The sequence below is a fragment of the Amblyomma americanum genome, chromosome 2 (assembly GCF_052857255.1).
Source record: "Amblyomma americanum isolate KBUSLIRL-KWMA chromosome 2, ASM5285725v1, whole genome shotgun sequence".
NCBI lineage: Eukaryota > Metazoa > Arthropoda > Arachnida > Ixodida > Ixodidae > Amblyomma > Amblyomma americanum.
In genome coordinates, this window is record NC_135498.1 from 111074350 (window position 1) to 111199817 (window position 125468).

At 48.3% G+C, this 125468-nt stretch overlaps 4 protein-coding genes across 5 annotated transcripts in view; 2 read left to right on the forward strand and 2 right to left on the reverse strand.

Moving 5' to 3' along the window:
- Window positions 1-14050, reverse strand: part of LOC144119990 (trehalose transporter 1-like protein) — a 20894-nt gene extending 6844 nt beyond the window's left edge. The window contains exons 1-3 of the mRNA XM_077652479.1: window positions 13913-14050; window positions 12733-12957; window positions 4710-4913 (exon numbers count right to left, since the gene is read on the reverse strand). Coding sequence (XP_077508605.1) covers window positions 4710-4913; window positions 12733-12957; window positions 13913-14050 — 567 coding nt within the window. The remainder of the gene's footprint in view (window positions 1-4709; window positions 4914-12732; window positions 12958-13912) is intronic.
- Window positions 14051-26945: 12895 nt separating this feature from the next.
- Window positions 26946-57692, reverse strand: LOC144118964 (E3 ubiquitin-protein ligase MARCHF3-like). Of its 2 annotated transcripts, none has more exons than XM_077651722.1 (7): window positions 57641-57692; window positions 54355-54626; window positions 48467-48576; window positions 45749-45963; window positions 40761-40848; window positions 28043-28242; window positions 26946-27229 (listed from the first exon to the last, which is right to left on the reverse strand). In XM_077651722.1, exons 2-7 carry the CDS (start codon window positions 54542-54544, stop codon window positions 27172-27174), a joined length of 861 nt encoding a protein of 286 aa, XP_077507848.1. In that variant the 5' UTR covers window positions 54545-54626; window positions 57641-57692; the 3' UTR covers window positions 26946-27171. The 2 variants fall into 2 exon arrangements, with proteins under 2 accessions (XP_077507848.1, XP_077507849.1); XM_077651723.1 differs by lacking the exon at window positions 57641-57692 and adding an exon at window positions 55508-55547.
- A 3065-nt stretch (window positions 57693-60757) lies between these two features.
- On the forward strand, window positions 60758-94732 carry LOC144118965 (E3 ubiquitin-protein ligase MARCHF2-like). The gene is made up of 4 exons (XM_077651724.1): window positions 60758-61480; window positions 77464-77573; window positions 86261-86484; window positions 94556-94732. Exons 1-4 carry the CDS (start codon window positions 61027-61029, stop codon window positions 94716-94718), a joined length of 951 nt encoding a protein of 316 aa, XP_077507850.1. The 5' UTR covers window positions 60758-61026; the 3' UTR covers window positions 94719-94732.
- An 8273-nt stretch (window positions 94733-103005) lies between these two features.
- Window positions 103006-109909, forward strand: LOC144118967 (uncharacterized). Its single transcript, XM_077651725.1, has 6 exons — window positions 103006-103140; window positions 104479-104582; window positions 105745-105807; window positions 107222-107284; window positions 108903-108956; window positions 109717-109909. The coding sequence occupies exons 1-6, from the start codon at window positions 103065-103067 to the stop codon at window positions 109807-109809; spliced, it is 453 nt and encodes a 150-aa protein (XP_077507851.1). The 5' UTR covers window positions 103006-103064; the 3' UTR covers window positions 109810-109909.
- The last annotated feature ends 15559 nt before the right edge of the window (window positions 109910-125468 follow it).

Consider the following 125468-nt stretch of genomic DNA (forward strand, 5'->3'; position numbering starts at 1 on the left):
AACAAACAAATTGTCCACTGACGTCTCTAGGCATTGGCAAAGAGAACATGCTTCACGAGCACTAAATACCTTGCATTCCAGGTATAATCTTAAGGCGCATGTGATCAGTGACACACGTTAATGTAGTGTGAATTAAACGCTCTTCCTTTCTCATATACGGTATCAATTAACGATTGCCGTTCAAGATATTTAGCCTCCTGAGGCGAAACATTTAAAGGATCACAAAATTTTAAGATTGTGCATTAAACGCTCTAGTTTCATATATTCCTTTGAAGGCTCACAATTGTTTCGTACAGCGCGACCTGCTGTGCCACACTTGCGTCACCAGTACTCTCGTCTCAGCTTGTCTTCGCCCAAAGAAAAGAATGTCTCTTGTGTCAAACCTGCTTTGGCCCAACCCCTCGCAAAGAAAAAAAAAGATCTTGCTGGTAGAGAAAATAAAAAACATAAATGTAGACGCATCGCAGTGCAGGACGCCTTTGAATTCCCAAGCACCTCACGTGAATGTCCTGGGTTAAGAAACAGGGTATTGTAACTCGGCTAAGTGATAAGTGATTTTAAGGGGAAAAAATGAGGTGGTGGTGATTTTTTGGCACAGAAGTAATCAGCATGGTCCTTCTAGGAATCATTCGTATTACAACACTGGTATTTCTTTGAAAGATTTCGCGTACCGCCGGCTACCGTTCGTGCATGTGAGCAATGACTTGAAACCATGCCAGCCAATAGGCTAATTGTCTTTTAACCTTCAAAATAAATGTAGCCGGCTCTTCAGGCTCGGAATAGTTACTTACTCTAGGTTTTCGTTACTCGCGTGCTGAAAGACGGAATTTCTGCTTTAGACTCGTTATGATCTCGCCGCGAGACAGGCGAAGAACACGAAAATGAACGTCTGCAAATTTTCCTGAGGTACATTCTGTGTGTATTTAGCCTGAACAGACCCTACAGTGTCATATGATTCTTTCTTGAAAGAATGCACGACGTGCCCCAAAAAGCGTTACCGTTCAAGAACATGTGGATTGGCAGAAGATGCATTGCCACAATGGCCCTATGTTCAAAGAATTTCACCTTGGACGACTTCTTCCTTCCCGGTAAACATAAACTTGCCTAACTGACGCAATGTCGCATGACCGTGCTCTATTCGTGCTTTGCTTATGTAGGCCCCCTGTCCTTTACAACTGAACTTGCCCTGGATATTTCAGTGACTCCACTTGTGAGTCAACGTTGCTATAATGGATGCTTGCCCTCTACGAGAAAGCCATGATGTTAACATTTAAGTACGCTCGATCCACAGAAACGGCGTCACTCAGCATGGCCGTACGTCGACGCTGCGGTGCACATAAAACATGGTCGACGTAAATCTGTAAAAATAGGGCATGTGCCATTTAGGGCGACGGACATGCAGATTGAATCACTGGGTTATGTTGCCAGGCTTTTTTGCTTATTTTTACAGCGACAGTTGTTAGGCGCCCATCCCTGCCTTGCGCTTCGGCGCTGTCTTCGCCGTCGGCGTAACCGGTGGGTGCGTTAATGACATCCACCCACCTGGTGGATGTCATTGATACATGCACCAATCGCCTTATATCAAGGCCAACCTGGGTCACATAAGCCCACGGGTGGCTCTGTTTGGAATAGCCGCCTGCCCGCGCAGGGGTGCATCACATCACCACTACACCATTGCGGTATGAGGTCACTGTATCTTTTCCACCTCTTCATTGCCCTCAGAACTAAACGCCTAAAAAACTATCGCTGAATCTCGCGTTATGCAGTCGTAACCTCACTGTGAGTTTTTCAACCTCTTCCTCCTCTGCTTACTTCCCTTAAAATCCGCTCTTATTTGTCACCTGCAAGCGGAAGATACAATCTGCCTACGCATCATGTTCAAATACTTCCCACCCTTCTAGAGCTCGCCGGAGTCGCACAATGCGCAAATAACTGTCTGTCACTGGACACAGACGGAGAATCGGTCAATAAAGGCAGAATAGTTTGTTTATTTTTAAAACAGGTACATGAGTACCGCTCGCTCAGGAAACAGCGTGTGATTCAATTCCGATAGGCTAGGTGCCTACAGAAAACGTCAATTCCTAGTTTTAGCGTTCTCGGCGTCAAAATGTGATTTAGGGAACTGACGCCAGCTGACCGTTTGTCACTGCATCATTCTATGCTGTTCCGGTGAGGTAGCCGTACCCGGCTGCACGGATATGCAGCGTTTGCCCAATCAAGCGGTTGAAAGAAGTCGGGACTGAATATATTTTCAGTCAGCTTGACGAAGACTGCAAACCGATATACGTGTAATAGTCGTCAAATGCGTGCTTCACACAGGTGTGGACACCTTACAGAGGAACTGATAGCACATGTGCACTTGCCTTCCACGCTCTCAGGCAGTCTCGAGAGGCATTTTATATTGAGACATATGTGGGGCTTCGCACACTACAGTCCGGACGTCAGCGCGCACAGGACGACGATTTCGGCGCGCTCATATCTCTGTTTTCCTGCCGCTATAATTCGCTTACACCCAACAAAGCATAGCTAGTTCACACTACTACATGGAAAAGCAAGCCCGGCACCAGGCGAAAGTACAGCCGTGGGCATGAATCAGACTGCCACCTTTGTTTGTGTAGTAATGTGGTGGTACACAAAGAACTTAATTCGGAATTGCGAATCGTCATTTCGGTTCACGCTAAGCAAAACAGCAGCTGGGAACACAAAATCAAGAGCAAAGCACCTAGAACAAGTAGTCAAATATAAAAGGAGAATTAAATCGGTTCAGGGGCCAAGTAAAATGAAGGCGAGTGGCGGTATGCAACGTCCCATGGGTGTATCATTATCCCATATGGTAAAAAGCAAAGGTTGTGAGTCTGCTTTCTTTACTAATATCTCCTACAGCATCAGATGGCCCGCCGCAAGGCAGAGTAGCTGAGCGAATGGCACCGTCAAGTGACGTTCCGTAATCATAGCTTTGACGAAAGGTGTAACACAGGCAATAGTCATTCATGAGCACAAGTCGACACGGGTGGATTTGTGGGCAATTCATGGCACGTGTGGCAGGGGTCGGGGAAAAGAGTGGTTCCATCTAGCATATTTCTGGCTTCAGTGGGTCATCTCTCCAATATCTTCTAAATCTATATGAATAATATCTGGGGAGGACTGAGACCACAACATAGTAAGCAGCCATGCTATGAGACGGCAGGCAGTTTATTTGAGCCAACTCACCGGCTTCTAATGCTATTCAAGTTTCACATCTCAAACTGCGTGCTGAGAGGATGGTGGGCTTGTTTCTAACAGGAGTGCGGTGAATTTTTTTGCATCAGTGGCAGTTTCAATGAAGCAGAATGCGGCATTACTACTGGAATCTTAGAAGTGATCTCTTGAAAACCTTGTGTGTGTGTTTAATGTACGTCCGCATTGCTGCCAAAATTTCTGATACCTTAAGTAAAAAATGAGATGAATGGGATGTTGGGAAATTGTCATGGTGGCTGCTGATGAGAACAGCTGTAATGAATGCTTCCGGCATAGTAAGATTCTGAGACTTCTGACCAAATCTCCAACCCTTTGAGCGATGGGAGACCTTGTGATCCAGCCCCGCACTACCGATTCAGCTCGCACTGACGGACAGGGGCCAGGAGCTGTTGCGAACATAATGGCCCCGTAACTAGGGAACCACCCCGTCTGGTGCCTGCGTGCGCCACCAATTTATTTCGAGCCCAATAAATGTTAATTCATCGTCATCATCTGACTCGAACATAGAGGGCGAACAGCAAAATGTCTACTGCAGCCAAATTTTTGTTCAACCGCCAAAATCAGGAGAGCCTCGGTAGAAGAAATTACGGTGACTATTTTGCGGTATTAGCATGAAGATGTGCTGGTTAATCACATACACCAAACATTTAGTATGAAACAGCACATGACATCTACGCAGTACCTGAGTTTAAGAAAGCAGTCGAAGAAATCTGCCTCCAACAATTTAGGACTAAGGATAAGTATTTTAATGCTTCATAATGGCCCAGCCATATGATGCGCACTGCTCAACATATTCTACTGGACTGCACTTGTCACACAGCACCACTTTGCCTGAAACCTGGTCGTTGCCACTTGCTCCAGTGACCTTTTTTCTGTGATTTCCAAAAACACTGTACAAAACTTAATTTTCTCGATCAGGATTAAGTCTAACAACCCGGAAAAAACTGGGGTCAGGAGCATGACAACTTACTTTCCTTGAACCCTCAGATCATTTTAGTGACACCGACAGCAAAAGAAAGCTGGATGGGACAGGGCTGAGAAGTTACCGGCCCTAAAGTTTAGCCTTCAAAATAAGGTAAAAATTCCTGGAAGTTTTTCGTACGGCTCAGTATAAGACATCAGGCTACCGTTAATGTGAATGTCGGTTATGAGTAACTAATGGCGCGGCCTTGTAAGCAAGCGTAGCCAACACGCCGTTTCAGTTTTAGTCATTACTGTTTAAAGGAGGCGGTTACTGTTAACGACCGTCAAACAGTGAGGAGAGTTTAATGCAAAGTACAACCTTCTTTATTTGTATAAATGCAGAGAAGCATATAGGCAAGGAAAAAGGATCATAAGGAAAGAGAAATTAACAAAAAATGCGTGGAGCCAGTAATTGGCACAATAAATGAAATAAAAGTAGCGTTTTCACCCAACTCTCTAATTTCACGGCGCCAGAATACGCCGGGTGCGTTGGCATGCATGAAACGTACTTGCAGCAGGGCGAGCATTACGATGTTGTCCATGGACTCAAGGCTGAACTCTGGTCCTGGCTCAATGCTGGTGGTCGATATGATGATGCTGTTGACGCCGCTCATCTGCTGGGTGACCATCACGAGCAGCGCCAAGAAGTAGTGGGGCAAGGGAGTCCGGTACCTGGGGAAGATGGCCTGGGTGGCGTCGAACTCGACTTCGGCCTGGGTACACACGTAAATTTGCCCGAACGTGCTCACGTAAGCGTCTGCAAAGCTTTCGAGACTGCAGTTTCAGCATGCTCCGAGTAGTGTGGCCATTTATGTCTATTTTATTTGAAGTGCGTGGCACACGAGAACAAGATACAAAGAATGACACGGATTGGACTACCAACTTTCTTTATACGTGCCCACATGGCAAGTTACAGAAGGCCATTTTAACGCATCACCTGAGCAAGCATATAAAAGAATTAGGGCTACACTTCTTTTGTTTTCATTTATAACTCAGATTTAAAACGAATTTCATCTTTAGACTCTTCGATAATCCTTGCTCTATTGTCACGCGTAAATTGACTGCTATAAATTGTCATGTGTCTGCACGAGTAAAGAAGTTTTTTGGAAGGCACCAGTTCACGTGAGTGTTTGCATCCTGTCCTTGCGTGTTTCGAGCCCCTCATGCTTATAACAATAGGTGAACTAGCCCGAACCAGATTCGTTATTCATCAATGTTTAATGCCCTTTATCACGAATGTAGAAACGCAAGTTTTCCGCCCATACCTGCCTACCGGTCAGTTTGTCTAGCATTGAACGGCATTGCGAGAAGATACTAGGTCGCAAAAAATAATTGATGGCTTATATTTAATTAAGTGAAAATTCTATCATGTATAGAGTTGAGGAGAAGCACTCCTAATAATGTACTTGAATCCAGTCAGCGTCAACGCAAAGGTGATCAACTTGAAGCCGACCGAAAAAAAAACGATATTACATTCTTTCTGGACCCGCCGCGGTGGCTCAGTGATTAGGTGCTCGGCTGCTGATCTGGATTTGCCGAATTCGAATCCTGCCGCGGCGGCTGCGTTTCAGTGGAGGCGAAGCGCTAAGGCGCCCGTGTGCTGTGTGTTGTCAGTGCACGTTAAAGGTCCCCAGGTGGTCGAAATTATTTCGGAGCCCTCCACTACGGCACCAAAGGCGATCAATTTCAAGCCGGCCGAAAAAAACGATATTACATTCTTTCTGAACCCGCCGCGGTGGCTCAGTGGTTAGGGCGCTCGGCTACTGATCTGGATTTGCCGAATTCGAATCCTGCCGCGGCGGCTGCGTTTCAATGGAGGCGAAGCGCTAAGGCGCCCGTGTGCTGTGTGTTGTCAGTGCACGTTAAAGGTCCCCAGGTGGTCGAAATTATTTCTGAGCCCTCCACTACGGCACCAAAGGCGATCAATTTCAAGCCGGCCGAAAAAAACGATATTACATTCTTTCTGAACCCGCCGCGGTGGCTCAGTGGTTAGGGCGCTCGGCTACTGATCTGGATTTGCTGAATTCGAATCCTGCCGCGGCGGCTGCGTTTCAATGGAGGCGAAGCGCTAAGGCGCCCGTGTGCTGTGTGTTGTCAGTGCACGTTAAAGGTCCCCAGGTGGTCGAAATTATTTCGGAGCCCTCCACTACGGCACCAAAGGCGATCAATTTCAAGCCGGCCGAAAAAAACGATATTACATTCTTTCTGAACCCACCGCGGTGGCTCAGTGTTTAGTTAGGGCGCTCGGCTGCTGATCTGGATTTGCCGAATTCGAATCCTGCCGCGGCGGCTGCGTTTCAATGGCTGCGAAACGCTAAGGCGCCCGTGTGCTGTGCGTTGTCGGTGCACGTTAAAGGTCTCCAGGTGGTCGAAATTATTCCGGAGCCCTCCACTACGGCACCTCTATCTTCCTTTCTTCTTTCTCTCCCTCTCTTAACCCTTCCCTTACGGTGCGGTTTAAGTGTCCGCCGATATGTGACACAGATACTGCGCCATTTCCTTTCCCAAAAACCAATTTCGCAATCGTCTTCTTTCTGCTTTGGGTATCACTCATACTACGCAAAAAAAAATTGCCGGGAAGGACAGATTTCCTAGGGAGCCGGTAAGTGTTTTCTTCGGTCGACTTGCAAATATGAATGGCGCTGGAGTAAAAATGACGGAAGCCAACAGTCATTGAACTCAAGGAGCATAAGGGATGTTTTTTTTATTAATTTTGTACTTTTTATCAATGGGAGATTAACAAAAGCTAACGAAAAGCCACTAGCCAGCGGTGTGATCCGAACCCACGACCTCCGGATTTTAAATCCGGTGCTCTACCAACTCAGCTATGGCAGCGGATGTCCAAACTCCTTCTTTATTGGGTAATTATGTGTAATATAAGCGGACCTGGACAGTTTTCACCAGCGCCACACTCCTCCACAGCGGCGGACGTAGAACGTCCTGCATTACCGTGTGTGCCTCGTAGGGACGTGGTCGACCGGTGCCGGTGGAAGCTGTGCGAGAACCCACTTGTGCTACCCGCGGCGTCAAGACTGCATGCCAGATTTGAGGCCCTCAATGAAATAATCAGCAGACAAGGGAATGGCGAGAAGTACTCGTTATGACATAAATGACGTAAGCCAACAGTCACCGAAATCAAGAATAATCGGGAATGCCTTCTTTTTACTTATTTTGAAGTTTTTATCAATGGGAGATTGAAAGAAAAATTAGCTGCGGTTTAACTACTGCTGAACCTGGTTAGAGAGCGAAAGCTGTGGTGTATCGGGCAAGTAGACGCGGCTTGGCCTCTGTAACCTGACTCACCTCTGTAACGAGAGGTTGGCCACCCAATGAACGCTGAGGCATAATGCTGCGGTGCCGCGTGTCTGCCACAACGTTGTCAGCACTGATGCATGAAGCCCCATCTCTCTCTCAGCACCGCCACCTACCTGAAAGCGCGATTGAGGCGCCCACTGTTTCAGGGGCCCAGTTATGTGCCCTTTTCCTCAAAATAATCGGACTCAAGAAAGTTGTCAACGCCAACGGCAACGAACACAATGAACGCCGACTGCCTATAGAAACAGTGGCGAGCGCTCGGTTTCGGCGGGGGCGGCTGAGTGACGTCATAGCTGTCACGTGGTTTCTCCTTGGTTCAAGATCAAACTCGCGCACACGGCGAAGAAGCTACGGAGGGGAGTAGTAAAGATTTTGCTTTAAAAACAACCACGTGCCACCGATGGGATCCGAACCGATGAACGAGCACCGCAGGCCAGCGGAGCACCTGACGCGCTAGAGCAATTTATTTCAACACGCTAGCCATGAAGTTAGCCAAGTTATCCATGAATTAAGCAACGTTAGCTATTGCTTTTATGTTTATTCCGACTCTACTCATTTCTTCAACGTAGTTCTGTCGTAAGTGGGCGTTGGGCCGAGGCCTCCTTGCGTGCCTTTAAACATTGGTGTGGATGATGTATGCGGCACAGCTAGCGTATCGTATCTTTGCCAAAAAGTAGCGTAGATATTGCCACGTAACAATATCTTGGACGTACTCCTAAAAGAGCCGTCAAATACAAACCTTGAAATATAGAGAGTTCGAAAGGATGCATGAAAGGTTCTCATGCGCCGTAACAATACCCCGCTTTGCTATGACCTGAAAACACTGGTCAGCACACAATTGCGTTCCAGCATTAGGGTAGTACAGGTATAGCACAGATTACACTGCTACTTTTTAAACTAACGCCTACAGCAGATTCATGTGCATTGCTTATGTTATCTCTAAATTCTAAGGCCTGAATGATAGTGATTGTGTCCACGCCAACATCTGGATCGATATTGCCGCGGTTTAGCTAGAATTACTGTACACGCTCCCTAAACAGTAACTCTATAAACAGCGCTCAGCGTCCATCATACTCTCGCCCTTGACACGATACCATCCTCCTCTTCATTTACGTGTTCGGAGTAATTCACCTCACTACCGTTGGCGTCTGTGTCCATATCTCGCATGCGTACGGCTTGTGCGTTATAAAGTGTTCAACATCCTATACGATTCGTACCAAAAGCTTTCGCGTATCTCGATAGCTCTAAATGCTTGCTTTGTAACTCAGCAGGTCAATGAAAACATTAGGCTGGAGTAAACTCAGACTTGCTAGCTGCGTCGGCTAAACGCCCGCAACTTGAGCCACCAGCTTTTCAACCCTTTGGCTGATGTTACTTGCAGCAGACAGTATACGCGACTAATTCTAAACAGGTATGTGGTAAAATAAGGTATATTTAGAGCGAAGTTTGATTCATTATACTGGAAACAGTGTCACAGCAAACTATATCTGCATATTTCCTTGTGTTATCACCCTTCACAAGCTGGTCCTTTTTGTCTTAACACACGACGAAAAGTCCCGAATACTTTCTCATTGTTCCACTGCACTCCGGAAATATTTGCTCGGAAGGGCGATTAATATTTGTGAATTCTCGGGAACTACTGTTCAACAATTTCACAATATTCGACAAACGACGCCTCAGAGGCGAAAGAGCCTTCGCCAACAGGATAGCGCCAGATCTGTGCCTTAGGACCTCGTCTCAGCAGAGGTTATACGTCGCCAAACTGAAATCAGTCCCATCTTCCGCATCGCGTTCTTAGCGCGACTCCTATTTGAGCGTTCTCCCTCGACGACAGAAATATGCCACGCTGAATGTGTTGTGGTATCACACAACACTTGTAACGCAATTGTGTGTTGTATAATGGGCCCTAATACTTAGTTCCTAGCATTATGAGATGTTCCTTTGCCGTCAAAACCTCACTCATTAGCGACCTAAAACTGAGGCATGCATACAGATTAGCCAGCCGCAGTACTACAGTCGCCGCCCTTACAGTGGAACAGCACGCGCGTATTGAAAAGTCTCGCGTGCAAACGCACACCGGCGGGCAGCGTGACGGAACGCACATTAAGGAAGACAGTTGGAAAAAGAAGAGAGGCTATTAGTAGCAAAGTTATTTGGTCAGAGCAGGAAACGAACAGCAGTGGAGGAGTTAATAAATGAGAATCACCAAATAGTGAGGTTTACTGGGTGAATCCAAATCTGAATCAGTAATCGTGTTTCGTGTTTTTCTTTCTGGTTAAGTGGAAAATGCGGAACGGCGCAGATAACCACATCGGACGCTAAATAAAAAAAAATGTCACGTAGTCTAAGATCTTAAACTCCAGGGCTCTTCGAGATTTGGTTTTGTCCGTGGTGCTTGCCTTCTTCCAAAACAAAAGATGTGTCAATAAGGCTCTAGTCTGTCAGTTCAAAAACTGTTTTTTTAAGCTGAACGCCACCTGAGCGCGGCGGCTGCGTTTTTATGGAGGCAAAACGCTAAGGCCCCCGTGTGCTGTGCGATGTCAGTGCACGTTAAAGATCCCCAGGTGGTCGAAATTATTCCGGAGCCCTCCACTAAGGCACCCCTTTCTTGCTTTCTTCTTTAAATCCCTCCTTTATTTTTTTCCCTTACGGCGCGCTTCACGTGTCCAACGATATACAATATTGAGTGTTTTTATCGTGAAGAATTTCAAGAACTTCCCCGCCTTAACCGCTGGCTCATTTGAGCTGAAACTGCACACAGAGCTTGCGTATCATGGTAACTTTTGTTTCGTAGCAAGTTTGACAACGGTACTTACTTGGTTTAGCCGTGCATTATGCGAAAACGTAATCGTCTACGTAGAGATCGGCGAACCAAAACCCGCAAAATATGTTGTTTCGCTGAAGGGCGGCAGTGGCGCCATCTGTTTTGCAGTGGAAAACGTCAAAACAAGGCACCCGAGAAGAGCGTTACATGGATCGCGGGCCCTTTGAATATGCCGTTCCGGCCGTTTCGTCTGCTTCAACTGTAGCGCTTACAACATTTTCGGCTAATTGAGCGGGAAAAAATATCAGAACAGCAGATATAACGAGGCTTCACCTTTCAAAGAATATTGTTTGCAAAGCTCGCCTCGCTCGCCTCGGCGGTCTTGAAGTGACGTTTTCCACTGCAAAAACAGATGGCGCCACTGCCGCACGTCAGCGAAAAAACTTCGTTTGCGGGTTTTGGTTCGCCGATCTCTACGTAGACGATTACGTTTTAGCATCATGCACGGCACAACTAAGTAAGCATCGTTCTCAAACAAGCCACGATACAAAAGTTACCATAATACGCAAATTCTGTGTGCAGTTTCACCGCAAATGAGCGAGCGGTTGCGGCGGAGAAATTTTTTAAAATCTTCATGATAAAAAGGCACAATACTGTATGAGACAGATACTGCGTCTTTTCATTTCCCCATAAACCATTTATTATTAATTATGAACGCCCTGCCTTCATGAAAAGCCGTAAACTCAGACAGAGGACCACTAAAATCAAATTATTCTTCTTAGTAAAAATGGATTATCTGGCTCTTCCTGGCTATATTGACGTTTATTTTACATTTATTTCGAGTTTAAAAATATTAGATCTGTACAGTTGAAACTCATAACGTCCATACGAAAAGCGTGTGGCTGCCATCATTTTGGAGTGAATGATGGGGCAGCCTAGCGTCTAGGATCCGGGATAGGAAACTATGGTCCGCGCATGCATTTTCCTCGCGAAATCCTTCGACGATGGCGACACCTGCATTTTGGTTCCCCGCCTATCGCAACTTATAAGGGTTCGTGTTCCACCTCTTTGATATTAGAACCCGGTACCGTGTTGATAGAAGCCTAGTTAAATTTGCACTCTGGGTTCGTTGAGCTTTTTTAACTTTTCAAGTCTCAGGTCATTCAAATATCAGGCAAAGGTATTACATTCCAGTATTTCGTCACTGGTGGTATCTGGACTGCACGAATGCGTGTAAAATTGAGAGATTTTCTAGGGAAAATGCAGTATGTTCGTAATTAAAACTTGCGGGTTACGATAGTGTCTGCGTGCCAAAGAACGATAGTCCACCGCACAATAAAAAAATTGGCTGTGGTTTAGCTCTGGTTAACCCCAGTTGAATTGCGAAAGTTTCGTTTCCTTGGCACGTCGTCTACGCTGCGTCTCATTCCGACGCTCTCGAAAATTCAAAGCTGTCTCTTCCGCAGTTGAAGAGTCACTAAGGGACGTGACACTTCTTCTAGCCGCATCTTCGTTACGACGCTTCTTGAGTCTTGCGACGCGTTCTACTGGCGTCTCTTGAGCGCATTGTCTCTTCCTCGCTTCGTTCTGTCGCTGTTGCGTCTTTTTCGCGCTCCCCATAACGACTACAAATGCACGCCGTTTAGCTAAACGTTGTTCCCGCCTTTCATCCGTTTCTTCCGCACGCCACCGCTTCTTAGCTGCAGCACATCGTTGAAGCTTCACCTTATGCACATCATCCGACATGCCGTGGAGGATTCGCTGGGACGACTGCGACGAGCCGAGTTGGGGAGCCGCTTTTCCACAGCTGGCATGACGTCACGTAGAGCGAGTGCCTCCCCCACGGCTGCGGCACGTGGAGGATTCGCTGGGACGATCGCGACGAGCCGAGTATGGGGGGGGGGGGGCGCTTTTTCACAGCTGGCATGACGTCACTTAAAGCGAGCGCCCCTCGCGGCGGCGGTGCGCAGCTGCAGCATGGAGGATTCGCTGGGACGATCCCAACGAGCCGAGTTGGGGCCCCGCTTTTCCACAGCTGGTATGTCGTCACACACAGGTCACGCTAAAGGTCAATGGTGGATTCTCCGGGACGACGGCCAAGAGCGGAAACCTCGAGCAGTATTGCTTCCGCAATAAAAGCCGCCTGAGGTAAATCAATATCAAAATACAGATTTGTTCCATTGCCTGCCAGTAAAGAATCGCGATATGAACATTGTAGTCCATCTTGCAGTTGGTGACAGGTGTTGTAGTGAGATCTCCTCGAGCAAGCCACCTCTATCTGTGGCGGCTGTCGCATGTTGGAAAAGTCCGTTTCTCAGAGTATAATGAGGAATTAGGGCATTTCGCAAACCATAAATTTAAGCAGTTCAAATTTTTACAACCGGCATTGAGCCAGGTACCCTGACCATTACCGGCTTCAGGAGGGTAAGTGGCCCCTTTGCTTCTAACATCACCTGAGACTTGGCGGTGCGGACTCCGATGAGAGCTTGGCGGGCCCGCTGTCCTTCGCCCCTCTGGAGCAGCCATCGCGGCGACTCCACCAGCAGCCAGACGGCGGGTAAAAGCAGCAAGGCCGAGGGCAGCGCGCAGCACACAGCCAACCAGGCCCAGTCCAGAAAGCGGCCAATGACGTACGCGTACAGCATCCCAAGCGTGATCGCCAGCTGGTGCAAGGCGCCCTGCGCACGATGGACGTGCACCGATTGGCATGCGTTCAACGACGCCATATCGAGACTGAGCACGTTATTGTTGGTCTGGAAAAACCGCGTAGTTGCAAAACAGAGTATGAAACACGCTGCGAAAGCTACCTAGCTCGGACATGTGAAATTGTGATGCTTGATGCGCGTACAGCCTTTAGCAGAAATAACCAGGCAGCCGTTAATACTTTACATGTCACCAAAAAGCCTTTTCTCGTGCGGGGAGAATAGCAATGACACAGGTTCTCGTCATGCAGATTATCTTCAGCCAACGACGGCTGGCGAGTACAGAGTGGCCTCCTGGCAAGGACAATGCGCTTTCTTGTTCTGTGCTCTCTTTTTTTTCTCAAACTTTTCCCTCAGACAATGTGGTTCTTGTAATCAAAGACTGAAATTGCCGCCAACTTTTGCACCATCTTTCATGACATCTCACAGCAAGCAAGCGATGCGAATTGTCCACAGGCCTATTTCACGTCAAGAGAAGGCGGAGAAACCAGCTGTGTTAGGGCGTGGTTGATAAGACGAAGAGAATAAATGGAAGATGCACGAGACCTGGTGCCTTTCTTGTCAGGGCATAAGAAATTCTCCTCTCTGCAAAGTATTAACGCAGTCTCTCCTGTGCTTCTCTACTGGCATCTTGCGTACAGCTGTAGAAATGTGCGACAGAATTTTCAATGATCAGTAACTTGCTGTAAGTGTTGTTGTGTATGTGCCGCGTGACAGTGAATTGTGTTCACTGTTTTCCATGATAAACAACCTAGAATACTATTTTTCAACCATTTGACGATGTATAAAAGCCAGAGCCGCGTTCTCTCTCAACCTAGTGTTGATGAGTTGTCGCTGCGTAGTGCTTCAATTTCACGAAAGTGGTCAATATATTTCACAGCCAAGTATATTCCTCAGCTATCGCCGCGAATCGTCTCTCTACGGGGCTCACGTCAGTTCCGCGGTCGCTGACCACAGCCATCTCGGCGATGTGCGCGGGCACGACGAGCGACACCAGGCCGGTGAAGAGGCCATTGACGAAGCGCGCCACGAGGAACTCGTAAAGGTGGCGCGCCCAGACGACGGCCATCCATGAGGCGAACAAGCCGAGTGCGGCGACTACCAGGCTCCAGCGGCGGCCACAGCGCTGTGTCAGTAGGGCCCCTCCCAGCGAACCAAACACAGCGCCCAGGGTAACCAGCGAACCGACCCTGGACGCGGCGCACGCAAATCACCAGCCCGGCATGCACAATCTAAATTTGCAGCCCGCTTACCTCTTGCATCTGCACAGATATAGCGAACAAAGACCGGAAGTACGGAGTATTTTTTTTAATATGCAGCCCTTTCAGCACAGTGCCATGCTGCGAGTCAATCAACTGCAAAATGTGCTTTCTTCACTATCGTACACAACAGAATAAGCTGGGTGATAGAGTATAAGGAGCTAAAGTTATACGATGTATAGACAATAATCATCTCCTGCATTAAACACTAATTATGGTCCAATGATCAAGCAGAGAAAGAATTTTCGGAAGAGGAAGACCGCACAACGTTTAACAGCGGAGGCGTAAACAGAGCTCCAATGAACCTAACAGGCTTAAAACTGCCAAACAAGATTGATTGGACATATGAAGAAACAGAGTATAACCGCTGCTGTACTTTGTTACGGCGCGTATGTTAGTAACAGGTTTTAAAAAATCAGAGATGCCGTTTATTCTCTCACACCTGTGCACAAGAACTTAATGTGCCACAGTTAATGCAAGACGGCATTACCAGCGATTCCAATCGACATCCTTAAAGCGCAGTAACTGTACTCACCAGAATATCTGTCTGTGGGTGATTTCCAAGGTACCTTGGCTCCTGGCCAAGCCCAGGCTGCGACCGGCAGGGAGGGAGTAACCGAGTGCTGTGCCCATGCACAGTGAGCCGGCCCAGCACGGAGCCAGCGACTTGAGCCGCATGCGGAAGGCTACGTCGCCAAGCTTGTCCCCAAGGCCCGGATCTGCTAGCTCTGCCGTCAGAAGACGATCCAAGTCGACCCTGGTGCCCCGCGGCAGCTTCTCGGCCAACACGGACAGCCTCGAGCGGTTGTCGCGGATGTGGCTGGGCTCAGCCGCAGTGTCCAGGGGTGCTGCTTTGTTTTCCATGTCCTCTTTCGACACTGCACGGCTGAGCCGCGAGGCTGCAGCTGGTAAGCGAGGCTCTGAAAGATGCTGATCTTGCTGCTGAGCAAACCGAAACGCAGGCGCGCATGAACTCTCGGTGATGGGACGAGAATTGGGAGGTTCTGGGTATCAAAGACGGTGAATGAACACACAACAGCAAGCAGAACGCTTCTTCTTCATCGCTGTTGTTGCTGTTTCTATCCTCAAACAGAAAAAGGGCACATACCCACGGTAGGGTATTGGTCATGATTAGGGCGGCTATGTCCCGGTACTCGGAAACATTCTTCGAAATATAACCGAAACTAAACGACCGACTTGTAGAAGTAACATCCAATTGGTGTGTGTAATAAAAAGGTAGTTTCATGCAGCTGGAGCTAACACATTAAAGAAGTCGGCAGAGAAACTTCATACTGCTTAGGTGTGAGAAGACATGCCCTTAAGATGGTGCCTGAGCTTCCAAACAGGTATGTTATCGAGACCTGGAGATGTTTTTGTTAAATCTTCTTTTCCCTTTAATTTTCTCTCATAACTTTTATTAGTTATACTTAATATTTTTCTTTTATTTTCACCCTCACCTCTTTGTTTCCTCGATTTTTATTCCAACCGCCTCAATATCTCTAAGTTTTTCATTCGTTTCCTCAGATTCCTCAATTCTTGGATATCCGGTTTGGATCTGCACCAAACCCTGACCAATCTACAACCGCGCGCATGTGCCACCCCTTCTGAGGCAACAACAACATTGTGAGTTTATGGTTTATGGATTATAGGGGTTTAATGTCCCAAAGCGACTCAGGCTATGAGGGACGCCGTAGTGAAGGTCGCCGAAAATTTCGACCACCTGGAGTTCTTTAACGTGCACTGACAATCACCACGCGCTGCGGCGTGATGTAACCCAGTGCCTAGCAGCTGGAAACTTTACCCCTGGATGGCTCTACGTAGCCGCCGCTCCCCTTCTGGTCTGCGCGCTAACTTCGTGAAGGCCGTCGCCGCCACACCGCAGCCCGAACTCCGTTAAAAGATCTGACGCCATGGCTAATCTGTTAACGCCCATATCTGCAGAATTTGCGTTCTCTACTTACCATTCATAAATCAATAAGAGTCCTATTTTGTAGTGGCGCAGTGCTTAAGCGGTGCGACACTGCCCTGAAATGGCAGGTGCAGCCACCGGTGCAATTCGTTCGATCCATGTTGCTCTTCTCAATCAACGTCGCGCGACCAATCATTAATTCTACGGTCACCTGCCAGGTTGCGTCAGGACGCTGTCTCTTATGCTTACCATCGAGTTCTAACACACACACACACTCAAAGAGGTGCTTTTCGCTGAATGGAGCAAGTAAGGCGTACGACATAAAAAGCCCTCCACCGCAGCTTGGTGAAATCAATGCAAATTGCTTCCCCTCGTTCGACGCTCATCAGATATTTAAAAGCGAAAGCTTTACTACTGCAGCCAAAGAGCCATTTCGGTTGACGGCACACTTCAGCCGTATGTCATATGCGTGGCCCACAAACAACCTTGAGCCGCCGTTGCCTGGCAACGCCGAAGCCGCGCTTTAACAGATGACGCCGCCGTTGACGCCGCTGCCGTCGCCGCTCGCTCCACCAGATGTGCTCCGCTGGAGTAGAGGGAGAGGAGGTGTCGCCTCGCGGTGCCTCAGTGGATTTTTGTCGTTATGGAGAGCGCGAAAGGGACGCAACAACGACACAACGAAGCTAGGAAGAAACGAGTTCAAAAGACGCCAGAAGAATGCGCCGCACGACTCGAGAAGCGTCGTAACGAAGATGCGGCTAAAAGTCGTGCCACGTCCCGGAGTGACCCTTCAACTGCGGAAAAGACCGCTTTAAGTTCTCGAGAGCGCCGGAATGAGACGCTACGTAGAGGACGTTCTGAGGAAACGAAGCTTCCGCAATTCAACTACGGTTAACTAGAGCTAAACCACAGCCAATTTTTTTAATTCCGCTTAATTTGTAAATAAACAAAGTTGATCTAGTTTTTAATAATCATGCTATAAAGCTCCCAGCGCGGTTCGTTAACTTGTAGGGGGAGGGTATGCTGAAACAAGCGCTCCAGTTTTTTGCGACAAGGTATGACCTGCGTGGTCCTTGTTCCATCGTTTAAAGAAAGCCCGCAATATACGAAAACAATCACGTCACGGCACTCCAGCACTACCGTGTTGTAGAGCTCCCAAAGGCGTTTTGAATGAATGAATAGTACGCTTCACTGTCTCGAAGACAGGGGCCGACGCCACTGTCACCATATTTTTGAAAGTGCGTCAGCACGTTCTTCCAGTACATGGCAAGCAAGCGTCGTGATCTCCAACCAGTGATAGGCAGGCCACCGACAGCTAATTAACACATAGCGTTTATGGAGCAATCACGCATACAAGACAGAAAAAAAGAATTGCCAGTGGCTTAGCTTCGCTATGCCAGGATATACGCCGCGGGAGGCACGTTTTCCTGGCTGCGCTTGTTGTTCTGATAACGCTAAACGCAAAGTGTCATACATTTGATTACTCAACAGTGTCAAGTCCTTTTGGTGCCACAGTCTGTCGCGCACAATACAAATGTGTCCAAACGGATTGTTCACAAAGTCTGCTTCAAATGTCCCGGTCGCAGATGCACTTTCGGAAGCTCGAATGGTGTGATCAGTCACACGACGGGCCTTCACATCCTCTTCGGTTGGTTGCCGTTGACTAACGCCTTCCATAGGCTCCATCTCGGCGGCTATGCGGCGTCTATTACGCTCGGCAGTCTGGCGTCTCTGTTTGGCAAGGCGTTCCTCTCTATTCGGGCGTCTCTGCTGCTCTCTTCGCCTTCTGACGCTCATTTTTTGTTTGTTGAGTATCCAAGTGCCAGGCGACAGCCTCAGGGTCGGAAGAATTAATCTTCTCTTGCCTATATCGCCGTTTAGCAGCGGCTGGACTCTCCTTCTGTGCATCCATATTAAGCGTTGCGATGCCGCCGCTCATTACATCTCTGCCTTTTGTACTCAATGCTGCACATGCGACGACGCGCGGTTCGGGTGATAGACCAGCGTGCGGCGAGGCGGTGGTGACGAACGCGGCGCAGGTGTGGGGTCTGTCTGGTTACGATAGTATCGGCGCATGCGCACAACTGCCCATACACGTGACGTCACATTCACCTTCGACGGTGGAGCGGGCGCGCGGCCGCAGCGACGGCGGCAACGAAGAGCGTGGCGCACCCACTGCCTACAGTGAACTAGAATACTATAGGTATTCTAGTTCACTATACCACTGCCCATCTCCCGTTGCCATGGTAACGGCGCATGCGCACAACTGGCCTCTCCCATGTGCCGGAAAGCGCGCGGCGCACTCACTGCTCCTCTCCGGTGGCTATGGTAACGGCGCATGCGCACAACTGGCCTCTCGCATGTACCGTGAAATGCTCGACTGGTAGCTATAGTGTAGCTCCCGCAACAAAACTTAATCCGCCAACACTGCTTTAGTCTTCGACATAAGAGCGTTAGCTACAGGAGCTTCAAGCTTTTACATCGGTGTGCTCAGAAAACGTGGAGAACACCAAAAGTGAACATCCGCGGATGTTTCCTTTCCGAAAACATCCCTTCTAAGGCACAAGCAATGTCATCTACCTCACGGGTTTTGGACTACTATTGCGATCTACAGCCACCTTCGCTATATCCGGTATATTTCCACGTTATATCAGTTAATAATTTTTATACACGTGTACATCACAACACGACAAATCGTTTCACACCATCTGGGACCCCCTGCGGCAAACGGTTCGGCCGTAACGGCCGTCTGAAGGTCCTCGGAATTCATGGTTTGGAGGACGGAATGGTCGTCGTTGCGAATCTCAAGCTTATTTTGGGTTTCATCTAAATTATTAATTTTATCCTCAGGAGCATGCCAAGTCATTTGGTACCACTTCGAACGTTCTGCGTCAAACGTGTGGCCGCAACATTTTTAATGGTGGTCCCGGTGGGAGGGTCTTACTTCAATGGCCGCGATACTGACACATATACAGGGCGTCCTAACTAATATTAGCCAGGGTTTAAAAATATGCAGCAGCACTCTAAACGACGCGACAAAATGCATGTTGCTGGATAATGTATGCAGCAACCCAAAATATTTTTGTATTGGGCTTAATTGCATAATTAGTCGGCATTCATTAACCAACTTTCCTAGCAACGAAGATAGGAGAAAAAACCCAAAGAGAAAATTGTAGAAAACATTCGATTGTACAGTTTCTAGCATTCCATCTATTACCTATCAGCCTTTAGTTCGCTGGAAGCTAGAGGACTAGAATCGCGGTACGCAAACGGTTATGTCACATGGTATTTTTTTGGTATTTCGCTGGATCTGCGGTGACCGAAAAAAACCTGTTGCGTAATAGATGGAAAGATAGAAACTGTTCACTACGATGTTTTTTGGGGTGTTCTACAATTTTTTCTACGAAATTTCCATCTTCGTTGCTGGAAAAGTTAGTTAAATAATATCGATTAATTATGCAATTAGGCACAACACAATAATAGGTTAACTTGCTCCTACAATACCAAGCAAACTGCATTTGCTTGCTTTGTCTTCGAGTGCCTCGGCGCATTTTTAATTTTTTTTAAACCCTGGCTAAACTTAGCTGGGACGCCCTGATAACTGATCGAAAGTATAGGCATCAGTTGAGGCGCTAAGAGCGCACTCTTGCTATGTGATATAGTGTGCTCGCATCGTTACCGTTTTGGTCAATCTGACCTTCATTGCAGACAGACGTGTCCTTGACAAACGTAAGTAGTACCAGCTAGCGCTCTTAAAAGGAAAAAAGGAAACCAATGAAGTGGTGTTCAAGGTAGCCTCCGTTTTCTTTATTTGTACCACTGTACGGCCGCCGAACTGATTGGCAGCCGCTCAGTTGGGCGCATAACAATAATAATTGGTTTTTGGGGAAAGGAAATGGCGCAGTATCTGTCTCATATATCGTTGGACACCTGAACCGCGCCGTAAGGGAAGGGATAAAGGAGGGAGTGAAAGAAGAAAAGAAGAACGAGGTGCCTTACTGGAGGGCTCCGGAATAATTTCGACCACCTTGGGATCTTTAACGTGCACTTGCGTCGCACAGCACACGGGCGCCTTAGCGTTTGCCTCCATCAAAACGCAGCCACCGCGGTTGGGTTCGAACCCGGGAACTCGGGATCAGTAGCCAAGCGCGCTAACCACTGAGCCACAGCGGCGGGTCAGTTGGGCGCAGTCAGCAGTCACGTTTCGTGTGTTCTAAACATGGTTGGGAGCGCTAGAGTATTGTATCGTATGAGCTCAGTCACGTGGAGCATTTTAAATATTCTGGGCTTGCTTTAAATGCCTGAAAAAGGGACCATGCAGGTACGCTCACAGAAAACATTTATCAGTTCCTGCACCTCTTCTATAACATAAAACACACTTTGCCTTAAGCGAATACCAAAAACTGCATATTTTGCCGGAGTTTTTAAAAAGTTAGAAGACAAATTGAAAAATTGGAGGATGCTTAAGCATCCCCTTTAAGAGTGGAATGCGGCAGCGTGTTGCAGCCCTGCCAGGGAGTCCACGGAATGCCATCGCCCGTTCGGCGCAACGCCTTGCCCGTTAAGGCGCGCTCACACTATCGGGAAGCTTCCCGCAGTGGCACAGCGTCAACGTCGACGCTGCGTTGCAGCTCCTCGGAATGACGCTCACACTGTGCGCGTTTTCTCGCTGCGGTTGTGTTGGAATGTAGAGAGAGGATGCGCTGAGGGAGGACCCGAATGAGCAGAAAGAGAAGGGGATAGTAACGTGACACCAGAGAAGACTGGAAAGCGCGCCCTTTTCCCGCGTCGTCGTCTCGATCGTCTGCTAGCTCTCCTCCCGTCGCCCTTTTTGTATCGAGGATGACTGGTTCGAACGATGAGCTGTTGGCTACGGTAATCGTACTTTATTTGTTTGTTCGCTGCTTCTGCACCGTCGCTTCTGCGCCGTCTCAAGTCGCATGTCCATGCTGGCAAAGCAGCCGCCGAGTGCCCGGCCGACCGGCCGGCCGGCCGGCCGGACGCGCGCAGCCTCCGCCTCTGCCGACGGGGTCACTGAACTGGGACCGACGTCATTGGCTGTTCTCGTCAGCGGCACGGGAAAAATTGGTACCGAACCCATCGCTCTGCGGGACGGCACAGCAGGCTGTCTGCGGGAGAAAAACCGGCTTGTGCGGGAAGCGGCGCGCGGAAAACGTCCTGCGTTGCGCGTTTTCCCACTAGTGTGAGCGCGCCTTTAGACAAGTCGCTTTGCTACGTACGGTGCCCGGAGCGGCAAGGAACGTAGAAGCGCTTCTAGGCGCCTTGCCGAAACGCGCGGGACAGAAGTTGCAGTCGTAGTTCGTCGACACATCGTTCTCGACAAACCGGATGCCACGGACGCCATCATGGCTTCGGCACCAAACGAACGGGCAGCAAGCCGCAAGCGACGTGGTGAACCCGCTTTGGATGTGCGCTGCGTTGTTCGCTGCTCACCGCAAGTTTCCTGCGTGCCGGCACGGCCCCACTGCGCCCAAGCAAGACGGGCGGGAGGCGCTGCAGTGGCGTGCTATCTAAAGCCCCTCAATGAAGCCTATTGAGTCTATTAGTCTATTGAGTGGCTTTAGCGCTATCTGTTGGGGCAGTGGCGTACATTGCGAGGAGGAGAAGTAATTTTTCGCTCATGGCGAACGCCGCCGACGCTGAGTACACCGGCTCTTCTGCGACTCAGAGCTTTTAACGCCGGCGTGTTAAAATTACAGGATTGCACAGTCTGCTCAAGAGAGCAAATGCGAAAGCCATTCCTTGCCCTCATCCTCCCTTCATTTTTTAAAACAATTGTACTTTGTAAAATCGCATTACGAGGAAATGAAACGGCGCAGTATCTGTCTCACATGTCGGCGCACACACTACTTATGATTGACAGTTCATGCGGATAACTCTACAACTTCCGCTCACGCCACGCATGAGCCAAGAAAGGATTTCCTCCTGGTGTTCTCCGAAGAGCACCACACGATGGTAAACAATATGTTATTCGTTACACAGACCTATTGTACATTTTACATTGACAACGAGAGCGCTATGGGAATGCATATGACAGCAACATCCCGACCTGCACTTTTCCAGCGCAAATCCGTGCACCAAGGCTACAGGACATCCATAGGTGGCCTAGGGACGCTAAGATGAGTTTCAAAAATTCTCGTTTGTTATTGGAGAAAATGTGGTTTCAAATATCGTCGAGTGAAGTACTCCTAACTGCCAGCGGTAATGTTAATTACTGTCCAGTGCCTACAATAACGACATTGCGAAGACACAAGTTTGTTAGTCTGTGAGAGTTTCTAGCGCGTGAACCCCGCTCACGCCGATCAGCGCCGGCAGTGGTGTCGGAGCCGATCGCGGAGGCCACGGCCGTTCAAACAAGAATCGTTGTTGGGGCGCCACATGGCGCCACTTGTCCGCGAAGTAGCCGAAATTGTTGTAGGTGAAAGGAAGTGGCGCATTATCTTTCTCACATCTCGGTGGACAACTGAACCACGGCGTAAGGAAACGGTTAAAGGATGGTGGTGAAGAGCATTAATTTATCTATATATACAGAGAGGTGCTCGAGGAGAGGCCCCTAGTGGGTCTCGACCCTCAGAATAGAAGGCGTAGTCCCTCATTCCGGGACCCCGTTGGTCCTGACCGCGGCGCAGGTCCACTAAACCAGGGCCTGTTGGGCTGATAGTTCTTGGTAGCCGACCAGAGCCGCCTCCCAGTCCTCTCGGGTAGGGGAAGGGGTGACGGAGGGGAGAGAATAATTTTGGCTGCATGCCCGAACCATGTGAGAGGTGTCGGCCACCTCCTCACAGAATGATCAGCGGCTGTCAAAAGAAGAATCGAAGTGCTTGACAACCACCGGGAACAAGAGGGTGTTTGTAAAGAGCCCAAGGAGAGTTCGTTCGCCAGCTTTCCCAGTCGCTTCATAGCAGCCGGGTATGGCCGGTGTTCGGCACGATAGTGCTCAGTAATATTTTTAAAGGAAGAAGAGGGCTGTGATCTGGGTTAAGGCCCTCCCAAGAAGCGCCTGGTTCCCGGTAAATGAGTGCGCGGGCTGCCTCATGGGCGGCTTCGTTACCTGACACGCATTGGTGGCCGGGGACCCATGTGATTGAGCAATGACTTGGATCGCAGTCGCGGGTACTGTGGGGAAGAATGTGGTGAGCAAGTGGAGGGCACCAACCGAACTCAAAGTTACGACGGGCTCCACGAGAGTCCATGAGGAAGAATTTAGAGTCGGTATGGGAGGCTGCGAGGTGATCGCTACATCCTACGCATGAGTTGAGCTGGGTGCTCTGAACGAGAGGCCGCCCACCTGTTTTCTCTCGTGTATGACTGCAGCCGCGTACCATTCCCCCCTGGAGTTCTAGGGGTCTGCAATGTCAACGTAGAAGACGTTTCTTTGAGCCATAGTGGCGGTGAAGGGCATCCGCCCGTGCCTGGCGCCGGCCGTCATGGTCCTCCTTGTTCATCTTAGTCGGAAAGTGTCGGACGTAGAGGGCGCGTCTCCACAGTTCGGGCACTCGAACCCGTTCCATTGTATGCTGGTCATGTTTGATATGTAACCGGTCCAAGAGGCGGCGACCGGAGACGGTCTGGTGGAGACGCGTCTATTGGTTAACGAGATGCGCCTCGCGAAGTTCCCGATAGGTCTTCAGCACCCCCAACGCGAGTAGTCGCGCGCGTTGGAAGTGGAGATCGGGAGGTCGAGGGCTCTCTTGAAACTTTTGCAGAGTACAACCTCCAAGCAATCTTCGCCATGCTTCCGTAAGCGGAGGTAAGAATTCGAGTACAGTACTCGATTACTTATGAAGGCATGGGCGAGCCGCACAGCATCCTTACTTCGCAACCCTCTTCGCTTGTTGGAAACGCTGCGAACCATTCGGGCCACCTGGTCGCCGACTTTGCAGAAGTTGGCAAGGGAGGTGTCTGCCTTGCGATGCTTATTAATGAAGATACCGACTATTATCAGCTCCTGGGCTTCACGAACGGTGCCGGTGGCGACAGAAAGCTGAACGGATATTTCACATTTCGGACTTGGACTAGGAGCACTGAAGGCCGTAGTACGTAGCATAGTGGTCTACTATGCTCACCGCTGCTTGCAGGCATTCCTCCATCTCTCCTATGTTTCCTGTAGTAGCCCAGATGGTGATGTAATCAACGTACAGTGCGTGCTGAACACCGCTGACACCCGCCAGCTTTGCCGGGAGGTGCATCATGGCAATATTAAAGATAATCGGGCCCAACACAGCGCCTTGTGGTGTGCCCCGCTTTCCCATCTGAAACAGGCCGTACTCGGTCTCATGTATGCGTATATATACCAAGCGATCTGTTAAGAATTGTTTGACGTAGTTGAATGTACGAGAACCGCGGTTGGTCTCCCTAAGATGTTTTAATATGATGCCGTGTTTAACACTGTCAAACGCCCCCTTCAGATCGAGCGTTAGGACTATCATGTCATTGTGTGGGTGTTCTATAGATTCGAGAACCAAGCGATGAAGCTGTTAAAGGATGTCTTGTGCGTGCTTATGACGACTGAGTCCGAACACGCTGTAGGAGAAGGTGTTCTTGCTCTCGACATATTCCGAGAGGCGGTCACAGAACATCGTTTCCATCAGTTTCCCTAAGCATGAAGTGAGGAAGATCGGCCGGGGGTGGTCTGTGTTTACCAGTTTCCACGCCTTCGGGATAAAGGTTACCAATGATATCTTCTAATCGGGTGGCGACTAAGTGTCCCCGGTACAAATGGTGTCGATATATTCAAGAAGGGTTTCGTATGCACGACTTGGAAGGTTTGCCAACAGTTTGGCTGTGACCTTATATCTCCCGGGCGCCTTGCCCCTGCGCATTTTGGCAAGAGGCGCGTGAAGGTCGTGAAGCTGGAAAAGCTGATCCAGTTCGGGATTATCGCTGCCTGCATACGAATAGTCCTGCCCGCGCCGACCTTGATCGTGATTGGGGTATTGTGAGCGTAAGTCGTTCGCTAGCTGCTCTGTGTTACCTTGAAAGTTGTGTATCGCGCGAGTGAGGTGTTTTTTGGTTTAAGAGCGTGTTTGTTTAGGGTATATGAGACTCCAGAAGAGCCGCCAAGTGTTGCGGCCCGACATCTGTCTTGCTGCGCTTTTGCATCTATCTACGCAGATATTGTCAGCGAGCTGGGCATCATACACTGTAGCTTGCCTGCTGAAGTCAGAGATCCGCCGCCATCGTTTAGTGAGGCTGCGGCGAGCTTCCCAGAGGTGCATCAGGTGGTTATCCACGTCCGATTCACGATTCACGTGTAAGCGGAGTGTTCACATGGGTCCGTGTGACCAAGTGAAGTAGTCTTGCTACAAGAGAGAATTTACTGGGAGTGCTTGGCGGAAAGCATTCCAGTCGGAGAGTTTTTCTTGCGCAAGGGGGCGATGTAAGGGTCGAGTGTAAATGACAGTGTTCAGTATGCAGTGGTCGCTACCACGGGTGTCCTCAGTATCCACTCTGCGTGTCGGATGTGTTTCGTGAGGGTAAGGTTGGAGCAGGCGTCCCGAGTTGCCGTTGACAACGTTATAGAATCCAATGATTTTGAGGAAAGGAAGGACGCATAACTGGCTCCCTGGGTCAGTGGATGCCTCAATCGCGCTTTGAAGTATCGGGGCGGTGGTGAGAGAGAGAGATATGTGGGCTACACGCATTAACGCTGACAATGTTGCGGCAGACACGCGGCACTGCAGCACTAGTTCGCAGCGGTCATTGGATGACCAACCTCGCGCAATCAACCATTAATTTAACTGCCGCCTGCCAATGTGGTAGTGTGGGCGCACTGCCTATCTTGTGTCCGGAACGCACTCAACGTTACAGACGTCAAGCCGCGTCTAGTTTCCCGAACACCACAGCTTTCGCTCTCTAACCACGTTTAGCAGTATTTGAAACAGCTATTTTTTTCACCACGACAGTGGACTATTAGTAATACGACTGTCTTATATGCAGGATACAATCACTATTTCCAGTGAGAAAACATACGAGACTTTAACTGGTCGCTGACATCACATAGCCAACTGTTCCAGTTTTTCAGATATGAAAAGGCTGAAAAATGTGCCGCCCAACTGTCAGCCTGTCGAGGTACTACTGGGCTGCAGGAGGATAGCTAATAGACTAGAAGATGCGAACGGAACTGGTGTTTTATAAATTCTTGCGTGAGTGCCCAATCGAGATCTCAGGTGATCCCCCCTTAAGGTAGCAAGGCAGCTCGTCAGCAATGCTGTCTCAAAGAAATGAGGCTTGTATGAACGCTTCAGGCACAGAAACGTTGGCCGAAAACACACACACACACACACACACACACACACACACACACACACACACACACACACACACACACACACACACACACACACACACACACACACACACACACACACACACACACACACACACACACACACACACACACACACACACACACACACACACACACACACACACACACACACACACACACACACACACACACACACACACACAAGACAGGACATGAAACAAGCGCAACTGAGTTTCGTTCATTCATTGTCCCCTCTTGAGTGTCCGTGTATGCGTGCGTGCGCGCGCACGCATTTCGCGCAGCTTTTGCAAGCCTGAACTATTACACCAACTAGCCCCCAACATCATCTGCACATCTATACACGCACGGTGTATCCGGCTTTAGAAGGTGCAAGCATTTTTATTTCGCTTAAATGCTCTCTTAGTGCTAAGCATAAGTACTGTCAATAAATATTGAATGAGACAACACAATACGTTGTCTGTTATATTCATACCTGGTCGCCGGGTGTTCGAAAGGCAATTTTAATCCAAACAGATGACAGGTGAACAGAACGTTCACCAGGCTTCCCGCATCAGCAGCTCAACAACGTCAAGAAACGCTCTTGCTGCTTGCTATTTGCACCGTCCAGAATAAGGTACAGAAGAAGAAGCAAACGCAAATAGAACCTATCCTCTGTACTCCTGGCCTGTCCTTTCACTGTAAGTGCTGTTCGACGCTAGTACTAGGGCGCTCTAAGATTCCATGACAACTTCCGACGTGTCCGGCTTCTTCTTCAACTTGAAGAAGATTCTGAAAAGAAAAAAAGAGACCTATGAGGAAAAACTAGCACTTCAACCATACAGGCAGAGCGACAGTTTCATTGCAGGGCTCATTCGAATCCAAATAAAAAATTCTCTAGGCCGAATTCGCCGCCCAAGACCTCCTTCCTGATTATTCAGCACACCAAAGAATGTATAAAAACACTATGAGCGCAGACGACTTTCTCTGATATAAAGAAAATCGAAGTTAGCTTCGGCGAAGTATGTCGCCGCTAGAAATTCTCGAATTTTATTTCCTGGCCAAAGAAAATGCTATGGATGGGCCGTAGCGAGTGCGCGCTCCAAATAATTTCCTCCGTGTGTTTGCTGTGCATGTCAGGCACACCCATTTAATTCTTTTAAGTGGCGCTGTTGATACTTCCGTATCCTATGCGAAAATATTGCACACGCCACGTGCGTACCTTTGCACACCATCTTTACTCTTTGTGCCACCCATAGCCAGGATGGTGCGGTTGTGGGGTTGCTGGTGGGTGTTGCTTCTGGAGAGCGGACACCTCTCTCCGCGGCTACAGACGTACGCGGGCATATTCTCCTTCTTGACACTAGTACCGCTTAAGCGGTAATAATCTGCAAAGATCAATTTGGGCCTTCGAAAGGCTTCTCACAGTCTTGGACCCGTCTGGATCTCTTGTCTTTTTTCGTTCTGTCAGCTGCCAATGACGTTCTTCACCTGAGCTACACATAGGCAGCGAGTAAGGGGAAACAGAAATCAGTGGCAAGCAATCAGTCAAGAATGTTAGAAATGTTTTTGTGCGAAGCGTGAGAGTGCGGGCAGGAAGCTCACACGAAGCATCCGATGGGCAGAGCCAACCACAAGAGCGACAGTAGGCCCAGGAACACGCTGGCGTAGAACAGCAGCACGGTCGGCACGGATTTGCGCAGCTCGAAGGCTCCAAGCCAAGCCAGCGGCAGCGTGAGGAAAACGTTGAGCGTGAAGAGGGCGCCAAACACAAGCAGCTTTCGGGGTGCATGCGGTGAAGGAGCCTGCCATGCATTGCGAGAAAGAGAATTAGAATATGTTTTTTCCTACGGCGAAAGCCCTTACTGGCTCACCGTTGTCCGTCCGTCCGACCGACCGCGAAATCTGCCACACTATGGCGTCATCAATGGCTTAATTGCTATAACCCATATACTCCTAGCAATTACCAGGTAATGGGTAATTATTAATTAGTCAATATCTAAAATCAGTCATTAGCTTGCGAATCGGCTTAAATTAACAATTATTTACACAAACAAAAATAAATAAATACAAAAATCAATATCTAAAGAAACTGATAAAGAAAAAGAAAAATAAGAGAAACTATACATTAACATTACAAAAATTAAAATTAAAGGACTAAAAAATAAAAATGAACAACTAAATGGAAACTAAAAATAAACCAATGGAAAAATTCAAAATTGCAAATTAAAGCATAAATAATCGAAAATTAAAAGAAGAAAGGCTTTCTCCTCGTGGACTTCGGATTGCCAAAGTGCCCTCTAAATTTTTAACCTTTGCTTAATGAAGCTCTCGAGGAAGCAAAACAGTGTTTATCATCATTATCGTCGTCACATTCCTGCATTCAATGCAGTGCAAAGGCCTTTCCAAGCGATCAGCAATTTCCCCTGCCTTCTACCACTCGCGCATGACTTATACCGCACCTCACAAGTGTCATGCAGCACTATGGAAGCTAGCGGCCTTCTCAGCCAAACAAGAGAGGGCCTTAAATGTCATCCTCCGTGCCTCGTCGTCTACCTGTCGGCTACTCGCGGCGTATGCAAATGTGGTTCCCAAACAGTATAAATAGACGTTGTGTACGCATTCGCGCTTATGTACGCAAAACACAAGCGTTTTGCGAACGTTACGCTGCTCTGTCACACACGCACATTTTGTACAGCGCATGAAAACGAAGACGCAAGACAACTCCAGTCTGGTGGCTCCATATCTGATATTTACAACAGAAACCAGATCTGTCAACAAACCGACATTTTCCTCCAGGCCCACAAACAGCTGATTCACCACTCGAAATAAAAAAGCAGCTTTATCGCTCACGTACTTAGCCCTATAGATGGCATCACGCAAAACAAAGCCCGATGCCCAATTTATGAATAGTTCCTATTTCGAAGCAGACCGCCATGTTGGAAACGTTATTTTAGGGTACGCAGCATTCAAGCTCGCTAGACATGAGAAATAGCGTAAATAACGCGAGTTTACGTTAAGGCCTAATTGAAAATAGTGCTCGGCGCATACGGACTTTAAAACGCGCTAAGTCATGCTTCCATACGTTTCACTATATAATGATACTACATCCCACAGAGTCAGAACGTCGCCTCTGCGCTCATTTCAGAGTTGGCAGTGCTGCAAGGAACTACTGAGGCAGAGTCGACAGCATTGAGCGTCACCTCACTGCGGCAGCTGAGCGTCACCCAGATTGGAAACTGTTGGAATCACAACCTCATGCTCGCCCACAGCATCAGTTATGGTCCGTAATGAAAATGAATTAGTGCAAGAGCAGAGTCAAAGGGCAAGTGAGGAGACACATATGACGATTGACAGGTGCCTGTGACGATTATGTGTCTCCTTCCTTCTCCCCTGTCTCTGTTTTGTAGCGAAAGCTACACTGGTCTACCAGTTGAGCATTTCAAGGTACATGGGAGAGGCCAGTTGTAGGCATGCGCAGTTACCATGGCACCCGAAGATAAGCAAAGTGCGGCGTGCGCTTCGCCGTCACCGCGGCCAGGCGTGCGCTTCGCCGTCAAAGCCGAGCATGACGTCACGCAAAGGAGTAGTTGTGCGCATGCGCGGATACCAAGGTAACCAGACAGACTCCATAGCTGCGCAGCATTCTTCGTCCCCGCCTCGCCGCACGCCGTTCTATCACCCAACACCGCGTCGCATGCGCACGATTGAGTGTAAAGGGCGGAGATGTAGTGGGCGTCTGTATCACAACGTTTGTCATGCATGCAGAGAAGGAGAGTCCAGCCGCTGTTAAACGGCGGTACAAACAAGAGAAGATTAACTCTTCCTATCCTGAGGTTGTCGCCTGGCAGTTGGCTTGAACCAAATAACCCTGGATTCTGTGTATACGTGAAATAAGGTATCACCGCTGACAGACATCTCTCTTTGATCGCGGTGAATATTGGTGGAGCTTGCTGTTTTCGGCTTCTGGAAAGCGGCATTATCATCCAAGGAGTGTACGTGGCACCGGGAACATCTGTCGAGTTGAAGATTGATGTGGTTTCCACGTGTATACCAGCCTACGGCACGGTTTCACAGTTTTCTGTGACTTTGGGTGATTTCAACAGGAAACAGGACTCTCTTAGTAAGTGTATGAAAAAAAAGTTTGACTTTAATTTAGCTTCGGCCCCTGACGTCCAGACTACACAATGGCGAACTATATAGAGCTTGTATACTAAGAGGCTCTACCAAATCGAAATACTGTGTCGACAAAATTGAGACCGCTGCATGCTACTTCACAGATCATCAGGCAGTCCTCGTCTCTGTCAAGCAAAATGAATAAAAGTTGTGCATACCCAATGTCTCTCATTGCTAAACATAGTGACCACAACAAGGTCAGCCAGGGAAACGTACCTCTCGCTACGTATATCCTGGCGTAGCCGAGCTAAGCCACTGTCAATTTTCTGGGCTAATTTCTTTTCATTATGCATCACGAATAGCCCGACAACACCCTCCTTAAATGCATGGTCCATACATTAGCGATACTAAAAGGTGTGCTTGCGGTTATCGGAGTTGAAGGATACGGGCTTCGTTGCACCATTGTCGGCACGTGCGGTCGAAGACAGCTGCGGTTCTTGGAGGGCGCTGTTTAGGAACTTAGAAAACGTAAGAAAATCCCCGAACTTTACGAAGCCGTATGCTTATTTTCAGGCATTGCAGGGCAACGCCGAAAACATAGGGTTTATTTTTTATCCACCCTGACTAGCACCATCTCGCGCGCTCGTTCGGTTTGTGTACGCCATTCTTCTTTATGAGTACAGGAGGCGAAGCAAATGCCACTGGCTCAGCCGTTGCCTTGGTAACAGAAGGCACAGCCATTAAAGTCAGCCTTGGGGAAAATTCTTATTTAAAGTGACCCCACCAACAGTGCACGCACATTTACACGCTTCTCGAAAAGTGACGAGATGTAGCATTCACTGCCGTTAAATGGAATTCACGTCAAGTTGGCGCAGAGCAGCGAGAAACCGGACTCGCCTGTGTGGCAGCCAAGTGACATCTGCCGCGTGCACGGAAAGTAAAGCAACGAACGCAGACACAGGAAATCTGAAAGTTCTGCATCCACGCCACATGCCTTCGTTGGCTCCACCTTGCTTGGCCAACAACATCCAAACATATATCTGAACATTTCGTTGTTGTAAGGTTGCGAAGTCATTTAAGCACAAAACCTTTCGCGAGGCTGGAGAAACAATGGTTCTCTCTTGGCCTTATAGCCTCGTCGAACGCAGGCAGCCAGCAGCCTATATATTACGCTATCGTAGTTGCAATCTCCCACAGCAATCTTGCTGCCAAATAAGCTGAGCTTTAACTGCGTGCTCAAGGTATCCATGGTGACTCATTTTAATCATCTGTGCGTTATATGCGCACAATGTGACCTAGAGGAGAGACAAAACACTGACAATTTGCTGTGAAATGACAGACCAGAATCGAAGGTTCGCTTCCTTGGTTCATGCGATGGTCCGCAGGCTACTTTCTAGCCAATTGAAGGCGATTGTCAACACTTCGTATTCATTAGACGACAGTTGCTGTCTGGGTCACCCTTACGCACATCGGTCGACTAAAGCGCACCAGAAATTGAAAATTAAAATTCAACATCCGCCTGTGGTTCCCACGGAAAGTTCTTGTACCTACCTGGCTTCTAGGTGAACGGTCTGATGCGGTTTGAAGCTTACCACTTAAGGTCTAATGTTCGCAGATTAAACTGCTGTAAAACTATTTATTTTCGCAAGAATACCATAGTGAACACGACAGCTTGGCTAGCGTAAGGATTCCTCTATCGTGCACCGTTATGCTTGTTGCAAACTGAGTGACCGCCACAAAACGAAAACTTTTTTCGTACGTTTTAGCCGGAACGGGCGTGATTTCCTTCAGATCGCGCTACAATGTACGCGGCCGTCCTTCCGCTCAGCCTTATATACCGCAAGCGGCGACGTCTATAGCTGACCGAGTTCGTGCCGTATACATGTGAGCTTAAGAAAAAGAGGGCGACAGTTGCATAATTTGGCGAGGAGGACGCGCAGCGTGGTTCCGCCTGCGGAAGTGGGGGTTCGCGTCTCTCGGCATAAGGGGAGAAATCCCGCGCTAGCCTCGCGGCGAAAACTCCAGCCTCGGTTCCCTATTGGTTCATTTTAAGTGTCACCCCACTGACTAAGCGTTGCGCACATGTTGCGCATGTTGGACGATGTGCGTTTGCGGTGGCCGACAGGCACCGAGACATCTGCGGTGGTTTACGCGGGCGCTACTAAGAAGAGCAATGAGACTACAAGCATTGCCATGGTGGTGCGTCCCCTCGACATGGCCGAGGAGCGTATTCGATGCGACTAGCTGTGACCATAGCCCCCGAAACCATAGCAGGATCGATGATCCCGGTAAGTGAAGTTTCTTTATGCAGCAGTCGTGTTCAAGATGCTGTGCCTTGACAAGCTATGTTTCCTTTTATATACGAAAATTATGTATCCTAGAAGCAAGGAATTCCAAATTTTATAGTTATTTTGTGTTCCATTTTGTTTTTGCCTGTGGTTAACGACGCTATTCTTCCTCCGAGTATTACACGTTTTGCTTTCACGTACACAGGTATATGGCGTATTGGCTGATTTCGCCAAAGATTGAAACGGTGTGAGGTACGTCTCACGTACGATGTTTTAACTGATGCGGTGTTTTGAGGTGAACTTTGTACTAAAGACTTCGGGCGCCACCAGACTATTGTGACGCAGTAGTCAGGCACTCGCGCCTGACAAGATCTTTGTTCTGTCTGCGGCTCATGTCTCTCTCCTCCCACATTCGCTGCGTCCGCCTCGTCCTCGTCGCTTTTCCACGAGCGCAGTCAGGAAAAGATGCTCGAATACGCTCATCGACTCTTACCAGTGTGCTACTTCACCTAACAGCCGAGTCCACAGAAGCAGAACAAAAAGGTTACTTCATATGTGGTTCGCCAAACCACAGTAGCAGATACGTCGCACACGTGTCATCTGCTTGTAACCTTTGTGGAAAAAGAAGTGCAGAATATGCTGTCTGCGGCTTCTGTGCGGCATGTGCAGGGTCAGTCACACTTACCGGGAACAAGGCTTAGCGTGCCCACTCACGCATGGAGTGGTATTGCATCTAGCGCGTTAATGAATAAATGCAGAGTGGCGCACGAGAAGAGAGGTCTCGACGTGGTGACCCCCCTTTTGCACGAGTTTGTTACCGGCTTGGTCGCAATGGTGCTCCGCATACGCGCAAGCACGCGGAGCCATGTCCGTGCGTGCTCTGTGTGACTGACCATGTACTGCGTCTGTATTGTACTCCTGGCTCATGTTTTCGAGTGGCGCGAAACGCACGTGCCCGCGGCTTGCAAACTGATCTGCGATATACAGCTTCGAAAGAGAATAATGTATATATATGATCAAGTAACGCATCGTTGTGAACCGAGAAGAGACGTCCAGATAGTATTAATTGAGTTTCAAAGAAAAGAAGGGGAACTTCGTGAAATCATAGACTAAAAATCAAATTTGTTTGAGCATTTTCAGAAATTTCTTGTCCAATGAAGGGCACATTTCTGCTGTATGTAAAATGCTGTTTTATAAGCTGGCGGCTCATTTGTCCTTGAAAAAATTTAGGCCATGAAAACTCTTGAATTTTGCTCCGGAAACCAGCATGAACTCTGCAACCGCTTGAAAAAGTGGATAAATCTCAGAAAACGTCTTCTGCGAGAAAAAATAACCGAAGAACTTTTTTTTTTCACAATGCATAAAAGACATCCTTCTGTCATTGCGGAGTAAGGAGAGCATAAGGATAGTGCCAGGAAAACATATATGAGGCGGCTATATTAAACGAATGTAAAAATCTGAGTCTCTTGGGCATTTGCCAGTTCTAATTACACGCTCTGCTAACAACAGTAATCCAAGGTACAACACCTCATGTATATGCATGCAAGGAGCAGTCCTAGATATATGGAGGCACCGAAGCAGAAGTCATCCATTTGAACAACAAAAAGATTCAGCGTGACGTCATCATATGCCTGCTGATCTACTACTTGAAAAACCTCAGCTACACCTCTGCATTTTCACAAACGCTTATTCTGGTTCAGAAACATCTCAGGCATCGATAACAAATCCCAAATCCCGCGTGGTTTGATTTTAAACCGAATGAACTGCTTTTTACCACTCTTAAAAAAATAAGAACTTCGTCTGATCAGCACGATTACCCAAGAGCGTTTCGGCACAAGAGATTTAGACGTTCCCGTACAATTCGTTTTATGGAAAATTTCTGATTACCTCGAGTTCACATGATGAATGTATATTTTGGATTTTCAATAAATGCTTCTTATTTTTTATTCCTTTGCAATAATTTATTTCACATCTGAGCAAAGGCTTGAAACCTACGCACTTGCATGTTCCATGCTTCCGCAAATAAGTTCATCATTCCATTCACAGCCAGTAGGCTACCGTATACACGAGCCAGTGGGCCAAAAAAAGCACGGTTAACTTCACTGTCTTCCTTTTAAGAGCGCTGATCATATTTATTAGACGCTATGAAACGAAAATACAGTTTGCCGCAGATGGTATATGAACGTACATAACCTATGCTTGTCCAATGCGTTGCTCTGAAAACATCGCACCAGACATGCGAAAGTTCTGGGTTCGGATCTCATGATGCTAGGGCAGTGAGCCGCTTGAGCGAAAAGAAAAGGATTAACCAAACTACACTGTTCAGATCTGCCGCAATTAATGCCTAAACTGAGCTGTAAGCTCTAAGGCAACCCCTAGTCATCCAATACATATCGCAAGAAATGGGCTGTCGCCCATGCTCTCGGTATATTCGGAGGACTCACTAATAGGACACTTTTCGAACTTCGAGGTGGGGAAATGAAATGAAAATGAAAATCGGTATTTGGGGAAAGGATATGGCGCAGTATCTGTCTCACATATCGACCCACACCTGAACCGCGCAGTAAGGGAGGGGATAAAGGACGGACTAAGAGAAGAAATGAAGAAAGAGGTGCCGTAGTGGAGGGCTCCGGAATAATTTCGACCAGTTGGGGAGCTTTAACGCGCACTGACATCGCACAGCACGCGGGCGCATTTCCGTTTCGCCGCCATCGAAACGCTACTCGCTTCGAACCCGGACACTCTGGATCAGTACACGGGTTCGAACCCGATCGCAGCGGCTGCGTTTCGCCCAACGACTACTTGTGTGTGCCGCCGCAGTGGCTCAGTGGTGATGGCGCACGGCTTCTGACCCGAAAGACGCGGGTTCGATTCCGGCCTCTTCGGTTGAATTTCGATGGAGGCGAAATGCTAGCAACCTGTGTACTGAGCGATGTCAGTGCACATTAAAGACCAACATGTTGTCGACTATTCCGGAGGCTATCACTACGGCGTCTCTCATAGCCTGAGCCGCTTTAGGACGTTAAACCCTCAAAAACCATAATCCAAACTTCAGTGCAATGCGTTTGGAACATAGACATGAACAGCACTCCAAGTGTGCTGTCAATTATTACTGCTTGCACACTCTTACTTTATATAAGCCGTATCATCTCACTTTGCTGGAATAGCCCTGCGCGTGCGTTATGGCCTCTGGTCTAATGCAATTTTTACTGAAGCTAGAATTATTATTATGCGGCCTTAAAGCCTCATCCGTTCTACGCAGCGGCCCCAACTCTCTGTCACTCACGCCGCGTAAAAGCAAGCCTGGCGCCAAATATGGAGACCATGACCAGCCTTCTAATCGCAACCACGCACACGTGTAATGTTGTGAGCTGGTGGCGAAAAATTTCGAACCGAAATACCGCCCAACTGACCCAGCGTGCCCATTTTTTTATTCCGGTGCTAAGGGATCATTTCGCCTTTGAAGCACTAAACTAGACCTTTTCTCCAAAACCGGCGTCGCTCAACTTAAGAGAATAACGACCCTGTTAATCGACTGGATTATAAGCGCAGGGCGGATGTTTGGATCCAGTTTATTAGAAAGTAGACGTCATGGATGAGCCTAATGCATTTGGGGGTACTAATTTTTGTTGAACTTCGATTATTCGGAAACACCTGTTTAGGTTCCCTTTCTAGCTCTATGGTTGAATTCAAATTAAACTGTTACTACAGGGGGACAGGTCCTTTTTTAGAACAATGTTTGGAATTATCGGACGAACACTGGCTGCGCAACACTGGAGCTTCCATTTTACCACGGCAGCTCTTGAAACCGTTGAATGCCTGATGCACAGGAAGTCATAACTAGGATGATCAACCATCCCGAGACCCGCGGGACTGTCCCGCATTGAGGGCTATTGTCCCGCATCCCGCAAGGGATAATTATTGTTAAGCAGCGCCTTGATTTCAGCTACATCTAGCCACCCTGTTTGAGTTTGCACTAGCTAAAAGCACTCGACGCTTCCTAAAAAGTAACCTAGCCGCCCGCGGTTTACTGCGGAGACGAACGCTTAGGCTCCGCTCGCCGTCGTGCCGTTCCTTCCTATGTCGGCAAGAATACGCGCGTGTTCTGTAACGTCTTAGCACCGGTTGCAGCGGGACGCGCGCCTTGAATTTAGGAGACAACCCCTTTCACCGCCGCGCGCTGGCTGCGCTCACTGTCGGAAAAGAGAGAGTGAGTGAACGACGCAAAGGCGAGTAATCACGGCGCCAGCGAGGCGGACCAATGGACTGAAGCGCCGAAGGCGAAGGTCCACTTCGCACGCTTGGCCACTAAAGCGAGGAGTCCCGTCGCTACAGGAACCCGGCGAGTCAACCATCCACGAAACGCACTACCTCACGAGAGGCAAGACGTCCCGGCACGGTACGACCCACATATGGAGCTAAATCCTAAGGCTATGCACGTATATATCTTTACTAGCCAATGGCTATGGGTCCAGCAACTGTTTTGTATTTTGAAAGAAATTCTGCAAATAAAGAAAGCATGAATGAATGAAGAAATGGGAAGCAGCATACGACTGGATCATGGCCGCCCCGGACGACAGCCGCCAGGTTCAATGCAACGTGTGCCGAAGGATCTTTTCAGCATAGGGGAGAATCGGACGTTAAAAGGCTTTCAATGGGAGAAAATTACTTGAAGAACGCTCGCGAAAACAAGATGCTGGAATATTAACGTCTTTTTTTTAAATACCGCCGACACTAGCAAGGCTGACAAGGTTTCAGCCGCTGAGGCAACGTCTGTGTACCACACTGTAAAGCACGGACAATCCTACCGATCAACAGACTGGGAGGAAAGATGAATCCCGTGTTATTCCCGGACTCTGCAATTGCCCGGAAGAATTGCCTTGGAAGGATCAAATACCAAGCTATTACGACGAATGTCCTGGCTCCCGCATCTAGTATTCCATACATAAGCACGCTTCATGCACCCGTCATGCCCCACAGGTCACTAGATACGACACCTTACTTCTCCGCAGCAACAGATGCCGCGAACCACAGGAACATCAAGCTCTATCATCTTGCTGTCAGGTTCTTAACTACTGAACGTGGGATCGAGAACAAAGTGCTTGACTTTTATGAGGACCACAACGAGACGGCTGCAGCAATTTTTTGGCACCACAACGAGACGGCTGCAGCAATTGTTTGGCAACTAAAGATGAGGATACAAGAAGCTGGTCTCGATACTAACAAGGTGTCTGCCTACTGTGCAGACAACGCAAGCGTCAATTATGGGCAGCACAACTCTGTGTACAGCATGATCAAGAATGAAGTCCCCGGGCTGACCAAGGCGGGCTGTGTTGCTCACGTACTGCACAACTGTGCTCGGCATGCAGCCGACAAACACAAGATTGATGTTGAGAGCGTTGTCACTAAGATTTACAACCACTTTTCAACGTCTTCAAAGTGGCTTCACAACCTCCTGTTCATTTTTGACTTTGTCCGTATATAGACTACTTAACTCTCGTGAGATCCGTGCCAACTCGATGGTTGTCTCTTCTCCCATCTGTGAAGAGGTTGAATGTCTGCTCGCCGGCGGTCACCGGCTATTTTCTTACTCTGGGGGAGGATAACTGTCCTTGTATGCTGTGGAAGCATTTCGCTGGCCAGGAACATGGTGCGCAAGTGTAACCAGATTAACAAGGTGAGAACACATCCGAGCTCCACATCTACCTGAAATTTCTGGAGAACGCGATGCAGTTCTTTCACCGCGCTGTGTTTTTGGTAGAGGGCAAAGAAGTGACCTCATTTGAGCTGTACGATATCATGAGCACCGCAGGTATCTTTACAAGAATATTATTGAGACCGGGAGGTTTTTGTGTTAACTTGTCGACGCCATTTCTTTCCTCCCAAATTCATTTTCATTGATTAATTCGTTAAAGTTTAGTTCTTCAGCCCACACCACTTCGTTGCCGTGAATTTCATTCTGATTTCCTCAAGACCTCTCAAAATTCGTTATTTTTCTTTTCTCTCAGATTCTTCTATATTTATGAACCACTTGAGATCAACCTGGATGAGTGTTTTCTTGTTTGGATCTGCGCTAAGCTCTGGCCAATCCCCCACAGTGAGTATGTGCCATCGCATTTGAGGCAACAACAACATCAACATGAGCACCATCAGAACGAAGCTACAACAGTGCATCGGCGACGAATTTTTTAGATTCGAAGCTGGTCAAGCCCTGGCGAACCTCTACAGGCCACAGGCGACTACAGCGAATCAAGTCCAACGAAGCAACTTCAGTGCTTGGACTTACAGCGCGAACTAACGTTCAGTGACCTTGCTAAAGTTGTTTCAGCGTTCCATCTTACGTACGCCATCAGCGTGGACGAGCTGTATAATGAATTTTGCGGTCTGCAACCATCAATAAGGCATCAAATGGCAGTGAAACCAAAATAATGTTTAGGGAACAAGTGGAACAGCTTGCTACAAAAGTGGTGATTTTCCAAATCTGACTGCAGTGCTCTCAGTTGTGCTTAGCATTCCAGTGGCTGATGCTTTCGCGGAGCACTTTTTTCACTCATGACTGGGGCTTGGGCCAGTCATCAAGCCATCGCGAACCTCTACGGGCTACAGGCCACTACAGCGAATCAAGTTTAACGAAGCAACTTCAGTGCTTGGACTTGCAGCGCGAACTAACGTTCAGTGACCGTGCTAAATTTGTTTCAGCGTTCCAGTTTACGTAAGCCATCAGCGTGGACGAGCTGTATGATGAATTTTGCGGTCTGCAACCAGCAATAAGGCATCATATGGCAGTGAAACCAAAATAATGTTTAGAGAACAAGTGGAACAGCTTTCTACAAAAGTGGTGATTTTCCAAACCTGACTGCAGTGTTCTCAGTTGTGCTTAGCATTCCAGTGGCTAATGTATTCGCGGAGCACTTTTTTCACTCACGACGGGGTCTTGGAGCAGTGAACGAAGCCGATGCAGCGTGGACCTGATCAAGGCCGAAATATTGGTAAAGGCAAACTATGCGCAAAACTGCCGCAAGTTAATCTACATGTCCGTGCTATCAGACACGAGCTATTTTAGAGCAGGTTCGATCTGAGAGGAAATATGACTTTAAGAAAGTAAAACAGGCGGGCGTCGAGTGCTTCTCAGGCTAAGTAACGTATGCAAATTAAGCCACAGATTTTTTTAGAATAAATATTTCTTGAGTTGCCCAATTTTCCCGTTTATATTAGGAAATTTTTTTCATGTCGGAGCGCTTTACAATGATGTTTAAACACTTAAGATATATATGGATTGGAATTTCAACATGTATCAGAGACTTTAATTTCCGTTTCAGAGGTCGCAAAATGCCGGAGGAAAAAATTTCTTGTCAGAACAGAAAAATAAATTATTCTGAATTGCTCTTCCGGATGTACTCATCATTGACAACACCCCCCCCCCCCAACTCCTGGTCAGTGCGTCCCGCATTTCGCTGGCAGAAAGTTAGTCACCATAGTACGACACTAACATGTGTGAGATATGTTAGTGCCGTAACCTCGTTTCAACGGGCATTCAGTTGTAGCCATTGTTTCTCACACGGCGGTGACTATGCAACTGTTCGACACTTTGTTTTATTCGATTTAAAAACGAGGGCTGCTTCAGAGGGTGCCACCAACCCACTACTTTCAATTATGTGCCCATTCTGCCTGACGCTTTTCAACAACGTTACAAAGTGGGTGGGGAGGACGGTAGGGCTGGATGAGGAGGCGGGCGGTTATATCTACGGTAGGGCTGGATGAGGAGGCGGGCGGTTATATCTACGATTGTCAGCTAAAGACAGAGAATAACATCAATTCTGGAAATTTTTACAGCGCAACTTCTTGTTTACAACAACCCAAACCCTGCTGAGTGTTCCACTGGACAAAAATGTTCATGCAGGAATGACCGGGTAACTTACCGGTGCGCTCGGCACAGCCGGCGCGGGCAGGATCAGCTTCAGGTAGGCTGAGTTGCGCTTCCACTCGACCGAGGTCTTCAAGAATTCGCTGCATTTCAAATAAGGAACTCCTCAAGACATCAGTACTACACCTTGGAACAAGTATTTCTTCTCTTAAGTCCCTACGTGATCATCCAAGGCTAGACCGCTAACAGCCATTGGACGTCCAACTCATTCGTGATCGGTGCAGTGGAATTTAAATATGCCGTAAAAGAGACTCATTCCCGCTGCCAGATAAGTAATGCAAATATTTTGATTTCTGCATAATTGCAAGAAATGTAGCTACAACTGCGCGTCCAAGCAATGAATCTCACTCCAGCAGTTCGTGGGCTGTGGATATTTGCCAAAATGTTGGCACAACAGCTCGGCGCTTTAGTCGAGGACTCCGTCGCTATCGAAGAGCCGCCTTCTTCATGGCACCTCTCCGCAGCATGTACAGTGAGTTCTTTCTCCAGTGAAATAATAATTGCTCCAGTGAAATAGTAAATTGAAAGTCCGCGTCAGCGTACCAGCGACCGCTCTTGTAGATGACTGCGTAGTCAAACTCTTATAGCCGGAAAGCCCACCGTGCAAGCCGCCCACGCAGGCCACGAAGGTGAACGAGCCAGCAGCGGGCATGTTGGTCGGTTACGATGGTGAACGGGCGTCCGTATAGATATGAACGGAAACGCTGCATGGCGAAGACGACGGCGAGGCACTCCTGCCCGGTGAGCGTATATTTACTTGTATACGCAGCGACATGCTCTTTGTTGTCGCAGCGCTGGATGAGCACAGCGCCAACAACAACATCGCTGGCGTCGGTATGAATCTCTGTGGGCGCGGAGGCATCGAAGTGGCGAAGTACAGGGTGGAACGTGAGGAGGAATTTTAGTTGATGGAAGGCGGAGTCGCACTCTAGGGTCCATCTGAAAGCCGCATCTTTCTGAATCAGGTCTGTCAGAGGGTATGCGATGTCCGCAAAGCAATGAATAAAGCGGCGAAAGTACGAGCATAAGCCCAAGAAACCTCGCAGCTCTTTGACAGACTTTGGTGCCTTGAACGACTCGACAGCTGCAGTCTTGGCTAGATCAAGTCTGACGCCTTCTTTACAACGAGGTGTCCAAGCACTAAGGCTTCACGCGCACAAAAGTGGAACGTTCTAGAGTTAAGCATAAGACCAGCTTTCCGCGTAGAGTCCAGGATGAGAGCTCACCGGTCGTTGTGCTTACTGAATGTCTTTCCGAAAATGACATCCTCTAGATACCGCATGCATATTTCCCATTTCAAACCACGCAGTATATTGTCCATAAATCTCTCGAAGGTGGCGGGCGCATTACAAAGGCCGAATGTAATTACACTAAATTCGAAAGAGTCGTCAAGTGTAATAAACCTTGTTTCCTCCTTGTCGGCAGGATGCATGGGGATTTGCCAATACCCTGACCGGAGATAAATAGAAGAGCAGTAGGAGGCTCAAAAAAGGCAGTCGATAGCATCGTCGATTCGAGGGAGGGGGTATATGTCTTTTCTTTTGACGGCATTTAGACGACGGTAATCCACGCAGGAACGCTATGATCCATATTTCTTTCGATTAAGAATTGCCGGAGCAGCCCAGGAACTCGATGACTCTTGCATAACACGTTTGATTAACATCACATTCACTTGTTCATTGATCACCTTGCATTCAGACGGTAACACTAGGTAGGGCTTTTGTCGGATCGGATGTGAGGCGCCAGTGTCAACCCTGTGTAGGGTCCATGACGAGGGGGGTCCATGACTCTGCAGGATGGCCAACAGAGCACCGCGCTCATGCGTGGAAAGCGAGTAGTAGACCATTCGAAGCAAATGCGACTCGTCGTAAAGCTCTCGTGCTGCTGCACCCAAGGCGTTGGTGACCAAGGCAACGAATATCAGCCAGTCCTGGCTGCATGACGCAAGCTTCAGGCCTTCAGACAGAACTACAGATTCTGTCGAACAGTTCACTGTCCAGAGTTCACACAGTTCAGTGCGTCCGTTGGTGACGGTAACCACTGCATGAGGAACCAAGATATTCTTCTTCATGCAGGCCAAAGGATTCGGCTCCGCAGTCGCATCAAACACGTCGAGAGTGGTATCGGGGTAGGAAGCCGGCACGCATACAGCCGAAGAAGGAGGCACGGCAGTATTTCAGGTAACACCGAACACACTATCTTCATTTCACGAGCCTTCAACAAGGCCAGTCGTGAACCATTTGCCGACGCTTAGCTCACCGGAGTGACAGTCGACGTTAGCGCCACACATGTGTAAAAAGTCGAGGCCAAGAACAACGTCGTGCTTGGACCGGGCGAGCATCGCCATTTCCGTGCTGAACATTTCACCACGCAAGTAAACCTTAACACTACACACTCCAACTGCGCGCAACGGTTCGCCACGCACACCACAAAACTGGACATTTTTATCCCACCGAAACAACACTTTGTCCGAGGCGACACTTAAACGCAGCACTCATAACTGAAACAGTAGCACCAGTATCCACTAAACCCATAACAGGTACACATCCACTAGCACATGAACTTTGCTCTAAAACTTTCAAAAGCGCTACTACGGGGGACACCAAGAGAAAGAAAATGAAGGACAAGCGCTACTATCAACTGAAGTTTATTGGAAAAAACACATAAGTTTAAATAGCTCACACAAGGCAGCCAGCAGCGCATGCGCCTACCATCAGAATGACAAGACGAGTCACTGTGTTGACTTAAGATACCGAATTTCACAATCGTGGATGACAACAGATGGTGTGCTGACGCATATGTCGGAGTTTTTGTGAATATGAAATGCCTCAGATGAGAGTGTGTGCACTTTGTTCTGTGACATCACTGCAGGCAGGGGTGTCTCTTCTAGCGATAGAAATCCGGCGACCTCACGCCCGTCCGTCGCGCTGGCTAGTTTTCCGGCGGAGGCGAGGAGGAGCGGCGTCGGTGTGACGAAGAGCAACGAGTGCGGAAAGCTGGAGGCGGTGTCACACTTCTATCCGATGCCGGCGAACAATTCCGTATATGTGCAGGCCATGGGTTGCTGGAGTCAGGTGAGTAGGATAGCTACCGAGATGGAACGGGATGGTAATCCTGCCGTGATGGATAGGTAGAGGAGCCGTGACGGGATGGCTGTCGTCGGCGAGGACAAAATCGCGAGGTGTGACCGGATTGGCCACAGCGGTAACACACAAGAGAGAAACCAGCAGCAGGCTGCGCCGCCAAGTAGTCGTCATACGAAGGACTGGCTGGCATATGGTGGTAAAAGTGGGACCGGTGCTCTGGGGGCGATCGCGGTATGGTGCTCGGCCACCGCCCTCGGGGTACCCGGTGCCCCTCAAAGTCCGCTGCGTTAACGGGGGCTGGCAGGAGGAGGGCGCATGTGATACACAGGAGGGAGAGCTGAGGAATTCTGTGTGAGTTCCAGCGACCTGGTCAACTCTTCGCGTACGATCTGGCACATCGTGGAAGCCCGATCACATGACGATGGTGTGTCAACTGCTGCCACCGCCGTCACTCCATCCAGACAGCCAAATTTTGGTGTTAAGTTACGCATTTTCAATGTCTCAAACGTGCGGCAGTGCTGGATGACATCGGACACGGACTCGAGACTTTCTTTTCCGACAAGAAAATTATAGACATCTTCGGCGAATCCTTTAAGTAAATGGCCAACTTTGTCTTCTTCTGTCATGACATGAGGGACGACCTTGCATAACTTGACGATTTCCTCAATGTACTCCGTACAATTATCACTGGGAAGCTGAGCCCTTTGCCCAAGCGCTTGTTCACCCCGCTTCTCCTTCGCGACTGAGTCGCAGAAGCACTCCTTGAGCTCCTTTACAAAGCGGTCCCACCTCGTGAAAGAATCCTCGTGGTTGTCGTACCACGTTAAGGCCGTGTCGTTTAGGCAAAACACGACGTTGGCAAGTCAGGCGGAGGAGTTCCACATATTGTAGACAATCACGTGTAGGTGGTGGGTGAACCATTCATACACGTCGTCGCTGGCTGAGCCTGCGAACGTCCGTTGTTCCCGGTAATGCTGCCACGAACTGCTGGGCACAGACCTCGGAGAGGCGCCGTCCAGGGACATCATGGGGACAGAAGGTGGCATACCAGCAATGCCGCGTCTCCCGCGAAGGTGAAGCAGGGGATCCGTCTTCGAGGAACCTGTATACCCGGCACCTTCCACCACCAGGTTACGACCGGGGGTTCATTCAGACCGCGACGAGCGACTGAAACCAACTGCGGTCCGCTTTATATATATATATATATATATATATATATATATATATATATATATATATATATATATATATATATATATATATATATATATATATATATATATATATATATATATATATACGTGGGCAGGTCACCCCCAACCCGGTGAGCAGGTGAGCAGCCTGCCACAATATCAGCTTTAGACAGACAGACCAAAAAAACACAGCGGCTAAATGCACGGAATTCCCACTTAAGTGCTAGTACACTAAAAATAACGAAAGGAATAAAGAAGAGAAAGAAAGGATAATGATGATTTTTATGACGCAATGGCGTCTGCGGCAAAAGAGCGCCATGGCACAGGGTATTTTCGTTTGTTCAACGTGGGGACAAAGACGCATTTGCCAAGCATTTCGCCCTGATTATGCCGACCACCAGGCCAGGGGAAGGTTGTACCAATTGTATCACAGGTGTGTACCCGGCGGCACTGGGGATCGAGCTCCGCACCTCCCGCATGCGAGGCGGATGCTCAACCACCAGGCCACCGCTGCGGTCAGTAGAGGAACAAAGGAAGAAAGAAAGAAATAGCACAGAGGAAGGAGAGAATGAAAGAAAACATGTGCGAAAGATCGAAATAAAGAAGGGAGGAAGAAAGTAAGAACGAAGTGAAGAAAAGAAGGAGGGAGGGAGGCAGGGAAGGGAGGAAGGAGGTGTCGGGAATCACGCCCTCTCTGCACTCACATGAAATACAGGACGGGCCTGCGGAACCAGAACATGCTGTGGCCCACGCTGAACACGTATAGCGAGACGGAGATGAGCGAGTAGCGCAGGCTGGCGATGAAGGCGCAGCTCACGGGCAGCAAGAAGAGCACGCACAGGAACAGGCCTACAGCACGGAACAGGTGACTCAGGGGACGGGCTCGGGCCTCGCGGTCCCACAGCATCTCCAAGTACGACTGGGCGAAGAAAAGCGTGCAGTGTGCAAATCACGGCGACGGCATTTTATCGCAGCAAATCCCCGCCAAGTTCCAAATGCGTTATTTCAGGTGTTACTGAGGCAAAGATAAAATTTAAATATGATGCAGGTACGGCAGTTAAATCCGGAAGTGAACTTCTGTGCGATCCAGTCAAATGAGCCCTCCCACTCCACCAACCCACTGATTACGACCATATTTTTTTATTTCAAATGCGCAGCACCACAGCTGTTCGTGCACACAAAGCGCTGTGCTATCGGACGTATACTTGTCGGAGGCTCATCATCATCATCATCAGCAGCAGCAGCCTTACTACACCCACTGCAGGGCAAAGGCCTCTCCCATGTCTCTCCAATTAACCCTGTCCTTTGCCAGCTGCATCCATCCTTTGCCTGCAACCTTCTTTATCTCATCCGCCCGCCTAACCTTCTGCCGCCCCTTGCTACACTTACTTTCTCTTGGAATCCAATCCGTTGCCCTTAAGGACCAGCGGTTATCTTGCCTTAGCATTACATGCCCTGCCCAAGCCCATTTCTTTCTCTTGATTTCGACTACGATGTCATTAGCCCGGGTTTGTTCCCTCACCCACTCTGTCCGCTTACGGTCTCTTAACGTTACACCTATCATTTTTCTTTCCATGGCTCGCTGCGTTGTCCTTAACTTAAGCTGAACTCTTCTGTTATTGAAAAGTTTGGTTTTCGTTAAAAAAAACGATTCGTGGTTGGGACCCCTATTTCAGGACCCCATATGCTTGAGCCTTATCCTGGAATCGTTCCATTTCTGGCAGGCCGACTCCGCGACTCCCCATTTCTGCCTGTTGTGTACGTGCGTGAAAGAGGAGCCGTAGTGGAGGGCTACGGAATAATTTCTACTACCTGGGAATCTTTAATGTGCACTGAGATCGCACAGCGCACGGGCGCATTTGCGTTTCGCCTCCATCAAAACGCGGCAGCCGCGGTAGGGTTCGAACCCGGGTACTCTGGCTCAGTAGCCGAACGCGCTAACCGCTGAGCCACCGCGGCAGGTTGAAAGTGAAAAGAAGAACATTGATCTCTGAAGCGAGCGTGGGCGGCTGGCCGATGCGATTCGATTGTGGGCTGAACAGCGGTGTCGTTCCGACTGTGCTGAGCTGTCCGGAACCAAGGTCGCGAAAGTACTGACAATCATTTCGTCACAGAGCTCCTGGAAGAGGATGAGAATCTCGCAGATCTGCTCCGGAAGATCTGATCCGGAAGAACTGTCTGCAGATCATACAGAGCTTGCTCACCAGGTTGCTACCAACTCTGAAATCCGCTGTGGCCCCCACTTTCTTCTTCTTCAGGAACTGTGGGGTGAACTAGCACCGAGCAAAGGGGTCGGCATGCCCACCAGGTGTAGATGTTGATGACGCATCAGGTGTAAACAGCGCCATACCACTTTATCCTAGACACAAGAAAACACACAGGCAGCCCCATTGGTGTCTTTTGTCGTCTGAGGACGTCCTCCAGGCTGGTGGACTCCAAATCGGCCGGTCGGTCTTTGTGGTACTTGGTATTGCGCAGAAAGACGCTGGTGCGCTTCTTGGCGCTAGGTAGGTTAGGCACATTCGAATTCTTCATCCCACTCACATTGATGCGTTCCTATCGCGTTGTAATGTCCCAAGAAGGCGCTCCTAAAACGAAAGGCTGCCTCGACGCAGCACGGGCGAGGTCCGTCAAATATGGAGCGGTTTCTTGAGAGGTCCGTGCTGTGCGCGCAGCCGGGCCGTGTCGGCACTGCTGTCCTGTTCGGGACCAAGAATGCAGCTCCAGCAGTCAGACAGTTCATGAATATGGCGCTGAGCGCCACTTCCACGGCCATGGCAGGGTGAACCTGTGTGGTGCCGCTGGATCCACGCCAGACGAGTGCCCATCCCAACCAAACACCCTGCCGAGACCAATCACCGTACTGACCGAGCCGCCATGTTACTGCGACTGCGAGCCGTGTTCCTGCAGCGTTGGGCAAATTCTTGTTTATTTTCAAAGTCTAAGCCTTTCGTGTTTTGTTTTCCTTTCGGTCCATACCATCCGTGCCACTTTCTGGCATATGGGTCTTGGTGTCTAGCTACTTGGGCATCGCACGCCCACAGGTGCGAGTTCAGCCGCATCTCCTTCATGCCGGCCGCTGTTAGGGTGAAAGCTTTTAACAAAACTTTTCATTCCCTCGGCAACAACAAGGTGTAGACGGAAAGCATCGGTGCACACACCAGATTTTTGAGAAGAGGGCATTCAAGGTGTAAACAACTACAACTTTGCGATATGTCCATGCGTCGAGACGTTGATCAGCAATCTGAGGGTTCATCCGGCCCTTTTTCAAATAGTGCTGTGGACAATCGCATCTTCCTGCTATCTATCTACTGCACTTTCATTTTTACGCTTAAGAAACACCGCCACTACCACACTAAAAGATGTCCTGCTGCTCCAAAAAGCCCTTGTTAACAGGAACTAGTTAGCGCAGTCTCACGCACCTTTGACCGCTCCTCCACTTGGTAGGCGAAAGCGCAGATGTCGCAGCGCGGGCTCCTCCTCTGCGAGACCCACTTCTCAAGGCACGAAGCGTGCACCAGGCCGATACTTCCTGCAGGGAGCGCCCAGGCCAGCGCATTGAAGAACCGCCATGTCGCAGTTCGAAATCGCTCTCCGTGTTGTTTGTACAAAACTATAATTTACGCACTCATTTCATTCCTTACTTAAGGTTTTGTTACCTCTATGCCTGTTTTGAGGCGCACCAAGACGGAAAGACCACTGCCTATTCAACTTTGAGACCATGTTGCTGAGTGCCTATAGCTTTCATTTCGAATTCAGGCTTCCGTTAAGTCAGACCACAAGCGACGCAAGCGGTAGAAGAAACACACCTATATCGCGCAACAAGCAGCTTGCGCCAGCACAGCTCCTTTCAGAACACTCCTTTTTTTTACAGCGATAGATGTTATGCCCTAACCCCTATGTTTCGCGTCGGCGTAGCATTAGTATTAAGCGTACCGGTAGGTGCACTGCCATCGGAACCACTCGCAAGGTGATTACCATGAAAGGAGTAAGTTACGAGGAGAGCGAAGGTTACCAACGGCATCACTCGGAGGTTGGTCACCGTGAAGGGACAGGGTGTAGCGAGAGCATAATAAGGCGCCACCGAGGGGTAGTTGCCATTGGAAGCATCCGGGGAGTAGTTACCCCGGAAAGAGAAGAATGATGGTTACGGTAGAAGGAGGAGGGAATGGCCAGAGCGTAGAAAGGCGCAACCGGAGAGTTACCAGTACCGGAACCAGAAAGGAGAGTGGTTAGCCTGAAAGAAGCAGTGTAAGACGACCGCGTAAGAAGACGCAAGAGGACAGGGGTTAACGTTAAAGGACGGGGGTGAGGCGATAGCGGTGGCATCCCTAATTGCATGAAGCCTGTTGCGGAACGGAGAGGGTATGGCGACAGAACAGGAAATCGTGACCGAAACATGGTTAGCTCCGGAACCACCCTGAGTGTGGTTACCGTGAAAAGCGCAGGGTACGTGTTGTAACAGCCAAGTTTACGAACTAAAAATGCGCATTTTTGACGGTAAATATTTCGCAATGCATTGCCGATAAAGAAAATAGAAAAATAGGACTTAGATTCTACATTGACTACCTTCAATTTCTCAATATAATGTTGGACCTTGGAAGGAAAAGTAGAAAAGTTTATTTGTCAATTTTAGTTCATCGTTTAATCATCGAGCTCTCTCCCGTACATAACATCTGCTTTGATGCATAATCCACCTGCACAGAACGCACCGACGTATCTTTTCTAGGGTTTAAAGTAACTATCTGTAAGCATTTAAAAGAAGCACGCTGTATATATGCGAGGTTGAGAAATGAAACAGTTGGGTAGAGATTAGTTTCGAATTGACGTTTCGGACAGAAAGGCAAAACATACGAAGGCGGGAGGATAAGCTCTGTTGTCCACCGCAAGCAGCTACGGCGAGCAAAGAGAGAAAAAAAAGGAGGGTGCGGAAGAAGAGGCTCTGTTCTGCGCCAGTCGGGGTGGTGAGTAAAGTGCACAGAAACTGAAGGTGACGGCACCGCATAAGAGATAAAAACAAAATCGGAAATGGCGAGAGATTTCCGTCACCTGGAACTTTTTCGGCACAGTGAGGCCGAACAGAGGAGGTCATGGGCGAAGTTAAGGACAGAATAAAAGCTTAAAAATAGTTGCATAGCTCTCATAGTAAAATGTAATTAGAAAAACCACTGCGAGGTATGAAAGCTTTGCTGCATCGCTGTACCCTGAATGTCCATCTAGGTCATTTTCATATATTTTCAACATTGGAGTCGTCATTTTTTCAACAGACTGCTGAGTGCATCTGGCGTTGACAGTTCTATTGCGCTTCCGCCAGGTACAGAGATTAGTATAGTGGGCAACGCGGTGCTGCCAATCTGGTACCAGGGGATGATGGCGCACGCATATTAAACTTATAATATTGCCGCCTGGTGTCCCCGGGCGGCGCCTTGAGGACAAAGAAGTGAGACGCGCTGAATTCCAGCTGAATGCGATAAATAAAAAAGACGCCTACCCGCTGCCCCCGCATTGACGACTAACTCGACAGACTTCGCCGCGCCAAATATTTTTCGTCAATCGGCATAAAGAGCGGATATTGGCAGACTGAGGTTGATGAACGTGACTACGAAAAAACTGCCTTCATCACAACCGACAGCCTATATGAATTTAATGTGTTGCCCTTCGGCATTTGCTCTGCGCCAGCGACGTTTCAGCGCATGATGGATACTGTCTTAGCATGCCTGAAATGGCAAACCTGTTTAGTTTACCTAGATGACGTGGTGGTGTTCTCAGAAGCCTTCGACGAACGCCTTGAACGTCTGCGGAGCGTGTTGGATGCCCTGCAGTTGGCCGACTTGACACTTAAACCCGAGAAATGCCACTTTGGCTACCAAGAGCTCAAGTATCTCGGCCATGTTGTGAGCGCCGATGGCATATGACGCCGTAGCCAAGTTTCCCCGTCCTACTACAAAGAAAACGCTCAAGCGCTTCTTGGGTTTGTGCGCCTACTACCGCCGTTTAATCGCCGGCTTCTCCAAGATCACTGAGCCCCTCACCCGTGTAACACGCGACGATACATCGTTCGTCTGGACTGCCGAGCAACAGGCTGCTTTCACAGAGCTGCGCCAACGGCTGCACACTACCCCTGTGCTGGCTCCCTTCGATGAGGAGGCTGCTACCGAGATACACACCGACGCTATCAACATCGGGCTTGGTGCCGTCCTCGTTCAACGTCAAGAAGGCGTGGAACGTGTGATCACGTATACGAGTCGCATCTTCTCGCGCACCGAAATCAACTACTCCACCTCGGAAAAGGAGCGCCTCGCGGCCGTCTGGGCCAGGATGAAATTTTGGCCTTATATCTGTGGTCGTCATTTCAAAGTGGTCACCGACCACCATTACTTGTGCTGGCTTACCAATCTCCGGGACCCATCAGGCCGCCTAGCACGCTGGAGCCTTCGCCTTCAAGAATTTGATTACACAATTGCCTATAAGTCCGGACGTAAACACGAAGACGCCGACGCGCTCTCACGCGCACCCGTCGAGCAAGCTGATGACAGCTCAGAGGATGACAATCGTTTCCTAGGCGTGATCAGCAGCTCGGACTTGGTGGCAAGGCAGCGTGCTGACGCTGACCTACGGTCTGTCATGGATCACCTGAAGTGCCATGCTTCCAACTTACCTGTACACTTTTCCCGCCACTTGTCCTCTTTTTACATTCCCAATGGCTTACTGTACAATAAAAACTCCAGCAACAGTGACCGGTCCTACCTCCTAGTCGTGCCGACAGACCTCCGCGACGACATCCTTTCAGCGTGTCATGATGAACCCACCTCTGGCAACTTGGAATTTGCACGCACACTCGCTCGAATGCGTGAGGCCTATTATTGGCCTTAACTTGCAAAGACCATCCACCGCTACGTCATAGGTTGCCGTGAGTACCAGCGTCGTAAGTCACCATCGCTAAAGCCCGCAGGTTTGCTCCAACCAATTGCGCCACTTTGCACACTTTTTGACCAAGTCGGCATTGATCTTCTGGGCCCATTCGCTGTCGTCTTCTGGCAATAAGTGGATTATAGTTGCGACTGATTATTTGAGGCGCTGTGCGAAAACCCAGGCGGTGCCGCGCAGTACAACCTCTGTAATAGCGCACTTCTTCATACACCACATTGCTTTACTACATGGTGCCCCGTCCTCCGTTATCACCGATAGGGGTACCGCGTTGACAGCGCAGCTCATGCATGAGGTGTTCCAGCTGAGTCACACGAACCACCGCAAGACTACTGCATACCACCCGCAGTCAAATGGACTCACGGAGCACCTCAACAAAACCTTAGCGGACATGCTCGCAATGTACGTCGACATAGAGCAGAAGACTTGGGATGAGATCCTCCCATATGTGACGTTTGCCTTTAACACGACGATTCAGGAAACGACTCGTTTTACGCCGTTTCGCCTCGTCTATGGGCGTGATGTACAAACTATCCTAGACGTCATGCTTCCGTGCCCCCCTGACGGTCAGACGCCCAGAAATTTCACCGGCACGCAGAGGAAGCCCGCCAACTGGCCCGTATGCACATCCCCCGGCAGCGGGCAACGAATGCACAACGCTGCAACCAACGACATCGGCACGTCGAATACCGCGCCGACGGCAAAGTGTGGGTATGGACTCCGGTACGTCTCCCCGGCTTGTCGGAGAAGCTCCTGAGCTACTACTTTGGACCATACACAGTGATGCGCCGCATCACGGATGTGACGTATGAAGTCCTCCCCGATGGTACTCTGCCGAGTTCGCGCCATCGACCTCAGCCTCAGGTCGTGCTCGTACTGCGTATGAAGCCTTACTTTACGCAGTAACGGGCGCCTCTTTCGCGTTTTCTTTCGTTGTATTTTTGCCTGCAGCCGTTCGGCGGCCCGTGATCGTTTGTTCGCTTGTTTTCCTTCCGATCGCTCCAAGTGCACCCCCGTTTCTGCTTCCTTTTTTGGAGGGGGAGGGGGAATAATGCCGCCAGGTGTTCCCGGGCGACGCCTTGAGGACAAAGAAGTGAGACGCGCGTGCTCTTGCAGCTAGGACACTGCTTGACTGCTTGCGGCCTGTGCCTAGCCCTTTTGCTTCTGCAACCTATTTGTGATAAAATAAGAATTGGCTTTGGGGGAAAGGAAATGGCGCAGTATCTGTCTCATATATCGGAGGACGCCTGAACCACGCCGTAAGGGAAGGGATAAAGGAAAGAGTGAACGAAAAGAGGAAGAAAGAGGTGCCGTAGTGGAGGGCTCCGGAATAAGTTCGACCAACTGGGGATCTCTAACGTGCACTGACATCGCACAGCACAGGAGTGCCTTAGCGTTTTTTCTCCATAAAAGCGCAACCGCTTCGAACCCGGGAACTCCGGATCAGTATTCGAGCGCCCTAAGAGATCCGGAGTTCCCGGGTTCGAACCCGACCGCAGCGGCTGCATTTTTATGGAGGAAAAACGCTAAGGCACCCGTGTGCTGTGCGACAATATTTGTGACAATATCATTCTAACGCTTCCTGAACGCACGCCCTTTATGAGGAAGATTTGTACATATTTCAGGTACTCCAGGCTACGCCTGTACAGGGTATGCAGAATTTACAGCATATAAAACAATTCACTGCAAACAGCTTGCGATATGCAACCTAAATAATAATTACTTCGCTGTCAACCACTGTTGTGCAATAATAAGGCGCCTTTTTCATTTTTAACTGTGTATTCGTCTTGCCACATCTGTTCAATTATAAAGCGCCCAGTTCACTTCATATAAAGGAATACAACTGCTTTTTTTAGCTGAAGTTCATGAAATATTTTAGTTTTCTGTAATATTCTGTACGAGCTCAATTAAAACAAGTATGCAGTCCTGAGACTTAAGATCTCTTCACGAATCATAATATCCGTGTCGCACGTTTTAGAAACACTGCACTACTACAGGCTTTGTTGGAAATAAGACGACCAAAGCTTTTGACTGAAGGCTGTGAAGCGCGGATCGTTTTTCATGATGAACTCTCCAAAATTCCTTGAAGTCCACAGGAACTGTCGTCCCCATCGCTCCAAAGCTCGGGACCAAGAGCTATACTTCCTTCAAGAGCACAAATCAATCCCTCAGTACTGTGTGCCATGGGTTGAGCTGGACGAGCTGGTGTTCCAGTTAACCTACGACAGCCAGACACCCCAGGAGGGTATGAAGCGAAGAGATTCAATAGAGTGGACGAGTTTAAGGCTGCAAAAAAATCCCTACAAAGTGGTGCTAAAGGGGCCCCATAGTGGGCTCTAAATTGATGACAACAGGCCTAAATGAACGCCGTTCCGCTGCCTACCTCGGCACTTGCAAGGTTCCACGAGCGCTTCTTCGAGGCATCCTCGGAAGCAGATCCTGCACGCCGGACCAACGGACAGACTGCTGGCACTTCCGTGCACGGCGCCCTCTTCAGCGTCTTGCGGTTCCGGCGACATCTCCACCGCCACCGTTGTGGTCGACTCGCACGCGAAGGGTTCCTCCGTGCTCATGTCGCTCGTTTACTGGTTCCTGCAGCGGCGGCGCTGTTTGCCCTGGATTTGGCGGTATGCCTGGCTGGAAACGTTCGGCTCCCTGCGTTGCTACAACAAACACTTTAGAGCCATGCTAGGTGGCGATGTTTAGAATTGAAAAAAAAACTTCTCCGGGCTTCCCTACTAACCAACGATAAGCCTGAATCAAAGTTATGGTCCTGAAGAATTCCCCGGGTTATGAAGCTAACTTTCATTCTCTAATGTCCAATAATTACAATAATGTCGCGCAATGTAATGTCAACAGAAAGGTATGTATATCATGAAGGAAGGCGCAACTAATCTGATGTCGTTAAAGGGCATTGGCGCCTTCCCAAGAGAGAAAAGCTCTCGCGAAGAAACTGTAGAACTCAAAGCTGAAGGCATAACACCTTTATTGACTTTTGTTCTCCAAAATATAAAGGTTAAAAACGCAAAACAAAGAGCCCATTGCACACGCCGCTTGCGTCACAGTAAAGTCAGTGTCCGCGTGCGCCTACGCGTGCAGTGCCTTAAAAGAAGCAGTTCTGTTGCATGCATGATATGCGTTTCTATTGGTTGGATCCAGTGATCCAGCCTCCTGATTTGCGGTACGCCGGTTCACCGCTTTACACATTGATCGAAACAAAATTACCCTACGAAAGTTTCCATAAAAAGTCTTTGTTCTTGTCTACGATTCCAATGAACGAGCAGCACGCTCTCACTTTTATCCGCACAGAACATTTCATCCACTTCAAGAAACGATTTGAGCATGGGGCGATAGCATCCATGCGTAAGCTCTCCTCACGAGTGAATTGCGCGGGTGTGCAGGCTGACGGCTCACACATGTAGCGTCTGCTCCAGAGACACAGCAAGTCATCCTCTTTTAATGACTGGACAGTAAGCACACTTTGAAGCATCAGACTTAACGCGCTGTGTGCTGTCTGTCCGTTGTCTACCACTCACATTTGCTGCTCACTGTCTGTTTTGCTAAACGGCACGGCAGACGAGAGAACGAGCCAAGTCCGTCTGCATGCCTATTATGAGTTAAGAACCTCACTTTATATAAAAGAAAATATTGCTGGGCACCTACTTGCAATTCAGAAATCATTCTTCGCTGACTGGCTATGCAAACGGACTCCATCTGAATAATGCCCTGTCCAGAAATTTGTGCAGGACTGTGGCAAAAAAAATATCGCTAATTAATGCTCAACATAAAAAAAACAAGCTGAGAGGAAAGGACTACATGTCAGTGAGCACGTTTATAAAACAATCAAATAACGCTTGTGTTCGCATGTGTGCAGTGTCGCGAGCGCTTAGTAAGAGGGCATGTACGTCTTCTTTCCAGAGTTTCACGGAGATGCCAAAAAATCAGTAGCTCAACCTTATCCACAAAAAAGAAGATATTCCATAGAGAGTAGTAAACAGCCGCTTTCATATGCAGGAATATTAAGTTCGCCATCGACGATATTCATGGGCGGGAAATTAAGGGAACAAAATTTCTCCACAATAATAGCACATTAGCAGGCGCAAATTTTGACTGGTACTTCATACACAAGAGCTACGCAGTGACAGCGTTTCACGCATTGCCGTATAACTTCGCTCATTGTTTCCAACGAAGCGGTTTTCTCCATTGTGAAGAAATGCAGCATCAGCCCCTGCGGCGCTGTGTTCAAACACAGATAGTGCATCACCCGCAACCGAAAAGGTATGAGAGAGGAAAATACAATTTGACTGATACAGGCTCTATTTATGAATCGCCTGTCATGCGGTCTTCCATTCCTACCACTTCTGGGGAATGAGCGAGACAAAGCAGATGCCATCATCCGTACCGCCTACAAACATGCGTTAGGCCTCCCGATGTACACGGCCAACTGCCACCTCGAGGACCTGGGACTGACCAACACAATAGAAGAAATTCGAGAAGCCGTCCTAGCATCGCAAAACGAACGCCTCCTCACCACCAAAGCTGGACGCGCAATCTTGGAAAGAGTGGGTTCCCCGGCTGACATACGCGCCGTCCAGGATAACCGAGACCTACCCCCAACTCTGCGAACTCGCGTGTATGTAGCTCCACTCCCGAAGAACATGCACTCGGACTCACAAAAGGGACGACGAAAGGCGCGAGTGGACTATCTGCGCCGCACACATCGACAGGCACAAAATGCTATATACGTAGACGCCGCCATGTACCCCGATTCAACAAACGCGGTGGCGGTCGTTTTGGACACCAATTTCAAGGAAATGGCCAGCGCCTCCCTACGAAACTGCTCTCCCACAGTATCAGAAACTGCTGCACTTGCCCTCGCAATCCAGCACGGCGATGCTACGGGAAATGAGTTAAAAAATATTACCGACTCCCAGTCCGCGTGTCGCGTCTTCCTCTCTGGCAGACTTCCACACTCCGTCGCTCCCATTCTGACTACCCCACAAGTTCAAAATTCCACATGCAAGCACCAAATCACTTGAGCTCCTGAGCACGAGGGGCTCGAAGGAAACGAGGCCGCGGACAGTCTAGCTCGAGGATATACTGACCGAGCGACTGACCTCCCCGACTTCACCCCTCTCCCCTCTACCTACGGCGAGCGCCTCCTCCTTCTCCGAACACAAAGACAAATCTATCCCCCACCACACCGTAAGCTAACGGCGGCAGAGGCGAGGGAATGGCGACAACTGCAAACGAACACCTTTCCTAACCTAAACACGTACCACATCATCTTCCCCGACAGATATAACAGCTTCTGCCCCTGGTGTGGCGGAATTCCAACAACATGTCATGTAACATGGGGCTGCTCCGGTCCCAAGCCCCCCGAACTAGACAAACATCACTCCGAGGAACAGTGGGAGTCTGCCCTGCTCAGTTCTGACTTGGCGACGCAGCGAAAGCTGATATCCCCAAGCAAGAGCAACTCCGGTGGACATTGGGGTCCTGAAATACGGACTCCACCCAAAATCTGTATTTTCGCTTCTCTATCCTACCTTTTTCGAATAAATCTTTTCTACTACTACTACTACTACTATCTGTGTTCCAATGTTTCATGCGTGCACAACAGAATCACAAGGATCCGAATAATATGCCAAAATAACGGCCGTACGTACCGGCGCCAATCCTCGAAGGCCGCTCGAGGTCACTAAGCTTCGTCGTTCTCTTTGTGGGCAGTGAGCTCCATTGCTGGAGAAATAAAGAAGGTACGTGCGAGTAAGCAGACTGAATTTGTAGAGAATGTATCAGCTGTCGACATTTTTAACTATAAAAAGTACGGCAGCAGTAAGGAACGAGGAAAGGTCATTGTGCTTCTGACTTAGAAAGACCAGCTGGGCCCTTAAAGAACTGAAAGACAAGAGGGCTCTTAAATGCCTGACATACTACCAGTACTACTACTGCTTCTGTTGAGTTCACTACTCAGTTCTATTCCTATTCATAGCATTGTTCGCACTTACGCCTATGCGAATCACTTTGCGTTTGATGCGGCTGCGCCTGACATACTCTCTCTCTCTCTTACGATCTCTTGCAATCGTATCTGTGTACTGTAGAGCAATGCTAGAGTAGTTTAGACATCGCGTTAAATATTAAAAAGGCGCTGCCCTTGTTTTAGAGTAGTAGCTCTATGCAACGCAAAAGTCGCTCATTATTCAGAGTCTGACTTGTTCTTGATTTAACCTTGAGAAGCACAGCATAGCAACAGATTGACTTTGAGAGACTGACATTGGCTGATTTGGACCATGGCTCATGTCAAAACATAAATGAACGTGCCCAGCACGATGGCGACCTGCAAATTTTTCCCTGTGCAGTGCCAAAATTTGGCTGTGGCATCCCTATAATGTCACCTTGACTGATTCGGGCCAAAATCGATGTCCAACTATAATTGAGCGTGCCCAAAACGATTGCGGCCTTCAAATTTGGCCCGTGTAATTGCCAAAATGCTACCGCTCGACCTTTGAGTAAAACCATTAAACCCTGCTCAAGTTTTTCCTTATACAGGATCCTGTTGTTGTCTCAGATATCAACTTCAACCAATTCCTTAGGTTGAATCTCTAAAATATCTGTCGTTCATTTATGTCGGCAATCTCACGGGATGCCCTCTCATTGACCATGTCGACCTGAAATGGGTTACGCCATGGGCAAGCTGCATAGGTTGTGTCGTAACTGCTCCGGAATGCGGAGAGATGAGCTTTAATGATTTTCGTAATGCATATCAGACACAACCTCGAATTCGAATCTGAGTTGTTTTTTGGCTCGGCTGCTCACAATCTTCGTCCCCTCGTCCTTCTGGCGCGAGAAGTGCTTCGCATGTTCCTTGATTTTCCAAAATTTGTGGCTACCAATCTGCTTTACCTTGAAGCCCGCATTCGCCCTCTCATATTCAGACAAGTTTTTAACTGCGCAGACGTACTTCAGTATATATCAATCGCGTTCTAGATTCATCGAGCATTTTCTGTTGCCAGCAACACAAAATTCTGTTCATTTTCTGTAGCCAGCAACCGAAAGCGAGGCCAGTGTCCGCTGGCCTCGCTTCCATGCTTCACTGGTTACGTTTCTGCAAGTCCTAGTTCAGGCTTAAGATGTGCAAATTTATAACATCCTTCCAGCGCTTAGCAGTGGGTCCTCTACCTGAGACCGGACCAGGTCTCAGGTCATGAGCCATTAAAGGCTTTCGCCTTAAAACCCACGCGTCATGAGGGGACGTTGAATCCATAGATAATTTCAACCTCTACTGCCGGCGGTTTAAACAGCAGTAATAATAATAATTGGTTTTTTGGGGAAAGGAAATGGCGCAGTGTCTGTATCATATATCGTTGGACACCTGAACCGCGCCGTAAGGGAAGGGATAAAGGAGGGAGTGAAAGAAGAAAGGAAGAAGAGATGCCGTAGTGGAGGGCTCCGGAATAATCCGCTCGCTCAATTAGGACTGCCGTTTACTCTTCCCGTCCTCCTCTCATTCGGTGCAACCGTCAAAGGGCATGCTATTTGGCAAGTGTGCCAACTATTCCACAAGTATATCAGTGCAACCGGGAGATCTTTGTGTTAATTTCTATATTTATTTATTTATTTTTAAATTTCCTTCTCTCCAAATTATTTGCTTTCTTATCAATCCTCACACTAGTATTTCTACTCGCACAGCTTTGTTTCTTTGATTTACAACTCGATTTCCTCATGCTCAATCAAATTAAGGTTTTCCTTTTCACTCCCAATCATCTTAATTGATAAGCCGGTTGAGATTCACTTGGATTAGACATTCCCTGTTTGGACCTGCACCAAACCCTGGCCAATTCCCCACCGTGGGTATGTGCCATCATCTTTTCCGGCAACAACAACAACAACCCACGTTCTAGACAGCTCAATGCTTTCGCATTCCTACAGGTAAGCAGGCTCACACATTTTTTCTTCGTATTTTTTTTCGCGGCCGACGAGGTCGGTTCACGTTTCGATGGAGGCGAAACGCAAAGGCGCCCGAGTGCCGTGTGAAGACAGTGCACATTAAAGGTCCCCGGGCGGTAGGAGTTATTCGGCAGCCCTCCACTTTTGCACCTCTTTCTTCCTTTCTTCTTTCATTCCCTCCTTTATCCCTTCCCTTACGGCGCGGTTCAGGTGACCGCCGATATGTGAGACAGATACTGCGCCATGTCCTTTCCCCAAAAAGCAAATAATATGGCGGGAGTTATTAAATCGAATGAAAAGTATCGCGAACCGGGCCGCTTAAACATGAAAGTTACATCGATTAAAAGTAAAGAAGGGGACGGCTGAAAATAAGAAAATTTTCAAAGCACAAAATACAAAGAAAAATAAAAAGAATTGCAGATAATGCGAGATAAGGGCAGTTTAAGAGGGCGTTACAGCGAATATGTAAGAAAAATATGTAGTACAGAATATTAAGTGTTTTCTTGCTGGGCTGACTACCTAAAATAAATTAATTATAAAGGATGTTTCACCTAACACTTCACACGATTTTTTAAAAAATAGGCTCTTTGATTTCAAAGCGAGCATTTTTCGGCATAGCATTGCTAGCGATGTAGTATATCAGAATACAGATAACATGTGCTGACTAGCAAGCCCGCTAACATTGAATAATGAACTTTATAGTAACACAAGCAGAGCTCAAGAGGCACGCGCCGTGCGCACTGCCATTTTCGCGTCCTCCCGCGAACATTGGAAAACCCTCTCACCTGTTGTCAGGCTGCTAGTGGCACAAGAAGGGCGCGCGAGCGCTCGTGTGCACAGAACGCATCTACTGAACGCTGCGCTTTGGCCATTTATTAAACTCTATAGGTATAAACCAAAGCGAAGGCGCGCAGGGATGGGGGCCAGCCGGGCAAGCCACTGGAACAGCCACTCGAAGGAAGACGACGACGATTACCAATGCATGCGTCATTAGTTGTTCGGTCAAAGAAGAAGAAGAACGCCGCAAGCAAAACAGAACTTGCCACGTCTTGGCGTCCGCAAATCTACCTTGCGAACGACGGTCCACGCTTCCGCTCTTCGCCCTATGACTGTCAACACGGGCTCAAGCAAACGCTACTGTAGGCCCGAAGCTAGGCAGTCCAGAAGGCAAGAGCGGCTTCTCTCTAGCATGGTTGTCGTCATGAGCCCTATCAAGGAAGAGAGCGTGGTCCTGGAAGTGGACGAAGCCCTGATTAGTGAGGTCGCCCCCGCGGCCCTTCATTCGCCGGCCTCGGCAGCCTCGACTTGTGGGGTGATGGAAGTTAGTCTGGACGTCGAGTCGGCCGCAAAGGAAGACTTGGGTTCGTCACGGTCCTTCTTGGATGAGGAGTCTGGGTCCTCAACTACTGGCCACGACTCGACTTCATCGGTGTGCGACTTGGACGGCCACACGTTGGCCGACTCCTCGCTGAGCCTGAGCAGCGATGGTGAGCCCATGTGCCGCATCTGCTTCTTCGGCGGCCGCAAGCAGCCGCTTCTGGAGCCGTGCAACTGCCGCGGTGAGCAGCTACAACATTTTCATATTTCTTTCACTGCCTTCCTAGATACTCCTAGTACTTCTGCGTAGGCCTCATCACAGTTTATCTTTTCTGCGTCACTGAGAGGCCAATGAATCCAAACCCTGTTCGTTAGCCACTGAGGACAACGTGTCGCTATCCAAGGTGCGCAGTGAAGCGTGGGCAATATAGAGATCATATGAACAGTGACACGGTCACGTGAACCCGACACAGCTGTGAACGACGATCATATCTCGAAATGCGTGGGCGCTTGTACAATGCTGGTGCGAGTGTTTTCTCTTTGCTATTTTACTCTTTTATCTTGATGATTCCTGTTTGGTGTGCTACCAGAGTTTGTCAGTAGTTTTCCACAGTGGAGCCATTTCGTTCCCAACCCTTGTTTCTGTTCACAAGAGAGGTAGAGCGCAGCACCCAAAGATTATAGAATGAAATAGTACCAGCTTGTTGTTTTTGCTGTTTATTTGTATCATTGGGTCACTAGCACGAGCAAACAATGAAAATTAGTTCGGATGGCCGAACCGCACCATAAGCGAAAGGATAAAGGAGGGAGTGAAAGAAGAAAGGAAGAAAGAGGTGCCATAGCGGAGGACTGTGGAATAATTTTGACCACCTGGGGATCTTTAAAGTGGACCCCCCGCGGTGGCTCAGTGGTTAGAGCGCTCGGCTACTCATCCGGAGTTCTCGGGTTCGAACCTGACCGCGGCGGCTGCGTTTCGATGGCGGCGAAACGCTAAGGCGCCCGTGTTCTGTGCGATGCCAGTGCACATTAAGGATCCCTAAGTGGTCGCAATTATTTCGGAGCCCTCCACTACGGCACCTCTTTCTTTCTTTCTGCTTTCACTCCCTCCTTTATCCCTTCCCTTAAGGCGCGGATCAGGTGTCCGCCGATATGTGACACTGATACTGCGCCTTTTCATTTCCCCAAAAACCAATTTTCATTTTCCTTTTTTTTTCTTTACCCTCCACTGACATTTCACAGCACACGTGGACGTTAAAGATCCCCAGCTGGTCAAATTTTGTTGCGAAAGCAACACTACGCCAGCCAGCGAGCCATTTCGGCTCGTCGCGCACTTCAGCCATATGCCGTATACCGTGGCCGACGAACGACATTGAGCCGCCGTTGCTAGCGACGCCGCTGCCGTTGCCGCCCCCTTCACCAGATGTGCTCCGCTGGGGTAGAGGGATAGGAGGTGTCGCGGCGGGTGGTATACATATATATATATATATATATATGCCAAGTGAAAAGGTCACAACTGGTTCGATTATCTAGGTTTATTCACCAACGGTTTCGGACGGTGGACCGTCCTTCATCAGGGTAAAGTCGAATGAATACACAGATGTGCGCATTTACGCTCCTAAATGCAGAGGGAGAGGAGGCACTTTCTCTCTCTTTCTCCATGTCGGCGTCCACTAAGGGGAAAGGAGAATGGATGCGAAACAAGTTAAAAAAAGCTAGTTAAAATACAGAGGTGAGAGACATGCAGCAGAGCTGGATTTTCGCCGAGAAGACTGAAGCAAGAAAGGTTTCCCTCTGCGGAAGCGAGAAGTTCGAGCACAAGGGGAAAATAACGAAAACACAGAAAACAAGAAAATAACAAAAAGGAAAACACCAGAATACACTGAAACAAAACACAAAGGCGCACAAAGCATGACCCGCTCCCCAGCGGTGCAGATGTTAAGAACTCTTGTAATGTAATTTACTGTCAGCTGTCAAGGCCGCATCATTACGCCTTGTTCAAGAGGCACCAGTGACCGTTACGAGGGCAGCGTGTCGCCTCAGCGGCGGAAAAGCGGTCGTCCAGACGCCGTGTCGAAACCCGATCCCGCAACTAGCCGCCGCAGAAAGCAACCACCGGCCGTTCGTCAGAGGGCGCCTGCGCCGCGCGTCCCACCGCTGACAATTCCGAGAAGGGAGCTTGGAGGACAAGGAGGAAAAAGGGAAACCGGCGTGGAGTAAAGAAGAGGGGGGGGGGGGCGCATGGTGAGCAGGATAAAAGGAAAACAAATGGAAAATAACAGACGGGAGCTTCTTTCTCAATTGGAAAGGTTTTTGAGGAAGGCAAAATTGCCCAAGTTCTCATTAATGCCGTGGGTTAATGTCCGAAATTTATGTATGAAATACGATTCCCTTTGTTCTCTTTGGCGGCCGGTTTGAAAACCCGACTGTAGGAGGATGACCCGGATGCTTTCAAATGAGTGCTGTGGCAGACATAGGTGCTTAGAAAAGGGTAGGTTTGGCAGTGTGTGAACGTGGGCCTTGTGGTTGTTGAATCGCAACCTGAACGGAGTTTCTGTCTGGCCGATGTACTGCATGCCGCACACGCTGCAGTGAAGCATGTAGACCACATTTGCACTGTCGCAATTTAGAGTTTCTTTGATTGTGAAAGTAAAGTCAGAGAAGGTACCTTTTGCAGTTCCTGTTGTCAGCATGTGACAGCAAACCTTACAGCGTGGTTTTCGGCAGGGTTGACACCCGGGGTTTGGGTTAGCATTGGGCGATGTTCTGGATTTAACTAAAATGTCTTTGAGGTTCTTGCTGCGCCGGTATACCGCTCTTGGTGGCTGCTTAAAAATGCGGGACAGGTGACTGCTTTGCTGGATAATGTTAAAATGTTTTGAGAGGATTTTGTTCACGCGTGGCATGTTTGATGAATGTGTGAGAACGAGGTTGGTTTGCCTTTCACCTTGCTGGAAGTTTTGGGGACTCAGTATTTTATTTCTGTCTAGACCGCGAGCTTTCCGAATAGCGTCTTCCACGATGGAAGCGGGATATTTTTTCAGTAAGAGATTTGTCTTCAGTTGTTCAGCATGGCGGTCAAAGTCATCGAGCTCAGAGCATATCCGTCGGTATCTATGAGCCTGAGAGTAAGGTATGCTCGTCTTGCAGTGGTGCGGGTGGCTGCTCTTAAAATGTAGATACTGCGGGCGGTCGGTGGGCTTTCTGTAGAGCGTTGTCTTAAGTACGTTTCCCTTTTTCTGTATTGTCACGTCCAAGAAGTTTATAGATGTTTTGGAGAAGCGGTGGGTGAACGATATCGATGGGTGAAATTTGTTGTAGTTCCCTATAAATGTTAATAGGCTAGCTTCATCGTGAGGCCAGATGAGGAAGATATCGTCCAGAAAACGCTTGTACAGGAGTGGCTTCGAAGGTTGAGTGTCCAGAAATTGTGTTTCGAGATCCGCCATGAATATATTGGCATAGGCAGGTGCCATCCTGGTCCCCATCGCCGTACCGTTCACCTGAAGAAAGTGCCTTCCCTCAAATTCAAAGTGGTTGTAATTGAGTACTAAACCCAGAATAGTTGCGAGAGTTTCCCCATCCAGGTGAACCGGAGGATCCGTCCGCAGGTATGCATCCACCGCCGCGCGTATGCCGTCTGTGTGCGGGATATTTGTATATAAAGACGTCACGTCCATTGTGACCAATAAGCTCTCATCGGGAATTTCAATGTTAGACACCAATTTGAGGAAGTGATTAGTGTCTTGAACGTAGGCGGGGATAGTTGGTATAATGTCCTTGAGTAAAAAGTCGAGAACGCCAGAAATTTTTTCGGTGAGTGTGCCATTACTTGAGACAATGGGACGACCGGGACGGTTTAGTTTGTGAATTTTCGGGAGGAGGTAGAACCGCCCAGGGACTGGTTTGACCGGCTTCATTGCTTTAAACATGTCCTGGGATATCTTTTGTTTTTGGAGGAGAGATTTTATCTCACTGTTAATTTTTACTTCGAAGTCTTCTGTGGGGTCGCTGGTGAGTTGGGTGTAAAATTGTTTATTTTCCAATTGTCGGAAACCTTCTTTTAAGTATTCGGTCTTGTCCATAACGACGATCGCGCCACCTTTGTCCGCAGGCTTGATGATGATGTCGGACCGCTGACTTAAAGAGTTAAGGGCCTGGCGTTCTTCGGACGAGAGGTTGTTGTTGACCGCTCTTGGTTTTGATTTTGAATACGATGATAGGATATCCTTTTGAACGGCAGTGATGTACATATCCAAATGTCTATCCCTGTGTTCGTTTGGAGTCCATGACTTGTCGGATGTCCCTGGTATGTTGATTTCCCGGTTCGTTTCGCGGTTTTCAAAGTACTCACGCAGACGTAAGTTCCTTGCGAAGTTATCTAGATCCTGATATAATTGAAATTCATTGAATTTTCCGGTCGTGGGGCAGAAGGTTAGGCCTTTAGCGAGTAACGCACGTTCCGAGGAAGTGAGAGGCAGGCTCGATACGTTCACCACGTTGTCAGCCCTAATGGAAGGCTGACCAGTAGTAGGCGCACAGTTTTGCTCAGGGGCTAACGTATTTCTAGTAGGAGGCGGGTTTATCGAACGGGGCGCTGGTGCCACACCGTCCCGCCGGAGTTTCCTAAGCTTCTCCATGCCTGTTTCTCTGGTTTTTCGTTCTTCGAATTCATTTAGCTCTGTTATTTCTGTCGCCGTTAGATCCGGTTCGAGACGGGTGCATTTTTCAATGTGCTTCAATTCAATAGTTTTTCGTTGACTGTGCCGTATAATTAGGTCCACAAGGCGTAGTGAACTGTCGTGTAGAATACCTTTCCACTCAGCCTCCTCGTCAGCATTAAGGGTGGTCATCGCTGGGGTTAGTTGCAACCTCAAGCCCTTGGGTACGTTTCCCTCTTCTGAATATCGTGTTAGTGTTGTTCCGTGAGCTTCATACCTGATCCGTTTTTCGATACATTTTCGCAGTTTCAGAAATGAGGGTGAGTGAGTTATTGGGGAGCGGGTCATACCTGTGGCGAGTCAATCGCTGCGCTGTGTCGGGGCGTGGCGTGCCATCTCGGCGCAGGCCCGTCTCGTCATGTAGCGGCGGCGGGGGGGTACGGGGGGTGACTCGACCCCTTGCACCAGGGGGCGAGTAGTAGACGTTGTTTCTGTCCTGTTGCCTGTCCAGCCGCCTCTTGGAGTCCTAGCCACCGGACGCTGACTGGAGCTCCATCTTGTCGCGGGGGCTGTGGCGCAGAGTACGCGTCGGAGGTGATCGCACATATATATATATATATATATATATATATATATATATATATATATATATATATATATATATATATATATATATATATATATATATATTCGTCTCAGTGGTGCTATCAATACCTGGTACTTGATTTAATATCGGCTGCTGGTCTTTGGAGCCAAGATATTAAACTTATTTTTGAAATATGGCAGAGTGCTAGACGCACTCTGGCACGGGTCGGCCCGGTATTGCACTGCCTCCGGGATCGGCCCGCGGCGTATGGGCTTATTAGCGCGCAGTGCCTTTTCTATCAATTTTTCCCTCCTATAATTTGTCTCCTACTTTCAGTGCGCGGCAGCGCGCGTGGCTCGGCTTGAGCCAGTAGGCGGGCCCGTGCTCTTTTCTTTTCCTACTTCCTTTCAGCAACATCAGTCAGTCAGTGTATTGTAGTCATTTTGGAGAGCGCGAAAGAGACACAACAATGACAGAACGAGGCGAGGAAGACACAATGCACTCAAGAGACACCATAAGAACGCGTCACACGACTCGAGAAGCGTCGTACCGAAGATGCGGGTAGACAAGGTCGTGCCACGTGCCGGAGTGACTCCAACCGCGGAAGACACCGGTTTTAGTTCTCGAGAGCGTTGGAATGAGGCGCTGCGTAGACGAACGACGTGCCGAGGAAACGAACCTTTCGCAATTCAACTAGGGATAATCAGAGCTAAACCACAGCCAATTTTAACGCGAAAGCGTTAAGGAGTTCGTGTCGCAGAAAAGCCGGTGTCGTCAGCGTCGGTGCCTTTGGCCGTGAGCGAAAAATGTCGCATCTCGGTGGACACCTGATAGATGGATCGGTTTATGGATTGATTGGCTGATTGATTGTTTTATTTATTTATTTATTTATTTATTTATTTATTTATTTATTTATTTATTTATTTATTGATTGATTGATTGATTGATTGATTGATTTTTCCTACCCTTGTGGCGCGATCCGGGTGTCCAGCGAGAGGTGTCATTTCCTTTCCTTAAGGGCAATTGTTCATTTCATTTTCCTTCTCTTACGGCCCGGTTCGGGTGTCCACCGAGATATGTGAGACAGGCGTCCTTTCCTTAAATTGTTCAACGGGCCACGCGTCACGCCGAACGGGCGATGGTGTTCCGTGTACACCTCGGCAACGCTGGGACACGCTCTCATGTCTCACTCTTCAAGAGGAAGCTTAAGCGTCCGCCAATTTAGTTTCCGGAGCCCTGCACTACAGCAACCATTTCCTCCTTTCTTCTTTGAACCCATCATTTATCCCTTCTCTTACGGCGCAGTTGATGTGTCAGCCGAGATGTGAGACAGATACTGCGCCATTTCATTTTCCCAACAGCCAATTTCAAATTCACGGGGGCCTTTAGCGCATCGCTCCCGTCAAAACACAGCCACTACGACCTGGTTCGAACTCGGGTACACCGGCTCAGTAGACGAGCACCTTAACCACTGAGCCGTCGCGGCGGGTTACAGGAGCAAGCAGAATTGTAATTTTATGTAGTTGTTTTTTTGTGTGTCTATTTATTCATAAAATAACCATGGAAGGAAAAGATGTTGCTAAACGCGGACTGCCATCGAAACCTGAAGCACCTGAGCTGCGGCTAGCGGGAATAAAAGGACAGGTAAGGGACAGTCTAATTTTGTCCACCAGTTCGTGATTCTATTTACATTCAACTGTAAGCAACCTGGGTGACCGGTGTGAAGCGTTCGAAAATTGACTTTTGAGGAAAGGCACCGTAATTGTCTTATTTCTCAGCGGACACCTCCAGCGCGCCGTGAAGAAGGGAGGAAGGGGAAGTGAAAGAGGAAGAGAGAAAAAGGTGGCGTAGTGGAAGGCCCTGGAATAATTTCGACCGCCTGGGGATCTTTACAGAATTATCCTCCGCGCGCGCATTGGCTGCGTGTTGCCCAACAGCGGTGGCTCGGTGGTTAGGGCGCTCGACTACAGATCCGGAGTTCCCGGGTTCGAACCCGACCCCGGCGGCTGCGTTTTTATGGAGGAAAAACGCTAAGGCGCCCGTGTGCTGTGCGATGTCAGTGCACGTTAAAGATCCCCAGGTGGTCGAAATTATTCCGGAGCCTCCACTATGGCACCTATTCTTCCTTTCTTCTTTCACTCCTCCTTTATCCCTTCCCTTACGGCGCGGTTCAGGTGTCCAAAGATATATGAGACAGATACTGCGCTACTTCCTTTCCCCAAAAAACCAATTACTATTATTATTATGGCCCGGGGAACGACGGGAGCGTCATAGAATGGTGGTGGTGAAAACGTTATAAAGTAGAGCAAGCCTTAATTGTTACATCCTAGTGATAGGATTGCTCTTGGATGCGTGTCGTGGTCGGAAGGTGATGCTTCTCAGCGACTTCCAAAGCCCAGCCCACTAGCTGCCGTTGGGCAGCCGGGTCAGAACTGGACACCGCAGCCTCCTATCGCTCGAGGTCTGTGAGTTGCCAATCGGCTGGTGGAAGGAGCTCAGAGCAAGGATAAAGAATGTGTGCAAAATCCGCTTTCGAAGCGCCGCAGAGGGTGCATACTGGCGTGAACAGTCCCGGGTGAACCAGGGATAAGCGGGCAGGGGAGAGGAAGGTGCGGGATTTTAGCTGTCGCCACGTCACCTGCTGCAATTTAGTGAGAGACTTGCGCGGAGGGGGATACGTTAGCCGTTGCTCACAGTAGTGTAGAGGGATCTCGTGATACGCGACCATTCGATCTCGAGCGTCTCCCCAGGCGTCGGCGGCTCCTGCTCGGCTGACGAAACCTCCAGCTAAAGAATGAGCCGCCTCGTTACCTGGGTGGCCGGCGTGGGCCGGGACCCAGAGAAGCTGAATAGGTCGGGTAGGGGCGGGAGACCAGCTTAGAGGCCGGAAAGCGGGTTCGAGATGCGGCCTTTTGCAAAGTTGCGGACCGCGGTCTTTGAGTCGCTGAAAATGTGGGTCGCCGATGTAGTAGCGGTGGCTAAGGCTACGGCTGCCTCCTCCGCTTCCGCAGGAGTGGAAGCAATGACAGTGCCTGCGTAATAGCGGTGTACGAATTGGACACTACCGCCAGGGCAAAGGCGGAGGAGGAGGTGTAAGAGGCTGCGTCGACGTAGACGCTCTCCGGCTGTGCGCCATAGTGTTTGTGTAGGGCTGCAGCCCGAGCATAACGCGGCTCGTCGTGCTGCTCGGGATGCATGTTCTTGGGGAGGGGGTGAGTGGTGATGAGGTCCCGTGTGTGGTGTGGGAGGGAGAAGCTGTGGGTATAATAGCCAGGGGGGTGTAGGCCAATGGCGTCAAGAATGTGACGGACGGCTACGGTGGAGGAGAGCCGATCAAGTTGGGCAGATCGATGGGCTTCGGTTAGCTCGGCGAGGGTGTTGTCTACGCCCATCTTAAGAAGGCGTTCATTCGACGTGTGCTGGGGGGAGGTTGAGGGCCGTCTTGTACGCCTGACGGATGAGGCAGTTGACTTTGTTCTCCTCTAATCGGGAGAGGAAGATATAGGGCAGGGAGTATACTACCCGGCTAAGGACGAAAGCCTGTATCAGGCGGCGGATGTCGTGTTCCCGCATGCCTCGGTGTTTGTTAGCGATTCGTCTGATGAGGCGAACGGTTTGTTGAACGGTAGCAGTGAGCTTGGTGACGGTGGCAGTGTTCTTGCCATTGTTCTCGAGAACCATCCCCAGGATGCGAACTTTGCCTACCTCTGGTATCCGGGTGGCATCAATGGTGACATCGGTGCCAGGTGGGGGAGTTTTGTCCAGTCTTCCCCGAAGGGGCGAAGGACCAGAAGTTCCGATTTTGTAGGAGAGCATGCAAGGCCGACCTGATGGGCATAGGAGGTCTCCACATCTGCCCCCGCTTGTAGTGTCTCTTCAATGGTGCTGATATTACCCGTGGAGGTCCACAGGGTGATGTCGTCGGCATATAAAGAGTGCGAGAGGGCGGGAATGGCTGAAAGAGCCTTTGCCATGAGGATGAGAGTTATATTAAATAGAAGCGGGGAGAGTACCGATCCCTGAGGGGTACCTCGGCTACCGAGGATGAAAACAGGGGAAGAGAGTGAGCCAAAAGTGATTTCAACTGTGCGGTGGCGGAGGAAGGCTGAGATGTACTGATGGGTACGAGTGCCGACGTCTAGGGACGACAGGGCGTCCAAGATGGCCGAATGATGTACATTGTCGCATGCCTGTTTTAGATCCAGGGCCAGGACCGCGCGCGTGCGCCTCGTGTTTCGGGGTGGAGGACGTCTTCTGAGAGCTGAAGCATGATATCTTAGGTGGAGAGGTGGGGACGGAAACCAACCATCGTTGGGTGGAAGAGGAGGTTGTCGTCCATGTGTTCCTGGAGGCGACCATGGACGACGTTCTCGAAGAGCTTGCCGATGCAAGACGTAAGGGAAATGGGAAGGAGATTCCTTATCTCAAGAGGCTTTCCTGGCTTGGGGATGAAAGTTATGCGGGCATAAGTCCACTGCGAAGGGAGGGCTCCCGTTCGCCAGCAGTGATTGAACAAGTCTGCAACAGGCTCCACCGACTGGCCGTCGAGATTGGGAGCGCCTTGTTGGTGACTCTGTCAGCGCTGGGGGCGGTCGTGGTCCGAAGTTTGTGCATGGCCGCCCGAACCTCCGTCGGAGAGATGTCCGCGTTGAGTTCCGGGTTGGGGTCTCCCGTGTACGGAGGGAGGGGATGAGAGGGGTAGTGGTGAGATATTGATCTTTGAGGGCTTGAAGGGGTGCATCGTCTCAGAGGGGGAGCTGGTGCAAGATGCGTGTGACATGCTTGCGTTGGGTGGCCTTCGTGTGACCCGGGTCCAGGAGATATCTGAGGAGGGACCAGGTGTCTTTCAGGCCTAAATTGCCACTCATGCCATCGCAGACCTGTCCCCATTGTTGATGGGCCAGGTCGCGTGCATGTGTTTCAATCTCGCGTACGAGATGAGCGCCACGGCGTTTGAGTGGCCGATTGCGCTTTTGATTGAGCCAGCGCCTTTGCAGGCTGGCATGTGCTTCCCACATGTGGAGGAGCCGGCTGTCAGCAGCCGACGTGTCCTCAGGTTCGGGAATGGTGGAGGTAGCGCGGGCGACATCGCGGTTGAGACTGGCGGTCCATTCAGAGAGGTCCGTGATGGTGTTCGGGGTTAGGCGCCGAAGTTGGCGGAATTTGTCCCAATCCACCACCTTTGTCCCTCGTCGTTTTGGCGAGGTAATGGAAGATATATTGACCTCTGTGGAAATGATATAATGGTCGCTGCCAAAGGAGTGTGTCGTGTAGATCCATCGGCTGTCGCGAATGTGCTTCCTAATTGTGAGGTCTGGGCTGGTGTTGGGCTGAACACTGGAACCAATATTGGTGGGGATAATGGTGTCATTCAAAAGGGAGAGGCCTTCGTCCTGAATGAATGACCACAGGGAGGTGCCTTTGCGACAGTTCTTGCGGTACCCCCCACTGATGTGATTGGCATTAGTCGCCCACTACCAACAGGGAGTTGTTCGAACAGATCGAGAGCGTCTTGCGGAAAGCCGCAAGAAGAGGGGCAGGAAGGCCTTTTGGGGGCTATAGAGATTGAGGATGAAGAGGCTAAGTGACTTGCGTGTGGGAGGGAGAAGCTCCAGCAGGAGACCGTCTATGTCGTCTACCTCTAATGGGTGCTCTATCGCAGTGAGATTGTGATGTACGAGCGTGGCGACCCTGGTCTGTGGCTGGGTAGAAGGTTCGTATGCGGTGTAGTTTCGGAGCTTGACTGACGTCAGAGTTTCGTGAAGCGCAATGACCGCGGTGGCGTCGCGGTTAGAGAGGGTTTGTAAGTAAAGCTGCAGGTTATCTCGCTTTGAGCGAAAACCCCTGCAGTTCAACTGCCACACCTTAATGCGTTGGGGTGTCGCAGCCATCTTGGGCAATGACGGAGAGAGCGGAAGATGCAGGGGGTGGCGTATGACCTCTGGGAAGAGGCTCGTCTATCTTAGTTTGGAATTGCGCGACATTGGCCTCCAGATTGCTCTGGCGGGTCTCGAGTGCCGCCACGCGGTCAGAAATGTTCTTCATCCACGTTTGAGTTTCGGAGCGGAACGTGTTTAGCGTCGCCTTATGCGTTTCTCAAAATCTTGCATGAAAGCCGTCACCTGGTGTACAATGTTGTCAGTGACTGGTTGGAAGGGAGAATTGGCGTCATCGGGGGACTTGCGTTTAGCAGGGAGACCACGTGCCGGTGACGTAGCGCGCGAGGAGGAGGCGGACAGGGAAGAGACGGAGGAGGAACGGGGCACGTTTGGATGCGTCGGGGTTTGCACTACTGGGGGCAATGTCGGTGGGGAGTGTTCACGCCGTAAAAGGTTTTGCAGTTGCTCTTTTAGAACAGCAATTTCGCGACTCTGGGAGGACAATTGTGCTTTTAGCTCCGCGTTTTCCTTCTCGAGCGAGGAAGACTGCGGCCCCCAGCTCACCTGTTTCTAAGAGTCCTGGACCCTTTGGCCTGGAAGTGGTGGGAAGGAGGACACGGAACGGCTGCGACTGCGACCAGTTCTTGGGCAGGAGGTGGAGCTTTGGCGGCTTCGCGACGCCCTAGGACTCTTGGGTGGCGAAGACGGTAGTGGACTCGCCGAGGTCGTGGTCCGTAGAGTGGAGACAGCCGAGGTGTTGTCGGAGCGTTCGAAGCGTACTTTGCACTCGCGGGTCCCTGTGAAGTGCGTTCCATTACACAGGATACATTTGGGAGTGCAATCCGGCGTTTCTTTGATGGGATGAGACGCACCGCAGCGAGGACAAAGGTCAGTGCGCTCTTTTGGACACACATCAGCACGATGGCCTGGCTTGCGGCAGTTGAAGCATGCTTCAACTTTCGCCTTGAAGGGATGACTCGTGTAGAGGGTGCCGTAGAAGACGAGCTGTCTTGGAACTTCCGTAGTGTATATAAAGGTGACCAAGATGGACTTGGTGCGGCCTAGTTGGCGGGCGTCGGCGATCGTGAAGTGGCGGCTGGGGTTCAGCGCCACGAGGTCGGAGAAAATATCTTCTTGAGTCTGGCTATATACCGCGTTGTAGAGTATCCATTTGACAGCGTTGTCGAAGGCCGCGACGTATGTCTTCATCGGATACTGTTGGTCGTGGAGCCTGAGTTCTTGAAGTTGGACATATCGTTTCATTCGGGCTTTCGAAGGCGTACTCACGGTGAACGAGTTATTGTAAGGGTTGATTCGGAGCTTGTCCTGGCTCCGCGCTTGCGCGTAGTCGATCTCTGCGCCAGTGCAGAGAAGCTGGAGAGGAGCTCCGCCGTTCACGGGCCGCAGGTCGAGACCACCGCCGGGGCGGAACAGAATCTTGAGGTCTGAATCTCGTAGACGAGGAAGTGGAGCGTGTTTCTTGATTTTCGGTGGAGTAGACTTGCCTTGCGGCGGTTGAGCGGGTTTGCCTGGACTTGCCCGGGAACTGGACGCTGCTGACGCGTCATTGGACGATGACGGCTTCGTGGTGGGGTAGAGCTTGTTGTGGGCCCGGACGGCGTGGGACCACCGTGGATCATTTTCGAATTCTTCTGGGGAAATCACTTCGCCATCGACGCGGTACTCCATCTGTGACGATGTAGACTCGGAGACCAACAAGGCGATGAGCAGCCGACGGCGTTAGGCCTAACCGGTGACGGCGTTCCACGCCTGGCGCGACAGGAAAATCTTCCAAAATCGGTTCCAATGGGCGAAAATGGCCGCAAATTATGCGTAGAGGTGCACAACGCCTTCACTGACTGTGCCCGATGGAAAGCAGTTCACTTCAGGTCGATATTTCACCACCACGAGCAAACGTTGACGGAGCCCATGTGATGCACGTCCTCATCATGCTCGGAGCGCCGACCGTCCTCAGCGTCATGGAATCGCGACGAGTGATGTGTGTGACGGATGCGGTGCAGTGGAAACACTAGAGCACCTGCTCCTTTACTGTGCCGCGTTCGCCGATGCTCGTAGAGATATGGCTGCGGCCTATAGGGTGCTGGGCGTACTAACAGACTACCTCCAGACGCTATTTTGGCCGCAGTGCAGTGTGCGCGTCCGTGAGCGAACCTTGGTGAACCTCTGTGCATTCCTCGAAAAGACGGGCTGGACGTCCCGTCTGTTCTCCGCCAGGTGACACGCAGTGACCGAACGCTCGGCGAGTTCTACCTTGGACGAATAACAAACTGAACGCTTCACTCCAGTTGTAGTCATCATAGTGCTGTGCGCGTTTGTTCTTATTGCTTAATCATGAACTAATCACGCGCACAACCTGGACACATTTCTTAATGTGTAAATAATTCGTGTATATTACCTCTCTTCCTGTCCCCTCACCTCTTTCATTTGATTTCTCCATTCTGCCTGCTATCCTTTATTTCCGCTGCCCAAGCTCAGGTGCTTCAGTATCGATGGCAGATGCAGGGGCTAGGAAAATCTTTTCCTTCGTTTTATTATTATTTTAACAAAAACCACTTACCACTACTACTAATACATCTTACACTACTACACTACTACTAATACATCGCAGAGCACACGGGCGCCTTTTTATGTTCCGCCTCTGTCGAAAAGCGGCCACCGGGACCGGGTTTGAACCCAGGTGCTCCGGCTCAGCGGCCGGGTGCTGTAACCACACAGCCGTCGTGGCGGGTGTGTGACCTCAGCACAACCTATGCATATGCTTCAACGAACGGAAGAGATGACGCGCGTACCGTTCCCAACATCCCTTTAGCATGGCACTACGAGATATGTGCACGACTCTAGGGCTGATTCCGGCGAGCACGGGCAGAGTGAGCGCCCACTGGTGGCTGCTTGCTGTATTTTCTAAAGGCCAACTAGGCAATAAGCACAGCAAAATGTGGTGTTAACACTAAATGCTCGTCGCGAAAGACGCAGGCCTTTCAAACTAGCTGTTCACTCGCATTAAATTTTCCAACTTGTGCAGGTTGTAACAACAGCTACTGTGCGATACGTATGACTGCGCTTCTGCCGCTGCTGCTGTCGCTGAGAGGAAGAATGAAAATGAAGTGCACGGGCGTATCCTCTGGCCCAAGCAGAGCCACAGCCGCTGCCTCGCGCTGAAAGTAGGAGAGTTGAAAGATAGAAGAAAAGTTGGAAAGAAAAGGCGCGCACTGGTATGCCCCGGGCCGATCCCGGAGGCATTGCAATACCGGGCCGACCCGTGCCAGAGTGCTTCAAACACTCCGCCACATTTTCAAAATTATGGTTTAATATCTTGAGTCCAAATGGGACCCGTATCATATATTAAACCCGCATGGGTATTGAACCCGCATCCCGTTCTGACTGCACTTCTCATATTTTATCCTTAATATGTACCCGGTGTTTTAAGCATGAAGCGTACTAGCCTCCATTTGGCAGCGCGCTGCGTCCAGAAGGGAGGCAGAATAGGAAGTCAAACCTAAACGAACTTATGGTGTCTTCGTCTGGACCGAACTGCCTCCGTGCAGGTTCTTAGGAAGTGACGTCAAATACTACAAGAGTGGCATGTCCACTTGCATCTCAGCCGTACGTGCGAAAACATTCGCAGTGTGCCGTTGCTCTTTCTTCCCTCTGTTCACCGTGGCCTCCAAGACCCTCGCATACCTGAGAGGCCATTCTTACGAGCGGCCGACGCCAACGACTGCAGTCAGCGATTTGTATAGTTAGCAACAACCTCTTCACTAACAGCGCGCAGGACCGGCGTTCAAAGAAACGGTGGGAAATGCGGGAACCACGAGCATGCTCATGAAATACTGCGATTGTACTTGTGCAGGTTTGCAAGACCCAAGACCACGGCGATATGCTCCCCGGCTTCGATGCATACGCTTTTGAGCAGCTAGAGTAACTTCCAAAAATATCCGCTGACGATCCCCAATCCAATCTCAGCTTCCCAATTGGTCGCTTTATTGATATATATCTTTTAACCTTTGCTCACGCTAACAAAAAGAACGATGTCATAAAGCGCAGGCATGCCGGAAGATCCGCATCTGCGGCTCGCTGCACTAAAAATATTAACAAACCATTATTTTTTCATAAGCGCAATGCACATGGCTCGCCAGCCGGTGGCTACGTGATTGCAGCGCGAATAGATGTATTTCAGCCACTAAAATCTTCTACATTTCCTTAATATATGCCCACGTTTAATGCTTAGTTTGTTTGCTTTTTGCTCTTCGTTGATGCTTCCCAGCAGCGTCGTTTGCCCACGACGCCTGCTCAGCACGCGCTGTTCGAAGAGATTGCACCGTGCTCCACCGGCCCCACCGTCGGTCTGCACGGTGGTTAGCGCACAGTCGTGTTGTGCTCGTCCCAGCCGAACGTACGGCACTACACGAGTGACATCCAGCCGAACGTCTGGCACCGCACGAGTGCGTGGAAAACTCTACGAGTGCCGTCAGCCGAAGACACCATTAGGCGAAACTTTCAGTTCGCCCCCTAGTGCCTACGTGCTCTGCTGCCGCCGGGGCACCACATGCATCAATGACAGCATCTCTAAAATATGCTACGCCGGTTACTGCGCATGTGCGAACCACGGGGCTAATCGCACAGAATGCGGCGGACTGAATGCATAGCTTCGTTGCAGCGACGATGTTATCCCTAGTGACTGCTGCAGTAACAGATACCCCCCAGTTTTCCGTCTCTCCTCCCCTACCTTCCACCCTTAAAAGATTACAAGGTTGCACTTGTCTGCTTATGAGCGCAAATGCGAAAGATATTACCCGCCGCGGTGACTCAGGAGATAGGGCGCTCGGCTACTGATCCGTAGTTCCCAGGTTCGAACCAGACCGCGGCGGCCGCATTTCGATGGAGGCGGAACGCAATGGCGCCAGTGTGCTGTGCGATGTCAGTGCACGTTAAATATCCCCTGGTGGTCTAAATTAGACTGGGGCCCTTCACTACGGCGTCCCTCATAGCCAACCAACCAACCCAAACCAAACCAACCACATCTTATAATAAATTGGTGAAGACACCTAAACTCCTAAACATTTGCCGCCGTTGTGTTTCAGGCACGATCGGGTACGTCCACAAGGAGTGCCTCGAGAGCTGGATAGAACGGACGGCGGACGGCAGATGCCAGATCTGCCACTACCAGTTCACGGTCCGCAAGAAGGTCAAGGTGAGAGCTAAGGTTCTTAATTCTCCACTCTCTGTTGAGACACTGCACCTGATTTCATAACATAACTTAGCAGAACCTGTGTTCGGCTTCTCTACACGCCAACAAACAAGGTGTGATATGCTAATGATTTTGGTTCGGCTAGGTATTAGTTCTGTGTGTATTTTTCTGCTTAATCAGTTCGGCCATAACGGTGTCATGCTTGTGTTTTAGTTTGAATTTTAGGAATGTGTTTCTCTTTTTTCAATATGATATTAGGTTTCCTACCCTAAAGTACGCTGTTGTTTTATTGTAAAAGGATTTTCTTTGTACATATGATTTGTCGTTTTGTCACCACTGTCCTCATGTGTAAGCCGAGGTGTAGGCCTCATCAGGAGGCATGCTTTTGTCTTCCTTTTTCTGCCTCTCCTATGGGCATGTTGTAAATATGTCCAAAATAAACTTTTCAGCGTTCAACTTACTCTGCACACAGAAATTAATTGTATGCGTGCCTTTTAAAACTCGCGTGAAAGGGCATATCGCCCGTAATAAATTGTCCCAAAATCTCGAACTTGAAGGTTTTGTCAACGCATTTTCAGTGATTTATGCACTGATGCTTTCGTAAACACTTCAATTCACGCTGTAAGGAGGGACGCACTATTGTTTATAATCATGTAAACCTGCAGAAAGAAGACAGTTCTCGTTTGAATGGTGCGGATCTATTTGTCACTTTTTGCAGCCAATGGGTGCTAATATTCCACAAGGTTTCCCGGTTGACTTCTGTGGACGTGAGCCACCGGGGCGGTTATGGCGCCCGGCTGCTCACTCGAAAGAGGCCGGTTTGATCTCGGCCCTTGAGGTCGCATTTAGATACAGGCGAAATGTTAGAGGTCCGTGTACTTAGCGATGCCAGGGCACGTTCAAGAACCCCGGGTGGTCGAAAATATGCTGGAGCATTCCACTATGCCGCATCTTACGGCCCGAGTCGTTTTCGGACTTTAAACCCCATAAAACGAAACCAATATTTGGACGTAAATAAAAATAACTAACCTACAGCTGATAAACACTGAACCCTGAAATTATTTTGCATTTTAACTGTCGAAGTTGTACATCTCGGAACGTGGTGGTACAACGGGCTGCGAGGACAACTAGATATCTTATTTCGACGCGTTTTTTACCACATTTCTAATTCTCATTACATGTATTTAAACACAGGTGTCCAGATGATATTCGTCGAGCGGCATGCTCAGTGGCGTAATTAGAGGACAGATGGCGCCATCAGTGTTGTTCATGCTGTACCTGCAAGGGTTGGAGACCAACCTAGAGAGGAGCGGACTAGGCTTCAATCTTTCTTTTTTCAAGCAAGGAGAATGAATGAAACAGTCATTACCGGGACTAATATACGCCGATGATATAGTGATAATGGCTTACAGCAAGGAAGATTTACAGACGTTGATAGACATATGTGGTAGAGAGGGAGATAGATTAGGTTTCGAGTTTAGCAAGAAAAAATCTGCAGTCATGATATTTAATGAGCTCGGCGAGCATAGAATACAGGAGTTTACGCTAGAAGTAGTGAATGAGTACAAGTATCTTGGGGTGGGGATAAATAACGGTGCTGAGTATCTGACAGAGCATGAAAAATATGTAATGAATAAAGCTAGTAGGAATGCAGCTGTCATGAAAAATATGGCACTGTGGAATTACAATAGGTATGAAGTGGTAAGAGGGATCTGGAAAGGGATGATGGTCCCTAGCCTGACTTTCGGTAATGCGGTCCGGTGCATGAGACCAGATGTTCAAGCAAGGTTAGAAATTAAACAACATGGCGTAGGGAGGCTCGCTTTGGGAGCACATGGCAATGCACCAAATCAGGGGGTACAAGGTGATATGGGACGGGTATCGTTCGAGAGTAGAGAAGCTAGCAGTAAGATAGCATCTGAGGAGCGATTGAGAAAAATGAGGGAAAAGCAGTGGGCTAGGAAAGTTTTCAGGTACCTGTACACGAGGAATGTTGACACGAAATGAAGAAAGCGAACTAGAAAATTGAAAAGCAAATATCTGGACAGCAGTTGGGGGGGGGGGGGGGGGGGGGTTGGTGCAAATCAGCAATTATCGGTTAAGAAAAAGGTTGAGGAAACAGAACTCTGTGGAAAACAGGGATGCTGACGAAATCGGCACTGGGAATATACAGGATTTTTAGGCGGAGAATTGCCAAAGAAAATGTCTATGATGATTGTAGGGGAAGCTCTTTGCTGTTTGAGGCCAGAACGGGAGTTTTGCGGACTAAGACATATAGACTCAGGTACCTTGAGATAGACACGTTGTGCGTTGCGTGCGGAAAGGAGGAAGAAACGGCTGAACACTTGATACTCTTCTGTAAAAATTAAGGGTTTTACCCTGCAGTGGAAAGCAGCGGGGCTGATTTATTCAAGGCATCGGGGTTCAAGGACAATGAAGGGAAAGTAGATTTTAAGCGGGTAGAAGTAACCAAGCGAAGGTTATCTGATTGTTGGCTAAAATTAAGAGAAGAGTAAAATTTTATAAGTGATGGCTAGGTGGCTTGAGCCACCACGCGATTTAAAGGGTTCAGCCTTATCCATCCATCCATCCAGAATGGGCGTGAAGTAGATCGCGCCATATTTTGATAGCGAAATACAGATTGCAAACGTGTCATATACTTCAGAACGCTAAACAAAACCCATTTCGCTTGCATGTATGTAAATTTTGACGTAACTAAGTGACATGTTCTTTCTATCATAGTACTGAGTAGTGCAAACAGCCCCAATTTTGTGATATTTTTAGGCGAGAATGGTTTTTGGCGCTCCTTTCGATCCGTCACAAAGTATAGACAGCAATTTCATGTCTCATTGTGTGCATGTTTAAACGTCTGTATGAAAGGGTAGCACATCAAACCGCTGCTTTGTCCTCGCCACCTTTCTTCGCCTTTAAATGATATGTGCCAACGTGGAAGAGAGCGCTGTGGGCTTGAGATCAAAAGCGTGTGTGCGGGGAAGCGGATCATACACAACAAGCGTGGACAAAATCGTTTTCAAACAGAAAACAGTTTGAGCGCAGTTTTTCATATATTGTAAGATTTGATTATAACAATCAACATATTCGCAGATCCCCCCTCAGCAGGTTTGCATTTTTTTTACTATTAACGTTCTTGCTGCCGTCAAAAGCGTTCGCCATTCGTTTTCTATGGCACTCTTAACTGTTCGACGCAAGCAGTGTGGATGCAAGCAGTGCTTAGGGACAGAGCGGGTAGGTTAAAACAAAAAAAAATAAACGTATTCATCGTTTTCTACCAATCTCGAATGCCTAAACCTTCCTGAGAATTATTCCGATACTCTCATGCATTTCCGCCGTTTAGTACGGCCAGTATAGCTGGTTTTCGAACCCAAGCAGCGAGCGTGCACGCCCAGCCTCTTTGCATCTTTCAATCATACTCGTTTCTCCTATAAGCCACCTGCGCACAGGGGCGCCGCCCGCGAAAAGGTTAAAAGCGCCCTCTATGCGTACCAATACCGCGTGTTTGCTTCAGAATGTACACAACTGGTATAGACCCACAGCTTTCGGTTGTATTGTTACGGTACCGATTTTGTCAAACTTAAGGTGCTAAAATGTTTTTGCGTTTTTACGATGTGAAAACTGGAGAAATTGCGCTAGCCTCAGCACGTTGCTTGTGGCTAGGCGAGTGTAATATGAATTTTAACTCCAGGAAAGCATTACACGGTGCTAAGCTCAGGCCTGTGAGCACGTGAAATCGCAATAGTGATAGGCTGCGCAAATAAACATTTTCAGGTGAAACGGAAACCGTCGGGTACTTCTGCTCGAAATTTTGCGCCGTCCGTGCTTGGGCTTCATTGAACTGCATAGCCCTAAGCGCTTTGCCGGTCCTGCGCCTGTGTTTGCTTCCTGCATGCCGCTAAACTGATCTGGCCTGCGCTTAACTGAGGGAAGCATAAAGTCCAATTAATGGGACACTAAAGGGGAGCCTTTAAGTCAGACTGGACTCATCGCTTGGTTAGCGTCTCACGGTAGGAAATGCGTCATTTTCGCAGGATACATAGCCATTACAACCTAGAAAAGTGAATAAAAGCAAAGTACACACGGCGCCACCACTTTCGGATTACTGCGGCAGCGGTTGGCGACGAATTCGTGAGCTTTCTCGAGGAACTCTCTTTCGCCGTCCGTGGGCAATCGCCGATGCAATACGAAGAGAGCAGCGCGGCCAATAATAATAATAATAATAATTGGTTTTGGGGGGAAAAGGAAATGGCGCAGTATCTCTCATATATCGTTGGACACCTAAACCACGCCGTAAGGCAAGGGTAAAGGAGGCAGTGAAAGAAGAAAGGAAGAGAGAGGTGCCGTAGTGGAGGGCTCCGGAATAATTTCGACCACCTGGGGATCTTTAACGTGCACTGACATCGCACAGCGCGGCCAACGTTTCCAATAATGACAAGAGTCCTAACTAAAACAGCGCGCTACAGACGAGGCAGAGAAATGTTAGCATCGAAAACGAGCGGTGAATCTTTCGGCTCGCATTCTGCGCACTCTGGCTACGCGTGGCCGTTGTACGTAGCGAGTTCAAAACCGCAACCTTTCAACGGCAGTCATGCTATGCTGGGCTTGCTACGTGGTCGCTGAAGCGGTTTCGTTCTCGCTTGAGCCGTCAAGTCGGCTACTTTGTGCAGACTATGCGTGTTATGAAATTAGAGTGTTTGTTAGAGAGCACGCTCTCATGCAGACATGTGCATACATGTAACGCTGTAAACGTGTGAAGCGCGATGAGAGCGCATGGGTTTTCACGTTTTCCTGAAAACTGGTTGGCCGGATATGCCTTTAGGTGTGGTAAAAAACAGATATCTGAAAAGTAGGACATACATGCACCATCACCTCTCATTGGTTAATTAAATAAAAGGTTTCCTAGCGCCGGGCATCGTGCATGCGATACATGAGACCAAGCAGTACAGAGCGTCTTTCATTCGAGCGCTCGTGATTAAAGTGCAAGACACAGATGCGATACGCAGCTAAATTGTCATAACTGTAAACGCGCTTCTGCGTGAAAAACCTTGAACACGTTGATGTGTGTTCGCCAAGATTATGCATTCATTCTGGAACGGTACCCTGATTCTTTCCGCGCAAACCGCACACGAAGTAATTCACGGCGGTCGTCTGCGGTCATACTTACTGCGTAGTTAGTCAACAAACACACTATGGGGAACTTGCGCTGAAGTTAGCGGTTCCGATTGCAGCGCCATAACACACTGCCTAGCGAGAAGAACAAGCAGTTTTGGGTAGTACTCTTGGTACTTTTCCGCGCCACCCTCAGGCGCTTATTGGCGTGAGCCTCCGCGCTCTGTCGAAGGCGCACGTGCCGTGCGTCAGCTATCTTAGCTACGCCGAGAGAAGCTAGGCAATGAATGCTGTCAGCCAAACGCGGGTATCTAATCGCGCAGAATGTGTTCTCGCGTTTGCAGCGGCCCAAGCGGCCGAGAAAAGCAGTTTTGAGTCACCGAATGGAATAATTGCAGTGCCATCTTGGCAGCGCAGGTTCCCCATAACCGACTACACAGTGCATCGTTTGGTGAGAAATGCAGGTGATATTTTAACTCAGATGCGGTGTTCAAATACCTCACCGCTGCTGCTCGCATGCTTTTGAGAATCCCTCGAAGCTTACGGGTTCACTTCACGCTACCATACAATGCACCGAAGGCCACAAGCACTTCCCGTGGTCGCCTATATAGATATGCGCGTGAGCTTAAATATCAGTCTGTTCTGAAGTCGGCGGCTGCCCTCGATAACCTCACGCAGTGTCTTAAATACCTACGGGCAATATTTCTATCGTAAGCGTGCATTGCAGTCAGACGTAGCCGCAAGCGATGCAGCAGAAGCATCTGCCTATCAGTAGGGGGGGGGGGGGGTGAGGCTGATGGCTCAACACAATTGTTTGTGAATCTTAAATGCTCGAGACACTGGAGGGCGTCTGGGAGGCATCCGTCTGATTCGCCGCCTTTCCTCAAACACTCTTCAGCGTACTAGACAAGGAGAACTACATATGCGTTAGCAGGAAGTAGCGTAATCGCTAGCACGCTCGGCTGCGGAGAGGAAGGATTGTGGTTCGAATCTCATCGTACACAAATATTTTTTCTCATCGAGTTGGTCGACGCTGCTGGAGAGCGTAACGGACGGACGGATGGACATGGTTGTGGCCGCAAGTATGAGCCATTAATGGCTTTCGCCTTAAAAACGAGCGCTTCCCGCCAGCGCCGAGACCTAAATGCTCCTCCAAGCTCCCGTTGTAGCCCTTTCCCCTTCCGCCTCCAAAACAAAAATTTAATAAAAATAAAACGCATAGAAACTGCATCTCATCGCCAGCCAACCGTGCGTCGACAAGATACAAGGTCAGTCGGTTAGTGCATGTGCGCCGCATGGGCAAGCTTCTAAAGCGGATGTAGTAAAGCGTGATAAGAGCAAGGCAGGAGCAGCTTTGAACGCACAACTTCGGCACACGGCCGGTGCAGGCAACACAGACAGCACACCGTATGCGTCACCGCTTAGTATAACAGTAAAGCAGTGGACAGCAATCAATAAACGTAAATAAGGAGCTGATGGTGTCGGGATAAAATGCTAGTTCCCACCAGGTTTCTAGGTGGGAACCATTACACATTTCTTCGAGAACGTAGTAATTGACGCGAGATGATCGCATTATTTGGAGGCCATTGCGCTCTTCGAGCGCTGTACACGAGGGTTGCGCACTCCACAGGGACTCCGGAACTTCACTTTAAGTGAGGGGCCAGACAGCGAGTCTCTTCTTTTATTTTGGTGGTCCAAGTTTTATTGCAATATTTATTACATCTATTTCTTTTTATAATGTCCGTAATTTGTCCTATTCACAGGAGTATTTGTTACTACGTATAATACCTGAAGTAAAATGGAAGGTCGTCACGCAGGGAGACACGATCTCGCCAATGCTATTCGCCGCCTATTAACGGCAGGTGTTCCGAGGCATGAATTCGGCACAGTGGAGAATAAACGTTAATAGAGATTGCCGAATTTCCGATTCGCTGATGACATTGCCTTCCTAAGTCATTCAGGAAATGAGCTGCAAAGCATGATCAAGGAGATAGACAAGCAGCCTCACTGTTATTTACATGAATAACTACTTTGAACTGAAACACTTCCAGAAATTTGATCTGAGTGCTAGCAGCTGGGTGGGGGGCGGGCAGGTGAGGGAGAGGGCGGGCGCTGCCGATTCTGGGGAAAAACTGGGGAAACGACCACCCAAAAATATGGCCGTGAATTGGGGCGCTTTTTACGTGCTCTCTTCAAGCATATGAAAGGCGCTGTGACAACGATGTAGGTGTTTTCTTTTTGTCCCCTTCTTACTCCCATTTTAGACTGGCAGTGATAGCGCCCAAGCCAATGTGCATTTTTTTGTGAATGAAGCACCAAACGTAGCAATATGGTTTGTCCGGAGCACCTATGTTGCAACTGTAATAAGCCTCCGCATTCGCTAATAACAATTCGTTAAAAAATGAAAGGTGTTTTACCTAAGAGATTATCACGTCGCACATGCACCACGGAATGTCGTGATTTGATAAACTTATTTGTTCGCTCTCCACAGGCGCGTGATTCTCGAATGGCGCGAGAAATGGCTGAAATTTATGAAGTCTCATGGCGATGGCAACCCTGTTTTTGATTTTCTAAAAAACGGATATGAATATTAATTACAGTGGGCTACACACCTCTTAATATATAAGAAGCCTAAGAGTAATAGTTTAAAGTTAACTATTTATTATTAGCCGCCGCGGTGTCTGAGTGGTTATGACGCTCGCCTGCTGGCCCGAAAGACGCGGGTTCGATCCCGGCCGCGGCGGTCGAAATTCGATGGAGCTGAAATTCTAGAGGCCCGTGTACTGTGCGAGGTGAGTGCACGTTAAAGAACGCCAGGTGGTCTAAATTTACGGAGCCCTTCACTACGGCGTCCCTCAAAGCTTTGGTCGCTTTGGGACGTTAAACACCCATAAACCCTATTTATTATTAGTTAACCAGTCGGCTAGTTACTGCTTCTTAGCTGTATTCTGATGCACTACATCGCTGACAACGATACGCCGAAAAAATCCCTGTTCTAACCATCTAAAGCCTACTTTTCAGAATTGGAGAGAGTCTTAGGCAAAGCATCCTGTATATCTCAGGTCAAGAGTTAGCCACAATGCCCCTGGTTCTGCCATAATGCCCACATTTCCTATCTCATCAAGCATTAATTTGGCACAACTATTTCACCAATGTTCAGAAAGCGTGCCATGTTATCTTTACTCCTACTTTTGACCTAACCACATTTAAGGTCAATGCAAAGGGGATGAAATGTGCTATAGCAAACAGTGAGACAAAACAGACGAGAACTTCACATACATCTAGCACTCATTTCTTTTTTGTATTTTTGTTTTCTGTTGCACGACACCAGGTTTTATTTTGAATAGTTCTAAGACTAATTATTTAATAAACAAGCTTCTCTTTCTGAGCCCGTGTGATCCTGGCCCACGCTTCATTCGACTGGGCAAGAATCGTGGCCGAGTAACTATGCCTAGCCCTTCGTGAAATCCACTGGAGAACATTGCGCGTTCTCCATAGAGCTCAGCACCATTGGCTACGCAAGCTGACCCAGAGACTTGCCCTCCTACCCCACTCTTTCCATGCAGTCCACGTGGCGGCTCCTGGGCGACTCCAAGGCCCGTGGCCGCGTGCTCGGCTACCTGGCCCTGGGCACCCTGTTCTCGGCGAGCATCGCTTTCATCTTCTCATTGGCCTGGCTCTACGTCCTGCGGCTTCCGGCCCGCATCGGGGACCAGATCGTCCCGCTGGCTATCGTGCTGCTGGCCGTGCAGAACGTGCTCTGGCACTACTTCCCTTTCCTCAGCTTCATGTGAGTACAAGAAACTAATCGGGCAGTAAATGGCCCTTGGCTATGTACTGTGACCACTTATTTGGAACACTTTACAGCTAGAGCTGTTATGCCACTGTTCCTGGTTTTCGTGTCATTGTAGTAGTGCGTTGTAGTCGTCGGCGTAACCGGTGGGTGCGTTGCCATGGGAACCAGTTCGAGGGTGGTTTCCGTGGAAGGGATAGCGTCTAACGAGAGCGGAGGAATACATAATCGGGTGGCGGTTACCAGTGGACCCATCCGGAGGGCGGTTATTGTAGAAAAGAGAGGGTTATCACGAGATCGCTACTCCCACTGGCACAACGCTCCTCCGAGCTTACCAGAGCTTACTCGAGTTACTCCGAGCCTCATCAGGACACAAAACAGCTTTTTCGCTAGTGGTACTCCTCTAGTACCGCACGCATTAAAAAAATGTAGACATCAGGTAAAATTATAACTGTACTAGAAACAATTAGTTGTGATCCCTCTCGAACCTTGAAAGTTCACACTTCCAAAGAGTTCAATACTGTGATAAAGATGAAGTGTGGCAAGTGCGCTGCACGCACTCGCGCGCATGGGGGGAGAGAAGACGACGAAGTAGGGGAATACAGATCGGCTCGACCGTATGCTACGTGTACTGTTTCATTGCTAATTATTATTACTACGATACAACATATTTTGGCGACGAGGATGCTGTTTTGATTCGGGACCTTCACGTGGCCTGTTCACCATCCGTCATGAGCTTTTTTGGGCTTCAGCCACCATTACCCTTCCTGCCGACTCCTGGTCGTCCTGCCCTTCCATGGGAGCAATGGGAGCTGGCGTTCCGGAATTACATGCTGGCCTCTGGTGCCTCTACTCTGGGCGCGGACAGGCGGAAGGCCATCCTGCTGAATTGCCTCGGACTGGAAGGTCAGCGCATTTTTTATACATTGGCGCCGCCGTCGTCCACTCCAGCGCCTACAGCTGCGGCTTCGCACTCCGGTGACGAGGCGCCCCGCCTTGACGAATTTGATGCGGCGATATCCATCCTGTCGGAGCATTACAAATCGTCCGTGAATGTAATCGCCGCACGTCATCGCTTTCGCCGTCGAGTTCAGGCTCCAGGAGAGACAACCGATGAGTACGTCGCTGTCCTTCGCAGCCTTGTCGGCGACTGCGGGTTTGGGACCATGGCGGACGATATGATCAGGGACCAGCTGGTGGAGAAGACCTCGAGTTGCCATCTGCGTGAGCGCCTACTCATGGAAGGCTCCTCCTTGACTCTGTCGCGCGCCATGCTCCTTGCTCGACAGTGTGAGCAAGCTTCCGGGAAGCCAGGGAATTGGCTGAGGAGGACGCTCCAGTACATCGTGTGAGATGCGAGCGCGGATCGAGACAAACACCACCTCAGGCCCATTGCTGCAAGTGCCAAAGTCAACCATCACAACCACCTGCTGCTGGAATACCAGAGCGCATGTGCTACCGCTGCGGTTCTACAACTCACCTAGCGAACAACCCTGCATGCCGAGCCCGCAACCGCAAGTGTCGTCGGTGCGGCAAGGTGGGCCATTTCGACTCTCTCTGCAAGTCGTCCGACCGTCCTGTTCAAGTTCAGCAAGTTGCAGATACTGCTGAAACATCGTCGATGCCGGATGGCTCCAGCAGTGCGTCTATTCTCAATGTTGAAAGTCAAAAAAACGGAATTTTCGCGTCAGTCCTGATTGAAGGCAAGTTCATCCGCTTCCTGATTGACACCGGCTCATCTGTGTCAATTATTTCTGAAGATCTATACCACCGATTCTTCGCTAAATGTTTCCCGCTTAAATCAACTGCAGTTCAACTATTGGACTATTCTAAGTCTCGGATTATAGTCCAAGGGTGTTTTTTTGCCACAGCAAAGTTCCACGACCGTACCGCCTGCATCCTGTTGTACGTTGTCTCGGGAGGCACAACGCTGCTGGGCCTGGATTCCATTGCCGCTCTACAAATGAAGATCAAAGGTGCATCGTTGGAATGTCTTTCCATGACACCTGATACACCTCTGTTACCTCCTGAGCTACGTCCACACTTCGAACATCTCTTCTCCAAGGAACTCGGAGTTGCTCGTGGCTACGTGCACAAAGTCAGAGTGCAGGATTCCGTTCCTCCTGTTGCTTGCAAGCTCCGACGGCTGCCGTTTGCCATTCGTCAGCAGGTGTCCGAGGAACTCCAGAATCTTGAAGCTCAAGACATCATTGAACGGGTCGACGCTTCCAAGTGGATTTCACCCATAGTCGTGGCTCGGAAAAAAGATGGCTCCATCCGAATGTGCGTCGATTTGCGTGAGCCGAACAAGGCTATTGTGGTCGACAGTTTTCCTTTGCCTCAAACGGAAGAACTTCTACATAGCTTGGCCGGGTCACAGCGTTTTTCGAAGTTGGACCTTGCCTCGGCTTACCAACAAGTACCACTTAGCCCTGAGAGTCGGGAATTGACCACATTCATTACCCATGATGGCCTCTTCCGCTTCAAACGAGTGTGTTTCGGCCTTGCTTCGGCTTTTCAGAAGATGATGCACTTAATTTTAAAAGGGTGCTAAGGTGTCCTCTTCTACATCGACATCATAGTCCATGGCACCTCCCGACAGGAGCACCTGACCAACCTTCGTGCTGTTCTCGAGCGCCTGTCCCAAGCCGGACTCAAGCTCAACCACAAATGTGTCTTCGATGTTCCGAAGCTCACTTTCTTGGGGCATGTTGTCAGCGGTGTTTCCGCTTTCTTCTGCCATCGAGGCGATTACGAAGGCTCCGACTCCATCTAACATCAGCGAGCTTCGCTCCCTCCTTGGACTTGCGGGTTTCTACTCCAAGTTTATCCCGCATTACTCCGACGTCGTTGAGCCTATGCGCGCCCTACTTCGAGGCAGCGACTCCGCCTACACTTGGACTGCTGCTGCGGATTCAAGCTTCAAACTACTGAAGTCCATGTTGACGTCATGTGACGTGTTGCATTTTTTTTATCCTGCCCTTCCCGTGGTCGTAACGACTGACGCTTCCGGATATGGCCTTGAGGCAGTGCTTCAGCAAGACAACGGCCATTCCCTGCAAAGTGTTGCGTTTGCCTCCCGTACCTTGACACCCCAAGAAAGTAAGTACTCTGCTGGTGAACGTGAGGCCCTAGTTGCGTTTGGGCGTGCGGACGGTGGCACGTGTATTTGTGGGGCCGGCCTTTTGTTCTACGCACCGACCACAGTGCACTTGTCATTTTGCTGTCGACGAAAGGAACGGGCCATCGGCCGTTGCGAATTTCACGTTGGTCGGCTCTCCTGTTGTGCTACAACTACACTGTAGAGTACCGCAAAGGCAATGACAACTCTGTTGCGGATGCTCTGTCTCGCCTTCCCTTACCGACCACATCGTGCAGTGAGTCCAGTGAGTTCGACGCCAGTGACAACGACTTCGTCTGCCTGCTATCGCCAGCCGTGACTCTACAAGAGCTTCAAGAGGCAACCATCAGCGACGCGGCAGTTGCTCAAGCCATTCAGTTTACATCGGCGACATGACCGGACAAGAAATCCCTACCGGAGAACCTTAGGCCATACTATCTCCTGCGCTCGGAGCTGTCCGTCGTGCAAGGCGTCTTGTACCGAGGTGACAGGCTCGTCGTTCCCGAAAGTTTGCGACGACGCCTCATGGGACAAGGTTGCCATTGATATCGTGGGGCCTTGCGACCAAGCTTCCAGTGGCTGCCGCTCCGCGATTACTCTCATGGATTATTACAGTAAGTGGCCAGAAGTTGTCTTCGCTGATGCCATCACAACTCAAACCGTTCAAGAATTCCTGCTTGGCCTCTGCGCTCGTGAGGGTTACCCTCAAGAGATTGACTCTGACCACGGACCTCAATTTTCATCGATGGCCATGCAAACTTTCCTCCGCGAACGGGGGATACGCCATTGCTACTCTTCAGTGTACCATCCCCAAGCTAATGGACTCGTTGAACGATTCAATCGAGTGCTTAAGTCCTACATTCAGCTAGCTCTGTGCGAGCGACGCGACCTACGTACAGCGATTGTGGACTACCTCGGTGTCTACCGCTGTACGCCCCATGCCACGACAGGAATTGCACCAGCTGTCCTACTTCATGGGCGGTTGACCCGCACAAGACTTAACGTCGTAGGACTGCCGGATCAGTCCTTCTCAATGGATCCGACAAAAGCGCTTAAGCTTTTGCGGCAGAGCCTTGACGAGAAACAAGCGCAATACAAGCTTTATGCGGACCAGCGGAGTGGCGCCCAGTGTCGTGACTTTCAGATTGGCCGGTACATGTGTGTCCGCAAACCAAATGTGCGAGGCAAACTGTCAGCTCGGTTTTCGGAGCCTCGGAAGGTTGTGGAGCAGCGTGGACCTGCATCTTATCTGCTGGCTGATGGGCGAGTGTGGCACTCGTCCAAGTTTTCTGCGGTTCGCCCAGAAGTAGTTCAGCAGCAACTGTCCTCCTCAGCTCCAGCGGCCCTTTTCGCTGATATTTCGCCGCCTATCGACGGCAACCGAATGCCGCCGCCCAGTCCACAGTCCGGAACCGTGGTCCAGGGTCCTTCTTCGGACGCGCCTTCAATCCATATGATGCCAGCCGTTCCGCCCGCTCCGGAATCGGCAGCCGCTCCTCAACCCTCGTGTAGTAAATCCACAGCGGCAACTGCGGCTTCACCTCCTGCGCCGCCTCGCCGAAGTACTTGAAAAAGAAGCGGCCCGCATGGTTCAAAGACTATGACATCCGCTAGACATTTTGTTTTTTTTAAGTGCGGCGGAAATGTGATAAAGATGAAGTGTGGCAAGTGCGCTGCACGCACTCGCGCGCATGGGGGAGAGAAGACGACGAAGTAGGGGAATACAGATCGGCTCGACCGTATGCTACGTGTACTGTTTCATTGCTAATTATCATTACTACGATACAACAAATACATTTTTCAACACATCTTGGTAACAATAATGAGGCAGCAATTAATAAAGACCTTTGATATCAATTGAGAGCACACGAAGGCGATCACTGTGGCCGGATTGCACAAAGTCTAGAATTTTACTTGAATTTTTCACAAATTCTTTGTACTTGATGCACTACTACCTTTGCAATGTGTGAACCAATAAGCCTAAGCTTCCAAGTCATTTTTCTACGATGGTGAGTGGACGCTCAAAAGGCCGTTTAGAGAAATTTGGTGAGAGGGAAATTTCATAGGAATAACACGCATGATAATTGAGATTTCACCAACGAACCACCCTGGTACGTGCTTTTGGGGTTTAGGAATTCGATTTTGAACAATGTAGATTTTCCCAAGTTTTCGTTTTCTTATATCCGAAAGTAGCTAATTACGCAGTGTGATGCGCTGTCAAGAAAGTCTGTCTCTCGCCAGCTGTTCACATTGAATCCTATTAGGTGTCCAAATTTTTACATAACAAAGTAGTGAAAGTCTTAACACAGAAAGTTATGTGTGCTGCCGAATTAACCGTTCGGTATCTAGATAGTGCCAGGACAATAAATCGCAGAAATGTTCCTCTGGCCATGATCGCGACGGCTGTTGCGTCTCATACTGGCGTTGACCAACAACTGCACGACAATCTTTATATATTAAAACTCCACTAGGATTGCCACCTTTCAGTGCCCGGCACCCTTCGAGATTTCTAAAAACTTGGCAGAAGCTAGCATCCGAAACATAGACCTCCTCGACCTCATTGAAGCTAGCATCCGAAACATAGACCTCATAGACCTCGACGAACCACCGTTGCCCCTACCCTCCAAGCTTTGTATCGTCCCTGTTTCCCGTAATCTGTTCCCCGCTGTTCACGAGGCACCGTGACAAGCTGAGGCTCATCATCACAACCTTTCCTTCTCCACACATACCGCGGAATGTACCGACGCGTTTCACACGCAGGACCTCGGGCCTGCCGCTTGTACTATTTAAGTACCGCAGTCTATATTCCTCAAACCTACACCTATTGCCACTACCTCTATTCCCCCTGTACCATTCATTTCGAGCTACCTCTATATATAGTCTTCCCGCTGTTACCTTCCCACAACTAAGAATGGCCACCAGTTATGTCGCCTGCACTGACTGCGAGGCCGCCTTCAGCTTTGTTCGAAATTGTACCCTGCCTTCGCACCATAGAGAGTAACTTCAAGATGCGGCCCGACTCCGTCCAGCTGCCGTCACTCTATAGTGGATTCCTGGCCATTCAGAGATTGCCAGCAATGAAATGGCTGATTAGTCAGCCCGCGGGATTCCGAAGTCTGCACCTGCAATTCTCTGAGTTAGCGCACCTGCGAGCAGAGATGTAAAATTTCTGAAAAATCTGAATGCTTGATAAATACAAGGAAAAAAAAGTTTATGTTCCGGAATTGGGAACATGCTGAAAACAAGTGTATGCAGATAATATATATCCAGGTAGATCCAAAGTTTGGCACCGAATGGACTTTTTCATGGATTCTTGCTAACATATATGCTATATGGCTTGGCTTCCCAAATACCGCGAACTACCGGCGTGTGTTATCGATGGTGTGTAGTTCTGTCTGCACTCAGAGCCATGGTGAAGCAAAGAAGCTGCATGCAAAACTACACACAAAGGTGCAGAAAGTGGTAACCGAAGCGCCATCTGTTCAGTCTCTGCACGACGGTGTTCCAAAGATTCCGTCTTGTTACAGTCTCTCCAGAAGCGAAGCGCCATCTGTTCAGTCTCTGCACGACGGTGTTTCAAAGATTCCGTCTTGTTACAGTCTCTCCAGAAGCCAATCTAGCGAAGTTGTGATATCCGAGACTATCCTGTGCGAAGCTTAATCCAGCATGGAAAAGATCGAACCTAACAGAGGAACCAGTCAGTATAGTTTTTAGAAGCGTCGTTGAGAAGTTTGCACCAGAGTGCAAGAAGATGTACCATGAGGCACTGATGTAAACAATGTACACCTGTGGAGCAGCTTTATTGCTAAAATACGATACTGGCTTGAAATATTCGAGCTGCCATGAGTTGCACATGATAAGCAGGAGAATCTCGGCAGTCGACTGTGAGAAGGTGCTATGGCAAAATCTAGTTAAAGCCTTTTAAAAATGCATAGAACTCTCATATGTTGGGCCTGCACACGTTGCAGTGCAGGAGGGTATTTAAATGTCATCTCTTTTCGTTGCTCACCAGGTTTAGCACTTAGTAGCCATGAATTCTTTTTTCACAAATGAGAAATAGCATGTGCTGTAATTGTACAAAGGCCAGAAAAAACTATGGTCTCATTTTTCTCTAGAGAGAGCAAAGTTTTTAGGCAAGGGATATGTGGCAACGAGGAAACAGCAGCTGAATAATAGATGTGCCAAATATAGCCGCTTTGTCATGTAGAATAGAACAGCGCAACTTTTGTTGTTTAGACCACTTTTTACCCACTGAAAGGTAAGCATGATGAAATGGTTCAACTTGTAATTTTTTTTTTATCTAAGCATATTACAAAATGAAGCCCCCTGTTTCATTTTTTATTTTTTTGACGCGGCCGTCCAGCACCCCTATATGTTCATTACAATAATGGTTCAATCCTGCATTTACTACCCTTGATGATCATCTGTCTTTTTCTTATTTCCACCGCAACTTCCCCGCCCCAATCATTACACACGAGTGCGGAGGCATATTAGTACACAAACCCTCTATTCGGAACTATTACAAGCAACTTAGGCAGTACTTGATGACCTAACTGCGCCCCACTATTACCTCACTGTACCTGACTCTTACAACCTTCCTAAAATAAGACCAGCATCCTCCTCACCCCTGCCAGTCTCGAGATGTAGCACCTACGTTTAGACGACTATCCCTCGATCTCTTTTTTCTTTCCCATTTGTTATTCATCTCTCCCATCTTCCTCACCCATCCCCATCTCCTGGAGTTCCTGGCTCCCATCGGCTACTGGACGATCATCTGACCACTTAATATTGCGCTAAAAACACGGCTGTTACCTATCTCAGTCGTTTTAATATTACGGGACTTCGATATTTCGTTCGGCTGGTTTTAGAGTACCACGAGCACACAGCCAGCGTAACGGCTATCTTCGCGAAAAATTCCTGACTGTGGCCGACGCCCGTTTGTTGCAGGTACGCCTTCGATGCGCTCAAGGAGTGGCACCAGAAGAACACGTCGCTGAAACTCGTGGTCAGTGAAACCAAAAGCAGGGGAAACATCTGGTTGACTCTGTGCGGCCCCCGCACTCCCATCTTGTCCAGCGGCACCGTGACGATGACGTCTTTGGTTGCTTAAATAAAGACGCCGGTGGGGGCTCTCATGGAACGAGAGAAAAAGAAAAAAAAACTATTTTCTAGGTGTCCAGTCCGGCACTAAAGCAAAGCGTCGACAAACTGTTTTCAACAACGCCATTTACACTGTGATCATCAATAACCAATGATGACTCTCCTAAGACACGCCGTCATGGACTAGAGGTGTTTGGAGTGGTTCAAGATGAATTGGATTGACCGGGCATCGTTCAACATAGTGAATAGTTAGCCGGAGACAAGAAATCAACTAATGCGTGCCTGCGTGCCGGACGCTACTTGTTCTGTTTACCCAGCAGTATTTTCACTTAATACTAACACTGCCACGAGTGCTCTGAGAGCGGATTCAGTTTACCCGAGAAAGGTTACCGATATGGCGGCGCCTGTCGAAACGAAGGTCCTGCTTTTTTTCCTTTCCAACCTGTCTGGCGCATTTCAAGTTGTATAATTGATCTGCTCTTCAGTGGCAGCTTCATGGTTACTTCTTTCCTGGACAGTAGCGTTACTGTAAGCGCTGGCCTTTTATATAGTAACAAAGAGCTCACACCTGGCCCTACTGATATTGTTCGCAAAGCACCGAGTGATAAAAATGTGTAGACAGGCTATGAGTGCTCCCAAGAAATAGAATCAATAAGCCTACCTCATCAGGCAAGAAGAGTTTTTCGTTTATTTCCAATTAGCCCCAATTCGGCGCCAGCCCCGGCTTCGTTATCACAGAAAATGTCTTCTCTATCTGCTCACTTCACACGTTGCTGTCCCCGGAGCAGTATGTAACTTTGTAAGTTTCGTAGGTTTTTCTCCACAACATGAAAGTGCCTGCTAAATGCACTCCAACCTAACCTTGGAGTGGTCCCCATCTACACGTTTGCACGTGGCCTAGCTGACACATTAGCTTACTACTTTATCACCTCACCTCACGTTATGAACTATTGTTTCTTTATATAACTGCTCCTCAATTGATTGTCCGGGAATGTCAGCCGATATACCACGTCTTCCGCTTTGATCGAAAACAATAATCGCGATTATGTTTCATCACGTTAGCAAAAAGTCCCGGACATTCCCCGACATCCTCGGGGAGTTCGCTAAAAACTAGTTTGTTTTCACGAGTTCTTGTGGTTCCTACGTCACACAATAGAGGATCATTCTGATGCGTTTGATTCGGCTGCCGTCAGAATGAGTGCGCCCGACACGCCGATTCTGACTAAGACTGCGCCTCATTTCGTGGAAGGTATCTGGCCATCGTACCTGGAGCTCTAGTTGGTAAGGGGTTTACGTCCAGGTTTTACGTCCCAAAACTGCGCACGGGCTGTGAGCCGTGCCGTAGTGGAGAACTCCGGATCAATTTCAATTATCCGCGGTTTCTTAACGTGCACTGACATCGTACGGCACATAAGCGTTTTCACATTTCGCCTCCATAGAAATGCAGTCGTCGCGGCCGCTATTCAGTACCGCTATCTTCAGATAAACAGCCCAACAAAAAGTTTTCAAACCACTCCCGCTATTTGGACCACTAGTTCCAAACATTTTACTGGTTGTGCGGAAAACGACTCCAGGCCTTACCGCTGAATTTGAAGTCTCTGACTTCTTCCCTTGGAGCGACCACGGAAGGCCCAAGATTTATGTTGGCGACACGATTCTCATTGGAGCTAATCTATATCTCGATACACAAACGCCAATATGACGTCTACCTGACAAGTTCGACATTAGTAGATGGTGCGACTTGCCATAATATCCTCTTCCTTCTCGTATCAGCGCAACAGGGATCCGCTGAAAGCACAGCGACCAGGCTGCATGCAACGAAAAAGTGTTCGAGCCTTCTCCGGCACAGCGCTAAGGTAAACAGGCCGGATGTCATCAGTGCCATCGACGGTTGCCATATCAGCGTCGCGAATTCGCTGGGCGATGACAATTTCTACATGCCAAAAATTTGCACTCCCTTATCCTCCAACCTGCCTAAAATGCGGAGTCGATGAGTTCGCGGGCTTTCTAGGCAGGTCTCACGATGTCATTGTGACGGAGAAGAGCTTCTTCTCCAAGAATACTGCGGCACAGTACGAGGCTAAGAAAATATCCTCGTGGTGGAAGTATCATTTGACGTGTTTTGTGCAGTGTTCCTCCCGAGAAACACCGTGTGGTCAGTTTTCATGCCATCACAATACATTAACTAATTGAACGACTCATGTTTCTACCTGGTCATAAATCGCTGAGAAAATCTGAAGCGGTTTTTTGGCGGCAGCTTCAAGCGCTGTCTCTCCATATGCTAGCCTAGTATGCCGCTGTTTCCCGGTGGCTATACCCCCACTGCGCCCTCTGTGGTCGACTTGCCTATACAGCCCACATCCTAAGGGCTTGCTCCACAGATCTCCCTAAACCAGAGCTGCAACCGACTATTTTGAGCAGTGGGAGGCCGCGCTGCTAATCTCTAACCAGTCTGTTCAGCACCAAAACCTCGAACTAGGCACCGAGGTCACCACTAAGCAACGTCTTATAACGTAGTATCAATTCAAGTTCCGTGCTTTTTTCTCGAAGCGAAAGCTTTGCTTGCCTAGCCAAGCCAAGGTCATTGGCACCGCAATTAGACCTTGAAGTGGGTGAGCGGCGGTGGTGGGGCAACCACGAGACTTACCACGTCACTCCTTGTCCGGACGGGAGCTTCGGCTCTGGGCGACCGGGTGTCGCATCGAACACAACCAGCATTCCGCGTAACGCATCAAAGTGCACCGGTGTTCTATGCAGAGCCCACTTTCATGCACTGTGCATGCGATGCCGCGTCTGTAAAGCTAAACAATCAGGAATAAAAAATAAACAATGTCAAACAATGCAAAACATATGTTCGTCTTTATGAGCCTGTACCGCCCCTCGCGCCGCGGTCGACACGCAGGGCATGGCACGCGGCGTCGGACAAGAAAGAGGAAGTTGGGCTGGGCCGCCGCAGTGTGTTCTTATTGTATGAGGGTAAAAACATCAACAACGACAGCGCAAATAAACAGTTTGAACCACAAGGCTGTCGGAGCTGGTTCTTCCTCGCCTTAGCTCCGACAGATTTCACGACCCTGCTTCGAACACGCAACCCCATCCTCCTCCATGGATTCCGCTGGTTCTTCCGCCCTGCCTACCGGCGGCGACACGCCCGCGAATACTCATCCTCTTGGTGCTTCAGTGGCCGCGTTCCAGCCAGTCTGCCTACCGCCATTTTATCCGAATAGCCCCCGCGCCTGGCTCCTGCAGGCTGAGACGAATTTCCAGCTGCGACGTATCACAAGCCTGGAGACCAAGTTCCTCCACCTCGTGTCGTCCTTGCCTCCTAACGTCGTTGAGGACTTAGTGGACGTCATCAGCTCGCCGGACTCTGCTCGACCCTCCGACACGTTGAAGGCGGCTATCATCGATCGCAAGTCAGCGTCCGAGCACAGCAAACTCCGGCAGCTCCTCAGCGCTACAAAGCTTGGTGACAGCCGTCCTTCGCAGCTCTTCCGCCGCATGCGCCTGCTTCTGGGAGACTCCGCTGCTCAGCACGACCCACTTCTGCGTTGGTTGTTCCTTCAGCGTCTTCCCCAACACATGGTCGCCATCCTCGCAGCTGCGGGTGATGTTTCAATAGACAAGCTCGCTGAACTCGCTGACCGTGTTGCGGACCACTCACGGCTCCCCAACGTCAGCTCTGTGGCCAGTCCGCCTCCAACTACTGCCACAGACTCCCAGCTTGCCAGCATCGAATGTCGACTTGATGCTCTTGCCAGGCGGCTGGATGTCCTCGCGCCTTTGCCGCGCCGTTCTCCGCCGGGGTTTAGGCCACGCCACTGCTCCCCGGAACCGCAACCATCCGACGCGCGTCCAGCCACCTCGCCCTCGGCTGTCTGGTGGTACCGCCGTATTTTCGGCAGCTCTGCCCGCAAGTGCACACACCCGTTCTCCTGGTCGGTAAACGCTGCGACCGGCCACTGACGGCGGCAAGTGGAGCGGGTGGACGGACATGCCGCCTCTTTTACCTCTCGGACAAGATTACTGGCACTCATTTCCTGGTCGCCACGGGAGCACAAGTCAGCGTCATAGCGGCATCTTGGGAAGATCGCCGTCTCAACGAACAGGCCTCCCCGCTCCAAGCAATCAACAACTCCCCAATTCGCACGTACGGCCCACCGTCCCTGACGCTTAACCTCGGATTGCGCCGCACGTTTCGCTGGATCTTCATTATCGCTGACGTCTCGCAAGCTGTTCTCGGCACGGACTTCCACAGTTTCTTCAACCTAGTCGTCGGCATGAAGCTCATCGCCTCATAGATGTCAGCACGCACCTCTTCGTCTACGGCATACTCTCCACTACTGCGGCGACGGGGCTTCGCGCTCTCGTCCCTGTTTCGCCGTATGCGAAAGTTCGGGCTGATTTTCCCAACCTCACAAAGCCGGATACCAGAGAGTCACCGGTGAAGCACTCGATCAGTCACCAAATCGTGACTTCGGTACCTCCGATGTTTGCTCGCCCTCACCGTTTGTCGGGAGAACGCCTCGCTATCGCTCGCCGTGAGTTCGAACACACGCTGGAACTCGGCATAGTACGCCCTTCCTCCAGCAACTGGGCATCGCCACTTCACGTGGTGTCAAATAAAGATCCGGGCGGCTGGAGACCATGTGGAGATTACCGCGCCCTGAACGCTCACACTTTACCAGACCGCTATCCACTCCCTTTCATACAGGGCTTCACATCAAATCTGGCTGGGTGCACGATCTTTAAAATTTACTTAGTGAAGGCTTGTCATCAAATTCCGGTGGAGCCCACTGATATTCCGAACACGGGCATTACCACCCCATTCGGCCTCTTTGAGTATGTGCGAATGCCTTTTGACTTGCGCAACGCTGCAGACTTTACAGTGAGCTATCAACGAGGTTACGCGAGGCGTCGACTTCGTGTTCGCTTACATCGATGATCTCCTCGTAGCAAGTTCATCCGGTACTGAGTATGAAGCTCATCTGCGCGCCCTCTTCCACCGACTGGGTGAATATGGGCTTGTCATCAACCCGAAAAAGTTCATCTTTGGCGTAGCTACAATAGACTTCCTCGGCCACCTTGTCACTCCACACGGCATTCGGCCTCTCGACAGCAAAGTCAAAGCCATTCAAGATTTCCCCGCCCTCACGTCACTCAAAAAGCTCAGAAAATTCTGGGGACTCCTAAACATTCATCACCGCTTTCTCCCGAAGTGCACCTCTTTCTTTAAGCCTCTGACTGATATTTGGACTACGAAAAAAGACTCTGCTGCGCCACTTGAGTGGACTGAGGGCGCTGCCGCTGCATTTGCTGCTGCCAAGGAAGCGCTCGCAGACGCCACTTTGTTCATACATCCATCCTGATGCTCCACTGCGCCTCGTCACCGATGCCTCGAGCATTGACGTCGGCGCAGTTTTCGAGCAGCACGTCTCAAGTTTGCAGCCCCTCGGTTTTTTTCTCTCAAAAGCTGAAACCACCTGAGATTAAATGCAGCACTTTCGGTCGAGAATTGCTCGCTGTATACCTCGCTGTCTACCTCTCTGTATACCCCGCCAGTTTCAATCGGCCCTGTTTACTGCTCTTTCTAATATTCAGGGCGTTCGCCACACCCATACGACCGCCTACCGTCCTTTGGCCAATGGCATGCTGGAACGTCTGCATCGACAACTGAAGGCCACCCTTACCACTTATCAGCCAAGGGAACGCTGGTCCGACCACCTTCCCCTCGTCCTCTTGGGCATTCGCTCGGCACTGAAGGCTGACCTCGGCAGCTCTTCTGCTGAGCTAGTCTACGGCGTTCCCCTGCGTCTCCGTGGGGAATTCTCTCCTGCCTCCCCTCCATTAATCCATGACGCTTCCACCTACATTCTATACCTACGCAACACATTTCGCCACGTTACTCCTGTCACCACTGCCCGTCACCGTCAGTCCGTGTTCGTCAGCCAGGACCTGGCCTCCTGCACCCATGTCTTCATCCGCCGTGACCACGTCCGTCCACCCCTCACGCCGACCTACGATGGACCGTTCTGCGTCCTCCATCGTGCACAGATTTTCACGTGAGACGTCAACGGCCGTGAAGACGTCGTGGCTGCAGGCCGCCGCAAACTAGCCTACACTGCCACTTCTCTGCCCGTCGGCCCTACACTCGCTCTCGCTACGACTGCGCCACCATTGTGCGCAGCTTCCTCCAGAGCTCATCCGCTGGGCGAATCCTATGGCTTCGCTCTGCGGGGGGAGGAGGGGGAGCCCTGTAGCGCCCCTCGCAGTCCATGGCACGTGGCGCCGGACAAGAATGGGGAAGTTGGGTTAGGCCACCGCGGCGCGAGCAGCGCGAACAAGGAGTTCGAACCTCAACGCTGTCGGAGCGAGTAGCTCCGACAAGCCTAACCTAGCTTAAACCACAGCCCAACCAAGTATAACAACACCTTTCGCTTGCTTAACCACGCTTACCTGAGCTGAACTGCAGCATTTTTGGAACTAATAAAGTTTTTCTTCCTCCTCGTTAACAGGAAGCGGCGGTGCAAGGACGGCTGCAGAAGAAAATGCGCTGCTCTAAAAAAACAGTAATTTTGACAGACATAGCGTTTCCTATGTCATAATAAACTTGCGCGTGTGCGGCTTAGATTTAATTCTCGCCTTTATTGTTGAAACGAATACAAATTTCACAAACCAAGAAATGCTTCTTGTATTCTATTCGGTGTCGATGCGATGGGCCATAGTATATAACGGACACATTATGAATCGTTGTAGACAGCAGCTTTGAACAAGCTCTCCCGATGAACGCATGCAGGAGACTAAATCTTGGGTGTCGCATCGTACCCCCAGCTAAGTGAGCTGCTGCCATCCTACGCACAGGGAATAAGAATCCTTAGATGCAGTACTTCAAACGACGCTAATAGAAGCAGCGGCTCATCGTGAAATGCCTGTTTGGATTGCTCAATGAAAGTTTCCAATACCTCATCTTTAGGGAGGTACCATCAATAGCGCACACTGGATATTGCGATTGCTGCCTGCGTCGTGCACAACGTGAACAGGGGGCATTGCGATGATCTGCAGGAAGGGTAAATGGGCAGCGGAACAGATGCGACATCACCTAACCCTTTGAATAGCAAGCATGCGTGTTGCTTCTGCTGCCACTGTGCGCTGTACTGCGGCTCAAAATTTTCGAATATGCTACAACACGTCTACGCGTACAAGTCTGAACACGTCTACGCGTACAAGTATCATTGTGTTTTTTTTTTACTTTTTCATCTCCATATTTTAATGCTCGTCGTTGGTTCAGTGCTGCCTAATGTAAATAGTCGGCATGCCCTCTGGTAATTGAACGCGTGACCTCACCGGCATAAGTGATCCAGTTCCTGTCGATGAGAGCCCACAAGTCGTGTGTGTGCATATAAACGAACTCGCAGGTGTCGATGGCACCACAATGTGACCTGCGCCAACAGACGGCGCCGCACCACAATCGCAGCAGTACGTTAATTTAGCTGTGCCATAGTAAAGAAATGAGGTGCTTCCCACAGCCACTTGGCCCCGTGTCTGCGGCCACTAAATGTGCCTCTCTCGGGTCATATCATAATGCAAGAGTAAGCCACAGAAGACGACCAATTAATTGCAGAACAAAGAAATCTATCTTCATACGAGCTCTTCTGCAAAAATAAAACGAAGAGTTATGCTTGGCAGCACGTGCGCCATATCTTCACAAATTTATTCCAACAACTCAGAACTTCCTTTCCAGAGCATCCATTTGTCATTACCAACTTTTGACGTGGGTAGCTTCGTTCGTGATAGGGTGAGGAAAAAAATGTTCCGCTTTGGATCAATGTCAGAACAAGAAAATCTTCCGCTTTCCTTTCTGCCATCATGCCCGCTCCGCCAGTGCTGGCTGGGCACACATTGCAAAGATGGATACCGATGTTTTCCGCACCGTTGCTGTCACCTCAGCAGCTTCGATGCATGCGCGCTCGTCCGGGCAGAGATATCTCCACGAGCGCCCAGCGCTCTATTCAAACATTCTGATGGCTAAGTAGAGACTCATCGATTCAGGTGTGTCAATAGAGAAGGCAACCAAAAATATGAAACCTCTACCGAGGATGGTCACGTGGACACAGAGCTTCCTCTCTCAACGTCCTTGCATGTGGTGTGAATGATGGACATGAAGCAGTCGCGTTTCCTTTTTTTTTTTGGTGCTTAATCGTCTCGCACTCGTGTCAAGGCTAACGCTCGTCACTTGTTCTGGCACCACTGCGATATAAGTGCGTGACAGGCGCTGTGGCTCTCCACTCTCCATTCCAGTTCGTACTGCTCTTTCCAGTTGGAGCTACACGTCAGCAGCTCACTCCAGGCAGCCAGCATGTTAGCTCTTCCCGTAGCCCTGTGCTTCTTCTCCGCCGCGGTACTCGCTCAAGACTGCGACAAAGCTCAGTTCGGTGAGTGTAATGTCTTAAGTCATACTTCTTCAATTTGCCATGTGGCATTACCAATGGGGAAGCACGCTGGTGTAAACAACGGACCGGCAGGCTAACGTAGTTGAGAGAAATTCTACACTCATAGAATACGAAAAAATCTAGTTATAGGGATTGCGTGGCGAGACGGTGGTCCATTGTGTGCTGGATTAGTTTACATTTCGACATTTCTCTCATTCGTAAATATAACAGCCGCATGACAAAGAGGAACCGTCTTTACGCAGTGTCGGGCACAGTAACAGAGAACAGGGTGCATGGTCTCTTAGCAACAGAAGATGTCGGCGGCAGGACTGTAAGCCGTGCTAATGAAAAACAAATATGCTTTCGTGAAAGCGACTTCAAGCCAGATTTTACGCGGTAAAGTTGTCTAGCGTCGGTAGAGTGCAGAACGATGCCGATACTGAAATTATGGACACAAGTGGAACCGTATGCGCAACAAAACTATTGGGTTTCCTAGCAATGAGAGCGAGAGCGCGAGACATTGAAAGTGTCCCGTAACATCCTTATTTTGTAGAAAAATGGATGCACAATGATGGCTGGGTTTCATGCCTGCGGAATATTTATTAATGGTGCCGCGGTGGCCTAGCAACCAAAAAGTAATTGTAGGTTTTCGCCACTGAAATCTTTATGCGTGCCTAATATCTCAAGTAATACTTGTTCATAACCTCCATTCTGCAGTGCTAATTGCACTGCTGAAACGTTTTTCAAGGACGAACTCCAAACCGCTATGGAAGGGGTCAAAATGTATCTGAAAAAAGGCTCACGACTACTGATCCGGAGTTCCCGGGTTCGAACCCGACCGCGGCGGCTGCGTTTTTATGGAGGAAAAACGCTAAGGCGCCCGTGTGCTGTGTGATGTCAGTGCACGTTAAAGATCCCCAGGTGGTCGAAATTAGTCCGGAGCCCTCCACTACGGCACCTATTCTTCCTTTCTTCTTTCACTCCCTCCTTTATCCATTCCCTTACGGCGCGGTTCAGGTGTCCAAAGATATATGAGACAGATACTGCGCCATTTCCTTTCCCCCAAAACCAATTATTATCTGAAAAAGGCTCAAAATCGTATCGACGTCCTCTATACCCAATGCAGCTGTCTATATTAACTCTTACCTTTCACAGTGTGCCAGACTAAACCACAAGATGAGCTTACTTCGTCAATAGACCCTTTTCTATCACGACACTCAGGTGATCGCTAAAGCTAATTACGGTTCACGTTCATAAGTCCCGGGAAAGATGCGCGAATTCTTTCCTCTCGCATTGAGGAACGTTTGTATTGCGCAGAAATTATGAACTCCTCTTTTGCAGATGATGCCACGATGAAGGAAGCCGGAGAAGCGGCCACAAAGCTGATGAAAGATTGCGTCCACCTGCTGGATAAGTACCCAGCCCCGCTAAGCACTATTGCTGACGTGAGTGTACTCTTAAGCTTTACAGGCTCGAAGCGTCAGTGCCAAAAGCTTTTTGTTGACGTCGTATGAAACCAATATTTTTGCAAAAATAATGAATAACGCGCTCCAATAATCTACTAAGAAAACAATGTTCCAGAGCTTTGGAACACACGGAATGAGATTCAAGCCTTGTCTTGTATTCATTAAAGACGACAACCTGCGCTTAAGGATTAACCGTTTCACCAGTAATAACGATACTCTCGTACGTTGACGCAATGTAAATGGAATTCATGTCGGGGCCTCCATATGGCTGTTTGGTAGATCATCGAGGACAATCTGTAAAGTTCGTAGCTCCAAAAAAACATATTTCCTGCTTCTTTAGAAGTTTCAACAAATATACTCAGGTTCTGCTACAGATGCTGTTGTGATAGTTGGCTATTTTAGACGCTATCGGCGGACTTTTACAACGACAGCTGCCAAGGGAGGATTTCCACTTATGATGCGTCTTTGGCATTGACGTAGCATCGCCAACCACGCTGACTGGTAAACATGTCATGACGTTACGCATGACATCCCTACAACGTTTCACAGCAACGCGCCTATTTGAGTGGTTTCAACAGATCTACGTCACGAGTGACAGCCCAGTGACGTCACTGGAACGCGCCATGCTGAGTGCTCCGAACACACTGACGAAAGGCGTGGCTTCACAGTCACGTCACGCGCACTCTACCCGAATACAAAGTATTGTGTTCACCACCACACACACCTGTCGCTGAATCTCGCTTTCCAAAGCATTAGCCATCCTGCGAGCTTAATGCACGAATAATTTTAGGTTTCTGTGCTCATTTAACATTTTAACCGGTTTAGGCAATGCCACTGGGCATGCTTGTGCCATGTGTTGCAACCAAAAATTTGTTTTAGGCTAACTGGCGCAAAGTAGCTCACAACAAAATAGTTTGTGAAGAGGCAAGTAATGCAGCAACGAAAGCACATGCGACACCTAACCTAGTCTTAACAGTAGGCGCTCGTAATGGTATATCGGTTTTCTTTTCTACGTGCTCTTCTTTTCGCGCCCCTGTTAACACTACCGCCTTCTTAACGCTTATAAAGCGTAGCCTGATTTTCTTCGCTATTCTTTTCCACGCTTTTAAGTGGCTAAGAAAGCACAACCATTTTTCTGCAGGGAATGAAGATGCTGTGCAACGACTACGCGGCCTGCCACGACAAGCACGAAGCCCTGACGCCGGTACATGCCAGTTTCGGAAGAACCACCTTGCAAAAATGTTTTAGACAGTCTATATACTGTCCATATACTTTCGTCTATAAAGTCTATAAGCTTTCTATAGACATATCCTGTAGACTAGCCTATAACTGACACAAAATCCTAGACAGTCTGTGTACAATATATAGATCTATGGCCATAAACTTTATCAGGCTTTTTTCAATACAAAGTCTATAGCCTATGAATATACAAAAGTAAATATCTATAGGAAGAGAGTATAGTTCATTAGAACTCTCTAGACAGTCTGTAGACCATTTGTATAAGGGCCCGCACTGCCAGGAACTCTGGTTAACGGTTGGGTGATCGCAGAAGACTAAAATATTACATCACGATCTCTAAGATGTTTCTAGCAGATTTAAAAAAAAACATAATACGAACCCTTGCAAAAAAAAAAGCCCGCGTAGTTTAGAGCAGAGCTTTTGTCGTTTTCTCAAATACACTGTGCCTGCTCTGCTAGGAAATGCGAACTCTCACTGAATTACGAGGCCACATTCTGAAAACTCGCTGTGCAAAATGTTGAACGGATGCTGGGCACGTTTTTTACGAAATTTTCTGGTTTCAAGTTTGAAGTTTATTGAGTAACGCACTGAGTAATAATGAATACAATAACTCAGCAGATAAGGAGGTCTCATAGTGCACGACTGTCGGGGGGACCTCCTAGAACAAAGCAAGTGGGGTAAAATCGCAAACAATGGAAGGCAGTGTATCAAGTAGATAGCATAAATATACAACCTACAAATAATGCGAAGGAAACAATATTATGTCTGAAAACGAAACAAAAAGTATATAGAGCTAATACCTTGAAACTCAATGCCCAGAAAAGGAAGCTTTAAACAAGCGTTACTACTGTTTAAGGATGTGAACTACGCAGAAAATGAATAAAATACTCTTTATTGCGATGATGAAATGAATAAGCAGTAAACGCTGCTTTAATTTCACATGGTAAAGTATTACAACACGATATGCCAGCAAATATTGTAGTAAATTTTCCATAATTAGCCCTAACTTTAGGCAAAAGAAGGTTTTTAAGCGGTTGAAACCTAGTAGGATTTGTATTTATAAGCCGACCAGTAAAGCCATCAATATGAGCATGATGGTTAATGAGCTTGTACATAATGATGGATATTTTCGCAGTGAATTATTGTTGAAGTGGAAGTATGCGCAAGCTATGATGAAGTGGTAAAGAGTGTGTTTGGAATGAACTGAATGACATGAGCCTGATGGCTTGATTCTGGAGGCGCTGAAGTCTTTCGATGTAACTTCCTGTGCACATAAGAAAACACGTCATTGATTTTGCCTAAAGAGTCGCCGTTTCACGGTTGACAGCAAACTTTTGTCCCTCTCTTCTGAATACTCTTCTTCCCAATTCCTCACGCAGAAGCCCGATGAGTACAGGAAGCAACTGATCGTATGTGTGCAGCCGCATTTCATCAAGTTCTACGTAAGTGCAAAAAAGTTTGCCCCAACGATAAGGAGCACGTTGAGAAAAATTATCCTTTCTTCCGCACATCTTTCAGGCATTTGCACAGAAATAAATAGTTTTCTTGTGACCTGCACTTGCACATGATCCGTCACTTCTCGTTTAGCAAGCATCAGCGTAACGTTTCCATGTATAACATTATTGGACAACATTTTTGAAAATTTGAAAGTTATAAGGTGCTCTTATGGGAATATTAAAGGCAATGTTTCATGCTACCAATATCTAGCAGAATCTTTCCTGTGAAGTTTTTCTATCGCTCGCATGTAGCAGTTAAGACTACAATTGAAAAGCAATGGGGAATGCTTTTGACGATCGCAAAAACGCAAATAGCAAAAAAAATGCATGCCTGTTGCGGTACATAAGCGAATATGATGATCGTTCAAATAAAATTCAAATATATGCAAAAATTGCGTTCATAGACTGCTCCCTGTTCAAAAACGCTTTTGTCGAGAATTGTTGGGTATGGAGTGTACCAGTTCGTTGCGCATGATACACAGTTTATTTGCTCGACTGCCACACACAGGCTCACGTTCTAGAGAAGACACGCAGTAATTATTAAAGCCTTACTTGCTTAAATATGTGAAAGGGGGCTGTGCATTTTATTTTTATTATAATTGAACCTCCGGCTGCACGGTGACTGTTTTCTGAGGTAATACTTAAGCGTGTATAGAAAGTGAACTACCGTAATCCCCGCACCATGGTCAACACCCAGCGCATAATTCGCAGGGCTCAATTTTTGTCGGCAGCCAAATTTGGTTAACCGAGTGTCGGCACCCTGCACACGTCCGCACGGGTGCCCAAACGTAAATGTTTAATAGCTTTTTCTTCAGTGAGTGCGTTTTTTCCAAGTAGTATAGCTTATGGGGGTTTGACGTCACAAAGCGGCTCAGGCTACGAGGGACGCCGTAGCGACAAGCTCCGGAGAATTTCTACTATCTGGGGTTCTTTACCGTGCACGCACCTCGCACAGTACACGGGCCTCTGGAATTTCGCCTCCATCGAAATTGGACCACTGCGGCCGGGATCAAGTGGTAAAAAACAAATAGCAGCTTCCAGAAAGCGTCATGATCATCATGTGGAGAGTACTGGGGCTCAAAAGGTCCATCATTTGTATATCGATAACAGCATACTGTTTACTGTCTCCAATTTTTTTATTTGCTTTCAAGGGCAAACATACGCAGCACTGGCTTCGCAACAATTCCTCATGCATGGCAAAAGACCAGCACATTGCTTTAGCCCTTCGTGATACAAGCATTACTCAGCGCAGTGTTGAACAAAACTGGTTACAAGATTTCGCATAGTGCGATTTTGTCTGGAAGCGTAAGCACAAGGTACAGCGTAGAATTTTCATGTTTAAACATGTATAGTTTGTTGATGTATACCGGACAATATGGCATTGCTTCTAGCAGCAACGGCCACGTCGATGAAGGCTACTTTCGAGGTCATCTCTCTCTTCGTTGCGCGCCCAAGATAAACTGAATGTGACATCAAAGCTCTGCTGCCTTCGTCCTTGCCTGCTTACATACCTACGTGGCAAATCTAACCGTCTTATTTGTTTACTCTTCTTCACCTCGTATAGAAATCAAGGCCAGAACTGAAACACGATCCCGAAACGGTTGCCAAGGAAGTCAGCGTAAGTATATCCGTGTTTCGATTAGCAGCTTGTTAGATTCAGACTAAATATGGTCTGTCACATAAAACAAAGTGAACAAAGGTTAACGGGAAGCCTCAGTCCGCTAGAAACCTACTGTTCAACCAATTATCAGCCCTGGTCAAAACATATGGACCGGAAATGCTACTTTGTGTTTTCCTCCTTAATACTAGCTTCTCCGTAAATAGCAAACATTTGTCGCTTAACTGGAACAATAGCCATTACTTCAAAACTTGTGTCCAGGTGTTGTGCCCTTGCGGTTAATTTTATCTTCAATGGAAATACCTTCAGACTCTCAAATTTTTCTCATTTTGCTCCTAATTTCAGCAAATCTACGAAAACTGGAAGATTTCCTTTTTTCTGTAGGCCTCACTTTAGAGCAAAATTACCTGAAACAAATTTCCCAAAGGAACATCATTACGGCCTCAACTTAACAAAGGCAAGAGGTACCTTAGTCAGAAAATTTTGGCAGTTGACTGCACATCATGTCACAGCCACACATGTCACAGCAAAACAAGTCGGTTGGACGGAAAGTGCATGAAGATGTTTACGCAGTGCGCTGTCACTTATGCCAGAAAACTTAACAACTATAGCTTGGAGGCGTCAGAGTCGAAAAATCTAGCAAAACGACAATTTGGACTAGTTGGCTTTGGCTCATGCAGCTTACAAAGTAACACAAAACAGCCGGTAAAATAGCCTCTTCGTAGTGTATTATGTTGCATTCTTCCTTGATTTTTTTCAGGAATGCATTATGGACCACATCCCACTCTCCAAGAACATGGGCATGGCTGTTGGCCAGTGGATCCTCAAGATACTGGGGGCCCAAGGGCAGTAGCCCGGAGGCATAGCCTCATTCGCGCCCAATAGTGACCTGTACTTTCTGTCTGCAATAAAAACGCTGCTAAGATTGCATAGTAATCTTGCTGAGCGACCAAGACGGCTATGGTGGCATGCAGGACTTCTGCGATCAGATGGACCGTGCACCCGCAGAATTTGTTACTGGGGCACTGCGCGGGTCTTATTGGCTACTTGGACAGCCTAGCGTGATATCGCACTCTCAAATTAGCTGAAATACGGAAAGGATGGCAAGAAACACGCTTTGAGTAACTGGACTGCGTAACACACGGAGTTTATTCTATCACGCTTTTGATCCTAGAGGTGCCGTAAGGGCGTTCATTCCAAAAACTCCCAGCTTGTCTGCTTTCTCGCACTATTACAAGCAATGCGAAAAGTTATGCATTAGTTCGTAGCGCAAAACGTTCGATCAGCATGAAATCAGCACATGGATACCTCTCAAGCTTTCTGTCTACACAGTGGGACTAGCTAGTGACATCCAAAACTGTGACCATTCGCTGCCTCCTTAGACTTTATTGATAGTACCCCAAGGGGAGTCCGAGGGCATTCCTATATTATATGGTCGAGCGTGGCCCTAGCTTTACAACGTTTACACTTTTCTGAGAATTGTTCCAGTTATATGACGCTCCACATAGCCGGACTGGGGAATGTTTTCTTTGTAGGCGACGCCAGTGTACGGCCTGACTTTTACTGAGTGATTTGGCGGCCGATGGGTACCTTGCTCGTCCCAGTCTATTATAGTGCTGGAGGATATCTCTGTATGACCGCAGGCAATCGCGCTCCGTGTAGCCTTCAAGCAGCCCATCCGCTCGGTATGTTAGTCCTCGAGATAGTTCCTGAGACGCTTCGTTTCCGGCTAGGGAGTCATGTGTGGGGGTCCAGGGAACCTGAATATGTCTGCTTTCTCTCACTGTCTGTAGGATTCTTCCCGCTTCAGCAGAGATTCTCCCTCTCGCGAAGCTCATCACTGCTGACAGTGAGTCGCGGACTATGGTCCTGGTAGTGCTATGGCTAACGTTACGGCAGTTTCTTCTGCCGTCTGTGTGTTGTCCGTGCGGACATCGCTACTGGTAATTAATTCAGCTTATGCGTTGACTGCGGCAAGAGCCATCCTGCCCTTGCCTCCGTCTACTGCATCAACGTACACCGCGTCTTTGAATTTCGGAGGCGCTTCTCTATGGCCTCGGCTCACTTTTCCCTGCTCTCTTTATGGTGCACGGGGTGCATGTACTTTGGCAATTATGGGATCATTAGTTTATTCCACACTTATCGCGCCATGGCATTACTCCTTCTTAATAGGTATGGCTGATAGCCCTGCATGGGCCATCCGCGGGTGTTATGAGACTATAGCCGACATTCTTTGTGAATGCACTGCCTACAGCGCCGAAAGGCAGTCTCTCTGCCGTGCTCTGGAGCGTCTAGACCTCCGCCCATTGACGGAAATGAAGATTCTCAGCTACTGGCCACGGAGATCGTTGGCAGTGAAGGCCTCCAAGACACTGATTCACTTCTTGAGGACTTCTGGCCTACATGATAGGCTGTGACTTTACTGAACCCTGTTACTTTGCATAGTGACTTCAGTTCCCTGCAACTCTCTTTTCTCCTTCAACTTTTTCTCCCCTCACCCCTTTCCTCCCGTGCAGGGTAGAAAACCGGTTATTCTTCTGATTAACCTCCCTGCCTTTCCTCCTCTTCCTCTCGTGCCATGTCGAATTTTCGTCCCCGCTGTCCTTCGTATGAGATGGCCAGCCTGGCTGTGATTTTCGCGCCGATGAGGCTGCTTGCCAGTCTCCCGTATTGTGAGATCCTGAGCCTTCCTCTTATTTCCTCCAGGGAGTTGTACTATGCGGATGATGGACTCTTTTGCTTCTCGTGAAAATCGAAGTTTAGATAGGGGGCAGTGTAAGCTATCCTACTTATGACAAAGACCTGGACTAGCCTAATGAGACTTTCTTCCCTCATAGCGGCTATCAGCTATCCTGCGGATGAGTCTCTTGGTTTGGGCGCCGGTGTCCTCTAGTCTCTTTATCGTCTCCAGATTTGACCTGTTCGCTTGTATGAACAAACTTAGGACTCTGATTCTGTCAAATTTTGGGATGGGGGTCCACCTGCCTCGAGGTTGATGTCCGGAGGGTCTTTGCTGCTGTTGGCGCGACAGATGAGGAGCTCTGACTTTTGCAGCGAGCATTTCAGGCCTCAGGGCTCGAAGTATTCCTCAGCTATTTGCAAGGCCCTTTGCGGGGTCTCCTTGATCTGGGCATCGCTGCCTTAAGCTATCCACAGTGTGACATCGTCTGCATACAGGCTTTGATTAAGCTCTCGTATAGCTGCAAGCTTCTTGGGGAGCTTGATCATTGCTACGTTAAAGAGAAAGTGTGAGAGCACTCAGCCCTGTGCGTCCTCTTGCTACCTAGCTTAATTTCGTCGAATTTACCTTCTTCGATTTAGAGTGTGGCATCTCTTCCCGAAAAGAAGTCTCTCATATAGTTGTACGCCCTCTCTCCTACACCTATAAAGTCTAAGGAACTGTGGCAGACCTATCTACTCAACTCCGACTCGGAGATTCAAGCAAAGATCATCCAACTAGCCGAAGACGCTGCCAGCGTCTACGAGATCCTGGCTGCCGTCTAAAGCAGGGGTGTTAGCCCCACAGTGCGGAAATAAAGTTACTGATGATGATCGTCATCATCCGCTGCCTCGCCAAAGAGGTCTACTCCAAAGCACATACCTGGATCACATAACCCTAAACTTCATTATACATTAACCATGGAGGTAACGCGCTCATAATTTGTAATCTCAGTGATTGCAAGATCACTTGTGCACAGAATTTTGTGTCATTGACTTTTTCAGTCCAGACATGCTGCTATGATGCTGGAAACATTGGAAACCTTCTGCACCAGAACTCGTTGAAATATAAATAGTTTCTGAGCGAAAGATTAAATGCCACAACGCTTTCAGTGATACGAGCGCAGGCGGCCACACATGCGCACAGTTATGGGACACCTGTATGAAAAATGAAAATTGGTTTTGAGGAAAGGCAATGACGCAGTAAGTGTCTCACATATCTCCGTGGACGCCCGAACCTCACCGTAAAGGAGCGGGTAAAGGAGGGAGTGAAAGACGCCAGGATCCATTTTGAATTTTTAGACCTAAAGGAGGCGGCATTCTTAGAGGATCATGTAGATCCACTGCAAAAAATAAATTGGTCCTGTTCGAAAAGCGTGGTCTTCTCGAATGTTCGCACGCGTGACTGTCATAACGGTGGCAAATAAACGTGATTCTTAAAAACAGAGCCATTGGTTAGCGACATGTCGCACAAGATTACGTAAACTAACGAGTGCTCCTAACGCGAAAATCAAGAATCGTTTCATGCAGTCGTGTGGCAAAGCTACCCGAAGAGAACAGATAATCACCAGTAAAGTGTGCCTTACCGTTAGAACATATTTAATTATAATAATTGGTTTTTGGGGAAAGAAAAATGGCGCAGTATCTGTCTCATATATCGTTGGACACCTGAACCGCGCCGTAAGGGAAGGGATAAAGGAGGGAGTGAAAGAAGAAAGGAAGAATAGGTACCGTAGTGGAGGGCTCCGGAATAATTTCGACCACCTGGGGATCTTTAACGTGCACTGACGTCGCACAGCACACGGGCGCCTTAGCGTTTTTCCTCCATAAAAACGCAGCCGCCGCGGTCGGGTTCGAACCCGGGAACTCCGGATCAGTAGTCGAGCGCCCTACTACTGATCCGGAGTTCCCGGGTTCGAACCCGACCGCGGCGGCTGCGTTTTTATGGAGGAAAAACGCTAAGGCGCCCGTGTGCTGTGCGATGTCAGTGCACGTTAAAGATCCCCAGGTGGTCGAAATTATTCCGGAGCCCTCCACTACGGTACCTATTCTTCCTTTCTTCTTTCACTCCCTCCTTTATCCCTTCCCTTACGGCGCGGTTCAGGTGTCCAACGATATATGAGACAGATACTGCGCCATTTTCCTTTCCCCAAAAACCAATTATTATTATAAATATGTTCTAACGGTAAGGCACACTTTACTGGTGATTATCTGTTCTCTTCGGGTAGCTTTGCCACACGACTGCATGAAACGATTCTTGATTTTCGCGTTAGGGGCAGTCGTTAGTTTACGTAATCTTGTGGGACATGTCGCAGCTAAGGTTTTCAGTTGCGCGATTCCCGTTAGCATTTGGCACTGTGCCCTGCTTTAGCTTCGGTTTCCTCTTAGTACACGCATTTTGTTAAAACAAAGCTATAACAAAGCACGTATCGTACGCCTTTTGCTGTGTGCTACGGACATCAGACGTCAAATACTTGTATTTCAATCACTAGAACTTAATTGATAATCACATTCATAAAAGAACTCTTCGGATATCTTAGGTTACAACGCCCAACGTGCACAGCAGTGAGGCTATTTACGAAGGTGCACTTTGCAGCAAACAGCATTCCAGAGAAACAACACTTTCAAGAGTCAATTGAGGAGTACTGTCATCAAGACAACACAAAGGCGTTAGTCACTTACAGACATGACACTACGTGGTGATTTCCTTACGCTCACAGGTGTCGGCCTGTTCCGCTAACTGTAAGGATGCAAAGCAATCTATCATAGATGAGCCACGTCCTCAACATTCTCTGTTAGCGCACACACAAAAAACTCTATGTTTGGACAGTTCTGAAGCCTGGAATGCGAATAATGACGAGATTCCTGGCTATTACCTTCTGCGTGGTTCAAGATAGAATTGATCTGGTACGCAAGTAAGATTGCCGCTAGAAAAGATTTGTTTTTATCTCCAGATTACGAAGTCTTTGCTCTCCCGTGTAACTTCAATAACAACAGAGTCCGTCTGCGGTAACAGACTACGTAGCAGAAATACCTGTGTGAATGAAAACCATCCAAGTGAAGCGGTGTCACGAACTGATATTGTTCGTGATAATGATTGGTTAGAGAAACTGAATGCATGATTGGAAGGTACCCTGCTCTAGTAAGGACATATGTCTCCTGTCGCATAACAAGCAGATATAAAATGGGACTAATACTTGCGAATGGTGCGAAACGAAAAGAGATTTGAAAAGGCGAGTGTACAAGAGCACCAGTGCAGGCAACAGATGCACAAAAAACAACAAGAAACCAATGCGGCTCGTCCAGGTCTATTAAAACTGTGAAGAAAATGCGTTTTCAGCCAATCATTCGCAACATAAGCAGGAAGAAATTTAGGCGACGGTCAAAGCGTAAATTTCTGTCTTAACTGGCTTGTCATTCCCATTTATTTTTCTTGGTTTTATTTTTCTTCACACTGTGCAGTTACGCACAAAATAGTATTAGAAGTGGCAGAATACCTGGTAATACGGTTAATAATGACCTCATAATGAAAATGCATTCTAAAATTTCCTAAGTTAGCGTCGCAGTATCAATAACGACCGCTGAGTTTGTTCATAAGTACCTTTTTTTCGGAGGGCACCAATACCTCATGACTAGATAAGCGCGGCCCCTTACTGTTCGCAGAAATTTGACTACGCATTATGCCCGCATTTCAAATCGGAGCTGTGCAAGTTTCAAACTTGGTATGATCACCCCGCTTACATTGGGAAAGCAGCAACGTGAGTTTTCATAAGCTTGAAATAGTCAAAACCCCTGGCACTGTTGCAAGTGCGTTGGTATCTTACTACAAGAGCGCTGCATGCCAACTTTGTTTCGAAAGAGATAATGTGACCCCTAGCATTAGCACTCCGTGTCAAAGAGTGTCTACGCTTCTGCGCATTTTGTGGGAGTTTTTCTGACGATCTGGCTTTACCTGAGGGGTCGAGGCCACTACGCAAGGCCAGAAGAATGAAAAAATTTTATTGACAATTTATCTTACATTGGGACCTAACATACAATATTTTTCCTTCAGTATATAGAACTTTTCATGCGAACGTTCAAGTAAGCATAGCCATTGACCCATGATACAGCAGACTACATGAATCGCGCATGGAAACAAGTTCAGAAACGACCCGACATGCAGGTTATATGCCCTTTTCTCTGTTCCTGTCTTCGAGCGTAGCCCTACCTGGCTCCAGCGAGTGACTTTGCTTACGGCTGCAATATAAATTGTTGAACAGAGTCCCATAATTAGCTGTGGCTCTGCATGGTACTGAGAGCAGTATCATATACACGAACCGCCTGCTCCCTCTTTGAAAAGGCCGACTTCTCAGTCCAAATAGCCACGAGCTATTCTGACCTATTCACGGAAAACAACACAGCACATATGCCACGTTCTCAATGTTTCGCCATGTGAACTATGCTCATGACAATGAGATGATTTTGTTTAATTTTAATGGTGCAAGTGCAGATTAGACAAAGGCTGCCTTGAGCGGCCTGCTCTGCTCTAAGCGGTGTAAACCGTGAGCTCCAAGACAGGGGAAAGCATGTACCATTAAAGCGGTAAGTTCCTGTGGACATTATGAATGGTCACCACACTTCCCGCTAACGGGGCGGATGCTCACCACCCTAATGCCACCGCTGGGCTTACCACATAAATATTGTCAAATTCTGTCACGCTGGCACACTCTCATTTCTAGCAGAAGTGGACGCCAATTGCTATATAATATTGGTCACAAGGCTACCGGGTTCTCCACTACCTTCTGTTCTTACGTTTTGCAAACGCAGCCGTCGGGAGGTCATCCCTAGTGTATCCGTCGGCTTTGGAGCATAGAATGGCTGCTGACATGATGACTAGCCTCATGGCACTACTGTTCACGCATACAGCGCTTTGATGTCACCTGAGCAAGCACTTCACGTCGACCTCGTAACCTTAATAAGCCATGACGCCATCGCAAACATAGCTGTCCGACACAAAACCCTCCCAGCTACCAACGTGGCATCAGCGTTTTGATGTCAATGTGAACGTACCTTGAACAGAACGCTAGGGGTAATCACAAATTAACTAATCGAAACATCCATCAAGTTTCCTTTTGCGGACAGTCACTTCACTACCATTGCAACGACTACTAGTACAACTACTACGAAAATAAGTCCGTAAATTCACTAAGCATTCCTGATACACTTGTAGCCCTTCTTTGCAACACTCGGAATGTTTCCGGAAGGTTCCCGATATCAGTCTGGCTATAATTATGAAAGACTCTAGCCATTCTTTTATTGTAGCAAAGCAAAGTTGAATTGAGACCACGGTTTAACATCTCGTTTTGTTCATATAAAAAATTAACAGAACCATGTGATTGCTTTAACTCATTATTATCACCTTGTATAGTGTCTTCCCACATTACAAAGAACTGCAGTCGCAATATACGTTCTGAGGAAGGTTCAGTTACTTTCGTGACAGTGCTTCTTTCTCTCACCTGACAGCATACTGCACTTGGATTAAGATTCTTGGATTCCCGTCAAGAGCCAAGATTCACAAGCGAATGTTTGTTTTTTCTCTGCTCCGCCATCGTCATATAAACTCGTGAAGAAATTCTCTAATACCCTTGTTGCGGCAAAATACAAGCATCGCATCAGCGCTGCTTTGTGTACATGTAAGCTGAACCCGGCATCATTAAGTGCTTTCTGTTTTAACGAAATCATTAAAAAAAGAGTGATGGGGTAAGAAAACAAAAAGCTCGAGTGGCTAAACTTCTCCAAGGCTACACTCGGACAAAAGAGGCAAATGCCCCTCGAAGCACGCCCTACTGGCATTGGCGTCGGCGTATTCTTAAGACGTCGTAGTTAATATCTTTTGACCTGCTAGTGTGACATCGCAGGGAGTGGCACATCAGTTAGGATTATCCACAGCCTAATCCCATTAACCACGGTGTCATGAAAATTAGTCGACGCTCTTCGCTGGAGGGCGTCCTTGTAGGGAATTCTGGGGCTTCATTCATCGGTCGTATCCGACTACAGTAGCTTATTTTTCTCGAACCATTTTTTCCTGCGCATACGAACAAAATGAAAACTGCCGCAATAGTTTGCCTCATAGTATACGGTAGGCTCACTGCGATGAGTTTCCTGTTCGTGAACAAACCTTTCGCTATTGTACAGCTCCTCAAGAATGTGAGGGACCCCACGGAGGTATATCGTGTGCTATGGGTGCCTTGTTCAGGCATGACCAAATTTAAAATGGGCCGAACATTAAGAGGCTTACCTTGCCACAACCGAATACGTACTAAAACTTTGTTTTCACAATTCGCGAATAAAAATAAACTCTCAGGATGATCATCGAGGCTTTAAAATAATATTATTTGTAGGCAATTTTAACCTTATTCCCCGCCTAATAGCGCAGAGTGTCGGGTTGCATGTTTTAGTGACGTGGTTAATTACCGCTTTGTAGCACGGCGTCTACAGTGGTGCGTGTGACAATTACCTTTTTTTGTTTTTTGAAGCGCTCCAGCTGTTTTCATAATCAGTGATGCCGACTGCATTTGAAATGCGTGCTGGACCGAACAGTCGGGTCATTTTGTGCGTAGAAGAAAGGATGGCTCCTCCAAAGCAAGAGGTAAATATGGATGAAGCGAAGTTCTACGGCACGCCTAGGAAGTGGAGCCAGGTGCTTCAACTTTTTTCTTCTCTTTCGCAGTGAAATATTCTACTAAAGGACACTCTAGATGAGTTTTCGTTGCAAAAACGGCTTCAGATGGTAGTAAAATCAATAATTGGGTCAAAACATGTGCGTGCATTTTTTCTAAGAATACCGCTGTAATACAGTCAGCGTGGAAGTGTGTTGCGTGCGTGAATTCCTAACGTTTTTGAGCCATTCATGATTTTTTTTCTGAAATAACGGAATCCAATACACGTTCACTAAGTTTCCAAAATCTTTTAACTACTAGAACATAATGCATGGCTGAAACAAGATAATATGCTGTTATACAAACTGTCTTCATTGATGATTAAGCGGTTTAAGTTGATCCCTGAAGCAATCCATCGTCGCGAGAAATGGTGTGGACCATCTTCTCTATATCAAGTCAAGCTGCAAAAAACACCGATCAGGACAACATTGGCTGTTTATTTTGTTTCGATCATGCTGGAAAGACAAACTATGCGTATGTTTTGAAATCCGGTGCGGGATGACGATGGGGTTATCAGCCCCAAATGTGTTTTAATGTCACCATAGTGCAAAACCTATGCTGTTTACAAGTGCGGCAACATCTGTTCATCCGAATCAGGAGTCGGTGCCTGCGTACAAGCTTTGGTAAACCTGCGCCGATCGGAACACACACAAATGTCCCCACCATGTCGTGAAGCCGTTGCAGCTTAGGACCGTCCGCTGAGAAGAGAGCGCTATGCAGGCGTGGTTACGCTGGCATACTGTGATATTATAAACAAAAACGTAGCATATGGACGGGACGTAGAAGGGCGAAGACAGGACGGTTGCTACACTTACAACTTGTTGCTCTACGATGGGGTGTGGTTTACTGTCGCATTTCATTCATTTCAGTTGTAAGTGTAGCAACCATCCTGTCTTCGCCCTTCTACGTCCCGTCCATATGCTACGTTTTTGTTTATAATATGTCTGACCAACTGGCCCCTCAGTATACTCTGTTAAGTTTCAATTACTCTGATATAAACCTAATAAAGCGTACGGTAATACACTCATCTCGCTGTGCACTGCGGCTTTCCATAGTTTATTTAGTATGTCTGTTCGCAAAACTACTACGCCTTCAGCACACTTACAGAAAACCCTTGGGCGCCTTCTCAATAGAGCTATTTCTGTTCGAAATTCCACTGCCATATGAATGTGAGTCGTTGAGAGAGTAGTTCTGCGTGGCGGAACGGATAATATTACTCGTGAAGATGTCCACCAGACAGCGCTACTCGCATGGGGCGAGCAAGCATGGGACGAGCAGCTGTTCTAGCACTTTGCTACCTGCGTTCAGATCTATTTCTTCTTTTATTAGAGTTTAGACGGGCCCGCAGTTCGCACCAAGCTGTTCCATCTCGCTCAGTCAACGCGCACTCTTCATTACCTCTGGAACTTTTCTGAGCTGAGGGGGTTCTCGGCGCTCGCGTGATGATGACAGTAAAAATACGAGCCTCGGGAAGCATCATTTTTTACTTCGAGGCTGCCACCGCGACGAAAAAAAAATGGCATTCCGTTTTTATGCTTTGGTGTGTTTTCACAACATAAAAAATTATAAATTTCATGCAGTGTTCTCAATCCCAGCTATTAGCATCGTCTTTAAAGAACTGAGCACTTTCTAATACTTCGGCGCCATTCCTAGCCTACTGAGCAGTGAAACGTGGCTGTGAGATTCTGCAACGAAGATCTGAACATCTGGCAGAATGCTGACACTGTGTGGTAAGTGTATGCAAACGCGAGTATTCTGCTTTGCTGCATTCTACTTCCGATATGAGGCAGTCATTATTTATAACGTGAGAGCCACCACCCCCCCCCCCTCAACAAACGAAAAAAAAAACTTTTTATTGAGGAGTGCTAATCAAGTGCTCATAGTCCGCTGAGCTTGGTGTACCAAAGTGAACTTATGTTCCAGCTTCCCCGCACACAGGGGGATTACACAAATATGAACAACAATTATGTGCACGCGAAAAGGTTAGTTTAATAAGTTTGACGAGGAATTACAGACAAAACCCTTAACACAAGTAGGCAAACAGTTCAAAAAACGTACGGAACGCAAGCAGGAATCGTGACACGACGATAACAAAGCTCTTGAAAAAACTCAATATCACGATCCAAAAAGCAGTGGAACGTAAAGACTCGCAAGGCAGCACTGCGCACCGAACTTTATCTTCGCTGAGAAGCTTATTTAGGGCTTAGCGTCGGAAACAACCTGATTCATAAATAGTGTGACCTACTTGTTGTCAGGGATGGTTGCTACCTTGTAAAAAAGCTTTGAGCGCAGTGCTAGAGAGCACGCGTGGGTGGTGGACACGATAGCTTTTGACTTGAAGGCCTTTCCTTTCATCATGAGCCCATGGATTTCACGCAACTCTGGTCCTCAAGTAAAGGTACTGACGCATTCCATTAGTAACCAAAATCGCTCCTCAGGCCGCACATACATTGTGAGCTGTCCGCAATTATGTCAGTGCTTTCTGAAAGCTGCTTTGTGTAGACGGCTTCCACTCGCAAGCGATGAGCGTGCTTCAAGCCTTCTTATTAGAGATGATGCAATGGTAGACCAAATAATAGGATGAAAGTAAACATTTATGATTTCCGATAGATTTTTTTTTCTGTATTTATTTCGGTACTTATTTGAAATATTCCTTATAATCTCTGTCGAGGAGGGCATTACATCAGGGAAAGAAGAGCACGCGACTTAAAACACAAGACACCCGTGTAGAACATTAAAATACTTCGAAATGCGAGTAAAACAGAATATAAATTTACAATTCAAAAATAAAAACAATGCAGTAGTAGCAACGAAAACAGCAACAACACTATCATTTTATAAGTTCTTAGAAAACGAGTGATTCAAATAACTAATGCTTCGAGGCATGAATAACATGGAGTATGCAGGATCATAAGCTATAATGCGCTAAACTTTGAAAGGATGACAAAGGTGTGGCGGAGTTGCAGAGGGTGTGTCCAAGAAGTCATCGTTAAGGAATGGATGAGGAATTATTCAAAAGATTGTTCAGGTAGCGGGGGTGTGATATGTGGAAAGTTATCGAATTCTTCGCGCATATTTTTCATACCTTTCACTTGTTCAACATGAGCAATCCAAAAAAGAATTAAGCGAACAGCTATGTATACGGTATAAGCAAGCTTTCGCAACTGATGAAGACTGTTAAGTTTATTTATCAGAACTGTTAAAGAGTGTTTAGAAGGTCCTAGAATAACTTTCACGAGAAAGTTTTATGTTCCAAGCGACGATATTTCTTATGACTTTCTCGGAAGGGATTGCAGCCATCGAATCCAAATCAATTTGGAACTATAAAAGTCGGAGCTTTTAGGATTTTTCTCATTGCACATTATTTCTCTCATGCGAACAGCCGTACATTATAAAAGACAGTGGAATCTACATCAAAAAAAGAAAATACCGGAAGTGATGCCGTATGACCTCGTCTGACTGGCGCGACAGCTTTCGACTTTCCAAGAATAAAACGTACGTACATACATACATACATACATACATACATACATACATACATACATACATACATACATACATACATACATACATACATACATACATACATACATACATACATACATACATACATACATGCACACACACACACACATACATACATACATACATACATACATGCATACATACATACATACATACATACATACATACATACATACATACATACATACATACATACATACATACATACATACATACATACATACATACATACATACATACATACATACATACATACATACATACATACATACATACATACATACATACATACATACATACATACATACATACATACATACATACATACATACATACATACATACATACATACATACATACATACATACATACATACATACATACATACGAGTATCCACAGGAAGAGCATCGCAAAGTGTTGCCGACACTTTGAACCTCAACGCAGTCTGTGAACCGTTGTGTAAATATTTTGGTGGGCCATTAAGTGTCCTTCACCTTCGCGCTGAATGTTGTGTCACTCACAGGCAGCCCGGATTCACCATTCGCCCTGCACCTATACGGAAGCACAGCATTTTATTGTCCCTTTTTTTTTGCTGTTTATAGTTTCTTCGTCGAGTTACGTGACATTAAACCTTTCTCTTGAATGTTCCCATATTAAGCAATACTATGTGCTTGAGTAGGAACTTGTTCTTTGAGTTTACAAGTGAATATCACCGCAAATGTTGCTGACATATTTACTCTCATGCTTGTTTTATATACAAAGCAACAGTTTTCTCTACTTCATGACTTTTTAACTTTGAATGCTACAGTTCTTCGCAACTACTATACGGACAATGTTTGGCGCCGCAGTTAAGATCATGTAAACAGGCAACCAAACTTTTGGGTTGATTTTTGGTGCTTTCTTGGCGCTTCCAGTCCGCAAGCATTCAAATCTTAATTACTAGCACATCAATGTCTTGAATACTGCCTTTTTTTATACTCTCCCTATTGTTCAGTTGCTTTTTGCTGTGTGACGTTGCCGTAAACTAACCAAAAGTCCTACTTTTCCTTATTCACAGTTTACATTACGCCAGTTCAACTTGTCCCAATTATATAGTTGGACAAATGGCTCTTTTTTGTGATCCCTGGGTTACGAATCCGTGAAACCGTACATCGCAATACGCTCGGATGCTTCTACTTATTGCTTGATTTCAATCAAATTTACCCCTACAACACAATACGCTCGGCTTCTTGTAGCTATCGTTCGATTTCAATCAATTTTACTTGTGATAAGCCAACTTACATACTTACGTAGTTTGTTGCTTATGAATTCCATTTTATTCTTTTTTCTCTCCGTTCACTTTCTATCCTCTAACTGGACCCAGTGTTCAAGTGTTCACTCTGAGATGGTCACAAATCAGGTCATCATACACAAGCATGAAAGCTACTCTTTGTTTCGTGAGGAATTGTTGAAATTCACGCAGCGGGTTATTAGCTCATTTATTCGTTTTTCGGGATGATTACTAAGTAACGTCAGTTAAGCCATCCCCAACGCATGGGCACCGCCATCCTAACACTGCCACTATCTAGGCGCATATGCATACTTTAAAGGAGTACAAATACCAAATCTACATCTTAGGCCCTCTTTCAAAAGATGCGCAAGGCATTAGTAAACATAAATCGCATCGGGAAACACCTCTACACCCTGTACATAAATAGATAATAGAACTTTTTTGTTATGTGGTCTTGGTTTTTGTTTAAACAGTAAAATGATGGCTACGACGTCAAATAAGTGTAAGTCAGGTTAGATATTCTAGAAACAGCGGTGTTAAAGGCGCTTTTTCTTTCGTTGGCATTCGTAAGAACTGTAGTGACAAAGTTGGCATTATACCGCAGTTTCTTTTACTGACGTGACTAGAGCGCAAATTCGCCGACGTCACCCTCAGTCCGCTGTTGAAATCGCAACTTAACCACCTAACAAATTCAAAGAGAAATTAGTTACGGGGCGTAGGCAAATATTAAGGGTGATCCCTGTAAGCCATTGTCTCCTGCACCATAGCAAATAAGCAATCATGCTTCCAAATTTTATGCGTCCATACTCCGCTATTAAATTTTTTTTACGAACAATAAAAAACATTTAACTCCGCACTTGTCGCTCTTCGGTGCTTGACACTTTTTTCCTGAAAGTTTTATCTCAAAAGGCATAATATAAAGTTTCCACTCAACATCTATCGTTACAGGTCCATAAATATTCGTTGTTTTTCGATAATGTCTCGGATATATGCAATTTGGCGTTTGTTACGTAATCCCTCACGATCATATTGCATCTGCCTTTAGCTGCTTGCACTCATACAACATTCTTTCAGAAGCAAGAATGAACCCAAAAACATATGAAGAAATGTGTTGTATGAAGCAATACATGTCTGGGATTTCTGATTCATTTGCATTTTCCAAAAAATAGGCAAGCTGTTTATTTTGGTGGCGATTTCTTTTTTCGTGAAAACCACCTTCGTGGTCAGAAGCGGCGCCTACAACTGAAAGTACGACTGTCCTGTATCCAGATTTTCTTGTTCAAATCTGGCAGCTCACTTTTCTGCAATTTTCCAGAAATGGCACTTTGCATTTCATTTCTATTTTACTGAGGGTAGCCCGTGTCGTTGGAGTAATGTAATCGTGGATGTCGCTGAGCGAAACCTTTTTAGGCTTGTTGTTGTTGTTCGCCATACGATAAAAACATGCTAAAAGTACTTTGTTGTTCCCTACAAGCTGTAGACACTGGAGTTTGAGAAGGTGTCAATTTCAGTGCGTTACCACTTGTGACTAAATACAATTCTCAAAGATCTTTATAAGCCGCCGCGGTGGCCGAGTGGTTACGGCGCTCGGCTGCTGGCCCGAAAGACGCGGGTTCGATCCCGGCCGCGGCGGTCGAATTTCGATGGAGGTGAAATTCTAGAGGCCCGTGTACTGTACGATGTCAGTGCACGTTAAAGAACCCCAGGTGGTCGAAATTTCCGGAGCCCTTCACTGCGGCGTCTCTCATAGCCTGAGTCGCTTTGGGACGTTAAACCCCCTATAAAACCAAAAAATCAACGATCTTTGTGTAACTTACTAACGGCCGGTTATTGTGGGCTGCTTACGCTTTGCGCACCGAGCTTGAGCATGCTCTGCTGTCACTTCTGAAGCCACGGAACTACCTAAGAGGCTCCTGATGTCCAAACAGCGGCAAGACAGAAGCTGTGTCCGAGAAAAGCTAAGCCTTAGTCATTAATTCATAAATGATATTCTGCCATTTACACGGATCTTTAAATTGTCAGCGCCATACCTTCCACGTTTGCGAATTTCCTGTTGTGCGCGTAAGCGCTTCTTACCACGTTCATATTTGCTCCACCTAGCATAAAAACACTTCAGTGCAGTTCTAAGCCTATATTTATTTTACAATGGACTCGACAATTTAACAGCTCTTCTCAAACGCGAGAAATATCTGCAAGTGATTATGGGTCCAGTACATGTGCTCAGCTTCACTTGAGTAAAAATTCAAGAATTAGTTGTGCTTGTACAAAGTGTGTGTTTGAAATAAAAGCAATAAACCAGA

Bases quoted from the DNA above. Each gene is read 5' to 3' on its own strand.
- LOC144118964 (XM_077651722.1), bottom strand. From the start codon at position 54,544: ATGAGCACGGAGGAACCCTTCGCGTGCGAGTCGACCACAACGGTGGCG. The intron at 48,577-54,354 runs GTAGGCAGCGGA...CGCTCCCTGCAG, and splicing joins GGAACCTTGCAAGTGCCGAG to GAAGTATCGGCCTGGTGCAC. The intron at 45,964-48,466 runs GTGCGTGAGACT...TTCTTCGCCCAG, and splicing joins AAGTGGAGGAGCGGTCAAAG to TCGTACTTGGAGATGCTGTG.
- LOC144118965 (XM_077651724.1), top strand. From the start codon at position 61,027: ATGACTGTCAACACGGGCTCAAGCAAACGCTACTGTAGGCCCGAAGCT. The intron at 61,481-77,463 runs GTGAGCAGCTAC...GTTGTGTTTCAG, and splicing joins GGAGCCGTGCAACTGCCGCG to GCACGATCGGGTACGTCCAC. The intron at 86,485-94,555 runs GTGAGTACAAGA...CGTTTGTTGCAG, and splicing joins TTCCCTTTCCTCAGCTTCAT to GTACGCCTTCGATGCGCTCA.
- LOC144118967 (XM_077651725.1), top strand. From the start codon at position 103,065: ATGTTAGCTCTTCCCGTAGCCCTGTGCTTCTTCTCCGCCGCGGTACTC. The intron at 107,285-108,902 runs GTAAGTGCAAAA...CACCTCGTATAG, and splicing joins CGCATTTCATCAAGTTCTAC to AAATCAAGGCCAGAACTGAA. The intron at 108,957-109,716 runs GTAAGTATATCC...GATTTTTTTCAG, and splicing joins CGGTTGCCAAGGAAGTCAGC to GAATGCATTATGGACCACAT.